At 28.3% G+C, this 113,958-nt stretch overlaps 5 protein-coding genes, 1 long non-coding RNA gene and 1 pseudogene across 21 annotated transcripts; 1 reads left to right on the top strand and 6 right to left on the bottom strand.

Moving 5' to 3' along the window:
• Nucleotides 1–4,500: 4,500 nt before the first annotated feature.
• On the bottom strand, nt 4,501–21,691 carry LOC145185105 (uncharacterized). 5 transcript variants are annotated; one of them, XR_016449946.1, is made up of 17 exons: nt 20,946–21,691; nt 20,169–20,260; nt 19,909–20,022; nt 19,731–19,827; nt 19,310–19,352; nt 13,037–13,110; nt 10,517–10,774; nt 10,173–10,328; nt 9,947–10,083; nt 8,013–9,491; nt 7,136–7,727; nt 6,986–7,059; nt 6,293–6,410; nt 5,229–5,262; nt 5,091–5,150; nt 4,916–5,005; nt 4,501–4,810 (listed from the first exon to the last, which is right to left on the bottom strand). XR_016449946.1 is itself a non-coding variant. In XM_090079267.1 (17 exons), exons 1-17 carry the CDS (start codon nt 21,351–21,353, stop codon nt 4,736–4,738), a joined length of 3,915 nt encoding a protein of 1,304 aa, XP_089935393.1. In that variant the 5' UTR covers nt 21,354–21,691; the 3' UTR covers nt 4,501–4,735. The 5 variants fall into 5 exon arrangements, 4 of the variants coding, with proteins under 4 accessions (XP_089935393.1, XP_089935394.1, XP_089935395.1 ...); XM_090079267.1 differs by having other exon boundaries at nt 6,972–7,059; XM_090079268.1 differs by having other exon boundaries at nt 6,972–7,059; nt 7,136–7,724.
• Nucleotides 21,692–21,830: 139 nt separating this feature from the next.
• LOC145197183 (general transcription factor 3C polypeptide 2-like) lies at nt 21,831–47,735 on the bottom strand. 3 transcript variants are annotated; one of them, XM_090079272.1, is made up of 27 exons: nt 46,561–47,735; nt 46,116–46,343; nt 45,459–46,034; nt 44,780–44,809; nt 44,420–44,689; nt 43,983–44,171; nt 43,769–43,836; nt 41,930–41,978; nt 41,341–41,467; nt 39,991–40,060; nt 39,489–39,569; nt 39,245–39,378; nt 38,979–39,044; nt 38,847–38,896; nt 38,667–38,746; nt 37,173–37,263; nt 36,029–36,096; nt 35,887–35,924; nt 35,559–35,699; nt 33,219–33,287; nt 32,994–33,083; nt 28,210–28,281; nt 27,915–28,093; nt 23,762–23,884; nt 23,488–23,679; nt 22,652–22,765; nt 21,831–22,481 (listed from the first exon to the last, which is right to left on the bottom strand). In XM_090079272.1, the coding sequence occupies exons 1-27, from the start codon at nt 47,044–47,046 to the stop codon at nt 22,386–22,388; spliced, it is 3,777 nt and encodes a 1,258-aa protein (XP_089935398.1). In that variant the 5' UTR covers nt 47,047–47,735; the 3' UTR covers nt 21,831–22,385. The 3 variants fall into 3 exon arrangements, 2 of the variants coding, with proteins under 2 accessions (XP_089935398.1, XP_089935399.1); XM_090079273.1 differs by lacking the exons at nt 46,116–46,343; nt 46,561–47,735 and having other exon boundaries at nt 43,765–43,836; XR_016449947.1 differs by lacking the exons at nt 21,831–22,481; nt 22,652–22,765; nt 23,488–23,679; ... (7 more) ...; nt 36,029–36,096; nt 37,173–37,263 and having other exon boundaries at nt 38,669–38,746; nt 41,337–41,467.
• Nucleotides 47,736–48,299: 564 nt separating this feature from the next.
• On the bottom strand, nt 48,300–62,615 carry LOC145197162 (uncharacterized). Of its 8 annotated transcripts, XM_090079265.1 has the most exons (15): nt 61,551–62,615; nt 58,801–58,907; nt 58,365–58,583; nt 57,622–57,852; nt 57,208–57,285; nt 56,704–56,934; nt 55,485–55,943; nt 55,086–55,319; nt 54,747–54,944; nt 54,378–54,629; nt 53,454–53,513; nt 50,678–53,338; nt 49,891–50,112; nt 48,826–49,062; nt 48,300–48,699 (listed from the first exon to the last, which is right to left on the bottom strand). In XM_090079265.1, the coding sequence occupies exons 2-15, from the start codon at nt 58,816–58,818 to the stop codon at nt 48,481–48,483; spliced, it is 5,319 nt and encodes a 1,772-aa protein (XP_089935391.1). In that variant the 5' UTR covers nt 58,819–58,907; nt 61,551–62,615; the 3' UTR covers nt 48,300–48,480. The 8 variants fall into 8 exon arrangements, 4 of the variants coding, with proteins under 4 accessions (XP_089935391.1, XP_079929917.2, XP_079929918.2 ...); XM_080073791.2 differs by lacking the exon at nt 61,551–62,615 and having other exon boundaries at nt 58,801–58,950; XM_080073792.2 differs by lacking the exon at nt 61,551–62,615 and having other exon boundaries at nt 48,300–48,681; nt 58,801–58,950.
• On the bottom strand, nt 59,616–62,685 carry LOC149891658 (uncharacterized). The gene has a single exon (XM_090079274.1). The coding sequence runs from the start codon at nt 62,666–62,668 to the stop codon at nt 61,973–61,975; it is 696 nt and encodes a 231-aa protein (XP_089935400.1). The 5' UTR covers nt 62,669–62,685; the 3' UTR covers nt 59,616–61,972.
• Nucleotides 62,686–63,068: 383 nt separating this feature from the next.
• On the top strand, nt 63,069–68,069 carry LOC149891656 (uncharacterized). The gene is made up of 2 exons (XR_016450087.1): nt 63,069–63,207; nt 65,004–68,069. It is a non-coding gene; the product is annotated as an uncharacterized LOC149891656 (long non-coding RNA).
• On the bottom strand, nt 63,540–67,992 carry LOC149891657 (uncharacterized; annotated as a pseudogene). Its single transcript, XR_016450086.1, has 10 exons — nt 67,068–67,992; nt 66,647–66,939; nt 66,339–66,551; nt 66,000–66,239; nt 65,755–65,831; nt 65,451–65,647; nt 64,930–65,260; nt 64,611–64,769; nt 64,168–64,360; nt 63,540–63,914 (listed from the first exon to the last, which is right to left on the bottom strand). The product of XR_016450086.1 is annotated as an uncharacterized LOC149891657 (transcript).
• A 2,514-nt stretch (nt 68,070–70,583) lies between the features above and the next one.
• LOC145183167 (cytoplasmic dynein 2 heavy chain 1-like) lies at nt 70,584–104,636 on the bottom strand. Of its 2 annotated transcripts, XM_090080494.1 has the most exons (74): nt 104,010–104,636; nt 103,049–103,440; nt 102,477–102,725; nt 102,117–102,190; nt 101,820–101,976; nt 101,567–101,742; nt 101,167–101,362; nt 100,771–101,028; nt 100,566–100,664; nt 100,290–100,429; nt 99,689–100,039; nt 98,792–99,035; nt 98,540–98,689; nt 98,098–98,300; nt 97,800–97,955; nt 97,319–97,430; nt 96,998–97,168; nt 96,649–96,807; nt 96,304–96,527; nt 96,022–96,154; nt 95,698–95,928; nt 95,009–95,122; nt 94,634–94,931; nt 94,047–94,285; nt 93,590–93,772; nt 93,185–93,408; nt 92,907–93,028; nt 91,806–92,014; nt 91,517–91,693; nt 91,014–91,309; nt 90,471–90,753; nt 90,269–90,367; nt 89,795–89,955; nt 89,396–89,642; nt 88,799–88,950; nt 85,183–85,327; nt 84,620–85,022; nt 84,033–84,265; nt 83,505–83,871; nt 83,111–83,331; nt 82,849–82,986; nt 82,475–82,749; nt 82,197–82,320; nt 81,918–82,039; nt 81,715–81,801; nt 81,435–81,561; nt 80,895–81,146; nt 80,485–80,583; nt 80,243–80,366; nt 79,921–79,978; nt 79,732–79,837; nt 79,373–79,492; nt 79,138–79,272; nt 78,842–78,985; nt 78,508–78,597; nt 78,291–78,356; nt 78,135–78,185; nt 77,964–78,041; nt 77,295–77,426; nt 76,286–76,358; nt 75,934–76,043; nt 75,747–75,797; nt 74,043–74,168; nt 73,569–73,835; nt 73,385–73,466; nt 73,166–73,299; nt 72,936–72,998; nt 72,691–72,795; nt 72,328–72,444; nt 72,032–72,185; nt 71,628–71,889; nt 71,443–71,527; nt 71,199–71,315; nt 70,584–71,024 (listed from the first exon to the last, which is right to left on the bottom strand). In XM_090080494.1, the coding sequence occupies exons 1-74, from the start codon at nt 104,590–104,592 to the stop codon at nt 70,866–70,868; spliced, it is 12,864 nt and encodes a 4,287-aa protein (XP_089936620.1). In that variant the 5' UTR covers nt 104,593–104,636; the 3' UTR covers nt 70,584–70,865. The 2 variants fall into 2 exon arrangements, with proteins under 2 accessions (XP_089936620.1, XP_089936621.1); XM_090080495.1 differs by lacking the exons at nt 70,584–71,024; nt 71,199–71,315; nt 71,443–71,527; ... (34 more) ...; nt 84,620–85,022; nt 85,183–85,327 and adding an exon at nt 88,462–88,593.
• Between the last annotated feature and the right edge of the window lie 9,322 nt (nt 104,637–113,958).

The following is a 113,958-nucleotide window of genomic DNA, read 5'->3' as shown; positions in this document are numbered from 1 at the left end:
TAAGCCAAAATCTAAATGACAAAATGTTTACCAAAGTTTTCATTTATTCAAAAGTACATTTAAAAAATAAATGAACCACCAATAAAACAATCGCATGTTTTGTTTATATCTACTAGGCTTAACCAAAAGTATTCTTTTCTAAGTGATATTTATAAACGAAAAGCTCGACATTAATACTTTGCTTACCTTAAGATTCGATCTCCATTTTTTTCAAATTCAGCTTCTAGACTTGGACGGCAGGCATGGCGAGTTCTAAGCTCTTTTAAAGAAAGACTTGAGAGACGTTTTTATATTTACCACAAATTTATTTTTTAGCTCTAGGTGTCTTCGTAAAAACGCCTTGATTAAATCAACACCTGCAAAGACAGACTGTTTACATTTTTTTACTTTACTACCAAACCAAAGGAGATAATTTTTCATGATATGACGTAAGACTTCTTCACTAAATCATCAATAGCAAATCTAAACTAACTCAGTTGAATTGTGCACTTGACAAAGACAACCGTCTAGTTGAGAAAGAAAACCCATCTTTTTCTTTTTAGTTCATAAAAATTATTTTTTCAACCAACACAATATTTTACAGCAGCATGCTTTAGTGTCTACTTGTTAGATTTTACATTTTTAATACATTTGGATAGGCCATCCTCTGTACAATTATATTTTCTGGTCCCAACCTTTTTGTGGTGATCTGGCATCCGGAGAAGAAAATTTCTTTTTAATGTGATTCTTTTTAATGTGATCTTAAATTACCTAAGAAATTAAAACCTTTAAAAAAAAAAAAAAAGATATTGCCGCTTATATTGAAAATGAATTTAAAATTTAAAAAGTAATGCTGTCTAATGACAAATAACGTTTCGGGTTACTTTATGAGTTGTGCGAAATTAACCTACTTCATACCAAAAAAAGTACTTTACTTGCAAAATTGTTAATCTTTAAATTTCTATACCTATAAATGTGTTTAAAACTCAGCATACTTCTAACCAATACCATGATACTTTAACTCATTCATTCACAACTTTGAATTCAATTGTCTTCTGCTGCACAGATAAACATTGCGAAGGATAATTTTTGTTTTTCTACATGTTTAAAAAAAACGACTCGTGCTGTCAGAAATCGAGTCACAATGACTGTTTTAACGGGACTTTGGTATTGACACAAGAGTCAACCATCTTAAGGGAATTGTAGTTGTAGTTCACATTTTAAACTGGGACAGAAACATTTTTGACAGTTTGTAGTGCAAATTTACCCTCGGTTGTGCATAGCAACATTTTTTTACAATAATTTATTGGAAGATATGAAAAAAGGAACTTTGCATTTCGTCATTTATTTTGCCTAAAATTTCGATCAAACATTTTTTGTTGGATTCTTTAATTGGTAATTTAAATTTATAAAAGTTCAGGAAAAACTGAAATAGCTCTTGAAAGCATTTATTCCTCATGTTTTTGCGTCGCAACTGTAAAGTTAGAGAAGATACTAAAAAATTAGAAAAAATTTGCATTGAGATAAATTTTTCGTAAAAATTTAGTTTTTTGCATCTGATGCAGAAATTCAAACGTAAGAAAAGCAAATTTTATAGGGCTCCCAATCAGAAAGTTCTTTGAAAAATATGAAAGTTCCTTTAATGAACTAGTTAATTAAAATATGGGTTCCGAAACAGTTAATATTTTTTTGTCTTTCTATTAGACTACTATGGTTATTTTAAAATATTACTATTAACAATAATGGCTCATCTGTAAATTTTTATTTAAAACCGAATTCAATAATAAAAACAAATTCAATAATAAAAAACAAATTCTATAATAAAAACAAATCCAAACTTTAGAACTTACAGTAAAAATAAAATTGTTTACTGTAAGTTTCAATTTTTATTACGTATAAAATAGTACCAAATGAGAGTAAAATATAAACGCTAAAGACACCGGTATTAAAAATAAAAAAGTGTTTTCATCTATGATTTAAAAAAAGAAAGTGCTTTTTTTTTAACTATGTTTTGAACAAAATAGCATGATTACAATTGATACTATAAATTTCGAAAGAAATTTGAAGTTGTGAGTGTTCTCATGATAGGGGTAAAACTTCGAACCTTGTTTACAATCAAAAACATGTCTTCACTAACACATAAAGGACAGTGGGGGACTGAGAAATCTGGGGTCCCTAGGCTAATGATATATTTTGGGCCCCTTGTACAAAAATTACCAATCTGACAGAAAAAGTAGTAATATGTTGATGAGGCTTCACGCAGACAGGAGTCAAGGAGATCAAATAAATTGTATTGGAAGGAGAACTTATCTCGAACACCAGAATACGCAATAAGACGCTTCTGCATAGCAGCCAAGATGCTGTCTATGATTTGTGGGAAAACACTTATTATAAAATTTTCCCTTGGTAACAAGCTAACTTCCTCTTTGTTGCCTTCATAAAAAGTGGTTTGAGTGCTTCTAACACGCTTATGTGCACTTAGATCGTTGTATGCATTCTTGCCAGTAAGCTCCTGACCTTTACGTTCAAACAACTCAAACTCTTTTCTTAAACTGCTCATGTAGTCAGTTAGTGATTGCATCAAACTGACAGCTGTGTTAAGGTCCAAATCTGTAGCTTGTAGACGTATCCTTGAAGCGATTCATAATGGTCGACCAGAGTTCAGCCAAAATTTTAAAATCAAGCTGATTCATTTTTTATTTCATGGTAAACCAATTACAAAGCCTTTGCTGCCTCTGCTCTAGCTGACCATCTGGTTTCACTAAGACTCTTCAAAACTGGTGTTGAGTCCAGGTTATTCTAATGCACAGACCAGCGATGCGTTGAAGCACTCATAAACGAGTAAAGTTTCTCAATAATATCAAAGAACGATAATGCTTGTGATTTGCAGTTTGCTGCTTCATTTCCTGCTATGTTCGATAAGTGTGCAAAACACGGGATGTATTCAGCGGGATGTATTATTGCTTGCTTAATTTGGTTAACATAAATGTCCATTAGTTGCTGGGCCAAAAACTTGATTACTTCAACGACACGTTCGATCTGAAGTATTGGCACTCCGCATTAAATTGTTTGAGAATGTTTTCATCAATACGAGCTGCAGCTACTTAAAGGTTTCTGGTGCTCTGAACGGGAGCTATGTGGGCTAAAGACTTTTCATGCGCACAGATAACGGCTAAGCCATTCTTCCAGTCATTGAACTCATCACCACAAAAAGCATTTTTCTTTATTTACTTAGGAACAAGATAATGTTTCCATGATTATCGCATATGATCAAAGCCTGAATCTGACTGACAGATTATAGATGATAGACGCACGGATTTGTCATAGAGCCAAAGAGCCCGTGCACGGGCCCCCTAAAATAACGGGCCCTTAGGATGCAGCCTAGTTAGCCTAATGGACAGTCCGCCACTGATAAAGGATATAGAGGGTTTATAAATTAATTTATACAGGAGCTTTGAGCGTTGACATAATATAATATGGCCTACAGAAAGGGGCGTGCTTCCTCTCAAACGAATGAATCTTTTTTATTTTTTATAAAAAATAATACTTTACAGTAAATCGTTTTTATCGAATAGCTGATTAAATCACTTTAAAAAACGGAACACAATATTAAATAGTAGTAGTTTGAATCCTCTTCTGCTGAATAATGAAATTTTTGAATTTTAACTTATTTTTGATATTCTTTTTCATTTAACAAACTTAAAGATTAAAACACACATAAATTTTGGTAAAAAAAAACAACAACCTTTGAAAAGAAATTAGGAAAATATTGTTTTAATATGTGAACTTTATTCTTCAATTAAGCCATTAATGGTTTTTTTCAACATATTATAATGTTCGTGATTTGGGGGGACTTCGCATAGTAGGAGTGGGTGGGGATGAGGGGATAGTTTACAGAACGTTATATGGTATTTTCATAATAACTTCTTTGAAGTTTTTTTTTTTACAAATTGGTTTATCAGCCAATTCTATAACAAAAAAAGTGTAAACATGTTAATTGCAATAGTTAGTTAGCAATAGTTGACAAATGATTTCAAAAGTCTAAAAAAAGGATATGTATGACTTTTTTCTATGTTGGCTATTACCATGATATTGATCACTCACTGCTTAATTATTCAATTAAAAGAAAAAAATGTGTTGTCACCCCAAATCACGATACTTGATATTACAGAGATGAGAAGTATGTCACTTTAAACCCCTCTATTTTATTTATTACCTCTTATTTAAAAATGCGTAAAGGATACTTCTTTACTCCAAACAGTTAAAAGCTTGACAAACCGAAGTGTTACAATTGCTAATGAGTCACTACACTTTGTTACCATTAATGGAAACTATCCGTGATTTCCCAAAATATGTCATCTGCTAAGGATAAAACGCATTTTCGACAAAACCCTTCATCTCTTTTAATCTCTAATTTATAGATCAACCGACTTGAACTACTTAATTTATTTGAATATTGATACAAAATGTAAATTTTTTAATTGAAAAAAATTTCGATTACTTTGAAATATTAAAAATCAATTTGCAAACATGTCTCTTGATTGTAAAATTTGATGCTTAAATATTGATGCTACTTAAATATTGATGCTGCTTACAACGTAAGAATATATTGTATTTAATACATTTAACATATCCACTTTCAAACATTCAATCGCTTTTAGAAGGTTCTGTGTTCATTAGAGACAAAAATAGTTATTTTGAAGCTTTGCTCATACAATATATGCTCCACACAAGTTACTTCGTAAAATGTTGTAGTTCAAGATTTATTTGAATTTTTCTTCCTCCTTCTATTCCATTTATTTTCTTCGTCTTTCGAATAATAACATATGCACTAAAGTCATAAAAAAATAAAATAATAATAAAAAAAAACTCGCATATGAAAATCATCTAAAAAAGCATACAGTCTATAAATAATCAATATGAAATAATCATTCACCTGCTCATCAAGGAAGCTCAAAAGGTCTTTCTTGTTAATGTCTACTGAACGTTTTTTCAAAAGCATTGATAATTCTGTTATTTCTAAAGGCTTTAAAATAACATTAATATTTTGTTTTGTGTTCTATAAAATTTCCCCTTGAAATTTTGAATATGCAAAGTACACCTTTTCTTACCTCATACTTCAAGACCTTTTGATGAAGAGCACTATTGTCACGAATAAACGAAATCAGTTTCTAGAAAAAGAATAATAATCCTATAAATATAAACTATAAATTGCAAAATCTTTCCGATAGCGAAATTCAGTTTCTAACCTCTTTCGTTTCAGAACACCCTTTCTCCAAATTTCTACAAAGAACAAACAAACAAAACAATACTTGTGATGTAGATAAATAAAAATGAACTTAAAATGTTTGTTTTTAGATTTTTTTATTTCAGCTGTTTCTGAGCTTTTCATATAATCTGGAATGTTTTGGAATATTTTCTTACGCTTCGTATAACAGTTTGTTTGTTATCTGACGAATATTATCATCGATCAGCTCGTCTTACTGGACTTTTCTCGCTTATGATACAGTGTATTTCGGTGCTCTCTTGCATATTATTCGGTGATGTCTTGCTTCTGCAGTTGACAAGATGTAGTTGTGTGATGCTTATCAAACTTTTGACCAATTTTGGGTTGGCTGATTCTTTTACGATGATTTGTCAGACACTTCAGTTGATGATATTTTACAGACGCCCAAAAAGAGGGGCGGCGCATTCTCTTTCTATCTTGTATTGACACTCTCGCAACACGTTTTGGCATAAGTTATTATTTTAGATCGCGCAAACTTTTTTTTAAAAATGTTTGACAATTCACAGATTTCAGATTTTTTACAAAAACGTTATTGGTCGACTTAAATTCATGCATAACTTAAATTCCTACAAAATTTATGGATGAATCGTTATTAATTACGCGCTAAAACAAATCAAGCAAAAAATCCGCTAACATTATTTTGACCGGATTTTACGTTTTTTAATAACGCACTATGAAGCGAAAAGCTCAAAAAGTGGCCATAAGTAGAATTTTTTTAATACACCATTTTCATTAGTTTTTTTTTTACAACTTATTAGAAAAAATATCAAATGATAAGAAAAATATATATTTTGGTTCTCTCTTGTCTACTATCCTAGTCAGAGAATCGGAACAATAATTTAATAAAAGCGTTTATTACTTTACAAGATTTTGAGTTTTGGCCGCTTTTTGACCATTTCGCTTCACTGTGTAACGCAAGAAGATTCGTATTTATCAAGGATATAGTTAAAAATATGTAAACATACTAAAAAACTTATTTAAAACTGATTTTAGAAGCAAAGGTTATGAGATTAAAAAAGCAATTACCTTTTTTTCACGGTCTTTGTTCTAACAGGAGATTCCTTAAGAGTTTCACTTTGAACTTTCTTCTTCTTTGAGACTCCTTTACTAGTTGTTTTCTGTGGCTCTTCTTCCCATTTTTTAACTAAAGAGATTAATTTTAGAAATTTTCGGAGAGTAAAAAACCAGTGCGGATGTTCTGTTTACAACTTTTAAAACAACGATTTGTTGTAAACAAATCGTTGTTTTAAAAAAACGGTCCAAGTTATAGAAAACATAGAAAACAGTAAGAAACTAATTAATAAAAAATTCTGCAAATGTCTAAAAATTAAAGTTTAAAAATAGCTGATGAGAGTAAAAAAAAAAAATCAAAGAAGCATCGAAAAAAAAAAAAAAAAAAAAAAAAAAAAAGAAATTCTGGTACAAATTTAATAGTTATTATTACAGATTTAAGTTTAGACAAAAAAGACGTGAAAATCATCTGTGAAATTTGAATAAATTTCACAATCACTTTTTGGTTTTACTTAAATAGAGAGTTGTGTTTCAACATTAGAAACATTTAACTCAATGTTTAATCCAATAAACAAGGATATTGTCAAAAAACTAACTTCAGTTCGGGCAAACTTAACGGAAAAAATTATGCACTCCGATCTGTTACATAAAATTTTTTTATTCATCTAAAAATGTAAAGTTTAAAATTGTATACATTTATGTTGATACTTGTATATTTCTTTTAACTTTGCCACCATTTTTTTCTTGGGCAACTCTCTCAACGCATAAGAACTAGTTCTCGCCTAAAAACATATAAAATATTAAACCTAAAAAAAAAAAGGAGTTCATACAGACCGAGAGTAAACAATCAAAACTTACTGCTAATTCAGGAGTAGGCAGGGATGAGTAATCAGGCATAGGAGTTATAACCTCTTTAGTTTCGGGATGAATACAACACCCTGGACCAAACTTATCATAACTTTCTGCATTGGGAGTTTTAAGAGTGCTATCATTAAAATAAAGATCAGAAAATTCCTTTGAAGGAGTACTCTTAAGGAAATTAGATTTGACTGAATTAACTGAGGAAAGTGTGTTTGTGGATACCGAATACTGATTATCTGCTGGTTTCATCCTTTGAGAGTTTGATACGATCTTTTGTGAAGGAGATTCAGCCTGACTACTCTTTTTAAACTCTGATACCGAAGGAAAATCCAGCGCATTGGTTGGAGCGATAACTTCTTTTGCCATTAAAGTTGCAGCTGAGTTTAAAAATATATTACTTTTGTCATTAAATAACAGTGAGTCATGAGACGAATGCTGCAATTTGCTATCATTTTTTTTATCAGCATTTTCCCCGCAAGAATATTTTTCTTCGAATACAATAGAGTTATAGCCACCATCATCTCCATCATAATAAGTACCACCATCATCTCCATCATAATAAAATGGATGATTATCTGCTAAATTACTACTAAAATCGTTTGTGCAGTAAAAAAAAAAAATTTCTTTAAACAACTTGCAAAAAAAACTTTAAGCAAAAAAGAATATTTTTTTTTAAACGAACATGCAAAAAAATATTTAAAATATCTATAGGTAGAGAATATTGTGAGAAATAAGAAGTACTTAGGTGCATACAGTTGAGGAAATATACAGAAGTATTAGCTACAAATTACCAGAACAAAACACAACAAGAACGAAACAAGACGAAAACGAAACAAAACTGGCATAAAGTGACTGAAAGTAAAAATGTAACTACCAATTAAAACTATTAGATATTTTTTCATTTCCCGTTGACATGCTCTGCAAGTTTTCCCTTGTAGTAAGACACTGCAATTCCGTAGTTACATCACAGGAGTTTCCTTTTTCTTCCATTCCTTCGATAGCCGACTTGGATGAAGTCAAAACAGCAGATGATCGAGGAGCAGTTTGTATTTTATTTGATACACAATCAACATGGGTTGAAAATGGTTCGCTAAAGTTAGGATCAGCAATTAACTTTCTGCGCTTTCGTGCAGGACTTGATATTGATTTTACTACAGAAGGCGAAGTTTCACTTAAAGCGTCGTGGTGCTTTGAAATTATTTTTGAATACTTTAACACAGATTCACTGTCTGAAGAAGACTCATTGAGAAGTTTAGAGTTGTGTTTTAAACTTGATTTTATTGGGATTGACGGTGTTGTTAAAGCTGAATCATCTGTTAAATTTTTTATGTCAAAATTAGAATCCACAAGATAACATTCATGAGGAGAAGTTCTATCGGAGCTTTTTTTAGAAGATTCAATGAGCTGATTTTTTGGTAATGGAGAGCTGCATTTCGCTTTGTTAGGATTTGGACTATCTACAATTATAATGGAGCAATCCTTTTCGACATCATTAATTTCTACATTTTTAACTTCATTAAAGGAACAGAAATTCGCATATGTTCCAGGAGTGACTACTCCCGAACTAGTTAGCTTTTTAACATTTATATTCAGGTTTACAGGGTTATACGGACTGCGGAGAGGATATCTTGGGCTTGACAAAAAAGATTGATTAGCATCATTTTTGACAGTATAGCAGTTTTTGTTATACAAATTGTTCGACTTGCTTCTAATCAAAACCTCACTAATACCTGAGCTGCTACCAAAAAGTAAAGGTGTTTCACATGATGGGATTTTAGGGGTACATGAAGTGAGGTTGCTTAGTAACACATCATCAGAAATAACTAAAGTTTGAGTTTGTTTTCTTTCTGATAAAGTCTTGTTTATCTGAGCGTCATAATCAATGTGCTGTGTTCTTAAATCACCGAGTGATAAATTCAAAACATCATTTTCAGTCTTACAAGTTGTGTCTTTGAGAGATTGAATTTGGGATTTATTGACTTCATGTAAATCCAATGAATTTAAATCCAATGAATTTAAAGCTGCTTTAGCAGAACAATGAGTAACATTTAATTTAGATTTTATTTTGTTTGGAAAGTTTTTACCTTCTTCATCTTCAGTCAGACTGATTGAATTATTGATAGCTTGTGTTCGAAACACTTCTTGAACTAATTCCAATTCATTTGCAGAAAAACACGAGTCTTCTGTCATTTCATCTTCATCCTGATTGACTGATTTAGTAATAAGAAACCTCTTACCACAACACTTGTCTTGATCCTCCCAAAATGAGCTCACAATTTTATCTACAACATCACTTTCTCCATTTTCAGTAAGAATAGCAGCGCAAGCGTCACGTAAAGAGTTCAATTTGAAACTTAACAAAATCAAACATTAAAAAAAAAACTGACTCAATATTTAACAACAAAAAACAACTATTAATATACATACATACATACATACATACATACATACATACATACATACATACATACATACATACATACATACATACATACATACACACACACTTACATATATATATATATTGTATATATATATTGTATATATATATATTGTATATATATATATATATATATATATATATATATATATATAATATATATATATATATATATATATATATATATATATATATATAATATATATATATATATATATATATATATATATATATATATATATATATATATATATATATATATATATATATGTATGTATATATATATATATATATATATATATATATATATATATATATATATATATATAAAAGTAAGTAAAAATAAATTAATGAAATCATAGCTGCACCGATAAGCAAGTTGTAAAACTTGATGTGCATCTTTATATGGCACATCTGTTAATCCAGTGTACATGAACTTAAGCATAAAGCCAACTGCAGAAGGAGAGTACTCATTGATGTATACTTCATGACACTCATTTAAAATCTAATAGAAGAATTTTGTGACTCTTTTTTATACTTTTAAAAACAATTGAACAAAATACCAAGAGATGCTATTTATAGACTAAGACTTACTTGCTTAAATTCTTCACTTCTTGCAGCCAAAATGCAGCGATGAGCTGGAATTTTTACATCCGAGTCACAATGAAATACAAAATCACTAAATAATGATTCCTCTAATAGCAAATTCATATCACTAGTTAATTTTTCTAGGTGGGAAGAGTTGGCTTCCTAAATTACAGTTTGTTAAATTTTTTTGATGGAGATAAATTAGGTCAAAGTAAATTTTACAATGAAATATTTTTAGACATTGAAATTTTATTCCGCTTAAAACAATCTTTTAACAATTGTTCAAATACAAATTTTCATCTACTTTTAGCAAGTTAAGCAATTGAACCAGATTACAACCTGCTTAATACCTGTTTAATAGACTCTTTTATGAAACCACTACATTGTATATCAGGTTCATCATTCAAATCCATCAGAATGTTGAGTTTTTCAGTTTGCGTGGCTGAAAAAGCTTCATTGCAATGCTCTCTGGATGAATTATTGTTTATTAGTTTTGTTCTTAAATCAGTAGAAGGGAGTATACTAGGGTGCAGTTGCGGAATAAAATATGATTCATTATTCTTTTTATCTTTTAAAGATGTCAATTTCCAGAGTTTGCATTTGTTATTCTAATAAAATAAAGAAATACCATGAAACATAAATATATTCACTGTTGTCAAAAATAGGAACAGTGCCTTTTGAGCCCAAAAGTGAAAGTAGAAATAGTTCCACCGTTTAGAAATGCCAATTTAAAAATCCAACTAAACGACATCTATAGAAATAAATTGACTTTGAAACTACTGTTTTCATGCCTTAAAATGAAAGTTAGAAAAATGTTTATTAAATCTGGTCTATTAAAAGTATCCACAAGAAAACTGGTATGTAACTAGCTCCTACTATTCTGTGTAAATAAATTTTCATGCAAATATCTTGGATGGTTGTTGATTTATGTGTTTAAAATGAGATATTTTTATCTTCATTTTTATCTCATTTTAAACACTTTTTGTCCAAAACATATTATGGTTTTCATACCATTGTGGTTATTAGTCCCAAAAAAATTTTTTTAATTCTTGGATCCCTTCGGAAAATTTTTAAATTACATCACTTTTCACTGAGACCAACGAGCTGAGATTGAAATAACAAAAATAGCCAAATATACAAGTGTGAGCTGAGGTTGGCATGACAAAAGATAACCAATGACAAAAGTGTCAAGAATTGTAGAGAATGTGTTGTAGAGAATCAGCTTGAGACTTACCCAAATGCTCAGCACCTAGTGCCTCACTGGGGTTAATCATATCAAGTCAATCATTTCTTGTGATTTGAAAATGGCAAACATACTACTAGGTCTCCAGGCAATTCAAAGACAAATATTTTTCATTGGTTTAACTGATTCAAAAAATCTTGAAAATTCTAGAGTCTTGAGAACATTAGGTTCAATCACAGCCTGCTCTCAATCTTTTCTTAATTTAGGAAATATTTTGGAAGTGTCATTCATATGCTGATCATTACTGGATCTTAATCCTGGACATCATTCTTCTAATAGATTTACATATTTTGTCTGATGTTTTGTTCCAGATGCTAAAAAGTAATTAGACAAATGGTGATCAATGCCCCACATCTTTAAATATTCAATAGAGTTTCAACCATGGCAGACAGTTCAAGGGGAATGAGCATAAAAAACTGATCAGGAGATTGTTCAAAACATCTTGCATTTCTAAAGTTTAGCCATTTTCCCATGCCATGATCTTTATCAGAAAACAATGGCCAAATGTTATTTAGGAAGGTCTGAAGGAAGGATGATAAGAAGGAAGAACTCTTTTCAAACCTCTTCCTTTGACCCACTAACTCAAATTTTGGTCTGATGTTTCTTGGGCTTTTTTTTTGAGGGATATCAATTTGGTTAATTTTTTGTATATTAGACCAATATTTTGTTCTAGCTATTTTTGATGTTTGCTTCAGTTAAGATTGGTTTGTTAGAAGCATCTCTTTGCATTGTTAAGAAATTTATGGTTACTAATTGGGCACTTTGCCCTACTTAGAAAACTACTATCTCTAGAGAGCTATAATTTTGCCCTACTTCAATTTTCATTTAGTAAACCATCAATTATTTTTTCATGAGACTTGAAACAATGAAAGTTTCTCTATAAGAAAAACTATTCTTAGTGTAGTGTAGCAACCATGGAAAAATATTTGCCATTATCTTCTAATCAAAAAATTTTAAATACTTTGTTATTCATATGAACCACTACAATTAAATTTTGGGCTTTATTACCACCAAAATTTGCCTGTTTTGCTCAATATAAAGCAGGATTGAATGAAAGCCTATCATTCACATATATCAATCTTTGTCATTTCAACCTCAGCTGGTTGGTTTGGATGAAAAGTAAAGTAAATAAAAACTATTCTAAAGTTTTAGAAAAATTATTTTGGGGCCATGATAGCAGTCATCCAGTTTGAAATGTTTTGAACAAAAAGTGCTAAAATGAGATAAAAAGGAACATCAAAATATCAAGAAATTAACAACATTGAAAGATATTTGTATGAAATCTTCTTATAAACATAGGTACTAGTTACATACCCACTACTTATCATGTGGATGCTTTCAGTAGATCATATTTAATAAGCTTTTTTTTAACTTGTATTTTAAGACATGAAAGTGGTACTTTCAAGACAATTTATTTCCACAGACGCCATAGTTGGTTTTCAAAACAGGCATTTCTGAACAGTGGAATGTGTCTACTTTTACCACATGTAGGTAGCACATTCAGGTCAGCTTAAAAGCTGATCTGAATTTGCTCAAAAGCTGTCTATTTTTGACTACAAGGCCACGATGGACTAATTGTCTTTTTAGCTGAGTAGAATGTCTGTCACTCTTCGTATAATATACTCACTTGCATGAATTTGTAATTGGCTGTTAAAAACAATGATTCTTTTGAAACATCGCTCTTCTCAGTTTCTCTGAAAGCTTAAGAACAATATTAAATATATTACAATAAAATATATTTTTTTCATTATCAAATAAAAGAACTCACTTTCTTCTTTTTGTGAAATCTGTGAATTCACAGAATTCTGTTTGTCATTTAGAGGAAGAAACTAATATATCCGATATAAATCGATACATTCCAAATATTTAAGCAAATCTAAAGTTTTGGTAGGCTTAGTGATATTATTTTGAGAAACATTGCAAAAGCTTTTAGCTATATCTTCAAATTCTACTGACCTGTGTATTTTTTTTTTAAAAAACCATTGCTACATCAAAGAATCAAAAAAGAAAAATTCTAATATTTTAACTTTTTATGGGTTGCTGCACAAGTAATGGCCTAATAGTTGTAAAATACACTAAAACACCAAATATATTTCATGGCAGGCAGGCATAAAATTTAATGAAAATTCTCAAAATCAAGTTTAACACCTTACTAAAAAAATATAGCATCTTGCACTACCATCAAGAGTTTGGATTAAATTTTTGCATAAAATGTTTTGTATTTTTGGATAAAATAAATTGATTTTCGAAGATCAGGAAAATTGCAGATAAAAACATAATGAATAGGTTAATATTCAAATTCTTTTTCTACTTATACAGAAATCAATGATATTTGTCAATTGAATAGTGGCTATTAAAATGCATTTTCATTAAAGAAAATCTTTGTTTCTTTGTCTCAAACATTCTTGATACACATTGTATCCAGAATTGTCTCTGTAACTCATTTGGGCCTTCTTCAAGTCATCTTGTAGAACATCCAAAAGAGTATCTTTGATTATTGGACAATAATTTCCTGTTGCAGAGCAAAGCCTTTCCCAATTAAACATAACCCTGATAGATTTGCATTCTTCTATAACCTTTCTTCAATATGACATGGATCTTTGTAAGATCACTTGTCCCACTTGATAAAAAAATCCCCAGACCATAACTGAGTCACCACTGCATTTCACTGTCAGAGCAATACAGGTTGATATCATATTCTCTTCAAATGTGTGTTGTACATATATTTTTTTATTTGAGCAGAAGAACTAAAGTTTAGATATCTGTTCAATGAACCATAGACCAATCAGATACACTCCAATCCTGATTCTGTTTAAATTTCTTTATACAATTTATTTTTTTTTAGTAATAGTTTTTTATAGCAATACATCCTATAGCAGCATCTAATAGACATTGTTTCATTGTCATTTCAAGAGATTTCAGCTTTTATCAGAGGAGCAGTCAATTGCCTATTCAGGACAATTACCAAGATTAGGAAGGCTTTTAGTAACATCTGCTTTGTTACTGAAGGCCTTACTGAACTGGTAGATTACTTAAGATATTTTGAGTTATATAATTATTATATAATACTTATTTAAGTTCAACAAAAACTTTTTAAAAAATTTCAGTAATTATTTAAAAAGTGTTTAAACAACAATAAAATAACAATTGCTTTTAATAAATTTCAATAAATCACAGAACATATGCAAATTTATACGAAAATTTGTGGTGGTTCTTTGGTCAGTAATGTAAGTAATTGTAAAAACTTGAGATAAAAGAAAAAACAACTTTTGGGACATTTGAACCCTATATCAAAACAAATTCTCCTAATCTAATCACAATTTTGAATAATAATTTAGGATAATCAAAAATCCTTAAAAAAAAAAATCTTATCAACATTCTCATCATGTTTTCAATCTGTAAGTAAAATTATCATTAGACATCTCATTATTTGACAATAGTGCAATTCACAATCTTTTTTGGATTAACATCAAGATATATTTGATTTTTCCATTTCAAATTAGAGAACTTATTCATAATGTGCAAGCATTATTTTGTATACTCATATACCATGTCTATCTTGTTCTACCCATATATCATGTCTAACTTATTCTACCCAGAGTGCCACAAGTTTTTTCTTTCACTTTTTTTTGTATTTAATTCCACTGGTATTTAAGATATTCAATATTTCTTTTACCTTTTGGTTTTACGGTAATATATCTTATGGTAAATTTTTTGGTCAATTTTACCTAATGGTAAATTTCTGAGAATTTACATTAGAGAAGTCTCCACTAAAATTGATGTTATCATCTTCCTATGCTAGAAGTGCAGAATATGCATGAGCTTGCACAATTATTATCACAAAGCCTTCAAACTTTATTGGGAATAGCTTTAACTTACAACTTAAAAAGTTTCATGAGATTGTTAACACAAAATTTTTTAAATTTAGATTATAAACTTTATGGCTATCTAATAACTTTTGTTAATTCAACATTTTTAAATTCATGAAACTTCAAATTCAGTAGCTATTAGTCCGGTAGAATTTAGTCTTAACCTAGAAAAAATTAGTATAAAAACATGTTATATATCGTTGGAAAGCTTATTTTTTCCTCTTTTAAATGAGTAATTGGTAATTTTTTTTATTTTGGGGAAAAAAAGTTGTGACGTCATAAAGATTAGCAGAAAAGCACCAAAATTGACGTTTTTTTACTAAAAGAATTTATAATTTAAGCAAGTAAATGTAACATATTTTTATATTTATTACTCCTAAGTATTAGTAGTTGGTTTAATGAACTGAAAGCGAAATAATAATAACTAAAAGTACGGTATAAAGGCAGAGGGGGATGCTACTTTAGCCAATTTTTTGAAAATTTGACTTAAAGATGTGTTTACAAAACAAATATATTCAAAATATATAAAATACTGTTAAACGTAATTATTCTGTAATGTTACCAAGAGCATGTTAAAAAATATTTACAAAGAAGTTTATCTTTATGCATTAAGTTTATCTTACTTATTCTGATTAAATTAAAAATTATGTAAAAACATCTGAGAAGTGACGGTCATGGGCTGGTTCATTTTCTTCGTCAACTTTTTCAATATTTGTACAGTTAATCCCGTGACAGGTAGCACACGATGAAGTGCAGTGAAGTCCCATCTTTCTGCAGGAACATCGACTCGAACAGGAGTTTTTACACCCACATCGAACAACCTTTAGGATATCTTCTGGACCTGCATTTTCATCTGTCGCTATTGATGAGTACATAAAGCCATTTAATTTCCATCCCCAATTAAGTGGGTCAAGATCAATTTCACTTAGACATCTCCAAATACGCACTTGATGATATACTCTCAATCCATGGTAGTAAGCAGCTCTAGGAGATGGTGGAAGAACAGAAGGGTCTATGTGAGCTCGATCTGAGTTTATCATTTCCTCGTACTTTTGCTTTCGTATTTGTTGTAGATTTGATGTTGAGGAATGTAGCAGCTGAAAGAAACGAATTGATGCATTTCCAATCTCATCAGGCGATTTATCATCATGGTAAAAAATATTTGCTGCATTGCACAAGTCTTTGGCTTCAAGCTTTCTAAAAATTGAAGTCTTTCCAAAATTGTGAATTGCTGATGTTATATCACAACCTGTAAATGCGTGCGCAAAAAGAATATTGTTTATGACATGTTCTGCTGTACTGCCAATAATCTGATCAATGTCATAACATTCACGCTGGCAATCAACTCTTTTTGTCATACTTGTTAAATATATTTTGTGTAAAGATAAATTTTTGATGATTTTGTTCTTACTTCTATGAAATTATTTCTCTCAGGATGGCGACTGTCAAGTGTGCACACATTTCCACAATAAAAACATTGCTCTTTAAAATTAAAAAAAATCTGTTCTGATCGAGTTGAACGTTTTCTTTCAATAGGAGTTTCCATCGATGCTTGTGATCGTTTAATTGATTTTGATTGGTTTCTTAATTTAGTTCGACACGATGAGTGAATAAAAACCTTTTCTCCTGTCTCTTGTTTTTTATTCAGTTCATTTACCAATACATTTAAACCCAATTTTAAAGCACATTCAATTAATTTTCCAAGAGCTCCTTGGTTATCAACATTCCTTCCAAATCTTGCCCCCACTTGGCTCAACCAATCTCCTTCTAATTTCATTTTACCACACAATGCACATACAGAGAATTCATTTTTTAAGTCCATAAATTTTCAGTTTCAGAACTAGTTTTATTATCACTTACAAGATCAGATAATTTATATTAAAATCTGAAAATAGCAAATCATTACATAATTATAAACACTAAGATAAATAATTTATTAAAAAGTTTTTGATAAATATTGCCAAAAAAATTCGATTACATTTCGAATACAAAAAGAATATTACATTCTAATAACTTTAAAATTCGAAATGTAGAACAAGGAATTTTTATTCCCTCTACCCATTTTTACTTACAGAAACAAAGTTTAACAAAAATATTTGACAAAAACAAACAAAAAATCAAAAATATTCCTCTTGCAAAATTCAAAAAAGGTCCTTTGGGGGGCTGTGGCCCCCGCGGCTCCGAAAGCCATGTTTCTAGTAACAAAAAAAATATATATATACTCAACACTTTTATATTATTTAAATATAAGTGTTATTATAGTTACAACGCAACTTATTGTACAGCATAATTAAAATTTATCAGCAACGTTTAAAATTTCGTATTTTACTCCTAATCTTTGTGATGTCATAACTTTTTTTCCCCAAAATAAAAAAAAATACCAATTACCCATTTTAAAGAGGAAATAATAAGCTTTCCAACGATATATAACATGTCTTTATAATAATTTTTTCTAGGTTGACCCCTTTTTTTGTGAAATTCTACCGGACTATATGCCCAAAGCCAAACCACAAGTAATTCAACAAGCTAACCACATATAGTTCAAGAGGCCAAACCATACACAGTTCAAGAAGCCAAAACGCACATATATCAAGAAGCCAAACCACACATAGCTCAAGAAACCAAACCACACATATATCAAGAAGCCAAACCACACATAGCTCAAGAAACCAAACCACACATAGTTCAAGAAGGTTTCTATACAATTTTCTTGAGAAAATGTCTTTAACTGTTAATAAAATCTTTAAATTTTATTTAGAAAGGTCTGAAGGAAGGATGCTAGGAAGGAAGAACTTTTCTCGAACCCCTTCTTTTCATCCATTACCTTAACCATTTTTTTCAGAAGTATTAAAAAAGGATTATTGAATCAACACAACTTATACTAATCAACATTATGTAAGTTAAAACCACCATCTTAATTGCATTTAGCAATTAAATTATCATTTAGAGAACTAACATTCACTGGAAAACAATATACCGTATTGCCAGAATCTTTTGTCTTCTTTGAGAATTATATTTTAATACTAGTCCAGCCAAACTTGTTTCGGAAATAATGTTCTGGCTCCATCCTACCAGAAACATTTCTTATTTGAATATTCTTTTTGAGATATTTACAGAACCTAAGAAAAGCTATATTTGAATACCTGATTTAATGCAGGTACTCTTTCTCACTTGTAGATTAAACATTTACTTGATGTAATTTAAATATCATACCTAATTCCATATATAAAATAATTGTTAAAAGTAAAATAACATACTTTAAAAAAACAAATCAAATCTTTTCTTCAAATTAAATCTTTTTCATATTTTTCACTATTTTCCCAATATGGCCATAGAAAAATGATAAGATTAAGGTTGAAAAAAATTTTATGGATACTCCTGAGGGGAAAATGATCAGAATAAACTCTTACAGTTCAAATTTTATGGATAGTCCTGTTGGCCAAATGAACAGATTAAACTCATACAATCTAAATTTATTTGATACTCCTGAGAGGAAAATGAACAGAAAGAACTTTCAATTAAGCCATAAACTGAATGTTGATATCATAAACAATTGTATGTTGGGATCCCTATGTATCTAAACTTCAAACTTAACTATTTCAAAATCAGCTAAATAGATTTACTTTCTTCTGCCTCTAAGTTAAGATAGCTCTTTAGGCATCCTTTATATGATTCAGTGCTTTTAAATTTTAAATCTGTGATTATGATCTGGCTATTTCTAATCATTTTAAAAAACCCTCATAAAAATATCTGTAGATAAAATGATGTATAATATATGTAACAACTAATATTGTGAAGTATTTAAGTCAATTGATATAAACACTGATACACAGATAAAAAGCTTAAACACAGAATATCAAAGAGAACACTGAAAAAAGAACTTTTTATTCTCTATATTTTTTATAAGCTAAGGTCTTTGTGAAAGGTCCCACAAAACTTAGCTCTTAAAAAAACATAGACAAAAAGAAGTCAGTATGAAGTTAGTTTTAAAAAATAATTATTTAAAAAGATGCAATCATTTAAAAAGTTACCTATCTTGTTACTCTCTTCTAAACAATCATGTTTTTGACAGACCTGTATTAAGAGATTTTTAATAGAAGTTAATGGCCAGCAGAATAGGTAACTACACCATCAAGAAGCACCTCACCTTAGAGTTTTACTATTTTTAGAACTTATGGATGCTTAGGTTAGTAAGATTAGCATTTTGATTGGGGATTTTATAGTGTTTAATCAAAATGCTTTTCTAAAGTGAACAAAGGAAGTATGACTTTTACTTTCATTCATGTCAAATACTAAAGATTTTCTATTTTTCTCAGGAAAAACTCACAAAACACTGTAAGACTTTGTTTAAAAAATGGTTAGCTTTACCTAAAATATTGTATTACTTTGCCTAATACATTAAGACTTGTCAAAAGCACAAACTAATCTTGTTTAAATTAGCATTTAAATTACCTCTGCATTTTTTGCCAAAGCAAGAGCTCTTTCCATAAAAGCTTCTCTAATCTCTGCAGAACTTTTTACAAGCATTGTTTGAGGTCTCTTACCTTCTCTGGTACAGAAATAAAATCATCTATTTTTTTAACTTTATCCAGAATTACTCAAATTTTATGAACAATAAAAAAAAATTTACTTTTTTTTCTTCTTTGTAAAAACCTTTCGATTTGTCACAAGTTCACTAGATTCATCTTTATTTTTCACTGGCTCACTAGATTTACATTTATTTATAACTGATTCACTAGTCAATCTAGAATAAAACTTTTAAAAGTAAAAAGTAGACATTTAAGAAGCCACTTTAAATAACAGAATAAAATGAAATTCATTTGATAAACTGTAAATGATAATTTTAAAAAGTGGCAGATTAAATGATTAAAATAATCAAAGTATACTCACAATGATTCATTAGACTTTTGAAGAATCATTAACACTTGACTTATCGGAATGTTACGCTTTACTGAACATTGTTTTACATGAGATGAAAAGTTCTATTTATAAACAAGCTAATTATGGATTAAAAAAGTACCTAACTGAATTTTAAAAGGTAACAAGAGCCAAAATCAAGAAAAATACTGAGAACAATAATTTAAAAAAATCAAGAAAAATACTGAGAATAATGATAAAAAAAAGTGCACAAACTTTAACAAAATTCTCTTCTTTATTTTGACTAACAAGTTTTAAAAAATAAAAGATTTTTGAACTTTTTTTTTTGATTGTTTACTGATTATTTTTAATGTAATTTTAAGTTAAAAATTATTGCTACAAAAAACAGAATAACTGTAAATAATGGCAATTATAGTTGTTAATTTAATGTCATGGTGATGATTTTCTATTATCTTAGTAAAAAAAGAATATAAAAAAGAGAGGAGCAGCTAAGAATGTGTTTAAATTAGGTTTAAGGAAAACTTCTTCTATGATGCTTCTCAAATATCTACAAAAGTCAAAGAACCCTTGGTAATGAAACTAATGCACTCAACTCCTACTTAGAGCAACCCTAACTTTCCCTTTTTTTAATTATTTGATAATTTATTATAATTAAATCTAATACCAATTTAGAATTAAGTTAACTGGGTAGAGGATTCAAATACCAAACCTGCTTTAAAACAACAAGGTTGTTTAGACCAAAAGAAACCTTAAAATAGAACTAAAGATCAAATTATTAAATAACTATACCATGTCTTTAAGAGTTTTGCTGCATAAGGGACATTCTTTGTTTTTTAAAGGCTGAGAGTTTTCTTTTTTCATTTGCTTGACTTTTTTTTTAATTTTATCATTTTGATCTGCACAAGAACTAATATGTATTAGTTTGCGCATTGGATTTAACTTAGATAAGTTTTTTAAACATAAGCTACAGATACTTATATCACTTTGAGATTCTTGCTGCCAAGATTCTTGTAAACTTTGAGCTATCAATTTATCATTTAATTCAGCTGTTGCATCTGCTAAAGTTTTATCTAAACAGTTATTAGTATGAATTTCTCTTGAAGATGCAGACTGATCTTCTTTAAATAGAACTGAACAAACAGGACATCTATTTCCAGATAGTTGAAATGATTGAGATGTCAAGGCTTCTTGAGACATTGTAACATGTAAATTGGACAACTTACAGGTTTAGAACAAAGATAAAATAACAAATAGTAATAAGATTTAAAATTTGAAATCATGAGCCAGTTTGATTGTAAAAGTTCTTTCCACTTTGATTCTAATCTGTAAAATAAATCTCTCAAGTAGTAGCAATCCACACAAATTCTTCATAACTTGAATAGTTGTTAAAATAAAACTTTAACAGTGAATTTAAATAAAAAGTAAGGATTTCAAGATATAATTTTTTTCTCCCTAAAATAATAGGACAATATGGTTCTCAGATCAATTAAGCATGATTAAATATTACTAGATTTAACATTACCATGTTAGCTACACCAAGCAAAAAAGTTTTTAGGACAAGAGTAAGGGAACAATTTAAGAAAAACTGTTTCAATTCTTAAAGCATTAAAAAAATTATGAAAAACAAACATAAAAAAAAGAATCACTGCAATTGTCTACAAAAACAGACTAAAATAAGATTATCTTTTTTATCTTGAATTAAATCCCTAAAGAGGAAATAAATTGTCTAAATGATATAATACTTTCAAATATGCTCTGTTCTGAACAAATTTAAACATAATTTTACATTACATCGTCTTTTGTGAATATTTTGTCACTATTAAAAGAATGCAACAAAGATTGACCATGCCTGAATTGTATAATGTACTTGGTCAGAAGTACCACAACAACTGTCTAGAGTTTGATGTCAATGAGATAACATAAAGCAAACAAAACCTTCAAGAAATATCGGCACAAAGGAGCAGAAATTAAACTCTCAGTTTCTTAAAAAGCAGATAAACTATGAATAAGACTCACTGGATAGAGGATGAAGAAATTATGAACCCAGATGTTTTAAAACAAAAAAATTTTCAACTTTCTTTAGATTCAGACTTGTGGCAATCAAAATTGCAAGAAATGTATTAGAATTGATTTCTGAATAAAGCAGCTTTAATATTTATAACAAAATATATTTGTGTAAAAAATAATATAAATATGTTTCATAAATATCTGTTTAACATTAATTTGATATCACGTCCATGCTTTGAAGTTGTGAAGACGAACAACACCCAAACGAGTGCCTGATGCAAGCCATGTGTGGTATCCATCATTTTGATTCCATGTTACCTAAAACAAACAAAAGTTTTATATAACATTTTAAATTATAAATTTTTTTTTTTAGTTTTCAACATTAGTTTTAAAAAATACTACTTACATTCTATATCAACAGAATAGGGTACAATATTAGAATGAAAAGCATAAAGTGGAAATAATAATAAATAATTAAGCTATTTTACTCTATGAACAGCACGTGTTTCTGTTTTCTCTAAAACTGCTGTAGACATTGTTTCATTTCTAGCTGTTCTTAACACATCAGGATCATTACGCAGTCTGGTTTTACTGAATTCAAACTGAAAATTGAACAATTTATATACCACTCATACATTGTTATTTATAATTTCTTTTAAATATATATTATGTTACTTATAATTTTATTTAACTAAAATGTGCTAAATTCTGACTAAAGTACTACTTTGTTATTTATAGTTTCTATTAACACATTTTATGTGGGGCTAGTTGAATGTAATTTATGTTAAGGCTGTGGAGTCAGAAATTTGTAGTCAAAGTCTGATGTTTTTTTAGGGGGCTTCTGATGTCAGAGTCAGTAAGAATGTACCAACTCCAACATGTATGCTCATGCTTAGTGTACATTATATACTATTTTACATACTATTGAATAAAGTCTGGCATATATTTCAATAACCAATTATGAAATAAGCTTTCTATTCAAAACTTAAAAAAGTAAAATGTATTTTGCATATCTAAATTTTTTGCTGTTACAATATCACCTTTATTTATACTCCATTTTCATAAATGTACTTTGAACTGCTGAAAATAACAATACATCATTTTGGAAATATTATTTAATAATGTATAACATAAATTCATACGTAAGTTGGAGTCAGATATATAGAAAAGGGCAGAGTAAAATTTGGAACTTTTGCTAGTTGACCCTTCCATGACACTTAATTTACACATACCCTATCACTATAAGTTTTTCAAAGCAGAGATTACAGTCACTCCTGTTTCCCACATACAATGCATTAAATATAAAAATTAAATATCAGCTAACCTTATTGGAGTCAATGAACTTGAATCGTGAAATTTGAAACTCTTTTTCAATTTTTGGCCCCAACTTTTTGTATTGATCAGCAACATTTAAAGATTCAATATATTCATCTGTTACTTCTGAGGCCTCATCATCATCATTAGTTTGATCAATACTCAGCTCATCGCTACATTCAGCCACAATATGGTAGACAGGCTAAGTAAATATTTTCATATGAAAGAAAACATAGAATAAAAGTTTTAACAAATCAGCATTGTTATTTAATCAAATAACAAACCTCAATTTTAACATTTGAGTTGATAATTTTAGTAGAAGGCTTGTCTTGATCTTTAGAAACTATGACTTCTCCAGCTACATCACAAGTAGCTATCAAGTCAAGGTGATTGTTGTAAGAACAGCACTAAAAAAATGAAAGATGTTTGAACTATGGTGCTAATTTTTGTTTTTATTTTATCAGTAAATGTGATTGGAACCAATAATGCAATCATACTGATGTTGCTAAAATGGCTACTATTTACTATATTGCTGTTTTCCACTGCAATATAGTAAATAGTTTTCTATGCAATAGTTTTTATAATTAAGTTTACTAAGCAACTTCAGTGATAACTGATTGATAGGTAACTTGGGAAAGTATAAAAAGAAGAAAAAAGAAAGATTTAAAATGTAAGCTATGGGAAGGAAATGATGCATAATATGCAAAAACATTAAATGGAAATGGATTTGAAGAAAATTAATTTCAAAGATAAATGGTAAAGCAACAGTAACAATTATGAATTAGGCTTGTGGCAAATAATAACAATAACAAAGAGTATAAATTGATAATTACACTAGTGGCAACTTATATTAGTGACAAAATCAGTAACAAAATATACAGCTATTCACGAAAGTTTAAACGATTGCAGAATTTTTATCAAGTATGTTTGGTTTTTGTTTAATAAAGAAAAACTGTAAAATGATATCGACTTAATTTTTTTTATTTATTAAAGAAAAAGTAATTAGCTTTAAAATGAATATGAACATGTTATAAAAATTTTAATATTTAGTTAGAAAAAAGCTATTACAAAAAATCTTATAGGAAAAATAAGAAGCACAAAAGTTTAAACGAATTGCAACATTCGAACAAAAAATGAAAAAAAAAGCGAAATTAATATTTGAAGTGTCCTCCTTTGTTTTTATAGCAAAGATAAACTCGTTTATGCATTGATTCAACTAATTTCATGCACATCACGCAAGGTACCTTCAGCCAATACTCATTCAAAAGTTGCTTTAAATGCTGAGTTGATTGATTTTCATGGTATGTCAGTTGATTGTCGATCCAAGACCAAATACTTTTGATTGGGTTGAGATCTGGTGATCTAGGGCACCAGGGCATCACATTGAACTTTTTTTTCAAAAAATATTCTTTGAGTGTGCTGTATGAGCTGAAGCCCGTCTTGTTGAAAGATGAATTGCTTGCTTCTGCCATACAAGTGTCTGATTGATGGAACTAAACACGTTTCCAATGTGTTCTTGTAAGTGTATTGATTAATTCGGCCTTCATACAGCTCACAGAAGCCTATACCTTTGTGAGAAAAACATCCCCAGATGCCAACCAAACCTCCACCGCCTTGTCGACGATGTTGCAAAAACCTGTCTAAATATTTCTCAGTTGCAAATCTTTTGACATAGATTCTTCCCTTGCGGTTTACAACTTGAAAGTTAGCTTCATCACTCCAAATAACTTTTGCCCACTGTTCTACAGACCAGTCCAGCCTTTCTTTGGACCACACTCGTCGTTTACGTTTATCCATGATTGAAAGAATAGGTTTTTTAGCAGCTATGTACATTCCAATACCTTTGTCCGACAATGTTCGTCTCACGAGCTCTCCGCTAACTTTTGGATTATTTTTTGACTCATTGAAGATTTGTGCTAGCTTTTTGTAGCTGAGTCTGGGGTTTTCTCTGCTCATTCTGAATATACCATTTTTGTCACAGTTGCTGAGTTTGGATGGTCTCCCAGTACACGGCATGTCGGAGACGTCCTTGGTAAGTTCCCAGGTTTTGATGGTTTTTCTAACGCAATATTCAGAAATGTTAAGTATTTTACCTATTTGAATGTTTGTGTGATTTTTTGTCCGCGCCATACCAATAACTTGCCATTTGATGTCACTAGAAACTGATTTTCCACCCATTTGCACGCAATTGAAATTAATTTGAAATTCACAATATTTTAAGTTGATTTTTAATGAATTAAAAGCTGCCTGATGTTGTTTTGATGAATTTTTTGATTGAAAAACTACTCAATTATTTGCTAATTAATTGATAAATTTGTTGCGAAAAAAAATTTCGCAGCGGATTTATCAATTAACTAGCAAATAATTGATCCTAAATAAAATCGTTTAAACTTTTGTGAAACCTCTTAATTTGTATCACCTACCTTTTAATGAAATTTCTGAGTAAATGGTAGTGAGTCAAAACCTACTTTTTTTAATTCTATTAACAAATAACCTATTTACCAAATTGGAAAAATAATTATTTTGATATCTAATTCCGTTAGATTTTTATTCAAGAAAAACCGAAGATTAGATTTGAAAATTCTGCAACCGTTTAAACTTTTGTGAATAGCTGTAGATGGTGAAAGTAGCATACTGTAATTTTTGTAATGCATAATTATTTTCTCTACATAACTTGAAACATTCTGTTTTATTCTAGCCATTAACTCAGTGTTATTCATTTAAGACATGTTCTTTGTAACAAAAAAAGTTGCATAAAAGCCATAACTTGACACCTCATCTCATTTTAGTAAAAATCACATAAGGCTGGAACAAGTAGATTAAGCTTTATAAATATTACTTAATAGTTAACTACCTGGTAACATATATCATCTACCTAACATAGGAAGAAAATCAAACTTAAGCAATATTTTATGTAAAGATTAGAATTTTTTATAGTTTATTACATAGAACCATAATATTTATCAAATCAATTTTCAACCACTTCAAAAAAATCATAATTAGTTTTAGAAAATATATGTTCAAATAGATACATTGTATCTATAACTTAAGCATGCTATTTTACATTACTTTCTTATTGATCACCTCACTAAGTTTGATAAACAAAGTAGCTAAGTTACAAAGCTAATTAACCTGAATGGTACCTTAGCAACATTCAGAATTCAAATGAACTTAATTTAAAATGGAGCATTTGAACTTCACACAGATATTTAAAGTGATTTTTATGACAGAAATTTTTTTTTTTTAAACAAAATGTAAAAATACTAAATCAAGCCTATTTCTTTTAGATTCCCACATAAAAATTAAAAGAAATAGTCTAAAAGATTAAAACATGCTGAGCTATAATAATTTTTAATGTGTTAAATGAATGTTAATTTCAGATTACTTGGCTATCCAGCTTACTATGCTAATAGGTTTCATTAGCAAGATGTTCTCCTCAAGCTAAATTACTTTTCCAAAACCTATTTACTTTTATTTCATTTGTGGTTCTTTAAAAATAAAATAATAAGACTATCAAGTTCAGATTACAATGGGGAACACAATTTTCTTTGAGTTAGATCTGACACTAGCTTTTGACTATCTTTTCAAATCCAAAAATAATCCCAGTTTTATTTGTACTTACTTTATAGAATGTTTTTAAAGTTTACATACAAAAATAAAAAAATTGCTCCATATATATGATATCGTTTTTGATTGCTCATAAAAATTATATTGTTGCTCATACAAAGGTTACTGTAAGTCAAACTTAGTTAAAGTGAAGATTTATGCTTATAGCTTTTTCTAGAGTATTCAATCAGGTTACAATCATATTTATGTCTCATCTCCTCTGATACTATTTCTCCATGACCTTTAAATCTTAGTGGAATCATTCACTTTGCTCAACACTGATATCACTAAGACTTTCCAAACATTAGCAAGATCGCTATGAAGAGAACACAAAAGTCAACACTAGCCTTTAAAATTTATGATTAATTATAAGTAGATAAGAAGGTAGAATAAAAGAAATCAGCTGACCATTCCTATTACTTACAGACAAACAATACAATTTGATTAATCAAAGGGTAAGCTATATAAAAAAAAGTTGATGTGATGGAAAAAACTAAATAAGGTTGATTTCAAAAAACCTGTTTTTTTTTTTTTTAAATTAATCTAATTTATCCTAAATAAAGTGAAAAGTCCCACTCAATAGAAAATAAGTTGTTAAAAATTAATCTCCAGTGCCATAAACTACCGTCTAACTACATACACTTAAATATGCTTGCATAAAAAAAATTAACTATATTTAGAAAAAATTTGACTTCTGATTTTTTTTTTTAAATCTTGACTTCCCTGTAGAATGCTAATGTGAGCCAGTATTAGAGGTCCTCATTCATACTCGAAAACATTCAATTATTATAAAACAAAAAAAAATTTGCTTAAATACAAACATAAACCTACTAAAACAGCAGCATTATGGCGAGTAGTCAAATGGATGGAATCTGCCTCAGCTTTTTGTGGATTAAAGAGATAATCAAGCACTAAGTATCGAGCAGATCCTGGTAGAACATTGAAACATGTATCTGATGACACAAACAGTCCAATTCTATTTTTTGGCCATTCAATGTGAAAAACTGACTCTAAAATGAAAAATAAATTTTACTAAAGTTTTTTCTAAAAAGCAGTTTTTTGTAAAATAAGTTTAAACTCATGATTTGATTAAAATTCTTAAAAAATTACGAAGAAAACAATTAACCTCTTTTTGAACAATAAACTGGTAAATGGGGGTTGTTTACATCAAATACCTTCAAACACTTATCACCAGAACCTACACAAAAAAATAAATAAAACAAAAAACATTTTAAATTTTAATCACAAAAATAAAAATTACCTTTTGTCCTTAACAGCTATTCATCATTTCTTTAATTTGTTATTTGCTTTAAATTTTATTTAATAGCAAGATTCATTAATCTCCTAACAGTTTTGCTAGACCTTTTCCCACATTTTAGTTTTGCAAACTGAAGTTCAAAATTGCTCTCGCTTGTAGATTTTGTTTCAACAATCTTTTAAAACAACATATTAAAGAAATGATGAATTAACTGTTGAGGAGAAAAGGCGAATTATTATGAGTGGTAAGCAAAGTTCAAATACTTTAATGTGATGCTCACTGTTAGCTATAACTTAGGAAATATATTGAAAGGGAGTTGGCTTGAAACACTCACAAACCACCCTTAAAATACTGCACCTTTTACTTTATATTAGCATTATGTTAGTTTGTCATTATATGATGATCAATACTACAATATTTAGAAAATGAAGATGAACTTCAAAGTACTGTAAAATCACATGACTTTAAAATGACATTAAAAGTAGCATTGACAAGAAGACCTCAATATGTCTTTAAATATTGGTGTTAAGTTGTTGGCCAGGACCAAGATGTTTCTTCGTACTGAAAGTTTAAGGGTTCTAAGGCTGAAACATTCTGAAAACCTCCTTCATATGTTGAAGAAAAAAACACCATATTTGTTGTTCTCCTGCAAAAAATATTTCCCCATTGATCCAGCTAGCAATAGCTGAGCTGAGTGTTTCATCACCAAGAAGAATGCCTAGGAAGTTCTGATGACATCAGATCTGTGACATCAGATTTTGGACTCATTATCTCTTCAGTAGAAAAGATGCCACCAATTTTTCTTAAAAAACAGGCTTGAGGATGAACATAAAAAACCAAAATAAAATAACCTGGACCAAGTTTTAAAGACTCATACCCTTCCTTAAATTGTGCCACCTTCCTTGACCCACAAGAAGGTCTCCTTGTTAAAGATGGTGCTCCCTGATACACAGTAAAGACTATACAGACCTGGCTGTCTGAAACTATTAAAACACATCCGGCCACCTTCTTAGACTGATTTAAACCCCCTTAGTTTCTCAAGACCTGTGATTGTCAGCATCCTCAAGGCTTCCAAGAAGTGAGCTAAAATGCCAGTCATATGTCAAAGTTGTGTGCTCAAAGTTCCAGCCAGCAGGATGTCTCATAAAAGCAATATGGTTATTTTAACAACATTGTAACCCAAATTAACATACAGATAAATTATTTTTGTCTCATAAAATCCATACAGAATTGTCCATATCATTGTAGATTAACCACATTGCTAAACTTAAATAACAATGTGGTTATACAAATTTTATCTTACAAACAGTAAAGATTTTTGGCAAAATTAGAAAATGTGGCAATCATCCTGGAATTTCCTAGTTAAATTAAAACATCAAACAACATCAGATGCTACTGGGAATTCAGTTTATCACTCATCTGTTGCAGCATAAAATTTTTATTTCATTATGACGCATGTAGTTTTGCTTGAATTTGATGAACTGGTGGCAACCATCAATGACAGATGACTTCGTTGGCAGAGACTTTTCCAAGATAAATACAACCCATTGGAAAACCTATGTGATTTTGAATTGAGTTATACCAGTTTCTTAGACAAACGATAGAAATTTTGATCCAAGAATACTAAGTTTTTCTCAAAAGATCTACTTCCAGAAATCATACTTCGTTACTTCAAATTGTGATTTTAATTGGATTGAAGTACTTGTGGAAATGAGTGGAGAAGTTTAGCCAAATTTATTTGGTGTTAACAAAGCTTCTGTTGGTTGTTGTGTAAAAGAGTTTGTGGAGACTATTTGTGATAGTAAGAATAGATGGATTACATTTCTAACTAAAGAAGCAGCGTTAGACAAATTAGTTGGCAAATTATTCAAAATTACACAATTTCCATCTTATTGCAGCCATTGATGTTTCATTGATTTGAATAAGGAAACCATGTTTGAACGAGCATGTTTACATGAGCCAGAAAGGCTTCAATTCCATTAAACTTGTTCATTGCATGTAGCGCTAAGTTAATTATTTTATATGCTAACACTAAATTTCCAGGAGCAGCAAACAACAGTTTTGTGTACATTCAGTCAGAATTATGATGCAATCAAACCTAATTGCATTCACAAAGGATTGATAGTGGGTGATTCAGGATTTAAGTTAGAAAAACATATAACTAAACACTATTTAGACTCAACAAGTGAACACCAACATTGGTTTAACAGGGCACAAAGGTTAACCAGATGAAATGTTTAGCATTGCCCAAATGTTTGGTATCTAAATAGTAACTTTTAAAATGTGCATTGATAGTTGTTTTGTGGACAGTTTTGGACATTCACTTTTAAACTCAATAAGTTTTTTACAATAGAACAAAATAAATTTTGGAATTCTCTTTTGAAGGTAAATTAAGAAAACATTAATAAACTTTAGGCATATCACATTTTATTACAAAAATTTATTACACAAAAATTTTTCATCATCATATGAAGAGTTGTATCGTGAATGTTTAAAGATGTAGACCCAATTTTTGTTCAGAAAATTATACATGGGAATATCAACCCATAGTACACTTGTTCAAATTAAGACTTTTATAATAGTCTGCTTTAGCAGAGTACCATCTCATTTTTATTTGCCACATAGCAATTTGAGCATTCCCAGCCACTTTTCTTCTAATCTGAAACAGTTTTACGAGATTTGTTGTCCTGACTACCCTTATTTTCTTTAGTGCAAGAAAGGAAGCAAAGCTTTGATTATGACTTGTACTACACTGACTTGCCCAAACACTTCCTTCCATTGCACTGAGGCATAGTTACAAGTTTACTTTTATTCAAAAACTGGGGTATGTCTCTCATTATTGTGGACTCTGTGACATCACTTGTTTCATCACCAGCTTCTTTTTCAATCTGGTCTACATCATTATTGTCCTGTACCAGAATGAAAACAAAATAGCAATTTTTAAGAAATTTAAAGTGTTAGTGATTATATGGACACTACTGGAGACAATACTTTTAATGTTTCCATTTTAACTTTCTGAGACTTTCAGATAGTATAAGGTTTAAGCTTAACATTTAAAAAAAAAACAAAAAAACAAACAAAAAAAAAAAAAAAAATTGTTTCTGATGATTCACATACACCTCTTCACTGCAAAGAAGAGCACTTATTTGAACTACCTCCACCAGTTTGTGTAGTAGGCCTCCTTTTCATGGTCTCCTTCTGCTTCACTTTTGATTGAAGCTCAGTAAATTTGTCTCTGTATTACTGACATTCTTTGGTGACGCCTATTGCATTGAATTAGGAAAATTTATTGCCTTTTTTTTTCCACACTTGTTTTTTATTATCATCCAATCTATTGTTTGACACTTTCTGCATTAGAGTATTTTTATGCTTTGAAACTCCAACAAGAATCTCCAGCATCCCCTATGCCCATTTTAGTTTTTGTTGACGTTTTCTCAGCACCTGCTTGGTAGTTGGCACATCACCATCCATCATAACATTGACTTAAAGGCTAAAGTACTTACAACTGAAAAAATGATGAAAGTATGTAGATAAGTTTTGCATTTTTTATACCTGTAAGCAGGCTTTGGCTCAAATCCAATATAAACACATTTTATTTTTATGACACACTGTGTGAATTGACAGAGAAATGTCTATGTAGTTATTATTCCAAAAATATTGTATTGATGTGATTACATTTTTAATTATGGTAAACTTAGTTTTACGATGTTGTTGGAATTAATATGGTTAAATATTTTTCCAGAGACAAAATTTTAGGCATATATTTAAAAATATACATATTGGTAATATTTTTAATATACTGTTAAAATAATCATGGTGCTTTTATCAAGACCCTTCAGGAAAAAAGTTGTGATAACAGCTTGCTGGTGAATTGATTAAATATTGTAAAATCCTTTTCCGTTTAGTTTTATTCTGAAAAAAATTTCATTTGGTGGAGAATTTTGACAAAAAAAATTCCAAAATTTTTTTGACACAATCTTTATGAGAACTGTAAAGAAGTCTAATAGTATGTCAATATATCTCTTTTCTTAGATTTTTATATAGCTTGTTAAAGTGATGTCTAAATCTTAAAACCATTTTATTTACAAATATTCATTATTGATTAAGTATTGGTAAATAATAATCAACAGATAAAAATCATATAAGGTTGTATAAAAACATCATATAATATTTCTGTGAATAAGTCTCTTCTGTGTAAAGACACTTAAGCTTAATTTTCAATTTAATGGTTATAAGTAATTAATACATCATACATAATACCTATATATAAAGCCATATTTTTTAAATTTAAATTAAGTTAAAGACTCCATAATTGGATTATGTAACCTATAGTGTACTTTTTATTTTTTATTCCTGATTAAAAAAAGTTTAAGTTAAAGTCTTTATAGTGTTTTTTTTTTTTTTTTTTTTGGTTGATAAAAAACAAATGTTCCACTTAATTTAATAATTTTCTAAATTTCTTTTAATACCTTTAGTTTGGTGTGGTGAAGATTGTTAAATTTTGATGGATACATGATGTTCAAGTTTTAATAATAACTGTAATAATAATAACAAAAATAATAAAAATACAAATAAGAATAACAAAAATAGTATTAAAAAAAATAATAATAACATCAATAACAATATAAAAAAACACTAAACAAATCTGACACCTGTTGCAATGATGTTCTTATTATAAGGGCACCAAGCCACTGATCTCAGAGAATAAGAATGAGCATCAATGTACTGGATAGGCAAAAGTGCTAAACCAGAAACACACTATTTATTTTAGAAATAAAAATATTTAAAAGCTTAAAACTAAAATTAAATGTTATTTATTTAAAGAAGTTTATGATTAAAAAAGAAAAGTATTATGAGATACATCTGATAACATCTACCTGGTTTTCCTTGATCATTCACTTTAAGAAATATTGATGAAGTGTTTAGATCCCATATTCTTAAACCACCTTAAAAAAATTATGTGATTAATGTCTTTATTGATGTCTGAATGAGTAAATCTTTTTTAAAAACAAAGAAATAGGAATAACATGATCTTTACAGTATAATCACATAAATGCTTTTTTTTTGTAGCCTTAGAAATTCAATCTTTGGAAACTGGACATGGATGGTCATACTGCCTTAATCAAGATATTAGTAAGTTTATAACAGTAAAAAAAGAAGAGCCTATCTTCCAAAAACTGAACCTGAAATGAATGGTGGCAAAACCACCACAAGAGTAACTGCTACATATAGCAGTTACCAATCAATTTGATATTTGTAACAGGTATATGCAGCTGAAAACTTATATATTTACCAACTTGTGACATTCATTATGCAGAATCAAAAACTACTAATACAGAGTTTCTGTTATCTTATATATAAAGATGCAATTATGTGTGCATGTGCGCTATAAAAATCAATTTTGATTTGATCCTCACCAAATTTTTCACACTGGTCTAATTTCTCCCAGGGAAGATTTTAGGCCACATTTGAACCACCCTGGACTCTATTTTCAATATGCTTATGAACTAAGTTCCAGCCCCCTCTGAGCCTCCTTGCCCCCAGCAAGGAAGTGATTATAGAGCTAATAATTTTAATAGTTTTTACCATTGAAAACCAAAAAATTGTAAATGTGTTAGCAGTTTTTTACTATAATTTTTGAGGGATATTTCTGGAAAAGTATACAGTATAAATGAATAAGAAAATTTGTAAAGCAGGTTTTTGTTTGGGGAGATTATTGTGATTTATTGATGTGTTTGTTGCAAAAAAGCTAGATTAAAAGTGTTGTTTAGTTCCCAAAAACATGATCACTTAGCTACAAATGCATTTTTGATTAATATATAAAGTCTTATATCTAATAGCTGGAAAACGTGGTGCATTGCACCGAGAATTCCAGTTAGTTAATGTACCAGGAATTCCAGCTAGTTAATTATATATTTCTGCTAGTAACTAATGTTTTATCTTGTATAATAAAAAAAACATCAATAATAATCACTGTGTACAAAATTGGCAACCAGGTTTAATGTCAGTAAAGATTGTTGCCAATACAGTTTGAATCAGAAAAACAGCCTGGTTTTATATCACGTCTCTTGATCAAATTCTTTATTACTAGCTGTCTATTGTTTGATATGGTTCATTAAAAACATTATATGTATATATATGTATATATATAATATAGAACATTAAAGTTTTACGCAGTAATGATCTTCAAACCATCTTAACATCTGAAGATCGCTATTGCATGAAACTTTAAGTAATGTTAAATAAACCTAACTAATTGTTTAGTTTGTATAACTTAGAGTAGATCATAATTATAGTATACAACAAAAAGCTGTACATGACATGAATATGAAACTTACTGAAAAATATTCCAAAAATTTGTTTAAGCTCTTGAGCATTTTTTTAATTCGACAAATGAGTATACTCTGACTCAAGAGTATGAACAAATTAAGAGTCCTTTTTTATTTTAAAGTCTTTCATAGACCTGAGTTGAGCACTCAGAGAAGTATTACTTTATCAAGTTTGTCAAAATTTCTCAACTTTTCATATTACAAACATGCTTTTTTTCTTGTGTTGCCTAACAGACCTAACAAACCAAATAAACCTTAAATCAAATGCTGCAAAAAAAAAAAAAAATTCTAATACAAGCATCATTAATTTAATTCTGGAATATCTTTAACAATTCCAAGATATAATAACAATTCTAACCACCACTATTCATGTAATTTTAAGACTTTCAAATTCGGAGCATTAAAGATGAATTCCTTGTCAGCATTTTTCATTTGATCTTCAAAAGTGACATTTAAATACATAATTTTATGTTTTCTCTTTCCACAAATTTCTGAATGTATTACATGACTTTATGAAGTTAAGGTTTCTTCTACAATGGAATCAAACTACAGTTGAATTGGAAATTTTAATAGAATACTCAGGATACATGTACTTTTTTAAGGCATTCTATAAAGTTTTTAATCACCATTTACAACATGCTAAATTGTAATTTTGATTTTAAAAGAAATCTTTAATGATCAATATATACAAATAATAAACTAAAAATAAAAGTTTGAGTCAAGTGACACAAATTAAACCAGAGTCAGGTCTCTCTGGTTCACAGTGTAATAGCAATCATAAATATAGTAGAAAAGTAATAACAATACAATTATTATGAGTAATGAAATTAAATGCTTTTTCTTATTGATAATTCTAATACAAAAAGAGTGAAACATTTAAGCACAGACCATCACCATAACCAGCGGCTATTTTAGAGTGTCCGCATGATGGCATCCAAGTAACACACAATGCCATTCCAGTATTTATCTGCTCAATTGCATCTAACTTTTGAGGCAGCAAAGTGATAACAGGGTCCAGGTTAGCAAAAACTGAAAAAAAAAAAAACAGTGAAAAAAATGTAAGTAGTAAACAAGTTTAACCCAAAATATACTACTTCAGAGAAATAAAAACTTTCTGGCATCATCAAAAATAAAATCTCATGAAGGTTTATTACAATCTTTTTATGTATTCATAGGAATCTCAAAAAACATTAATATTTTTAAAAAGATATCTTACTTGGTTCATTATATGAGAGATTTGAAGGATCAGGGATACTAAAATGCAATTATGAGCAAATCAGAAGAGGTATTTATTATATAGCACTTTAAAACTTAGTTATTATCTTAACTTTATATAAATATGGTGTCATCTTTAGTACCTTAAGATACGAACTTTTCCATCTCCACAAGCAATAGCTAATAGCCCGATTCGTTTTACTCCAGCATCCTAATGTAAGAAAATTAGAAAAACCTTTAGCAACTTTGAAAACCGTTTCAACTATTTTGGCAGCAAACAAGTATTATCAAAAAAAAACTAAAAAATGTTCACTTGGTTGTAAAACTATTAATGAAATAAAAAGATAATGAACTATTGTCTAAAAAACTATAAAACTAAAAAAAACTACAAAATATTCACTTAGTTGTAAAACTATTCATGAAATAAAAAGATAATAAACCATAGTTCGATAATGAACTATAGTCTGACAAACTGACAAATGTAGCATAAGATAAAATTACAATAAAATATGACATTATTCATAGAAGGATTTATGTCTACAATATTTTTGGTTCCTTTAGACTTAACCCCAGTCTTTTTAAATATATTTTTATTGCCTTTTTTGAAACTGGCTATTATATTCAGATCATTTTTTTAGATTGGCCCCTCTAGAGTGGGTCCAAATTAAAAAATGATTTGAATAAAACAAAATAAATTAAAAAATGAATGTACTAATTTAAGACTAAATCTATATACTTCTACTACCTTTTAGAGCTTACACCTTCTATCACCTTTTAGAGCTATACTTCTATCACCTTTTAGAGCTTACAAATTTATCCAAAAACACTTTTAATGAGGATAACTAACAACAAACCTTTGAATAATCCATAGCATAATATCACAGAAATAAATGTCTATAGCACAATATTTTATTGTTTTGTCTGCGATATAATTTTATGATCATTCTAGTTTATTGTTGTAAAGTCCAGCTGATTAATTGTGCGAACCTATATTTGCTCATGGAACCTATATTTTCTAATGGATGTTATGTAAATTTATATTACAGATAAAACTACAGTCAGAACGCCAAGAATATTCATTAGTAAAGTTTTTAGTATTTTTTCTTTTTTTTGGTAATCTTTTTAATGACTAGTTTGAAGGATATAACAACTTATATATATAAAAACAAAAAAAAAAAAAAAAAAAAAAAAATAAAATTCTACAAAGTAATTTAAAATACCACAAAATTTAAATAATTTCAAGTATGTTAACAGCATTAGTTGAAAGATAGTAATGCTATACTTTACCCTAGTGTAACAGCCAGAAGGGCACCATTCAAAACTGTAAATTGGACCATAACTGTGGCAAATGCATATGCTTAAACGTGGCAATGATGAACTGAATGCAAAAAATGAAATCAAAGATTTTCTTAAAAAATAATTACTACTAACATCAACATGCAACAACTAAAAATCCTGGTAAACTTTGTAGTTTCAATATGTCTAACAATGTTTTATAATTTTATAATCCTAACTATTAAGGTTGCAAATTTGACCCTCTACCCTATATCATAGTCTTTATTTTTTCAGAACTTAATTAAATTTGTCTAAAAGTTTGAATAATCAAGAAGCACTACAAAAATGAGTGTACGCTTTTTTAGATTTACATAAAAAAAACAGGACAGAACTTTTATTGTGAATCACTTTTGCATGGAAAATGTCCCAAAAGTGACCATATACGATATACTGCAACAAAAGGAGAACAGTAAAGGACCAGAACAAAAGGTGGGAAGTGGTCGGACTGCAAGAAAAATGCTTAAGAAACAGATAAAATCTGTAGAAAAATCAATTGATAAGAAGGATGGAGTTTCACAGCATAGCTTAGCCAAGAGATTCAATGTTTCCCAGCAGTATATATCCAAACTTATCAATGAAAAGACAAACATTCATTATCATAAAAAAACTAAAGTGTTAAAAAGAACATTGGCTCAGAAAGTGGCTGTGTATCCTAAGTGTCAAAAATTGGTTGTACTTTTTCAGAAAAAAATTGTGATCATTGACGAGTCATATTTTCTGTAAAGCAACACCAATCTTTCTGGCAACGCTGGATATTATACTTCTGATCCTGACGCAACACCTAATGAGGTCAAGCTCAAAAGAAAAAACAAATATGAGCCAAAGTTATTAGATTGGATACCCTCGTCTGAGAAAGGACTCTCAAAGTATTACATTGCTGCTTTGGGCCAAGCAGTTGACAAGGATGTGTATATTTCTAAATGTCTGGTTAAACTAAAGGTCATTAACAAGGTTAAAAAAAATGATATTGTGTTCTGGCCTGATCTAACTTCTGCATACTATTCAAACAAAGTGCAAAATCAAAATATTAAATGAAAATATTGCCAAGAGACAAAAACCCTGCTATTGTACCCAAATTGCTTCCAAATGAAGATTTTTTGACTGAAACTAAAAGATTAGTGTATGCAGATAATTGACAAGCTCAAAATTTCCACCAACTAAGAAATTGAATCAAGTATAGTATGAAAAAATCGACCAAAATCGTGTACATAGGCTTGGGACAAGTTCTTTTACAAGAGTTGACCATGTTTGCCAAAATGGACTGATAAGTAATTTTTATTTTATTTTGTAAAATACAAGTTTATTGTTATCATACTTTTTAAATTAATAAAATTCATAACTCCATTAAAGAGAAATTCATTTTCAAAGTTTGTCTGTATTTTTAGTTGTCACATGTAATTAACTACTTATAGACAACTTTTACAACAAATTTTATAACAATCTTACTCTTTTTTTTTTTTAAGTTTTCCTAAGTTCCATATCTGAATACATCCTGGTACAGCAACCATATTTACAATACCATAATGCTATGAGTTAACACAAAGGTATTTTTAGTAATTAAAAAAAAAGAAAGGAAAAAAAAAGAAGAAAAAAAATTTAATAAAATATTTTTAAAGCAAAAAGTACCTCTGCAAATGTTTTATGGGTTGAAACTGCTAGAATTTGATCTTCACCATCTTGTATACAAAATTACATTTTTTAGACACAAATTTTCTATTTAATATTTCAAAATATGATTTAAAAAAAACAAACAACAACCTATAGTAGGACACCATGAAAGTCCCCAGACTGGTCCTCCAACATTAAATCCAAGAGTCTCAGAGCCTTAAAAACACATTGAGTTGTTAAAAGATAAGATTGAAATATTGTGGAACATTTTTAACAGTTCTAAACTAACTTTTTAAACTTGAATGAATAAAAAAAACTAAATTTAAATTATTTCATTTTTTTTAAAAACATTTGATATTTTGAGATAAAGTAAGTATAAAATAAAATTACTTTCTTTGATACATAAAAATTTTAACCTTTTAGTTCAGGGAAGGGCTTAAATAATTCAGCAGAATGGCTCTCTTTTTTTCGACTGCTGTTAATCCCTGTAAAATACTCCACTTCAATATTACGAATACACGAAAACGATGGTATATGAAGACTGTACTCACTAAAATTTCCAATCAAAACGATAAAAAATAACAAAAACTACATACACTTTTGAATCATTTAAAACATTTTTGTTATTAATAAAATTACTTGAAAAGAAAATTTTCATACCTAGAGCTTATAACTTTCAAACACTCTACTGTTGGCAGCCATTCTGGAAACAAAACACCAGTAGAAATGTTCTCCTTCAACCTGGTAGTTGTATTTAGAAAAACTATTCAAAACTTACAAATTATAATTATGTTCAATTTTTAATTGTAAGTATGTTAAAAAGATTAATACTGCTGTAGTGAATTGCAGCATTCTGTAGCATCAAAACATTCAGTTTTAATGCGTGCATTAATTTCTGTGCTTAAATACTTTGTTACCGCATCAGTTGTCAAGCACTTAATGAATTTCTTTAAGCTTAATGATATTTTTCCAGATTACATGTTGATTTACTTGAAGATGTACTCATTATAAAATCAAGTTTTAATTCAAAACACAGGTATTAACAAATACACTAAAGCTTTAATGCCACAAGGCAACTATTTTCACAGTACAACTATTTTCACCTATTACAAGAATCTTTTCAGAAAGATAGTAAATATAGCTAGTATAATAGAATTCTCACCATATTTTATAAAATTGAATATCCTTGAAGATCAAAGTTGAAGTTCTCTTCATCACTCGATTTTTAACATCTAAATAAATTTTTATGATAAATAGTCATAATAGTCAGTTCTGTTTTATTTTTATGAATTTCCTTTTTGAGTTTTGTTAATTTGCTTTAACATTCTGTTACTCCATCTTTTTCTTAATTGCTTGCAACTGTGAAAGAAATCCAGCATAAAATACTCTTTCTAGCAATTTATACTTTGGTATGAAAGTTTTTCTAGATATTTTATCTAAATTGATGAAAAATACTTTGATGAAACAACTGCCATTAAAAGTACTTGAATAATATTTAATACCTTTTAAAATTGTAGTTAGTAGCTTATTTTTGCCAATCATTAAAATGAAAGTGGGTTCATGAAGATTTAATTATTTTTACAAATTGTTGATAAATTATTATTTTAATTTTAAACTTAACAATTATTTAAAAGGTTTGGTCAGGATAAACCTGCTGTTATATTGACATCATTGAGAAATCTCTACAGGTCATTTTAGTGGCAAATCCATGCAGATTATTTAGAAAAACTAATTAAAAGATTGATTACAACAAAATCTAGATTCTTTAAAATGAATTGTATTGAAATAAATAATTTCTGTGGTGTGCTAATGTTTACCAAGTAATTAAAAGTAAAATATATTTTTGTGATTTCTCAATTTTTTCAATCTTTGAGTTGAAGTATAAATTTTATCAAATAATTAAGTAACTTTTTGAATAACTAATTATTAGTAACAATTATTATATTTTAAGAATAAATAATTTTAGATTATTATAATTTTGAGTTAAAAAATTTTAAAAATTACTTTAATATGTTTCCATCATTTGTAGTGATTTGTTATCATTTATTATGTAGCTCTATGTTTCTAAAGTAGTATTCTATGGACTTTAATGTGAAAAACTCTTGAGGTTTCTTTTAGGAAAATTAAAAAAATACAATTTACCAAGTATTTTAAAGCCTCATCATCAAGGTCTTCTATAAAATTTCATATAAGTATTGTACTTGCATTTATAAGTCTTTTCTCATACAATGCAAAATTTTCTAGACATCTCTATTACATTTTTTCCATGGCATCACAAATATACATTTTTAATCAAATCCATTAAAACAGGACTGATGACATTTATTATCTTAAAAAGATATGCAAGCTATTACTATTAAGATATACTAGCTTTTTACAAAAAGTAAGCACTAATTTTCAAGAGCTACTGAGGCATTTCAATTTGATCTTAACAACTGAAGTCGTGTATGATTTAACATATAACAAACACATCAAACTAAAATCTGTTCAAAAATATTTGACTAATACCTACTTTCATTACACCCTTCAAGCTCATTGTTAAAAGAATCCTCATCATTAGATGACACTGATGCTGCAGAGGAAGCAACAAAGTCATCATCTTCTCTTGCACCACGATCTTCTAAATTATTTTTTTCTTCCTAAGCATATTGAAAGCAAAAAGAAAAACAACAATATACACAGCATCATCCCTTTCATGACACTGTTTTCTTTGCTGAGATGTGATAAAGCATTTGATACTTTAAGAAAGGATGTATATTATATTTGATTTCAAAATGTGATTAAGGAAACTATGTAACCTTTGCTAGGTATTAAAAAAAGAACCCACTTAAAGTTTTCTAACAAAAGTTTATGTAATTTAAAAGTCAGTTGTTTTTTTTTTTTTCATCTATTTTTCTGAAATAATATTGATAAAAAATATTTAAAAACAACAAATAATCCACTAGAAAACCAGTTTTCAAATTTTGTAAACTGTTCTAAGCTTCATTTATTTTACAGCTCTGAGCTTTATTTAATGTGCAATAAAATAAAAAGTAAAAAAAGAAATTGTTTTAATAAAAATAGTATTCATTAATATTATTCATAAAGTAAATAAAATGTACCTTAATGTCCGATATTTCAGCAACTAGCTCATTAAGTTTATTGATAGCACTATAAAAAATAATTCATTACTACATACATTTTATATGCTATTTTATTCATTAAATATAATTTACATACTATTTTTATGTCACAAATTAAAAATAAGATATTTAGGTTTTTTTTACAAAATACTAGTCAGTAACATTACAGTCAAAGAATATCAGGTTTTAGAGCACTTAATGGTACACCTAATGATACACTTAATGATACACTAAATTACTTGTTCTTCACAAAACAACGCATAATTGGAGAGGACTTAGCAAACAAGACAAAATTCAAAGTTGAATTTTAACCAATTGATATATTTAAATGTTGACATAATGGTGGTTAAATTTTTTCAAACTTTTGCTTATTTGTATACTTTTCATTTTAAAAAGTAAAGTATACAAAAAAGTAAAGCATACAAAAAATGTAAAGCATACAAAAAAAGTAAAGCATACAAAAAATGCAGCTATATCTTTAATTTATTATCTGTCATTGTAAGTTTTTTTGATACTTTAGAAGTTAAAAGTTTTAGTTTTAAATTAAATGAAAAAATTTTTTTCAAATTTAATATACTTATTAAATTTCAATTTCAAAATTTAATTTTCAATATTTGTAAGCTCTATAGTGTATTTTCATATCTTAAAATCAAGATTGTGGAAATAATATCTTGAGCACATTTAAGCACAAACAAATTAGGTACAAATTATCTTTGTTACAAAATTAAGCTAATGAAAGTAATGATAACACTGGTCGGTGAAAAAATCCTCCCCTTTACTTCCGTAGGTAATTTTTGTTATTTTAAGGATGCTGAATCCAAATTGCTCCATTATTTAATACTTTTTCAGAAAATGTCTTCAAAGTTTTGAAAAATATCTTTTTTGACCATGTTTGTGGCACTTTGACATCAAAACCATGACCTGTCTAGTTGAACCTATAAGCTATCCTTGTCATTTGGACTTTTCTGAATCAAAACATGGTATTCAATTTTTGCTATTACACACTGTCTTCTCAGGAAAAGGCTTTTATCAACTTTATCAAAATATATTTTATATCAAAACATGATACTTTTATATCCCCTCAGCCACACTTTATAATTTTTAAAATTCAACAAAAATGGTATATGTTAGAAAAATTTTTGATACCATATGTATTAAGAAAGTCCAAATAACAAGAATAGTCTATAGATTTAACCAAAAGAGCCATAGTTTTGATGTAACAATTCCACAAACATGGCTGAAAATGCATAAGTGACAGAGCATTTGGCTTTCAGATATGAATCCAGCATCCTCAAATTAACAAAAACCATCTATCAAAGTGTAATGGAGGAAAAAAAGTTCAATTTTGTCAATATCATAAAATAAGTATTAGCAAATCAATAGTATTTTACTGTTCATACAGTCTTATGAAGATTTCATCATTTATTTATCAAGATCAGAAAGATCAGAATTTTTCTTTTGCTTTTTGCACTTTGTATGACATATACAAGAAATAAATGAAAAAACGAAATCATACTAAAATGAATTCTTTATTCAGCAAAAAATAGTAAAAAGTTGATAAAATTAGATTTTTTGTTCAGTAATAAGAAAATCCTGTAAGTAACAACAAAATGATTAGATCTAAAACTAAAAATTCCATTAAGCTTTTTAAGAGCATCAATAAAAACCTTAAGATAAAAAAACATTTTCCTTAAAAAAGTGCATGAAGATATTCTCAGATAAATATTTTATAGGGAACCCAAGCATCTTAATTTAAACATGAATTGCATATAAAATGAAATATGAATTTTTTAAAAAAAGTAGAAAATAAATACCTACATTGCAGCAGACTTTCTTTTCTTTCGTTTGCCATCTAAACTTACAAGTGGTTCTTCTGAAATGATCTCCTATTGAGATATTTCAAATATATTTGATAAATTATATGTAATCAAGCAAATCAAAATAATGGCTCAAACAAAAAAATGAATTTAAAATCAAAAAAAGATTTCTGTAAAATTTTTAAGTATAGAGAAAGAAAGAAAAGAATATTAACTTTGGTGCAAACGTGGCTTCTTTTTGAAGCAAAGTGCTGACACTCAAATTGACATTTTTCACATTGCCATAGAAATTTACATTCTTCAGAATGTATCAGAGCTTCTTTAGAAGTTGTGATTTTTGCTGAACATTTGTAGTTAAAACACTGGCCGATTCCCCGTGATGCATGATACAATAATTTAAAGAGCTGCAAAAAGTGATTGAATAAAAAAAAAAAATCATTTAATTTTATAAAAATGGTGATAAATATTGTTTTAAAAAGTTCACTAACTATAGCAGTTAACACTGTTAAATTCAAAAGATAATGTAACTCAAATCACCAAATAACTAAAGACAAATACGATTCAAGCCATGATCTACTTCAAAAAAACAATAATGTCTATAGTTTTAATTAGCATGATAAAAATTATTATTATTACAATTAATGACACTTACAATTAAATGGGTGGATTTATAATGATAACAGTATTCTTGTAGTACGAACATTTCATTATACTTCTTACAAGATGATATTAAACAGGGAAACTTCATGCTTTCAAGCTGGGAAATTATTTTGTTTGCATCCTTTACACTAGGAGTTTTTGAACATTTTTTTCTAAGATGTTTGAATAATTGCCATGGTAAAAAAAAACTGTCATTGCAACCAATGATAGGACATGTAAAGTTAAATTCAAGAAAATGCTTTGACCAATTGTCCAAATCAAGCTAAAATGATAAGAGGTTTATTTCTTGAATACTGCTGTTACTTGAATACTGATCAAAAAGAAAAAATTTGAATCAATTTGGCTAACTCACAGTATATGTCTCGGGTTGTGCTATTTGTTCCTTTAAAAATAATGAAAAGAATGATATTAGTATTACTATTCAAATAAAAACTATTTTTAAGTCTTAACATTTATAATAAGCATCGGCTTTTGGTTTTTTTGTTTAAAATAATTTTTATATATGGACAAGCAAAGCTGTAAAATTCCAGAAAAAAATTTTGATACTTCAAATACCTAATATTACTTCATCTTAAACTTTTAAGACATTGTACAGAATTGCTATTCGATTCAAAGAATTATTTTCATAAGAAGGCCTAATAAATTTATGCATGAAAGTAAATTTATCTCTGTTTTAAACATATAGAAAGTTCTATTTGAATAAACTTTAAAAAAATTTGAATTATATTACAAGGCTGATAAAGAAGTGAGTTATCATTTGTTAAAAACAAAACAAAACTTAACACCCATGCTTAACCTAACACCCATGTTTATAAAATGGCTAATTTTTCATATTAAATTAAAAACTTAAATTGAAGTATTCTTGTTTAAAAACAATGTTTAAAACAGGTGATTAAATAAATCTGTGAGTATTTTATTAAAAATGGTCTATAATATATGATATATTATTTAATGTCTATTATTTACATCATATTGTACATTTTTGTTGTTTTAAACTAAAATGTTTGTAACTTCTAATAAAAAAAAAAAACCTGTGTTTTACAAGGTGATGCAGAAATCTTTGATTTTTCTTTTTTCTTTTTAAAATGTTTATACTTCTGACCATTATCTATTTCTTTGACAATATCAAGAGCACCTTTGTTTTGTCCTACATCATTTATCTCACTTATGTGTGTTGTGTTAGTATCAACTATTTCAGTGAACATTAACTCTTTTGTGTGTCCATTGGTACATTCAGAGTGCTCTTTATTTACAGAAACATCACTGACACATGATCTGTTTAAATTCTTTGAACCTTTTTTGTTTAACTTTGCTTTTAATGCTTTAATTTTTGCAGCCAAGTATTTGTTCTTACAAGGATCATGTTCGGTTTTATTTGATTTCTTTTGCATTTCATCAGAATCATCCTCTGATGTTGTGCAGCATCGATGTTTCCGAACTTTAGACTCTGATTTGAATTCAACAGAACAATGTTTACACTGCCATAAATAATCACAGGAACGAAAATGTTCAACAATGTCATCAACTTGATCCATGTATTTAGCACATTTGTAGTTTTGGCATATGGCCCAATTACCTTGGTCGATTTGACCGAAATACCAGTTAAGCTGGAAAAGATTTTCATGACAAATTATTGTATATCACACAGAAAATGTTACATAACAAACAAAAAAGAAAAATGACTTTACCAGAAGATGCTTCTTAGAAAAATGTGACAGAAGATCTTTCAAAATGAACTTTTGCTGGCACTCAGGGCATTTAATAGGAGTTATCTTTATACTTGCTAATGAAATTTTATCTATACAGTTTTCCATATGAGTAATCAAGCGAGATAACCGAAAGAAGGTCTCCCTACAACCTTGTTTTGGACAGCTGAAGTTATACTCAGATAAGGACTTTTCCAAAACAGCAATAGGCTGATATAAGAGAATAAAAATTTTAAAACTAATAACACTAAAATTCATTTTCAATAATTTTAAACTTGATTCACCTTATTTTTAGTCAAAGATAATAATTTTGTTAATACTTTATCCATAATTAGAAAATATGCACAACATTTTGTATAAAAATTTAGTAAACTGTAATAATTTAGTAACCAATAATATTTCCAATAAAACTTTATTAAAAAGGTACCTCACTGTCTTCTACTGAAGTTTCAGGTAGAACATTTATCTGTAATTGTAGATTATCAGGACATTTTATCAGTTCAATTGGAATCTTCTCTGACTCACGCACTACCACTGAGAAAAAATTTAATACACAAACATCATTGGCTTGATCATGCTTATCCAATTTTTTTCCATCTTCTATGAAATCTGAAACTTCAACTGGGATCAATACATTGTCACGAATCATTTCTAGTGTTATTTTATTTTTCACCTTCTCAGTAGTAAATGTTACATTGAGAGGTAAGAAATCAGGTCGTGGTATACTTATTGTCATGCTAATAGCTTCTGGACTGTTTTTAAATGGAGAATACCTAGTTATCCGCAACTTTTTATTAGAAATATCTTTTGGTGTCGAAGAGCACAAAAAGCGCTTATTCTTTCTGACAGGTTTAGATGAAGTCTTTTCATTATTTTCTTTCAAACTTGAAATATTACAATTAAAGTCAGACATACTATCTTTTAGGATTTAAGCACTGGAATCTGATACTTCTGATATTCAGATTTCTACTACTTCTTGGTTGGGTTTGTTTCACTTTTTGCTTGAGGTATTGCATTAGGAAAATATTGTGTATTATATATAAAATATTTCTATAGAATTCTTACTGTTTGATTTTACAACAGCTAAAATAAAATCAATTATTATATAGAATATAAAATCAATTATAGTAAAAGTTATCTTAACTATTGACAATTAATAAAAAAAAGTGTGTGTGTGTGAGAGAGAGAGAGAGAGTAGGGGAAATATCTTTTCTTAGCTCTGAGACATGCAAAATACCACACCATAAAGTATAGGATGATAAGAAAATTTAAGATATGACAAACAAGAATTTTTTTTTCAGACCAATATTGACTCATAAGGTGTAATATTGCCTACTATTGATCTAGCTGTCATTGATGTTGTATCTATTATTGATTGCGCCTGTTTCAAACTTACATATCAAATTTTTAAACCTATAACTATGTTGTATAACTGTCATATAATTGGTATTTAATTATGTTGTATAATTATGCTGCATATTTATGTTGTATAATTATGCTGCATATTTATGTTGTATAATTTGGTAGTGTAACTTTGTTGTATGATGTTGTATTAAAGTCTATTTTATAGAAAGAATACTTTTACTATTGTATGTATAATATATAATATACATATACATATACATTAAAAAAATGTATGTTTACTTTAAACCTTACATGTATGTAACACAAATGAAAACTTTAGTCCACCTTTTTCTTCATCACAAAGGGTTATCACTTAAAATTTATACTTTAATAAGAAAGATTTCAATGCAGAAAAAAGTAAAAGCTTTCTGAAAAATCTCTTGAAAACAATTCTGTTTTCTTTATTTAATCTAAAAAAAAAACATGTGGAAATATAAGGAGAAAAATCAAAAAATTTTATTCTTATTTTCACTCAATGAGTGTCATGATATATTTAAAAAAATACCTATTTGAAAATGATTCAATGAAAGAAATTTAAAGTTCACAGTTACAACTCTATAAAGTATATTAAAAAGTATATACTGAGAACTACCTTTAAAAATTTAAAAATTTAAAGCAAAAGTATATTATAGAATCTTTCTTAGAATTTCAAAATGAATTTTTAAATGATATAAAAATTTGTCACAAATTCACATAAAACTCTTTATCAAAGAAAGAAAGCTACTGCTGAATATAAAGATAACACAAGTTTAATTGTCCTGATTAAGATTTTCTAAGTATCTGTTAATTTTAGAGAAAAAGCGTTTATCTTTACCATAAAAGTTTAAAATATGAAAACTTATGTTTCATATTTTTTCATAAAATAAATTTTAAATGTCCTGAGACATGGCATCATAATATTAGCTTGAGTAGGCAGCATCAGTCAGACAAGTGGTAACTAGAATTAAGCTTCTATTAATGTAGGTATACGACAAGTTTTTTTATGGTCTTGGGCATTTTTCTTTTTGCTATAGACAGTATTACATTTCTTACATTTCCATAAAAATTTGCACTTTCTGTAATGCTCCACACAACTGCAAATAGTACTCAAAAAAGCTCTGCAAGTATAGTTTTGACATCTTGCTTTTTTAACATTACCGAATGACTTTAAATAAAAGAGGAGCTAAAAAGATATCTTCAAAATATAACAAAAGTTAATACACAAAAAGTACATTAGACAATAGTTTACATTAAACAAAATAAAATAAATAAATAAAAAAATAATTTTATTTTAGTAATCAACTCCTACCAGTCCATGCATAGTGGAATAATGAGTACCATATTGATGCAACTTAAATGAGTTATTACATTCAGCGCATGATATAATTTTAGATTTTAGTGTTTTCCAATCTTTATTACTATCATGAAGACATACCATCATATGCTTTACAAGTAACTTTGGTGAGAGAAAACTTTGGTTGCAATCATTAAAATAACAAACCATTTTATATTTCTGAATATCTTCGCACCAAAAATCAAAGCGACTCTAACAAAGAGAGATTTTAGATTATTTTAGGTAACATAAACAATTTCAACTCTAAAATGATTACCAATTACTTAAAAATACAAAATTTAAATTCTTTCAATTCCTATTTACAGCAGCCTCATTTATTTAAATTTAACGCAGACTTAAAAGAACATTCTACTCTTTATTAAAAAGAATTGTATTTGTATTATCGTATTTCAACTTTATCCACAATGAAAATTAGAAAAGACCTTTCAAATAAGTATTTTAGTAGACACCTTTCAACTTTGTGGATGATAAACTTTATAAAAGTCTGATAAAAGAATAGGTTTGTAAATTTTAAAGAGTGTGTCACTGAACTTGACTTTTCAAAAAAATATCTATTTTGTTACATTTGGCATGTTTAAGATGTCTTAGAAGTTACCAATTTTTTTCATTGCATAATAATAACATAAGAAAGTGTGTTATTGCCATGTAATGTAGTTTCCATCACACCTTATGACATCTTTACAATAGCCATACAAGCATTTTAGTTCCAATTGGCCTCCTTAACTTCTCTGCACATGTAAAATTATAAAAATTCATAAAATCAATCAACAATGCCATATTGATCAGTCAATTTCCTTTTAGCCATAATCAAACCAATTTGACAGGTGAGTGCTTAAAGATTTGAAGAAGTCTCTCCGACAACATGATTTTACATGTGCAGAAGAAATTAAAGAGGCCATGCTGCAGTGGTTTAGGTCACTACCAGCTGATTGTTTTGAAATGGGAAATTATTTAAAAAATACTTTTCTAAAATCCTAATTTGACTCCCCTACCTAAGAAGCACTTCTCCAACTTTCATACCTTTGGTGTTTTAACAGCTGCCATAAAAAGATCTTGAAGTGCACATTGAATGTCATTAGTTTCTTGAACTTCTTGTAGATCAACATCTTGACCTACATTAAAATCTGGTAGGGAATCAAAGTTGTTACTTGGCAATCCTTCAAGGTTAAGTAGTTGTAAAGAAATATTTTGTAGCAAAGGAGCTGATGAATCTTTGTGCAGAAGATGTGTTTCACTATTTTCCTTTGAGAAATGTTAAATGAACATCATTTTGTGACAAATAGCAGATATTTAGAATAGAAAAAGATAAGCATTTTTATCAGCATCATTTTATACACTTTTTGTTTTGTAAGTGCTAGTTAAAATTGTAAGTAGCCATTGCTTATAATTTTAAGCTTTATTGTAAGGAAGAAAAATGAGAAACACAATAATATAAAAAGTTTTGCATATATATATAAATCCAAAAAGTTGTATCAATTAAACAAACTTCTGCCAATTTATTAAAAGATAAGTTGATATAGCAACAAAGAAGTAAGAAATACTTAATCAAGATCAAAATCAAGTTTAAGAAGAGACAATTTGATTAAGAAGAGCAAGTAAAAGCTTTGCCCTATTTTATGAAAAGAAAAGAGAAGACAATTGGTTTATGAAGAGCAAGCAGAAGTTCTGCTGATATTTGTTAAGACTTAGAAAAGAAGAAATCATAATTTACTTGTAGCTGAAGATTATAAATTTAAATACCTATTTACAATATCTGGGATTAAGTAGAACACCTTCACCAATAAAACTACTTTCTTTAACATCTTACCTCCTTATGAATATGAATTGCTTGAGTAGAAAACTTTTCCCTATTAATTTTATTTGATTCTTGAGCAATTGCTACAGTTGATCTAAAACCATTTGCCGAAGATTTCTCTTGTTTAGATTCAATTTTAAAATCTATAAAATTCACATTCTCTTTTACATTTTTATCATTTTTGTTGTCATTGTAAAATTCTAATTTTCCATTAGAAGAGAGGAACTGTGACACTGACTCCAACTTTTTAGAAAAATGATCTTGATGAGTCAAAATTGAAGATTCTAACTGATCATCAGTTAATATTTTACTATGAGCAATTTGTGTTGGGTTAGTACAAGATAAACTTAATGCATCAGTGTTGCTAGGAACTAAATTTTCGTCAATATCAGGAAAGCTACAATCTTTTACTTTATTTAAAATCTCAACATTTGAGCTCAAGTCTTGAGATTGAGAGTTTTTTATTGCCCCCCTGTTGTTTTTTTTGTGCTTTGACCTTTTAAGATATTTTTTGTGCTTCAGGGGTGACAAATGAATATTTGACCCTTTGCTATCAACAGTTTTGTTTAAAACTTGTCCCTCATTTTCTTTTTTACCTACAATTTCACAGCTATCGCTAAGCTTGTTCACTCTTTTATCATTATTTAAATCAATATTCTTGTGATCTTTGTTTGCATCTGGAATAAAACCAACAAAATGTGTACTAGATGCAACAGATTTTTCTAATAAGGATTCTGATTGAGATCTTAGGTTGGATGAACATAGAAATTTATCTTTAGATACTACTTTAACATCTTCACACTCCAATTCTATTGGATTTTCTCTGCATAAACTTTTAGTTTCTTTGACTTCTAACTTATTTGCTGTTATTTCGCCAGCCCACCTTATTGGATTAAGATTTTTTAGATTACTCAGAGAGGATCGTAGATCAGTCATATTATCTTTAAGAGATGGATGCGTTTCTGATATTTGATCATTACACACAACATCTTTTTGAAAATCATCAAATTGATTGTGGTTAATATGCTTTTCTTCTTCTTGCTCTCCAGTATCCTGATAGCTATTGTTTAAACAATAACTACTGGTGAGCTGACAGGAGTTTGACATTTCAAAGGAACCTCTCTTTACTTTGTTACAAATAGAATTATTAATACCATTACACAAATCATTCTGAAAAAATGTTGGCTTCTTATTGCTTGAACTACATTTTATTTCTTCAGACTTTTCATTGTGAATTAGATTGTTATTGCACTCTAGATTTGAGACTTGTTTTAATATTGCATGACCTGGAGTTTCAGTATGTTTTGAACACTCATCAGTGTCATAAAACGTATTTTCAACAGATGGGATGAGCTTTACATTATCAGGCTTTTCTAACAATATAATCCCTGGGGGTATTTCTTCATCTTTTGGAACGTCTAACTGCATAAAATTATTATTTTGAGTTTGTTTTGAAAGAAAAGTATCAATCACATCAGGTCCTAAACTTTTGCTTAAACAATTAGAACTATTGCACTTTTCTAGAAAAGACTGTTCTTTAATCACTAAAGTTGGAGAATACGCTAAATCTTTTTCAATTTCTTCACAGTTTTTTGAACAAGTTTCTAGTAACATGTCAAACTTTGAATGGATCTTTTTTGAATCAACAGCGGAACTCAATGTGAGTTTTTTGTTTATATCCAAAAGTTTTGTTTCATTTTCAATTTTTATCTTTTTTACTTTGTCTGTAACAGTCCAAGAACCAGTATAAGAGGAACCAGTATAAGAAGAACCAGTATAAGAAGAATTACAAAAGCAACCTTGTGAAACCTTTCTTTTTTTCCTTTTTTTGATTTTTATTAAATTGCACAAAAGTTTTAAAATTGATTCATCATCTTTGCATTCTTTCAATTTGTTCACGATGCTTAATTTGGGTTTAGATGAATCAATTAAAGGAGTTGATTGAGAGCAGGGTGCTGAAATAGTAGAAGTTTCATATTGGGGCAGAGGATCAACTGTTAATGAACATACTTGGTTTGCATTGGCAGCAGCATTATCAGCTTTATCAAAACTTTCACATTTTTTACTTTTGCCATTTACTTTATGGGAAAGCAATTCAGTATCTTCTACTAAATCATTTTTGCCATTACTTAAAAAGTTGCAAGGCTGAGTCAAATGACTTTGAGAGGAATTGGTTACTAATTTGATTGAATCAGAAGATGCATTTTCAACTGTATTAGAAGTTCTTGTATAACTACCAGTAACTTCATTTTCTGATCGAGTTGAAGTTTTTTCTTGACTTGAAAAAAATTCATTTACCAAATGTATTGAATCAGTGGATGTATTTAGAAAAATATCAGAGATTTCTATACAACTTGTAACATCATTTGATGATTGCAATGAATTAGATGATACAACTGTAATAGTATTATTTGCTTCCACTTGACCTACAGGAACATAAGGAGATTCTATTGATTTGGAGGATGAATCTTTAATTACAATAGAAGTTTTCAAACTATTTACATTTTCTTCCTCATTATCCAAAACAATATGTGGTTTTTCCACAACACATTTAAAAGTTTCAGTATGTAAAGAAGAGCTTTTTGGACTGAATTGTGAGGATTGCCTTGATTTTTCTTCTTCTTTATTGATTATCAAATATGGAATTTCATTAGGAATATCCCCATTTTTTTTCTAGAAAAAAATAACAAAATATGTTTGTAAAAAGAGTTTAATAAATAAACTTGCATCTTTTTTACTGAAATCTTTTACTGAAAAACAAAAACATTTTTCTGCAAAACAGCCTTACCCACAAATCATATTCCAAAAAATCTTCAATTTCAATAACTTTAGTAATGCATGAAGCTATCTATTAAAATTAAATTTAAAGATTTTTTTTTATTTTTTTTTACAAATGATATTTTACTTGATCATAAAAGAAATCTAAAACTTTTAAAGTAAAATAGATAATATAATTATGTTATTATTTGTATTAGTTATTTCTTTTATAAATTTATGTTAAGGACTATTAAATGAAAGGACATGCAAAGTTGATTTTCTAAAATTACTTTTGAAGACCATAAATTATTTTCTTAAATGAAGGTTGTTTAGATAGCATTCTTTTATAACAAAAGATTTCCCTGAGATTTACACGCATACAATAGTGTACTTTGTGTTCATCACTAACTTTTTCAACTTTTTAAAATAAGATTAGTATTTCATTAACCAAAAATTGAATTCACACAATGTCCTGGTCTACTTCCCCAATTCAAGCTGTTTAGACTCTTCAAGCTATATAGATTTTTAACTAATTGATGCTGACAAGCAAAAGAAATTTTTTAAATCTTTTTTCATTTAGGACCATTAAACCTTGTGTAACAAATCCATTCTGCAACTGACTTTTGTCTTTGAGTTATTTTCTAATTGTAACTATGATCAACTTTGTGACCACAACCTATTTTTTTCTTCTTTTGAAAACTGTGATTTTTTACTAGGTAATTTAGGTTCTTTTATAACCTATTTTTAAATTCTTTTTTCATTTCCTTCTTAGGACAACAAATCAAAATACTTAAATTTAAAAAATGCACAAATCTAAAAAAAATGCACAAATCTTTGGGGCATTTTGACCCTGGAGGGAGGGATTAGTACTGTCAAAAATATAAAATCAAAAAAATTGAAAATTTTTTTCTGCCAAATAAAAAGATCTCTTTTTGAAATGAAAAACAGCACTTACTTTGTTTACAGTAGTAGTTTCATAACAGTGAGGTAAATGCAAGCAATAACTATCCATAAAAATATCTTTTTTACAAAAACAACAAGGAAGTTTCTTATGAGTGATTACTATCAGAGATTGGTCACCTTTAGTGCACAACATTAAATGCTCAATGAGCTTACGAGGTAAGGACATCTTTTCTGCACAGTTGTTGTTAGGACAGCAAAAATCCCCCTTTTTTATTTGTTCATACCATTGTATTTCTGATTTGTTCTAATCAAGAAATTATTTGCTAAATGTATATTTTATTCTGCAGACTTTGTGCAAAAATATATTAATGCATAACAGCAGCTCAAAATGAAAAGCTTTTTTGTCTAAAAAGTCATTTACCGAAACATTGCATATATGAGATGAGGCCATATGTGTTGTTTGAAATTCTTTATTGCATCTAGCACAAAAAAGCATTGGCTTGCATTGAGTTGCAACATGTTTTAAGTAGAGATCTCCATCTGAAAAAGTTTCTTTGCATTTATTGTTAGTGCAATGTATGAATATTCCTTGTTTCAACAAACAGAGCTGCATAAACACCTAACAAAAATTTTTACAAAAGAATTTTTAAAATAACTTTAACATTAGAAAATAACTCTCCCATAAAGCAGCATATTCTATAGAAATTTATTGCAACAAAATTTATACACTGCATTAAAAAAAACAACAACAATAACTTACAACATCATGGCTTGTTTGTGTATGCTCAACCAAATTATTTAAAAGAAAACTTTTTTTACATATTAGACAGGGGATAGGAACCTTTAGCACTGAAGGTAAATTTGTAATGCAGCATGTTCTTAAGTGATTGACAAACTCATCAACAACCCAATATGTGTTTAAGCAATGTTGAACAGGACAAATCATCAAGCCACTTTTAATTTTGTCATGCCATCTTGCTACATTATATTTTGTCTATAATGCATTTATAAAAAAATATTTAGTATAGAAATTTAAAAGCAAGCTAATAGCTAGATTTTAAATTTAACCAAGCTAACTTTTTTATTTTTAGCAATAACAAAATATACAAGTTCTATTTATAGATTTTTATGTAGCAGAAAATTTAAAATATATATTTACCTCAATATGATTCAATTGCTTGGTTTTTAACAAACTTTTTTCAGTCAAATTTTTTACTCCAATTGTAGGCTTTTTTAATTTTGGTCTTTTGTTTGACATTGATGTGTCACAAGTCACTGAACTTGTGTCTTCAGCAGATTCACTAGAAGTTGAATAACCAGTTTTCAATTCTTGACTACCATTATTTAGTTCAGCTTTTGAATTCAACTTTCCCTCTAACAGCTTATCTTGTGAATTGCTTTTAACAGAGTTAAGATTAACACATGTTTCAAGATGCTTGTTAAAATAGCTGATTGAATGAAGTTGAGCTGGACAGTTTTTACACTTGTAAAATGGCTTGCATGTCAGAGCATGCTTTAAATAGTCACAACCAGTAGTTGGTGAGAACATGTACTGACACAAATAATTTGGACATTTGGAAGTTTTACCATTCTTCAGCTCGTTAGTAAAGTTTGCTACCTAAAAATTTTTAAAAGTAAAATTAACATTTTTAAAATATTTGCGTTTGTTGAATAATAGGTTTAATGGATAGCAATGTGTAGCAAGCCCTGAAATAATTATTCCTTACTCAAAAAATACTATGCTTTATAGAAGTGAGGAAATTTTTGATTATATACTTTTTAGGTCTGGCTAATTAGACAAACTTGTAAAAACGATCATTGAAAAAACTTCTTAAGCAGGTAATTAGAAGTTTTTATTGTAGACTTTTCAAATATTTGCTCTTATTTCAGCTCTCCTTTTTTTAAATAAAAAACAAGAAGAAAAATATTTGTTTTTTTTTTTATTGTTCAAATTATCTTATTAAAATACTATTTTTATAATAGTTTTGCAATACTTTTAAATATTGATTTTGGGACAATAAAAGCTACTTTTATACATTTATAATTACCAGTATTTTTAGGTAGGCAGGGCATATTACTTTGAAATATTGTCAATTATTTCAAAGCTTGATATTACATTGCATAGAAATATAAAGAAATGTTTATATTTATTGTAAATGCATTTACAATAGTAATAACAGTGTAAAAACAGTAAAAGTATTAATAAATGGTAAAAAGATATTATTGTGAAGTAAAAATAAATTCAGTCTTATTATTTAGAAGTCTCTAGATTGTAAGTTTTAGGAGGTAACATGCATAAAAATGTGTATAGTAAAATGATAAAAATAATCTTGAACAAAACATTTATGAATTACTATTTAAGCATTTAATATACTCACGCTTCTGTGATAGTTTTGGATATGTCTAGCAAACAATTCCCATCTAGATTGCTTTTGACAATAAGGACATATCAAATCACAAATTTTTGCGAAAAATTCTTTTTCGTATTCTGATTCCTTCCAAAGATGACGCACAAAGTGTGACATAACAAAGAAAGCTTTTAAACACGAGGGAACTGGACAGCAAAATATCCCTTCAGAAATAGCTTTATGCCATGAACTAATAGCATTCTGAAAATAAACACAATAGAGAATGATGAAAAACTCACAAATCATAAGACATGCTACAACTAACATTTGTAAAGTCATACTTTTTGCAAAAATATTTTTCTTTTGCTTAGTGTTTACTTTTTTCATAAACTTATCATTGAAAAATTGTGTAAATAATCGGAAATGTTTTGTTAAAACAATATACATTTCTTGCCATTGATCATTTATTAAAAAAGATCTTAAAAAAGAATTTTTTGTGGAACTTAACCCATTAGTTTTAAAACAAAAAATTACTTGCTGTTCTTCTGCTGAGAGTTTCGGACGCTGTGTAATATTATTCAATGTGTCAGTTTCCACTTTACTGACAATTTTCTAAAGAACATTTTATTTTATTACAAGTTTTTGATGAAAAAAAAAATTTTTTTCATTAACATTGTTTTTTTATCAAAAACTTGTTGATGAGATTAGAACAAACAATTTGTAAAACAAAAATGTCAACTAAAAGATTTATAACATTATTACTATGATTAAATGAAATTTATTAGTTAAACATTGAAAACATTAAAAATTGAAGTTAAATAGCAAGTGTCAAGCTTAAACCAAAAAATTATATTTTGTTTATTAAAACTAAAAACCTAATTTATGATACATATGTAACAACAAGATTCCTCTGTCATTCTAAACTATTTAAAAAATAAATCTCAGTACCCTATCTTCTTTTGCTATAGCACCTCGACATATCTTTTGATGACCAGTAAGGATATTTCTTGTGCGATACTCGCCTTTGCATCTATGACATAAATATAATGGAGTGCAACTTATCGAGTGCTTTAAGTATAATTTGCATTCTTCAAAAGTACCAGAGAAAGTCTTTGAACACAAATAATTTGCACATGGTGTTGAAATTCCTCTGTTTAACCTACTCAAAACACTCACAACCTAAAATGAGTCATTAAACATCTTAAGTTTATACTTGATGCTTTACAATTATTTTATAGTACTAATTTTGTAATTATACAACTTGTATGTTACATAAATGTAATTTAAATATTTTATACAATATATTTTCATGTATAAATAGCAAAAAACAATATAAACAATTCACTTTTAAGTTGTTTAAATGATCTTGCGTAACGCTAAATAAATTTAAATAAACAATAGTGACCATTGTTTACATATAGTTTTTTTACATACAAATAATGAATAGCTATTCTAAAAAATTGAAAAATTGATCATAACTAAAAGCTTGCAAAAAATTATTTTCAATAAAATAAATGTTGTTAGAATAACAATATTAGTATCTACGTTATACTAATATATATATATATATATATATATATATATATATATATATATATATATATATATATATATATATATATATATATATATATATATATATATATATGACAGCTAAAATTTAAAAAGATGTAAAAAACTTATAGCTATACCCCTTTGTGAGTATTCCTCCAATGTAGCCTAAGGTCATTGTACTGTAAGACCTTTGGACAATGAGTACATGGAATTGGTTCTTCAAATTTACCAAATTTACAATCTTCTTTTAAATGATAAGCAAGTTCAAATGAGGTAAAAAATGTCCATGAACAACCATTATATGGGCAGTATAAATCTCCTTTACGAATATCAGCAATCCAATGGTTTTGTTGTTCCTATTTTTATAAGCATTGTATAAAAAATGAGAAAATAAGAAACTGATGGAATATTTATACATGAAAAAATTTCTAAGCTTAAAAACAAGTTTTAAAAGAAATGCAAGTGAAATAGATTAGTATTTATTACACTCACCAGTCAAAAGTGCATACTTCTTTAGTGGCAAGTAGTTAAAAGATCAGACTATGATTTGAAACAATAAATAAATGTACTTACTTCTGATATGGAGGCCATACTTGGCAAACCTTTGTGTATATTTATGACTAAAACATTAGTGAATAAACATGGTGTAAGTGATGATTGATGATGCAAATTTTAATCATCTGATAAATTCCAGTTTAAAGATAATGTAAAAAATTATGCATTGATATATATATATATATATATATATATATATATATATATATATATATATATATATATATATATATATATATATATATATATATATATATATATATATATATATATATATATATATATATACTCAAGGGAAATGTATGAAAAGTAAATATCAGTACTTTTTACACCTTTTATTAATGTTTTATTATAATTATATAACATTAACAGTTTTGTTATTTTTAACATTGGATAAAGAGCATTAATAAAATCAGTTACAAGAAAATCATCCAACACAACTTTGAAAATAACTCTTTAAAAATAAATTTGAAAGAAAGCTGTGCTTGTATATCCACAGAAAATTAGTAAAACACAACTTGATATAACTCAATGAAGAACAAGTTATAAATACACAACTTGAACTCAACAAAGTTTTGATTAGATCTGTTACAGGTTTGTACTGCTACTTTCAGTGGTTGCATAAATAATGCCAGCCTTAACTATAGTTCAGGTAATTAGTAAGCAAAGGAATACAATTTACTACTCAAAGCTTTTATAAATAGTGCACCTCATTGCTAAACATCATTAGTGTGAGAGTACTTGTTCAAGGGAATAGGGTTGGTAGCAGTTAGTATTAACATTTGTATAGAATAAGGAGAATCAGTTACTAATTGCAAACTCAATATTATTAGTTTTTGTGTCTTTAATGCAAGAGCAATCATGTTGCTTCCTCTCATTTATTCCTTTTTTTTTAGAGTTAAAAATAGTTGAACTTGCAGCCATGTCTTTAAGAATATTTAATGAAGTTACTGCTCATAAATGTAAGCTTCAATTGATGCAAATAGTTGACAGCCATTTTATGATTATTTAGATTCTCATAACGGTACAGAGAAAAAAAAAGGAAAACTGTGAGATGAGTTGAACAAAATGTGAGAGAAGTTTTGAGAATTAAAATGTTTCCAAGTTTGTGAAGCTTCAACCAGGAGAAACTTTTTTTTGAGTAAAATTTTAAATGTATGCACTTTAGACATTGCAACATTTTTACTATAGGAATATCATCAATAAAGTTTGAATAATCCAACATCACAGAAAAAAATTCTTCTTGTAAATATCTGGTAATTATCATCTTGTAGATATCTGGTAATTATCATTACAGATTCAGTTGCTAATATCAAATTTATAAAATGAGATTGCAATCTTCCAAAGACATACCTCAAAACACACCTCCTTTGTAACCAATGTTTTGATTGTCTAAATATGTAAGGCTGATATCTAATGTCTTAAAAAGTGCTAACCAGTAAGGTAATACTGAATCATCAGTTGCACAAGCTTATCTAAAATTCACAAAAAACTTTTTCTAGTAGAGCAGTAAGAGCAATATCAGAGATTTCTCTATCTATTTCAAAAGGAAGAGCTTCTACAATCAACTGAATATTTAATATCAACTTCTTTTTGTAAAAAGCAAAATATCAAAAGCAATTTTTTCTTTTTATAAAAACAAATTCAAAGGTATGAATAGTAAAGAATAATCAAATAAAACCTATTAGTAAACTGAAGCTCTTTAAATTAGCTTAAAAAATCTAGTTCTAGTTTAATAAATTTTAAATTTATAGAAACTTAAACAATATTTAAGTTTCTATAAATTTGAAATTTATTAAAACTGATTACATGTATTTACCCTTATTATGTCAGAAGTCATTTGAAAGAAGTCTTTGTTAATTACTTAAATTTTAATCAAGCTTGGCTTTTTTATTTGGCATATGCTGTTAAGTATAGACAGAAATGGTGTTCAACTTTTTATTAGAAAACCCAATTCAAGATTTTTATAGATCAAGCTTATGAGGAAGATTTTTTTAAAAATTGTCTAAGGCACTGTTCTGAAGTAACTATTGTCTAATTGAATTTGAATATTTATCACTTAAATAGAGAGCTTTTCAGATAACTCTTTACTAAAAGTCCATCTAATTGTTTACTTTTTGTGGCTAGCAATTGACAGGCAAGGTTTTGTTTATTAGGTTTAATTTAAATGAGTTTTAAAGTGTTAACAATCATATTATAGAACATTTATTAACACCAACTGCTATAACTGGTATTTAAAGCTTGCAGCTTATTGATGTTTGTTACAAGGTATTCAGCAAATAATTAAATGATCTCAGCAATTTTAAAGATAATAAAAATGCAATTAGCTAGTAAAAAAGATATGAGTAAAGTAGTAGTGCCTTTTATCATCTTTATTAAATAATACTAAAAAAGAATACAAATATTTATAAAACAGTTTTAAAAGCATGCATTACAAAATAAATCCATTCAACAAAATTATCAATATATCATACAAAACAATTATAATGCTTTGGAGAGTATAATTTAAGGCAACAATAGATACTTAACATATACTACTCAGATTATCATTATAAAACATGTGAATGACAATGTCTTAATTACTCATAATTTTTATGAATATTAGATAAATTTAAAAATGGCTGACTACTAAGATAACTAATATCTTTGTAACCTAAAGATAAACAAAACAAACTAAAAATTAAACAAAAACACAAATTCAGCAAATAGTTTCTCAAACATACATTTAGGTTCTTAAAATACAATCAAATATTTAAAGTTTGTTATACCTGCCAGTCATTAACTTTAGTGTTGATATAGTGATAACTCTGAATCTGATAATATACAACTCTTAGTTCATGAAAAACTTTTATACCATTGCCTCATTCAATTATTAACATGAAATAATATTTCCCATAGCAGTAATCAGGGACAACTAATATTAGAAAAGGAATTTCAAAATTGCAACCAATGCACTAAGGGTTGCTGGAGATATCTAAAGATCTCAATTGTAGCAATCACAGCAGCAGTTCATAATTGCTGTCAAGATTACATCAAGAATTTCTGTGTTCAATTGTGGATTTTATAATTAGTTTACAATGCAATTGTTGTTTATAATTTATCACTATTCAAGTATAAAACAATAATATAATAAAAATGTGCAATTGCAATTACATAATACATTCATGTTTATAAAACATTTATATAGATTTCAAACAAACCCTTCTTCTTCAAGTGTAAAACCAGTTTCTGTACATCTATGACGTTGCCCAGATCCACCACAAACTCTGCTCCAACTCTCAGTAATCAGTGCTAGAATTTCTGTTTTTTCTGAATTCCACTCTAGCTGAAAACTAAACCCACCATACATACCAGGTATGGCAAAATAAATTTCATCATCAAACTCTTCTGATAACAAGACTGATATATTGGGTAGAACAAGATGGTTTTTCTCCACTAGATCACCGGCACGCTTAATTATGATTGCATGAAAGTTCTTTTGTATATTTAGTAACTTTTCAGAACTAAATGTACAAATGTAATGAGGTGTAAGTAGTTTCTTGTACTCAGAAGATGCATCAAGACTTATATAATCAATAGGGAGTTTATTATCTTCATCACATAAGTAAATTGATACGCTTAAACTTTTTATGACTTTTTCAATTACATTTAGTGGTGCATTATAGTAAACTGCATGATGAGCAAGTGTCCAAATCTTTCGAGGAAATAAATTGCATTCATCAGCACCATTAGATAAAAACCAAAAGTTAGAACAAACTAATTCATGCTTCTCAACACAATCAAGCCATATGGTTTCAGTTGTATTTTTATCAACCTTAGCAGCTAGGTTTACTAGAGAGTGAAACAACTCATCTTTTAAATCAATATAACCTGAAAATTGGTTCATTTCTTTTTTCTAATATATATATATATATATATATATATATATATATATATATATATATATATATATATATATATATATATATATATATATATATATATATATATATTCCCCTATAACGTCTCTAACTTCCCGTTAAGGTTTTAAAATTTAGTTTAGTTTATTATACATTTAATAAGAGTTGGAGAAAAGGACGAAATTCATATATGTTTACAGGGCCATTTTATTTCATCTCAGCACAAAATGCATTAAGCATGGACGACATTGTAAATAGCTATGTGTGTGGTCACACCTGCTTTAATAAATACTTTAGTAAAGGAACGAATGCGCTCAGCAATAGATCGAAATTAGGCTTCAAGAACGGTGATTTAGTAATGGACATTTATCATGCGCATGCGTTATATTTTGCTCAAATGTTGGTAAACAACAATGTTCGCAAGTAAACAAAGAACAACTTATAAAATTGCCTAAACTTCAAATTAGATTTATTTGTAGATATTTCTAAAAAGTCCATAAGAAATGATATCAAAACAATACTTTAGGTATGGTATGTGTCATTAAAGCTGTCATTTAAATAATTGTACAAAGAGAATAGAAGTGGGACTAAAGTGAAACTTAGCTGTTTTTTAGGCGGAGTTTAACCTGTGCTTACATTATAGTCTATATTCTGAAGTTTTAAATTTTTTAGTGACTATCTTGATTTTTTTTGAAAATGTAAAAGTTTGTGAATCATTTAAAGCAAAAATCGAAAACCGGTTACTTTTTTTTGTGATAGTATAATGCTTTTAAAGATTGGTAAGTTTTCTTTTTATTTGAAAGGTTAAAAATACTGACAAAAACATTATGCAGGCTTTAATGCTGCCATTTATTTTCTTTAAATCATTTTGAAGTATTTTATTGGATTATTTTTAGTATCTACAATTTTTCTTTTTTGAGTATCTACAATTTTTCTTTTTTCTTGGCTGAGCTTTTTTTTGGTATTTTTTTACAGTTGGGTTGTTTTTTATGAAATGCTCATTCATTATGCTTTTTAATCTACGTAGTCCTTTCATATGGCAGTAGGTACTCTTCATGCGGTTGATTTCAGCATGAATACTTTCTCCACCTTGCTCTCCATAAGTACCTAGTCCTACTCCCCATTTTCTAATGAAAGGTAATGCATGGTATTCCAGCATATGAAGCTTGGGTGTGATTGAAGCGTTTGGCCAGTTTTCACGGAAGTACTTCATGAAATCTTTGATTCGATTTTCTGTAACCAATAATATATATATATATATATATATATATATATATATATATATATATATATATATATATATATATATACATATATATATATATATATATATATATATATATATATATATATATATATATATATATATATATATATATATATATATATATAACACAATGATTTCAAAAAACAAAGATAAAGATCAAATAACAAAAACGATTTTCTCTATTAATTGTGTTTTGCCAAATTATAACATATGACATACCAAGGTCCTGTTTGTTATCTTCATTGAACTGATTGCAGGAGTTAATAAGCTTGTGACATATTCCAAATTTAGAGAAGAGTACCTCAAAGTTTTTACAAATTTCAACAGTTTCTCTGTGTATATCAGTGTCATTAAACCCAAGTTCAACTACAAGGTTTGGTATGGAGTTGCAAAGTTCAAGGATACTTTTCTCCTAATTTAATATATAAAATAATTGTGAAATATGTATTATATGTAGTAACTGTTGTTAATTATGTATCTAGTTATGTCTAATAATGTTAGTATTAGCCATCTATTCCACTTACACACATACACACACACACACACACACATATATATACATATATTTATATTGTATTGTAAATTTAAATTTATGTAAACTTTGTTTTTAGTAAAGAGTAGATTTTATAAATTTAGGAAATATATATTAGATATTATTTTACCTTTAACATTTTGTGAACATGATTACCAACAAAACTTTTCCCGTGATATGCTTGTCTTTGTACTCCTAATGAGTTAAGTACGTTATCAAGTTTGTTTACAAGTGGCCCAAATGATTTCTTTATATGATTTGCTTCAAGGAGTATTTTCAGTTCTGAGATCTATGATTAAATATGTTTTTAAGATAAATTCAAAAAAATCTAATCAATAAAATGAAACTTAAATATTCCAATGTATAAAATTCTCAGCTGAGTCATTCCGGGTTTAATTACCAATCTAAATTAAATATTTTTAGTAGATAATAAAATTTAAAGTAGTTACCTGTTCTTTCTTTTTCTTACCAAAGTGCATCAGGTGAGGTTCAAATACTAATTTAATTTTTTCTTCGTTTTCAGGGTTAAAAAGTATTTGCATTTCAAGTGCTTCTGTTATAACACGAGTTTTATCTTCAAGTTCTTGAATACTTATTTGAAGTTGATTTATTTGGTGCTGGTGCTCTATATATGCATTAAATTCCTCACAGTCAAGCTTTTCGGTTGGTTACTGCCATTCGACCTGCAGTTTTTATGTCAATTGTGTGACAAGAGTCTTCTAACATGTTGAAAAACTTTAAGTATATACCAAGTGAGATATGTAAAGCAGGAACTCCTATCTAATAGTACAAGAGAGTTTATATTATCATTTACAATTGCATACACCACCATTTATATTTAGCCCACCAATAACTGTATAAGTCGTAAACAATATTGTATTACATTGTTTACGATTATTCATGTGAATTTGCGAATAATGCCTAATAAATAAAATCAAAATAATGTGAATAACGAATAAAAGCAAAGCACCTGATCAAGTGGCACATTGAACAACCGTTGGTCAATAACATTGTCGCATAACTTGGCAAACTTGGGATCTGCACCATGGTTGTTAAATTTTGCTAGAGATAAGTCCAGTGTCTTAAGTGATCGCATTTCAATGTTATCATTAATTGGATTTGACATTCCTTGACTTGTGATGTTGCAAAACAGGCATGAGTGTCTACCTAAAGTAATTGAACAAGTTTGTGTTAAGAAAACAAAATAAATCATGCTGCATTTATCTAGCCCAGATGAGTTTTTTTAAAGAAATCTGTATTAAGTATGTACTCACCAGTTGCACCAGTTATTCCATAAATTGCACACAAGAATTCATAATCACCGAATACAAATACGCGAATCTGTTTTTCTCTAAAATTGAACAGAATTAAATTATTATACATTTCTTTAAAAAGAAACTGTAATCTATCATAATCCTGACAATTGTGGTAAGAAATGAATAGTTGATGATTTTGTTTATGTCAAATATTGGTTGGATGTTTTTGAATAATTGAATTATCTTTTGTAATATGTTCTTACTTCCAAATCATTTTTTGCAACAAATCAATTTCTGATGTAAATCTTGCCAATGAAATTTTCAAATTTGTGCTATAATCCTTTGCCTCAAATATATTAAATATTGTTGTATTAGTTTTGGCATTAGGCTTTTCCACATTCGCTACTTGATAAAACATTTTGCATGAATCACCTCCATAGTCACCTCCTATTTTTATATGGATTTCATTGTCTTTAATCTTGTTGTATAATAAGAGGTTGTTGCTAAAATTAAAACAAGAAAAATTAGTTTTTATTTTTATAGTATTGCATTTAATTTATTGTAGTATGTTAAAGTATTTTTTAAAAAAGATTTGTTTGTACCTATCTAGTCTATCTAGTACATTTATTATATGTCCTTGTAGATTTTTGATATATGCACATGGCAATTCCTTGATTTCATAAGAACCTTTTGAATCTTTTTTTTCAACCATAAATGGAGCGTTTTTAACAATAAGATCATCACATGACCATTTCTTAGCCACATTTCTTTGTTTTGCATTAGAAGCACATATTACATTGTTGTTTTTCAACCACCTAAAATAATGTGTTTTTTTTTATTATCAATAACTATTAAAAGTATTGAATTTGTCTTTTCAAGATTTCTATATAATAATTGCAATCTTGTGTACCTAGATAATATTTTCATGTTGACATAAGTACTGTTCATGTTTGCTTTTAAACTGATCATTTCTTCAGCAGATATTCTGGCTTTGGAAATATTTGATTTGCTCAGAATATATTCTTTTTCATTTTCATTAAAAGATTTCAAAAGAGTAGCAGTTTGCTTGATTGTAGAACTGATGCTTTCTCCACATGTTTTGCTCATATTATGTTTTAGCTGTAATTGTCTTCTGCGAATTGTGCGTAAACATACATCTGAACTTTCTTTGTAGGCTATTGGTGTTGATGTAAAGCATAAGGGCTAAAATTTTGTGTAATTTAGTTAAAATGTTCAAAAAATCATACTATAGTTTCCTATTATAAAATTAAAAGCATTTTTGTTTTGTTATAGTAATTTTACAGTCTCTGTTTTTGTAAAGATAGTCTTACCCTTGGTCCATCTGTCGGAAATTCAATTACATTGGATGTTGTTTGAGACATTTTTTGTTTTATTACATGCAGAGCAGCATCTTCAATAATTCTTGGTATAATACTTGTTGAATCCAATGCAAATATATCTGAAAAGTTTATTTGTGAAGTTGATGACGATGATATTGATAATGTTGTTGAATTTGATATCGGAGTTGTCTGACAAGTTTTTTGATGACTCTTTCGTTCTGACAGTTGTGTGACTTTAAACAACCTACCACAACCTTGCTTGCATACTTCTTGCAAATTTTCTATCATTTCAATTACATTGGTTGATGAAATTAACCCATCACTTGGAATATTTAGGGCATTTTGTTTTTGATATTAGTTTGCCAATGATAAGTGGTAATAGACATGTTGAGCAGAATGAATGAAGACAGTTTTTTATAATAATCGGTTTATGCATAATGTCATTGCAAATAGTACACACACAAAGATGCACATGAGGGTTTAAGATGCAGTTAATATCTTGCAGTTTAAGATTAAATTTTGCTTGAGGTAAAAGCTTAGATTGTATGTTATTTATTTTATGTCTAGTCCAAATATTTTCACTATAACTAATACTTAAAGGTCTTCCACTTATCTTTTTCTTTTTTTTTCTTCCTTTATTGGCTTTAAAGCAAACACATTCAGTTGCATGGCAATTTTCAGGCCAAGATCTTAATTTTAGTTCAGTGTTTGAACCTTTTTCAATATTTCTTAATATTGAAAAGCATCTATAACACATTTTTTGAGGATGCATATTTGGGTGGTCCTTATCGATTCGGATAAAAAAACAAAACTCTATTCTAAAAATATGTTTTGTTAAAAGAACACTATCATTATCTAGACTTTCTCCACATATTCTGCATAATTTTTTTAGTTTGGTTTCATGAGACTCAGTCATTTTTACGTGTTTTTTTATTGCTAAAATAGAAGATTTGATGTACAAAATTTTTAAACTTAAAAAAGTAACCGGACTCTGATTTCTTTTTTATTATAAAGTTAAAACCATCTTTTTTTTAAATATATATAGCTTTAAAGCATAAAAATTCTAATAAACGCTTAATTATTATGTTTTAGTAGTAAAGATGACCATAAAATAATTCCCGACTTTACTGCGTATTTTATCACATAAAAATTAATAAATTTGAGTATTTCAAATAAAATATGTTTTCCTTGGCCACACATTTTATCAGTTTATAAATTTATATTTGGTATATACATCTTCAAAGCAATGGTATGACCTTTTTTATTAGGTTACGGTAAAAGACCATTGCAAAAAAAAAATCAAAATTTCGATGTTGTTGTTGTTTTTAAAGTAGCGCATGCGCATCATAAATGTCCGCAAATCTTTAAAATTAAACCACCGTGCAAGAAAGTCAAGATTATTTTCCTATTCTAAAATATTATTTTAGAACAGTGGCGGCTACAGAAATTTTCTGCAGGTGCTAAGGGGGGCTGTGCGCTTTACTGTAGATACCATCAAGGATATTTTCCTAGAGTAAATACTAAAATTGTTGAAGATAAAAATCTAAAAATTTCCTGGGAGTGCTAGGGAGGTAATTTTCCAGGGGGGAGCTATAGTACTCCCTAGCGTCCCCCTGGCGCCGCCACTGTTTTATAATAGGAAAATCTTAAAAGAGTGCTCTATTCTTTTCCCTCACTTTTCATGCTTGTAAAAGAAAAAACAACAACAACAAAAAACAAAACAAATAAGGACAACTGCTTGGTTTTACTTTTAAAAATTGCATAACATCGATGTTTTAGTGTAAAAAGACTCAGCTACTTTTCTTAAGGCTATCATCTTTTTTAAGAAAATATCACATAAAGGAATAAATCTTTACAGTTATACGCTCTTTTTTGTACAGTATATGTGAATATTGCTATTGTTTCCAAAAGTTATTAATAGTTTTAAGCCATTTTTCAGCTTTAAGGAAGTGTTAAAATGCGCACCTTCAATGACGTTCATGGGGTAAATTATTTGCCAAACTGTAAAGGTGTTCTAAAATAACGATATGCAAATGCTAAGGAACAGACATTCCATGCTAAAAAAACTTTAATTATTGAAAAATAAATTTTGACTTTAAATAAAGATAAAGCGAATTTATCGATTATTCTATTTCACAAGGGGCATTCTAGCTCATATCTTCTTTTTATGAGCTGCATATGTTCACCTTCCAGTTCCATCACAGGAATATATAAATAAAATAATCATCTAAGCAATTTTAAAATAAGCAATTAATCAAAAAGAACTGAAAAAGACTCGACTTTATAAAAATTGCCTAGATACCAAATAGGTAACTTGCTGAACTCTAATTAACTTTAAATTAGACTAGTTATGCAATAACTGAGAACCAAATAATTCCCTCTCTCCCACACACACACACACACACACACACACACACACCTTTTTTTTTACACTCACGTAAAAAAGGTGTTGAGATGAAATAAGAAAAGGTGTTTACATATAAAGGTGCTAATGGATCAAATATTAACTTGCTAAAATTATTGACACACAAAAAAAACTGTTACTGGTGAATGGTATTATGTTTTTTAAGATTGTGCAATGTTTGTTTATGTTTGTTATGTTTATGTTAACTTAAGACTCAAAAAGGTGTTGCTGCATATGAATACATGTTGGGATATACATGTCCTGGGCCTTAGCACCTCCTTTCTTTGTGCACGCCTATACTAACAAATAATTTATATAAAGAGCTTTATTCTAATGATCTAAATTAATAAATTAATTTTGCGAAAGTATCATATTGTTTTTCGTATATAAGAGTGGATCTAATTTTGCGGTAAATATTCAACACATTTGGAAATTTGCTGTCCTCTATACAAAAGTAATTTAGTTGTTAATTTATCTTCAAGAAATTGTTAAGCAAATTAAAATCAAAATTCCTGATACTTAAACAAAATTTGCATTTTTGATAAAGATTCGCTTTAGTTTCCTAAACTACTTTGTTGTACCGAATTTACATTATAAAAATAATATTAAAAAGATAATCAATTAATGAATTATATTATTGAGTAGACCATTTTTTTTCTGATAATCTGCCTGCATTAATTAAGGCAGAGTAGCTACTAAACCTGAAAAACCTGGATAAGTCGAGGAATTACACATACCTGACAAGGTGTGTAAATTTTTAGATTTTATCATTTCCTGAACTTACTTCCCAACTGGTTGCAGGACGAAAATAATTTTCAATTATTGAACCTCTAATTTTCTTTATATAAATCCAAAATACATTACATCCCAGTGGAAGATATTACTCTTCAAAATATGATTTTTATTTGTGTTTAGCTTCAAACTTGTTCTGTTTAAAAATAAATTATCAAACTTGAATTTTTATGACAATAATATTTTACTTTCCTCTACCAAAATTAATTTTAGTTTAATGAAATTCTTTAATTCACCTAAAATTTATGTAATTTTATTATATGTCCGCCCGCCATTTTAAATTTATTGTTAAAAGCAGCACTCCTATCACATCACAGAAATATTCTTTAACTTTATTAGGCGCTTTTACATACATGTATAACTTCTCTTTATTTACAATATAATTAATATGTGCACAATTAAAGATGCTTCAAAAAAAAACTTGTTTATTCTTAACATGAAATTCTCCTCATTGCAAATAACAAACGAATATCGAGAGAAAAATATTCCATTAAAAGCAGCTGAAGCAAAACAAAAAAGAGATTTTAAAAAACTGTTTTAACACATATCCATACTTATTACATAGAAAAGTATCAGTGCGCTTTAAAATGAATTTAATCGTTTTTTAAAAACAATGCAGCGCCACATTGAATCCACTTCTGTTGGTGTCCTCCACACGGAACGCTCAATTCGGCGACAATCTTTTCTCGCGTCATGGTGTAGTAAATTGGCAGCGATATGCATTCATCTGGAGTGTAAGGCTCCGGTTGATCCTTTAAATAAAAAATAGAAGAAACAAAAGTTATATTTATAAACTTTTTGTGATTTCTAAGAATACAATAATAGCTTTAATGAAAATCAATAATGATAATAAATTACTATTATAGTTAAAATCTAGAAAGTAGTAAAGAATAGCTATGAAAGGGAACTTAAAATGAAAAAAATACCTTAGGAATCCAAGCAACAGAGCACGGTGGTACAGAGGAAATACTACCAGAGGTTCGTCCATTTTCCGAAAGAGTAGTACCGTCAAACGTGCAACCCTCAAGTTGTAAGTTTCCAATCTTAAAAGAAAATTTGTAGTAAAAAATGCGCCAAAATAAATTGACAAAAATACTCTTAAATGTTAAATTATTTTCCACTGCAATTAGTCTCGCACAAATGTCTATGACTAACAATATTAAAACTCACTTTTACAGCAAGCTTTACCGCAGATAATCCAGTAGTCTTCCACGAAGAAACCAACTTCATTTGGTCCATAGGTACTTTAGTTGCTCTACAAAGAAGTAAACCTTTTTAAACCTCTAGCCGTATTAAAAATGAAAAAGAAAACACCTCTCCTAATTATGCACATTCTAAACTAGTTAAATTATTACCTAGCTGTCTGTTGTCTTAACGCATTTAAAAAAGTGTCCGGGTGAAAAAGTTCAGAGAGATCGAGTGCATCTGTCAGTAATGATCTGGATTTACTTTTTTCTAGCCAAGTAGTTAGAGCGTTTGCTTTTTGCATGACAGCTTTTAGCCACAGAATTGGTTCCTCAGGACCAGCTTCCCATTCTTTGCTCCATGCAGATGGAGTTTCGTGATGCATTAAAGAAGCAGCCATCAACTGAACATTGGGAGTCAATAACTGTGTACCTAAGATGTGATTAAAGTTCTAGTAGAATAATCTGTGGATTAAGAAAACAATTTTTAATCAACTTTAATTACTTTAAATCCAAACCAACATCAAATGAACAATAAAAAGAAGTAATAAAAACTCAAAAAAAAAACACCTTACCTTTGATAACTTTGGCAAGAGAGGCGAGAGTTGAATGGACATATTGTACAAGCATGACAGCGTTGTAGTATTCCAGTTTAATAAAAGTTTCTACTGCAGGTGTATCTGGATCATCAGAGGGAACGTTAATTTTCATTTGCAAAAGACTCGAGCCCTAAAAGAAAAAGTAGAAGAATAACGTTAAACTATTGAGAAAGAAGAGTTTGAGAAAGTGATTTTGTTGCTTTTGCAATCATCATTAAATACAAATTCAAAATACTTTAAAAATGAATTTATGATTACAGAAAGAAAGTCACCTGATTTAATTTTTTCCACAAATTTAGTACTGGAGCTAACTCCGTGGCCCATTTATCTTTATCGAATTTATGTATTGAAATATCAGCCCGCATAAGGACTTTTAACTGAACTATAACCTACACAAAAAAATTTTTTTAAAATTTATATCAAAACTAGATCTTTCTAAACTATAATCTAGTTTTTTTTGTGTGTGCCTTTATAATCAGTTCACAACTATTTTACATCTTGATATACTTGTATATCTCCATATATTATTAATTTTTTAAAAATTTCACACTGCTTTGATATGCCATACTCTCATTATCATTATTTTTAATAATTATTTAACAAACTATTCTTCCATATGGCATTAGTACAATCACCTGTGAGCTGATGACTTTTTGTGTAGATTGCTCTATATTCAATGGCAAACCAAAATGTGATGGGGAATCTTCATCTGGTAAGTTTGTAACAATGTCGGTGAACTCCTTTGAAAAAGGAAAATATTGAATGAAGAAATAGTGAAAATAATCAATCTATTTCAAATATAATAATAGCAAATGTAATAATAAAAACAACAGTTTTTATACTTTCTTTAAATTTCATATTTATCTCAAAAAAAGCTTACTCTATAGTTGGATGTTGCTGGTAAAGCAACACCAATAGGAAACAACGATTTACTTGAAGAATTCTAGAGAAATATAAGTTAATATTAAATACAAACATTTTACCGTAACATTATTAGAGAAATATAAGCTAATATTAAAAACAAAGAACATCATTAAGTGTAGGAAAGAAACATTACAGTTATGGTGCGAAATTTATTATTATTACTGTTAAAGAATGCAAACATTTTACCGTAAGATTATCAGAGAAATACATATGGAGATAGGAGGAGAGCACACGAACATCAAAGTTATTATCCACTCGACCACCATATATGGCGTTTTCAAATAAACCATGCAAAAACTCCCATGGCACTGATTTGTTGCCTAAAAACATTTGGAAATGAACAACAATAACAATATAGAAATGAGAGTAAGAATATTTTTCTATGAAAATCTAATGCATTTTTACCAGCTTTTTTGAAAACTCTATCTACTATATCTGCACCAGCTCGAAGGTCAGCCATTGAAAACTCATACAATTTGGTCCATCCCTGATATGGTACAAGAAATATTAGAAAAAAATAGTTTCACATTTCACCATTAAATAAATTTTAATAACATTAAAATTTAAATAAACTAGATGATCTTTATACCTGGGGTATGTAATTTCTTCTTTCTTCAACTAATGCATGGAACCATGCAAGAGCAAACAGGGTCTGAGCACGCCTGTTGCTATTCGACTGTTGGAAAAAGTTAGGATTCCAACTCTCAAATGTCCGTTGCATATTCTTTTTAATACCAGGTGGTGCTTCAAATGTTACTTTTAAACTTGATTGTAGAAGTATTGTAGGGAACTTGGCATGGGGTTCTGCAGTCATCCATAGACGAAATCCATCACTTGGCTCAATGCTGTTTATCAACTAAAATTATATGAAAAAATATAGTACAAATAGTTATAACAGCTATAATAGTTGTAATAGTAATAGTAACAACAAAAACAACAAAAGTAGCAACAACAATAACAATAGTGATAACAACAATAAAAAAAATTTTAATAACCAAAGCAATATAAAATATTTTCTCAAAATTATGTAATTCTTTATTTATTAACATAATTAATGTAACACATTTTCAAGTTTAGGAAGCCAGGAAGTAACTAGATGCAAATTTTTTAAACATAACCAATCCCCAGATCTGGCACAGTCTTGTAAAAGTTTAATTGCAATTTCTGCTTGCCCTTGACCCATGGCCACCTATGATTGAAAAAAATAATAACATAATGTAGCACTTCATTGAAATAGTAAAGTGAATTTCTAAAAATGTTGTAGATCAAATACCTAAAATGTTTGTATTTTACGGTTTCAAATACCAATTAATTTTTTTTTAATGTAATTTAGATTTTCATGAATTGCACAATTTTCTATACCTAAAGTTTGCTTTTGACACTATAAATGCTGTCATTTGAAAAAGAAAAAAAAAGAAATTTTATGAGATTCTTAAGAACCATCAACTATATACATTCAAGTATATATGGATGCAAATATGCATGTAACAATTTTAAAATTTTGATAAACTAACAAAATTAAAGCATTAGTTTAAGCAGTAGGTTTACTAATATAATATACAATCTTAAAAGAAGTCATAGCTTTTATTTAATTCAGCTAATTATGCTGCAGATTGCCATTAAAAAAAATCTTTCTTAAGAAAATGAAATATAAGGAGAGTTAGAGAATAAATCAAAACTCAATAATAGTTATTTAGAAAACAAGTACATAGTTTTGCAATGATTTTTTCTGTTAATAAAGAAAAGTCAGAATAAATGACAAAAGGAAATAAATACCCTAGAATTTCAGTTAATTATTAGTCCAAATTGAAGTAATACAACAGAATATTTTTTATACAAAACTTGTTAAGATTGTAAAAACAAGTCTAAATAAAAGCTAGTTTAAGAACCAAAAGAAAGCAATCTTTCACCATGCCTTTTGGGTTGAATTTTAGTCCAAAATACTAGCAAATGTATACTAGTATTCTGAAATTCTAAACATACTTAAACAATTTTTTGTAAGTCCTCTATTAATGAACAAGTTTATTGATAGAAGACTTACTAAAAAATTATTTTGACCATTCATTGATATAAATTTAATCTAGAAGACTTGAATGGTAAACACTCTGATACTACTTAGAAGTGTGATACCATTTTAAAAGAGAGCCACACTTTCAAAATGGTATTACACTTCCAAATAGTATTAGAGTGTTTTTAGTCCACAAAATTTTAAAAATAATTTCTAACAAGATATTTCTAGTAAGACGTCGTAAACTACTCGCACATAATTGTATACTGGATGATGTACATAACAATCCAAATTGAAACATGTCCATATTCAAATTTCTCTCATTACTATTTTCCAATGATAAAAATACTTTTTCAAGGTAAAAAAAAAAATTCAATTTTTATGATTTAAAAATCAAAGGGTTTACCGTATTTTTAAATACCTTATTTTCATCCTAAAATTTAAATGGATTGTAATTACCCTAATCAACAATAACCTTTTTAGAGATAACAACATTACATCTTTCATTTAACATTCAAACTGTTGAAATATTATAAGCCAGTATTTTATATGGATTTATAGTTGTGAGAAAACCTTACTCAAGAAAGAAGTAAATGAAAAAAAAGTATAGTACATTTTTTCATCAGTTGCTGTTTTGAATAATTTTAGTGGAACCAGCAAGAGGAAACTTTTAACTTTATTATTGCAGGAAAACAAATTATTGGCTTATTGAGGAAAAAAAAAACTCTGCTTACAAAATAAAAGTATAAAAATTATTACCTGATGATATCTATCTTTGCCCACAGTTTGAAAAGCTAGTTCTTCTAACTCCTAAAATTATAATAAAGATACTTATATTTCCATATAAAAGTTTTAAAGAAAATTCTAAGAGTAAACAGAGCCAAATTATTGGCTGTATTAGACTGCAGGATAAAAGACAAACTTTGGTTTAAAAATAAAATCTTACTTGGGAAGGATCAGATCCTGGAGAAATAATAATAAGGATTGGTTCTTTAGGATAGGTTTCTTTCACCAAATGCTTCAAATTTAATGAAGAAGCAGGCAGTGCCTTAAAACCTAATTGTTGTAAATAATATTGCTATATATACGTGTATGCATCTACACATACATACATACATACATACATACATACATACATACATACATACATACATACATACATACATACATACATACATACATACATACATACATACATACATACATACATACATACATACATACATACATAAATATTTATGACAACTATAAACTTGCAAAATCTACTTTAAGAAAGAAACTTTAAAAAGTATTTTTACCTAATGACCGTGCAGCAAAGACACTTATAGCACTTTGCAATCGATCTGGTCGGAAAGCTTGGACAACAAGTAACTGTAATGAAAAGAAAAGTACTGATTATTAAACAGACTTATGTTTAAAGCCATTAAGATACAGCAGGTTAAGATAGCTAAGTTACTATTGTAACATGTTATATATACTTGGCTTTAATTCCAACTTTCAATGTCACTCAACACATTCATTTAAACATCAGCTCTTTTTTTTATGGCCTCTGCTTTATTTTACCAAACCTTGTTTACTGTTATGCACTCATTAACAAAAGTATTGTGAACTTTCATTTGGTATTATTAGGCCTACATTTTGTTATTAATAGACATAAAAAATATTTTATATTGAAAAATGGTATCTAGGGAATTGGAGAATAATTATAAGCTATGAGTTCATTTGACTGAAACTGCTTTATCTTTTCAAGTAAATAATTACTGATAATAAATGCACACAAAACATATTCAATATAAGATGAATGTGATGTGAAAAGGACAATTTATATAAAAATAAACACAGGGAGATAGTCTTTAAGTTACTATGGTGGTTACAATTAGATACTTGAAAAAATTGTTTTAGCAAGAAACACTCTCTCCATTCAGCTCAAGTGATTTGTAAATAAATTTCATGCAATCATTCCTGAGTGACATAGAAAAACTTATCTTTGGATACAAAGAAAAAATGTTACTTTGAAATGTAAACACAAAAACTTATGCTTGCATATTTTTGTGTTTACAATGTAACATCTAAATATATATTATTAACCAAAAAATAATGATAGTAAGGTTTATCTTGATTTATATATATATATATATATATATATATATATATATATATATATATATATATATATATATATATATATATATATATATAATTAAACTATGTTTTTACTTCTTTATATATATAGAGAGAGAAGTAAAAACATAGTTTGATTGTTGTTTTTTTAAGGAGCAGCATATTTGAAAGCAAGTAAAAACCAACCTGTTGAAAAGCTGAGACTTTCTTCGCCAGCAAAGTTGGGAACTCTAACTCACATTGTGAACTCTTACCAAAACCAGCCCAAGTTTGTTGATTAGTAAGGTCAAGGGTAGAAAAAAGTGTACTGAATGTTGCCTGTAAAACATTAAAAAAAGATAACGCAAGAATATCAACAAAAATTCAATCAAATGTTCAAAATCAAAGCAAGTTCTAATTTATTTCACAATACAAGATAGATTTTATTGAACTTGATTAATATTTCTACAATAAAAGACTGATAGCAACATTTCTTTCTTAAAACTACTTTTTTATATCCTAACATGGGCTCCTATATCCCCATGAGGCTATTCTGGCTATGACCTTTGGTGGTTTCCTATACAAATAAAATTAAGTGCAGTATGATGCTTTACAAAATTTAGAGTAAAATAAAGCACATCAAATATTGAAATGATACAAAAACAGTATTCAAATTTATGAATGGAAATTCCATTAATTGACATGTTGTCCCCCATTTTAGGAAAGGGACGTTAGTATTTTATCAAGATTGATGATATAAGCGCAAAGTATATAATTTAGTTTACCTTCATGTGGTAACCCCTGTTAGTATTACGAGGCTAAAGACATTGTTAATAAACTGAAAGATGTTGAATAAAGTGTATATAACAAAGTCACCTTCAGCAATGAAATGGCTGAGAAGCGCTCTTCATCTACCCATGATGGGATTTCACTTCTTAGATTAGTTAATAATTCCTGCATATTTCAAAAATAAAGAAATAAAATATTATCCTTTTTTTTTCTCCAGATAGTAAGTGGGAAAAAAAAATATAATGATGTTAAACAAACCTTTTGACTTAAAACTGTATTCACTATAATTCCACAAAAATATTCCCATTCCTTTAAAACAAATTAAATTATTTCAGAACTAATGTTAGAAAAGCTTAAAATAATCGAGAAGAACCAAAAGATTTTTAAAAAAATGTAATAAATCTTAAAACTGACTTGTTTTTCAAAAAGATTAGGATAAACTCCATGTACCAAATGTAAAGCAAACAAGAGTCTATCAGCCTAAATACAAATAAAGAATTATAAGTTAAAATAAAATATAAAGTTATCTGAACCTAAAAATGAAGTACAACTTAAATCTTAAAAAATTAAATTTACCTTCAACCTTTGAAATGAAAAAGTTAAAAAAAAGTTAACAAAAAGAAAAACCTACTTTAAAAAGAGACCTGCAAACATACTCATAAACTAGTGTTTGAGCAGAGTCTTTTAGTATACTAATTCTATTGTCACCAGCTGCTTTTTCCTATGGTGGTAAAGAGAAAATATTGCTATGTGAATTATTAAATACCTTGAGCTGGATATGATAGTCAAAGCAACAAAAAACAATAATTTCCCAAAAAACTATTAGTGGAAACCAATGTTACTGGTTTTATTTTACATTTTACAACATTTTACAAAACTGTTTTATAACCAAAATAACAAATAAAAATTTCTTAACTTATTTTTAGAAAATAAAAGTTAAAAAATGATGCAAATGAACAACTAACTTTTATAGACTCTAATGCTCTTTTAAAAAGTTTTAAAAAGCAAGCAAGACTAAATCTGTACATGTTGTTGATTTTAGAAAGATCAGATATAGCAAAGTACATGGCACTCCCATGCTCAGCTAGTGGCAAGTAAACATCTCTCTCCTAATTAAATAAGACACAGAAAAAGTGATTTTTAGAAAACTATAGAAAGCCAAGTTTTCCAGTAAAAATTACATATATCCCAATAAAATCAAACAAATATAGGATCCCCAAAACTTGGAGACTATTAAAATAAAAACTGAAAAAGTTTTTACCTTATCAAGTGAAGCTTGAATTTGATGGGCATCTTTTAATGACTCACTTATTGTAGTACTACTCAATTTTGTTTTGTTGAGTGAACTTAAAAGTTCTTTGTTTTCAAGGATATTACCTTCTGCATTTGCTAAAGACTATTTGAATTTGAATTTAGACTTTTAACAAGTTATAACAATTATAGAAGATTATCATATACTTATTTATAAATTTATCTTAATTATTTTTGTTTTCTACCTCTAATAACAAGTCTTCAAGCTCAGCTAACTGAATTTTTAGTTGTTCTTCTTTATGCAACAACTCAGTTTTTTTCACTTCCAATTCAGGTTTCTCCATTTGTAAAGCCAACGCCAACAACTTTTTGTATAAAAGAAAAAAGAAACACATTTTACACTTTATTCTGCATATAACATTGATCATAGCATACTATATGAAAAAATGGTATAACTCAGACATGCCCATTTAACAATTTGTTAACCTTTCTATCTTTCCTGATGTAAACTTAACATTAGAACTGTTAAAAAGTTCTTTTTAAACAAAAAGAACTTGCTAAGATAACAAAGAATGCTACTAACATAGTTAAAGTAAAAAAATACCTGTCCTGTGAGACCTGCACTAGTAGTTGTAAAATTAACTTCATTAACTACAGATGCAACATCAGGAGTTAACTCAGGATGAGGATTGCGAGTTGTCAGAAAAACCCTGTAAAAGAATAATTAAATTAATTGATAACTAGTAATTTTATCAACATAAAACATAGTCAAAAAATGTATTCCATGTGTCACCTGAAAGCTTCATTATAATCTACAGCCTTTTCTCCAACTTGCACAACATAACGAGGACCTGAGGGAAAAAAAAACTTTATGGTCAAATAGTTCTGTAATTCATCTAATAATTGAAAAAAATAGCACTTGCTTATAAAAAATACAGTAGATTTATAATAAGCATGCCAAAAAATATACAAGCAAAAAGCATGCACAAAACATGTTTTCAAAACATAAACACTAGACACACTTTCATGTGTACAGTAATGTATAGGCTGAAACGATGTACAAAGAGAATACTTATTTTATGTATTACCATTTTTCTCTACAACAAAAAGTTAACCTTGACTAACAAAATCTTTTCTAAGAATTGGATAGAGAATAGGTTCTACACCATCTACTTCTTGTATTATTAGTGTTTTTCCAAACCGCACAGCAAGTTCCAAAGAAGTGACAAAGTTTCCATCCTAAAGTGAGTTATTTTTTTAACAATATAAACAACACTAATAAACATAATAAAAAAGCTTTAGTCCAAAAAGAGTAATACAATTTTTAAAATTATGAAGGATATATATTTTAAAGGACCTGTTGGTTTATAACTTCTAATCTTTGATCTTTAAGATGATGTTTAAGCCATTGGGTTGCTTGTTGAGAAGGATCAACCAAGAATGGACAAGCAGTATCCTTATAATAGCAGCAATAATAACAAAAATAAAGTCTAATAATAACTGTAACAGAAAAGAACTGCATAAATAATTTAAAAATTATTTGCTATTTTACATTTAATTTTTTTAGCATTTTTACTTAACAACTAAGTATGTTAAGAAAGCTGCTGCTTTCTTAATATGCTTTTGTGAAGTTCTCTTTTATTTTGAAAATTTTATTCATTTTACTTGAAAGATTTAATGAGAAGAAAAAAACAGATGGATTGTTTTTACAAAACTTTGAAACAAAAAAAAAGTTATTAAACTTTAAAAAAATTTAAAACAAAATACCTTCAGTATAATAAGTGCATTCTCTATGGACAATAAATCAGATGGTAACCCTTCCCCTTTCCACACAAGCTGCTCACTTTCTGAACTTAAAAACTTTTTCAAATCAAAGTTTTGTAAACCAATCATCTGACACCATTTCCCTAAGTATTTTCTTCGAATATCTTCTGGTTGATGACCAAGGTAAGTGATAAAAGCTGCAGCAAGTTGTGCATAAGCAGGAAGTTTTTCAGCTTCAGATGTTAGCTCAGCAACCTGTAATAAAGTTCAACTTTTACTGCACTTATCAACAAGGACTGATTACACATTTTACTGCTTTTGTACCTATTACCAAATGGTGGTTGTTAGAATTGTAAAGAAAAGACATTGGCAATTTTATAGCTTTCTTGTGTTATTTTTCTTATAAAATAATGTTTTCTTTAAATAAAATCCTGATGTGATGGGAAAAAGCTGATATCATATTTCTTCATGCCTGCATTATTAACCATTTGTTTGAGTGATTTAAAGTTATTTTATAAAATTGCTTCTAAACTCTGTTATTACCTGCAATGTCCACCGTTGAAATTCTCCACGAAGTTTGTCAACTAATGTCTCAGCAGCAGCAATAGTTTCTTCAGCTTTATCCAGCTCAACTTTCAATTTGGCAGCTTCTTGGGTACGTTTTTCAAACCTATATTGCAAAATAGCTTTCTTTATCATTTAAAATTAAAGATTATTTATATCTATTTTATGAGACAGATGTGACCTTATTTTATAAAAGAAAAATTTACTTTAAGATCTCCTTAAACTATTTCAAAAACATAAATTTCCTTATGCTATTTACTTTGTTTTCATATCAGCAACCTTCTTATCAACTGAACTTAATGCCTCTCCAAGTTTATCCAATCTGCCTTGAGATTTATCTATGCCTCTAACAAGTAAAAGAAAACAAAATGTTAAAGGAAAAAAAAAATGAAAAAAATACAACACTTAATACACATTTAAAACTCAATTTAAATCTGATAAAATTTTGCATCAACTTAATACTTTTGCAATTCTGATTGCTCTTTCTCAAGTGGTCCAATTTTTTCAAGCACTTTAGAATACTTAACATTAGCTGTTACCCAGGCTGCTAATGGAGCTGCAGCAACACTAGCTCTTTTTGCTACCTAAAAACATGTTAAGAAAAATTGAGAAGTACCAGGAAAATTAATACTTCAGCCCTCTTTAGAACTTAGAAATATTTTCAATTTAATTCATTAAGTAAGATAAAATCTTTGTACAATTTGGAAATATTTGAATAAACAATAAAAGAAATAAAGAAACCTTGGTGTCAAATGAAGATTTCTTTGATTCTAGTAATTCTTCAACACTGCTGCGAATTTCTGGTGAAATACTATGTGCATCAAATGAAATGATGTCTTCTTTTGCACCACGCTTGGCAAGAAATCTTTAGAAATTCAAAACATTACAAAAAAATAAAATACTAACATTTAAAATAATTTTAAAAAGATTATCTAACAAACTTCCAATATGAATTTCAAAGAAAGTATAAAATTGATATTTAATAAAATGTAATTTCTCATTATCTTGAGGGTACTCACCCTCTCATACTGTTCCAAGAAGTATCCAAAATTCCCATCAGTCTAAGCACACCTTCAAGAATATCTCGAATTGCATCAGGTGGCATTCGCAATGCACGAATTTCACTTAGAGACTCTGGTTTAATATTTCCCACTGCCTGCTTTGCCTCTTCAAGGATAGGTCCAATTTCACTTAATTCTGCTTCAATTGCTTCTTTACGCTTTGCAAGTTTTTCAACTTCAATATTCTGTTTTTCTTTTAGACGTTCCATTTCTGTCTTTTGACTACCGGCATTCTAAGTAAAATTCTTTTGAATCATATAACAAAACAGATAAATATTGCTTAGGCTATTATTTTTGGACTTGAAATAGAAAAAATTATAATAAGGCCATACCTCCATGCTCTGTGTAATTGACTTGAGTGCTGCATCTGCTTCTGATTGTTTTTCAGAGAGTAGTTTTCCTTGAACTGCAGCACTTTTTTTCAAGTCATCAACAAGATTTGTTGCCTCATTTAATTTAGAAACCCCACCCTAAATTAGGATAAAATAGAAACTTATGTATAAAAAAAAATTAACAAAAAAAAAGTTATAAAAAAGTAATTAAACATCATAAGTTAAATATTTGATTGTAAATTATAAAAAAAAATGCTCTTACTTGCAAATGCTTCCTCCTTTTTTCAATACCATCTTTCTTTGCAGTATAAACACTAACATAATTGTTTAAGAACTTCAAATACTGGCGAGGTGTTGCACCAATTTTCAAGCATGTTTGGTGCAGCAAATAGAAATGCTCACATAGCTTATCATTCATTGGAAATAGAGGTAACTTCTGTGAATCATTTGGATCAGTTTTAGCTTCTGATAAAAGTTTGGGAACTAAGAAGACATAATTAGCAGGTGGTGATTATGCTAAATACTTAGACAAGTAAATTAAATGTAATTGAACAATTCTATTAAATATATAACGTTTTATTTTATTTTACTCTATAAAGAGATTTTATCTATTTACTTTATAAAAAAAAGTACTTTGCATACAAATACTCTCTTACTTTGCTGCATGCTAGACTTTGTCCAACTATCCAGCCATTGAAATGAGCAACATTTATATAGTGCAGGATTTGCCTCACAGTTTATTACAAAGTTAGATGATGAACAATCCATGATTAATACCACATGTAGATTACATAAAACTCGTTGAGCAAAATATCCATAAATTGGTCCTCTATAACCTTCTTGTGAAGCTTGCTCACGCAATGAAATAAGTAAAGGATCTAGTTCTTCAGGTGTATACAAACCAGGAACATCTCCTGAACATAATAAACTATTGATAAGTTCTAAGAAGTTAGATTCAACTAGCTGATGATCTTCTATCAATAATACAACTTGTTCACCAGATATGCCAGCACTTTGCATAACCTAGAAAAAAAATAATGGCAAATTAAAATCAAAGAACATCAAATGTATAATTGAGAAATATTACATATTTCTTTTTTGTTATTTAAATACACGTAAAAAAATATCCATACCTAATCTAATAAAAACTATTATTACTAAAGCTAAAAAATAAATTTTAATACCGTTTTTAAATCATTTTTGAAATTTTTTGTAGAATAACCACGCCCCACTTTTGGTGTAAAAACATTTACTTGATGCATATGAGCAACAAGCATTAGTGCAGTCCTACGACCGATGCCACTACGACCTGCAAGAACCAAAGAACCACTAGGCTGCGTTAGTACTCTATCAATCCTTGCAACATTATCAAGGACTTCATCAAATAAAAGGTAATCCAATTCCTTTGTATCTCGACCTTAAATTATAAATCATTTAACTTAAAAATACAGAACAAGTACATAAAGTTTACAAGGTTTTTCTTATGTTTTCCATGCCCATTGAAATAAACACATGCTAATTTTAAAAATCAAAATATCTTTGATTTAGTAGACATTGAAAAATAAAACAAGGCAGGTTTTTATTTAACATTTAATTGATTTTGATAAAATTTAGCAGAATTTTAAATTAGCAATCAATTTAACTTGAATATTTAACAGGCTAGCAAAATCACCAAAATTTACAAAATTTACTTCCTGTTAAAACTACTACTGTTGAGGCAAATAACAGTAAAGCAAAACTTTACTACAATTTTATATAACAAGTGACTAACCAAAAGCTATTAATCCTTTTTTCACTATTTGCTTGAAGTCTTCTTTTGAAAGCCTTCCTAGTGGTCTGCCAAATGATCCTCTAACATTTCCAGTATGTGATAAACCTCCAGTGGTTCCCCATGTTACAAAATACGTATCTTTTAGATCATCAAGTTTTACAGACCAGTCATTACGAATAACAGACAGCAGAATATTCTCAAATTTATCAAGACTTTCACGCCCTACCAAACGATCGCTAAACAATCTTTTTGCTTGGTAAGCCCAAATTTTAATTAGTGTAGCTGAACTTTTATCAGAAGCATCACCAACATCATATCTCAAAATCCCAAGAATCCATTCAGATAAGTCTTTTGGTGTAAATATGTAATGAGGATAATGATCAACTGTAAACTTGCTTCTCACCTGTGGAATATGTAAGAAATTAAAAAACATTTTTGGCATCATATATCATTTTATTCTTGATAAATGATAAAAACCCACATTAAAAGTATTTGTAAAATGTTAACTAAAATGCTTTCTAGCAAAAAAGGAATACAATTGATGGAAGAAAACATATACTTACTTGTTCATATACTTGAACAGTTGATTTAGCTAATTGCTTTACATTCTTTTCTGCGCTCCATACTGGATGATTTATGAATGATGATTGATTTAATACTTTCAAATACTCAGCATATATTGTCTCTAACTGAGACTTAGTGGGATATCTACAAAAAAAATAATAATACAAATTTGATAAATAGAGAGATTCCTGGGTATTGCATATATGTTTGTTGGACAAATCTTGGGTAACTCATTTTAGATGTAAATATTTTTTGAGCATTGCAAGAATTCTGAGAGTTTTTGAGATGATTCAAGAAATATACATCATGCTCCAAAGTTGACTCTTTCAAGATGGTTTGAGTATTATTGCTTTTAGTGAGAAAATACTGGGACTTACCATTTTTATTTCTGTAATGTACAACACAACATTTTTAGGCATTAGGTTTTAACTCCTTTACATTAGCAAATAAATTACTTGGTGAGAAAATCTCTGCTAGATCATTGATATGGATAACAAACAGCAAGAGCCAAGTACATATCCTTAAAATATTAGGCAAATTTAAGCATGCACCATCAATTTGAACTCTTTGTTTTCTCTGATCCAGGTAGGCTTTAATTCAATTGAGAAGTATACCTTTAATGCAGAAGGATTCAAGTTTGTATAGAAGTTTTCTGTGTTGTATAGAATCAAAAACTTCGGCAAAGTCTAAGTATACATAACATCAATCGGGTATCTAATGAGAGTGATTTTGAGATAATATTGAATGTTTCTAAGAGACTTGTTGTGCAAGATTTTTAATTAAGGAAGCCATCCGGATTTTTTGAAATTAGATTATATTTATAAAGATGTAGAAGAATTTTATTTTTGATGAACATTTCTACAACTTTTTAGACAACAAAAGTAAGTGAGCTAGGCCTATAGTTTTCTAGCTTAAGATGATCAAACTTTTTGTATACAGGGCTGATATTTACCATATAGAAGGAGTCTTAAAATATTGAACAACTAATAAAAAAAAAAAATTGATTAGCTAAGGTTTTGCTACAAATGCATCAAAAATTATAAACACTGAAGAAGGCAAGCTTTTTTTCATTTGTTGTTTTGTTAGAGAAAAGATGATCCCAAGCTATTGATACTAAGAACTTAGATGTGGATGAATAATCTCTTTTATAGTTCTCTCCTTTATAGTTCTTAATAATCTTCTTTATAGTTTTAATAATCTCCTTTATAGTTCTCTACATCTGCATTCCTTGTGTAATATTCACAAAGAACTTAAACCCAACCAATTCTAATATGCTTGTTTCTGTTTCCCTAAGGATTAGTTAAATTGAAATTGTGTTTACTGAGTTTGGGTTATAGCTAAATAATGTCTAAAGTATTCCACAGTTTATCATTGTCATTTTGAAATTTCATAAAGTATTGTGCAGTACAAAGAGGGAATTTTGAAAAATATTGTGAAGTTCATTACCAGAGTTATTAGATATCGAATATGACTTAAGAGCAACACTACTCCAAGTGATATTTGGAAATTCCCTACAACTATATAATAGTCAAAGAGTTTTTTTGTTAAATTTTGTACCTTGGTGAATACCTTTGCTACAAATAAGACTGGTATCATTAGGTGGTCTATATGTACATCCCATGAATATTTTTTACCACTATATTCAATAAGTATCCATAATTGCTCTAGCTGATTTGTATAGAATTCAAACATTTTCATTGACTTATTTACTATAACACATACATTTATTTGACACATAAATACTCCATCTGCTTTCTGGCCATCTATGTTGGGTAGAACCCCTAATATTTGAAATAAAATTGTTGTTGAACTATGTTTCAGTAATGGACAGAAGTTCACATTTGTTAGTGCATTATTGCTTTTAGATCATTATTGCTTATAGATCATTATTGCTTTTAGATCATTTAGTTTATTATTTAGGGAAGTGATACTGTTAAAGTAGCATTTTAATGAACAATTACTGGCATTATTATGATTTTAATCTGAACCAATTGTAGTGTTTTGTCAACATTATAAGTGTTATGATTATTGTTAATCAGATTTTTATTAGTCATTTTTATCCATTCTAATTTTGATAATTTGCTCATATCTGATAATAAAAGGGCTGATTATCAGAGTTAAAACAACAATGAGCTATAACTTTATTATTATCTAGCTTTAATGCAGCAGAAATTTTTTTTAATGTGTTTTTCTTGCCATGTGTTATTTTACTTATATCTGATTCTTTAGGCTCATTAACATCAAAAACTAATAAATTTTTTTCTCTCTTTACAGGGTGGTTTAGGAGAAGAGAGGACTTTGAAACTTGCTATCCTAAGAGCTTGGCCAAAACTGACTACTCAAGCAACCGTTTTTTCTGTATGAAGGACCTTTTGAAATGTTGAAGTGGCAAGAGTATACCTAACATCATATATCCAGACATATCTTTATCTATCAGGCTGGTACCAAACTGCCTTAAGTACCCTGTTTCCAACCCTTCTGGAGAGGAACCAACTATCTTCCAAAGACAATTTAAATCTTCTAAGCCCAATGCTGAAATTCTAACACCTAGACTCAAATAGTAGAACATATTGAATGGAAGTGTGCAAGTCGTAGATCAGAAAATGTCATCAAAATTTTTTAAACCTGTTCAATTAGCAAGGTGGTTGTCTTTCTGTAGAAATATAACCAGTCCTAAAATCATTCTGTTTCATAACAAGAAAAAAGGGGTTGATATTGCACATTAAGCTGGGACTTATGAGACATTTTATCACAGCTCTAGACAAGGAATCAGCAGCTTATCTCTAAGACTTCTTTCCAGAGTTTTTGGAGGCAAAGGTAAAGGCTAGTATCTTCATCAAACCACAAAAAGACATAGCGCTAAAAGTTGCCAAAAAATTGAAGAAAGTAGAATAAATGGCTAGGAACAGTTTGATTGCAGTGGTTGGTGGATATCTAAGCAGTTGTAAGGCTAAAAACTATGAGAAGTTGGTTCAGATTATCATAAAGAATTACATTTAAATGGGACTGTCCATATCCTTGATGCTGAACTTGAAAATTTCAAGGGTTACTCAGAGGTGCAAAGCAAATAATTTCAACAGGATATACTGAAGTTTAAGTATCAGTACTAAGGGCAATATAATAAAAACATGATGGGGGACTATTTTTGGGGTTTATTTGAGAAAGCAATTTGCAGTATGGTTAAAAGTCTAGAAAATTTGCTCATTCCTTTAGAGATTTTGACTTTCTTTGTATTATTGTGATACCAACATTCTATTTCTGACTGTATGAATGAAAAATAAAACTTGCTTGTTTTGTTTCTATAAGTAAGAAACTTTTGTAGGTATGTTCATGAAACCAAAATTTTTTTGTGAACAATGTTATTTTTCCATGATTTTTAGACATAAGCACTTGAAATAAGACATAAGAACCTAAAGAAAAATACTTTTAATAATTTATGATACAAGTTTTCTATGATAGAAAACTTTTATTCTTAAAACATTTAATAAATCAAAAAAAAGCGTTGACAAAAGCTGTTTATCCATATTCAATGGAATGGAATAAAATAAACAGATAAAAAGTGTAAAACAGCATGAATAAAATTTGATTATATTCAAAATAAAAAGTAGCTAGTACCCGATTGAGCAGATGCGCACTATTGATGTAAACCGGGAGCTTAATTGGTGTCGACCTAAGGAACTTGTTGCATTCATTGATCCAACAATTTGTACACCATCTAGACCAACCCATTCAAGATTCAAGTCATAAAAACCATTATATGTGATGACCTTTATTCAAAGAACAAACATTAAAGATGGAAAAGAGCCTAAGCCAATAAAACAAACAAGAACCCACACTTTTCAAGAATTGAACTAGACTAGAACTGTAAGTAAAAAAAGAGCTAAACTCTACTAATAATTTGGTTTTTGAGAACCCAAACTAAACTAGCACTATAAAACTTGGATTTTTTTCACATGTTAAAATTAGTTCTTTTAAATTACAGCTTGGAATGGTATAATAGTACATTCTTTTATTTTAGATGACATACTTAATGTCCTGTTTATTAATGGAATAAAAAATGACTGATAAAAGTAATACTCAGAATGCTAGAGGGGGAAAAGAAGGGGAATCAGAGGGGTTTTAGTTATTGCTGATAAATCGCTTAAATCCATTAAACAAATATTACATTAAATAAGGCATGACTAAGTATAAGAACTTAAAGTAATTACTTACTTGCTGCAAAAAAGCCAAAAGCTGGCTGGTACCCCATTTATCAGGCTTTGGTAGATTAATATCTTTGAAATATAAGATTAGCTTTTCACAATCTTTTGGTTTGTACACTCGGCCTGCATTTGTGCTAATAGTCATACATGTTTGTGAAAGCTTTTGAAGCACATGGATTGGAGAGGTTTGTGCATTGCAGTGAATCATTGCAACTTGAGATGAACGCAGTTGTTCAAAAGTGTAATTTAATAAAAGCCTGAGTTAAAAATTTATAAATGCTATTATTACAATAATGAAGATAGTCTAAACATTAACAATGTATTTGTTTATTTAGTAAAAATAAAGAAAAAAAAACATTTGCCAGCACCAAATAAAACACAAATGTAAAAATGTCTTTATTCAACATACTCTTTCCCACAACCTTCAGGTCCAACAAGTATAAAAGGTTGTCTTGTTTCATCTGACTTTAACCACAATGAAAAGAAATCTAAGTACCGCTTTACATCTGGAGTGAGAATAACAGGTAGTTTTGATCGGGAAAACTCTTCAGGTTTCAAATTATCTGGAACCTAAGTATATAAAAAAAAAATTGTTAATATTTGATACTGTGTTTGGCATATTTTAAAAAACACATTTGTATTTTGGTTTGGAAGTTTTTAAGTAAAAGTATATAAAATTTGAAGCAAAACAAAAATCCAAATAATAAGACTTTAGAATTTGAAAATTTAAACAACTTTGGTAAGTAATTTAAGTTAGAGTTGTAGAAGGGCAGAACATACTAACAAGTTTAGTTGATAAACAAGCATACAGATCCATAAGGAGCTAAAAATTTAAATAGTAATAGAAATCTTCTCTGTTTTAATGCATTAAATGAATACTGACTTGTAACTCATAGTTAGCAAGCTTTCCACGCTTCTTATCATAATATGTATCTAAAGGATTAGCAGGGTCAGGCAGTGATTCATTAACCCACTTAAATACCTAAAAACAAAAAAAGTTTGAAAAAAAAAACAACAGCAACTAGCACTCAAAGACTTAGATTGACACTGCTTTAATTTGCCAAATTAAGTGCACTAAATAGTACCTCTTTTGCTAAACTAGCTTTAGAATCTTCATTCAAATTAGCTCCCATTCCCCTTACTAAAGCACATGCAAATTCTCCTTTTGAAGAGACACCTTTTAAATGTGATAGACCACTTAAGACACTTCCAACTAAAGTTGTTTCCACAATAAAGTCATTGCATTTTAAAATGAAGTCAAGAGCACGGGAGAAATAGTCATCAATCCACCCAGAAAGCAGCTTGTTATCTGAAGCTTCTTTTGAAACCCATGATTTAATAATTGCTTGAGTATCTGTATCTTCATTGCTGAAAAAGTTTAAACAAATTTAGCAACTGTCATACTGCTCTTCTGTATTCAAAAAAAAAATTAAAAGATTTCAAACATTTTTTTAAAATATAATTTAGTTTCAGTTTTATGCCATAATATAACAGTAATAATATCAAACCATTATATAAATAGGTTATTCAAATTGCAAATGCAAAATACAATTAAAAAATAACTCCTCATTACAGATGTAGTTCTTATGCAATATATTTATAGCTGCAAATTCATAATTTAAATTTACCTTAAAAAAATCATTCCCATTCGTGATACAGTTGCCGGAGATGCAGAGCTTAAATCATGTGTTTCAAACAAAAAATTTACATTAGGGCCAAACTGTATTCTTTCTCCTGATGGCATTGTTAGTAATCTATTGTCATCTAAAACTGAGTTCAGTGATTCTATCCATTCAGGATCAATATCCCCATCACATATAATCCATGAATGCACCTCCAATGGCTCTTTTACAACTTCACGAGCAGCCTTTGTCAATACACCATCTGACCATTCACGAGTGTCTATATCAATTTGACCAAGGAGCTAAAATATTTGAAGACTATTTTTTAAGAAATATTTTAAAAAATCCTTAAAAAAGTTCATTATTCAGAGAATTAGTAAACATAATACAAATTATTTTCTTGGAGCATCATTAATTTATGTAACTAAAAGTTTTTATATAGAAACAACTATTTTATTGTGACTGAAATATTGTCCCATGTAACCTCAATTTTTAAATTATTACTGTACCTGAGTTCTTGGCATAGCTTTTGGATTCATGGTATATTGTTTCACAGTTTGTCCAACTTTTCCTAAAGCTAAACGTAACATAGACCATAGACATGTTTTCCCAGATCCACTAGGACCAACAACTACCACACCCATCCTTTGGCGCAATTGCTCATACAGCTCCAATGCTTTTTTTATCTAGATCAGTATTTATAACTTAAACTAAAAACTGTTACAAAAAAAAAAAAAGGTAAATTTTTATAGTAAAACTAAACTTGAAATCTAATATCAATCTCACGGTATTTCTCACCTGAACAGTACTTTCAATAAGACCCATTTCTTTCATGGTTACTTTAAGAGCTTCTTTTAGAGTTTTGTATTCAACATCCTGAAAGTCAATACCAGGAAACACGTCTTTAATTAGTGCATCAAATCTTTTTGAGTCAGAGAAAGTTAATTTTGATAATGTGTTTAACCGCAAGGCTTGAACAACCAACTTAGTCTCAGTATTTTTGTCTACTATAAATATTTAAACATTTCATTAAAAATTTATTCTAAAAAAAAACTAAAGAAAAAGTTAAATCACATTATTAGTTATACCTAATATTATTGTATAAAACTTTGTTACCAGATCATTCTCATATTATAGAAACTTTTTATAATATAAATTGAATTTATACTATACTTATGAGATTTAATGGAAATATTAATAATAATAATAAAAATAATAATAATAACAATAATAGTAATAATAATAATAATAATAATAATAATAGCAATAATAGTAATAATAATAATAATAATAATAATAATAATAATAATAATAACAATAATAATAATAATAATAATAATAACAATAATAATAATAATAATAATAATAATAATAATAATAATAATAATAATAATAATAATAATAATAATAATGATAATAATAATAACAAAAATAATAATGATAATAATAATAATAATAAAAATAATAATAATAACAATAATAATAATAATAATAATAATAATAATAATAATAATAATAATAATAATAATAATAATAATAATAATAATAATAATGATAATAATAGTAATAATAATAATAATAATAATAATAAAAATAATAATAATAGTAATAATAATAATAATAAAAATGATAATAATAATAATAATAATAATAATAATAATAATAATAATAATAATAATAATAATAATAATAATAATAATAATAATAATAATAATAATAATAATAATAATAATAATAATAATAATAAAATATAAAAATTTAAGTCCTGGAAAAATCTGTCTAAAATTGTGTGGTTTCAAATATTTTTGAATAACTTTAAAGCTAGATAACTTAAATCAAATTTGAATGTTTCATGATTTGAGTTTAAAATTAACAACTAAATTATTAAATAACATATACCTTTTTTGTTACCTTCAGTTTTTGTTTGTTTTTCTTTTTGAAGTAAATCTCCACAACCCTTTAGGACAGTCTTTAAAGGTCGGAGTCCCCAATCATAATGTTGCTGCTTTGAGAGAAGTTCACTGTGAAGTCAACAAAAAAAAACAACAGGTTTAATGTCTCACAATAATATTTTTGCATCATTTGATTGAAATTACAAGTTGTGAAGCAATATTCTCTCTATATATTGTAATTATAAAGAGTTTTTACAGATTTCAAATTATAAAATTATAACTCACGCTGATAATGTAAATATAGCAACTAGCTTTCTTCCTAAATTTTTTCCATCTTTAAAACCTTCAGAGAACAATATAACTTCAGAAATTAGTTCATTATTGGGTTTTGACATGACAACTGGACGAAATAACTGCTTCAAATTATCAGGTAACTTTTGACGTCCACCATATCCTTTGCCTGCTGGATTTAGTGTAATGAAAATTCCTGAATTCAAATCTAAAGTCACCTGCAGAAAAAATTAAAGTATCTACAGAGCAATATAAATCCAGAGACTACTTCACACAAAATTTAAAAGATTATCATTAGACAAAATGTTTTTACAGATGGTTTTATCAAACTTTTTACTTTCCAATATCTGGTAACCATCTATAAAAGAGATTTTTTAAAGTTATAACTTATTGGCATACATTTCTTCCCATTAATTCCATGCTGGCTTCTCTATTTTTTATTGCTGCTTGAATACTTTGTATTTGAGTAGAAACTGCTGAGAGTACAGCTTCCTCTAATCGATTAAATTCATCAAAACATCCCCATGCACCACATTTTACTAGCCCAATAAATATTCTTCCCATGGACTTTACATCAATACCCTAAAAACAAAAAAATAAATTTCAATAACCTATCATTCAGAATAGCACTACCAGTATGTAATCCCACTAAAAAAAAACACATTATACAATTTAATAAATAGCAAACTACCATTTCAAAAAAAAAAACAAATCAAATTTGAGAGGCAATCAATACTTAGATAAACAAGGAGCTTTTACTTTACAAAGGGTACGAAAAGAACTTTGGTTGTAGATGTAGCATTTGAATCAATTAGATTAATTTCAAAATTATTGATAAATTAAATGAAACCTTTACCTCATCACAGTTGAATACAAGAACCTGTCTACCAAACAAACCTCCAAGTGCTTTAACGCTTTCTGTTTTTCCAGTACCAGCAGGTCCATAAGGATTACCTCCCAGGCCCATTTTCATACCTTGTGTGAGAGTAAGGTAGCATTTATCAGTAAGTGGTGTATGAACAAGTTTTTGTGCATTTCCTTGGTATTCATATGTATATGCAAAATCAGCATCAACCATGCTCATGTAACATTCACCTAAAGATATTAATTTGTTAATATCAAAAAAACCAATGCATACATTACATACATACATACATACATTCATACATACATACATACATACATACATACATACATACATACATACATACATACATACATACATACATACATACATACATACATACATACATACATACATACATACATACATACACATGCATGTATGTATATGTATAGACATACAAACATGTATGTATATATATAGACATACACTCTGTGTGTGTCTATATATATATATATATATATATATATATATATACATATATGTAGATTTTAAATAATTGCACTTTACAAATTATTGAAACATCTAAAAGTCCATGCCTTGTTTGTTAAAATAAAATCTTAGTTGTTTTTGCCATGCCCAATCTTCCACACTCTTAGCATTGTCTTTCTGCAATTGTTCAACTACATCGATGAAATGAATGGTATCAAGTATAAGAGCTTTAAGTTTCAACTCTAGTACAGTAGCATCAACATCAGAACTTTCATGGTTGATTTCTGTTGCTGTATAACTCTCCAATTGAGCTTCTAATTCCGTTTTCAAAGTATGCAAACGGCCATTTCGTAAAGCTTCTTCACATTTTTCAGTAAACAGCACAGCTTCAGCAATGCAGAGTACCTGTAAACAACTAAAAGCTACATTAAATTGACCAGCAACACTTTTTAAAATCTTAAACAATAATTCTATAAAGCAACCTGTGAAGGATATTTTGATGGATCAACATTACCAGCTTTACTATTTCTGTAGCACTCTACAGCCATTATCTTTAGAGTTTCTTTCATTTGCAACGCAAGTGCAGAAAGCCATACCTAACAAAAATTGTTATATGTAAAATAAGGTTAACAGTAAAGTAATAGCTTATTTTCATAAATATAATAAAAAATAAATACATCAACCAATAAATAACATAAAGAAATCTATTAACTCAAAACAGCAATCCTAGGATCCTGAAATCCTTAGATTGAATTAATATAATTCCAAGAACAAATAATTTTTTGTTGATCCTGATTGACAATGATTTTGTGAATATTCAATATCATTTTTAACAACATTTGCATTGTTACTATTTTTGTTTTTTGATAATTCAATTTCTATGAAAAAATATTTTAAATTGAGACAAATAATTAACTCAGCACTAATTTTACCACAATTCTTATCTTTCAAACAACTTATATTGAATAGATTTGCTCATACAATACTTTTATGATGTAAGACTTTAAATACTTAAGTACTGGGACAAAACCCACAACCTAGGTTTTTGAAAAATTAATCCAGATATCCTAGAATTAAAAATTATCAAAAATAGTATTGATAGTAGAATTGACATTAATTTTAAGAAAAAAAATTAGTTTACAAAAACTATTAGAGGAATGAAAAATCATACTTCCACTTCTTCAGTAATGACAACAGGGGAATTAAGTTTCACTACTTCTCCATCTAAAGACCTCATTGCTAATATGTGTCGTGATCCATCATTAAAATCAACTTTGTGAATTCCAGCAAAAAGCTTTTTTAGATGTGTTTGAATAACATTGGGATTTGTAGACTGCCCAAGTATTTCTAATAAATCATCATCTCCGATGAAATAAAAACGAGGGAACAATGAGCGTTTTTCCTAAATTTCAAAACAAGCTATCTTGATTTAAGATAATCTTACATTTTTATGTTGATATTTTGTATAAAAAAGATCTTATTTTTAGGAAAATACCTCTAAAAACTCATTAAGAGATTTTTGGCAGCGCTGTAATTGGTCCAACATAGTAACAAGCATGTTACGAATCCCAGGTTTTGATACAAGAGATACTAATCTTGTATCATTTTCCATTCCAAACATAATTGATCTAAAAAGATCAAAACACTTCAATGAAATACTGAAAGTTAAAAACAGAACTTGCATAAAAAAATTAAGATAAAAAAACAATTTTTTTTTCTGCTATGAACAAATATCACACATTAAGGAGTTAAGTTATAGAAAACAATGATAAATTACCTAAAATCATCATCAACTCTTTTAAACCGCTCTTGCTCTCGTGGAAGAGCTCCTCTGCCAAATATTGGTTCCAAATACACCCATTTTCTTTGAATTTCATTTAAATTATGTAAATATTCATCCAAGTCAATTAACCGAGTTTCCCATAGAGTTGCTTTATCAGCAAATCCTTGGTAGTAGGGTGAATCCTTCAGCGATTGAAGGAGACACTGATTATCTCCTACCTAATAGATTTATAAAGGATATTCAAATATTTAGAAATGGATGTTAAAAAAAAGAATTTATGGAGCAAATGTATGTTATTGTAAATGTAATTTATGGAGCAAAAGTATGAAATAGTTTTACCTGATTAAAAAGCTCTTTCCAGTCTTTAACAAGCTGAATATCTTTATTATTTGTATCTGTGTATGATGTGAAGGAAAAAACAGCTCCAGCACCCCAAAAGTCAATTTCACGAAGAGCTTCTCGAATAGACACTTCTCCTTGAGCACGATTATTTAACTCCTAATGAAATTAGATAAGAAAAGTAGATGTAATGTGATAGTAACTTATATCTTGCAACTATTTTTGAAACATATTTATTGCAATTTTTTTTAGTTTGAACATTCTGAAACTTCACAGTTCTGAAAACAAAAAAAAATTTAGACATTTTTTGTTAGACTTTATTGCAATAAAAATTCAAAACAAAATTTACCTTAAGCTGATCATGATTGGCCACAATATTTTCTGCAACACTTAAAATATCCCCAAATGTTAATTTCTCTAATGTTATTCCTTTTGGCATTTTTACCATTCGAAAGAGCTCTAACCAATGGTCTGAGGATAATGTATCGCCACGCACATATTTAAGAACAGGAAACAGATTCTAAACATGAATTTGATAACAATAAAAAGTAAAATTGGTTCTAAAAAACAGATTTTTTCCTTAAAAAGAAATTCGTAAAAATCCCTCAAGAATTTAAGAAAACTTTATTTTAAACTTTATGATAAAGAAATTTGAATAAACTTCTCTTACTTTATAAATGTCAACATCTTTTTGAATTTTCAGCATAATAATATTAGGTTCAATTTTTTTTAACTTGTCTTTCCAAACCCCAAGCAGATCATCAAATTGACCTGTATGACTCCTGTTTAAATTAAAACAATTAAGTCAAACTTTTTCCTTCATATTAAAAAACCTTAGAGTATTTTGAAAGTGAAATTGTAATGAAACTGTAGTTGATTGGTTGTTTTTGTATATGCATGCTTATTGTTGCATGATTTAAGTGTGTGTATTGGATTGACATTTGTTGTACTAATTGTCATTATTTGTATTTATATTATCAACTTAGTAAATTTTACATCATAAGTATTACTAGCTAGTTTTTTATTGTAAACCTTTTATTTCTCTCACTGTTTCAATTAGTTTCCCTTTAGTACAATATTTTTTTTAACTATAAAATTTAGATTCTTGCAAGAACAGTTATAAATAAACGATACTTAGTCATTTTTTTTACCTGAAAGAGATCCAATCTTGCTCACTCATTGCATTTAAATCACTATTGAACTCTTCATATAACTTCCACATTTCCTCAAATAATAATATATCATTTTCTAGTTCTTCAACAAGTGGTATATTTGGGGGATTGATTTCAAAATTCAATGAATCTGCACTATAAAAGACCAATAATTAATGTTACACTTTGTTTTGGTAGACACAAACATTATTTATAAATCTAAAACATTTTAAAAAATTTGCATTCTGCAAAAAAAAAGCACTAAAATGATATCACAAAATAAAAACAAAAATTTTACATTAGTTTTTTCTTGCGCTCTTTTAAATCTTCAAACTCTGCTCGTTTGTCTTTAACAATCTTTACTGCTTCAGTGCATGTCTTTTTATCTGCATCTGCGTTGATGTTGGCAGGTTTTAATTGATGCCATCTTGAAGAGAATCGCTGCAACTCTTGTTCAAAAGCCTCAACTCGATTGGTTAAGTCTTTCATCATTGTATTCATCTGTGTAAAATCAAATTCACTCACCATAACTCAATAATAAAAATAAAGATTATATTTGTAATAATATATTAATTTAGAATGAAATTCTAAATTGATATATCATTCTAAACCACATTTTTTAGTTTCATCTTTTTATATTTCATTATTTAAATAAATTTGACTTTCAGAATGATTCAAAAAAACAAAATACAAACTTAAAAAATCCGTAATATATTTCCTTGAATGCACCTTAGTATTACCTGTCCTTTGATCATGACAGAATGTGAAACTAATTGCTGATCAAGGTATTCCCACTTTTGTTTAAGTTCTGATACTTTTTCAACTCCTCCTCCAGCTGTTAGTGCCAAAAGCTTATTTTTTAATTCAAGTTCTGCATTGAAATCTACAAACTATGTCCATAAATGTAATGTAACTAAAACTTTTTAATCACCAAAAAAAACCTTATTTTTCAATCTAAAGAACTAATGACTAAAACAGAACGTTAAACTTACTTTTGCTTTTTCCTCCATAACTTTGTTATACCTTGCTGTGGCTTCACCCATTTCATCAACTGATTGTGGAATTATACTTAATGATTGAATACTATTTGAAACAAAGTGATCTGACTCATTGTATCCATTGACAATTGAGCGCCGAAGAGATATTAACAAGGTATCAAACAGTTTTGAAATTAAATCGTCAATTGTTGATTTTATAGGGGAAGTTGACACAGTGATGCAATCAACTTTTACAGAACTAAAATTCAGTACATATTCATAAATATTTAATTCAAATAGTAATAATAACATTATTTCAAATAACTATAATAATAATAACAACCAAAATAATAACAACCAAAATAATAACAACATCAACAATAATAACAGTAATGATAATAAAAATAATAATGATGATGATGATGATGATGATGATGATGATGATGATGATGATGATGATGATGATGATGATGATGATGATGATGATGATGATGATGATGATAACAAAAATAATAATATTAATAATAACAATAATAACAATAAAAATAACAACAATAACAATAATAATAGTAAAAATAACAATAATAACAATAATAATAGTAAAAATAACAATAATAACAATAATAATAGTAAAAATAACAATAATAACAATAATAATAATAATAATAATAATAATAATAATAATAATAATAATAATAATAATAATAATAATAATAATAATAATAATAATAATAATAACAATAATAATAATAATAATAATAATAATAATAACAATAATAATAATAATAATAATAATAATAATAATAATAATAATAATAATAATAATAACAATAATCATAATAATCATAACAATATGTTAACATATAAATGTATATGTATAAACATTTTTGCATATTCCAAGAAAAAACAAACCTAGGAAGCTTCTCTGCTTCTTTTCCTTTCAGTTTGATTAACTTAATATTCCTTTCCCAGTCTGCAGCTGTTTGCAAGTACTTATCTGCTAACTCATCCATGTCTACATAGCCAAATACAACCCACTCAACAAACTGTTCTTGAACTTTTAAAAGATGGTTAAAGAGAACCTCTGCTTTTGAGTAAACAGTTTCAAATAAAGAACTGTTGTTTTCTATAACACTTTGAAACATTAACTGGTTATCAGCTAGACCTTTGAAATTTTTAGGAATAGAAATAAACTTTCGAATCTCACGATAATACTTCATGCGAATCTCTTCCATTGGAGGTTTGAATTGTAGTTGCTGCTGTCTGTAAAACCAAAGGGTTTATATAGACTTTAATAACAAAAAAAAAATTCATCTCAATATCACAATTGTAAGTTATCCTAGAATATTCCATAAAACCTCATATCACATAAATAACTTCCAATTTTTATATAAGATTGTTTTTTAATTAAAATATCTTTTAATTTTCAAAGCAAAAATATAAAAATTTATAAGTACATTATTAGTTGTTGATGGAACTATTAAAAAAAAAAATAACCATTCAAAAAACAAACCTAAAAACAAGTTCCACTTTTATTTCTTGAAGATTTTCATGCAACGCTTCTAAACCAAGTTGATACTGATGTTCAAGTGCTTTATATAATTGGTGATCAAGATACAATGTCCACGGTTTCATGTTACTTACTTTAAAACCCTTAAAAATTTGTTAATATATGATCTAATTAAGTAATTTGATAGCTAAAAAATCTTTAAATTCAGTTTAATTTCAATCTAAAAATAAAACAAAAAATTTTAACTTTTTTCAAAAACACATTAAATTTCTAAACTACCTGTTCTGTGAGATTTGTGATTAGCTGCCTCATTTCCATTAAAGTATCCTTCCACTTCAAAGGATGGCGCAAAAGATCAGTATTCATAAGCTGAGAAACCTATCATAAAATTTTTATTTATTAAACTTTAGATAGTTAAGTAACTATTTGAATGAAATGGAATGGTTTAATAATTTTTTTTTTTTAAAAAAAAAAAAATATTTACTTTATCAATCATGATGTTGTGACTCTTCCTTAATTTCCTATTATCTGTTGTCAACTTTTCTGCCACAATTTGAAGTTTTTTAATATAGCTCTCAACTTCCTGTGGACTATCCCATGTCACATGTATTTTACCTTCTTTCTCTTTAGAACCTGATTTAGGATTTTTTATCAATTGCTCAAAGGCAAAGGCTGTGTCAAGCATCATAGATTGCTGGCATGCAACCATTTGCTGATCAATGGTGTTGTAAAAGTGAGCAACCTTTAAAACCATTTTTAAGACATAAAGCAAGATATTTAAAAATCATTTTAGAAAAATGATTGAGGTCAAAATACTAGTAAAAAAGATTTGATAAGAATAGTGCATTGGTAGTCACGATGGAAGTGATGACAAAAATACCTGTTTTAATATGATGGCCTGTCTGTAAAACTTGGAGCCAACTAAAGCAACATTTTGAATTTTTGGAGAAACATTGTAACCCATTCCTTGAAGTTGACGAACTTCACGAATCAATGTTACAAGTCGAGCATCATAATGAACTTCCAATTTTCCATCAGCATGACCCAATTCCATAAGTTTACCATTTGTCTTTAGGCTAAATCAATTAATAAAAACTTGTTAGCATGAGCATGTGGTGAGTAAAACAGAAGAAGCATAGCTTAAACTAGTACCATATTAAAAAGTTTTAAATTACAACTTATTTTAAAATAACTCATTTAAAATGAAAATAGTTAAATCTTTTTAAATAAGTAATTTTAAACCTAAAAATCAAATCCATAATATATTAAATGAATTAAACCTCAGAGAACTTTCTGTATTTTCAATATTATCAATAGTTTCCCTGGACCAATTATCGTAGTTCTCCTTCATATACTGTCCTACCTCATCAATAAAAGGCTGACATACTGCCTTAAAACGGTCAAATGAACTAATATCACTCAGTAGATATTCAGATGACTTTAGAAGCTCCTCTAACTAAAATAAAATGTAAACTAATTAGAAAAAAATGAAAGGAAAGATTTTGAAGATATTTTAAAGAACTTTTAAAGAACCTTTGCTTTAAGTTGCTTTCCCCAAACAATGGAATTAATGATTTCAGGCATGTTATTCCCTTTAGGAGGTCCTTCTCCATTCTTAAAAGTGGATCGAGCCTGGAAATCACTTTTTAAGCCTTTAATATGTTCGTGGAGTTGACCTAATAATGTTTCCCTAATAAAGAATAGCACATGTTAAGCTTTTTTAGGAACATGAAAATCATTTTGCATTATTATTTAGAGAAAACACAATACATTTATCAAGTCAAAAATATTTTTTAAATTTATCTAAAAATACAAGAAAAGGCTTATCACCTTTCAGCAGTTAATAACTTTTTAATACTTGGACGGTTGACAAGTTCTTTGTATCGTTGAAACTCTCTCAAAAGCTGAAAAAAAAAAATATTTAGTTGTTTAAAAGGAAAATAAACACTTTAAATAAGTTAAGTAAATTAGAAAAGAAAACAAATAAAATTTTTGACAATACACATAAACATTTTTTTTTAATTGAATGAATCAACTCTTTACTCATATAAAAAAAGTTTAACTTAAAATTGTGATATAAATGTTGGAATGTTCTATTACATAAAAATATAACAAATAACATTTAAAAAAGAGTTTAAAAAAGTCTATAAAAACTAAAATTTAAAATTTTTTTAAATATCAGAAAGTTACCTGAAATGATTTAGCTTTGGTATTGGCAAATTTTTCTCTTAGTTTAATAGCAACTCGCTCCTCAATTGGTTCAATACTTTTTCCATATTGGGCAACAGCAGTTTTCCAAAGAGGTACAGTGAATGGGTTATATTGCACTGGGTTTAGACCTATAAAGGGTTTAAAAGCCTGTTCGCTATTCAAAAACTGTCTTTCACTGGCTGATAACAGTTTGTTGTGCTGCTCGTGAATAATGCGTATGCGAAGAATCTTAGAAAAAGGTATAGAAAATATTGGTTTAGACCAAAATAGCAATAATCATTACAATATAAAATCTGTAAGAATATTTTCAAAATTGTAAAACTTTAAACAGAAATTATATGATAATAATGACGCAGTGTGTAAAATGTATGTAAAAAAATCAAACAAACTTTATTGCACAACTACATAACTTAAGTAATCTTCAAATAGCACTTTTCACTTAACAGATAGATTTAAAGGAAGTATTATGTATAAGAAAAATCAACAATAAAAAAAAAATATTAAGAAGTGAACAACTGAATGTATACCGTTATGGATGCAAAAAAATATACCTCTTGCAATCTTTCACAGAGTTTCATCAAATTTAAAGGAACATATTTATCACCTTTCCATGGATGAGCCGGTAGTGTTTTCCAAAATTTGTCAGTAAGAGTATCACAAACCTCTAACCACTTTTCACAAATATTAATACCATACTGCAAAACTTCTTTTATGGCATTAGATTTTTCATTCCATATGTCCATGTTAGTTAATTTTTTTTGAATGTAGCGACCAATACTACTTCCCATAATATCAAATAAATGATGCATTCGAACTTGAGGATATTCATTGAAATCATCTTGCTTCCAAAGCTCATCCAGGATATCCATAGACACATCAACTATTTCTAAAACCTCTGCAATTTCATAAACATCCAAGTCCGAAAAATCAGTCATAAAATTTGCTGAAATAATAAAGATTAAAAAATTATGTTTATTAATTTTGGAAGCAATCAAGATCAGACTGATAACTTTACTTTTCAGAATAAAAATTTTTAAATATTAAAAGAAGTGTAAACTAGTATCAATTTAAGTTTAGCTTAAAGATCACTTATTGTAAATAACTTCATATTAAATACAAAACATAAAAATGAACTGCTACCTAGTTTAGTTATGTAAAGAAGAGGGTGTTATGTAAATATGATGAAATTCTGGTACTTTAGTACTTGTGTAAATTCTATTGTAAAAATAATTTTTTTTTAAAGTGGGTTTCTATGAAAGTTGGGTTCAGTTGTTGAGTTTCATTTTAGATTTTCAAAAAAAATTTCAGCTCATAATTTCTTCAAAAATTACTAAACCCTAGCACTTGATACTTACAAAATAAATATCTATTATCTTTATTTTTCACATGATACAAAGAATAGGCAAAAAAAGTAAAGAACTTTTAATTAAAAAAAATTTTAATATAGATAATTACTTAGATGATTAAAATACTATACATGATTTTAAAGGGCCTAAAGTTAAACAAACTTACATCTTTCAAAGATACTTTTAAATAACTTTGCACGTTGGTCACCATTATTGGCTAACTCTTTCCAGTATTGAAACTCATCAGATGGTGTCAATATACCAGAAAGACTGTTGATTTTATCACTGGAATCTAAATTCCCACTTTGTCGCAAAAAGGATGCTAGTCCAGCTTCTAACTCACTTAAAAGCTTTTGGATTTTAGGATCAATACTTTGGTTTGCAATATCGCTATTCAGTATAAGTGGAGAATATATCTTCTTTATTGAGTGATAAAGTACACTAATAGGAGATTTGAACATTGAGGATACTAAAATATTTGTATGGATTGTTTCAGGTGTGATAACTTCAGGCTTGAGTTTGAAAAATACAATACACTGCTCATTGGGATAGTTTAAATGAAGTTCATTATAAACTTCAATTTTTTGGTCATGATAAATATTTACTAATATTAACCTATTTCCATCATCCAAAAAGTTATTGACTTCTTTTCTGTTCTGCAAGTCATTTAGATTAGTGTTGCTTAATGAGATGCCAAAGTAATTAGCAACAGTTGTTAATATAAAGTCTTTTCTTATATCAGCAGTCATTTTTTTTAAACTAAAAATAAACTTAGCTATAATTTAGGAAATGCTAAAGCTCTATTGCACACACACACACACACACACACACACACACACACACACACACACACACACACACACACACACACACACACACACACACACACACACACACACACACAACTTTTTAAACGTTAAATGAATTAAAAAAAGTATTAAACCAAACCTTATGATACCACTCTTAGCTCATAAGGCTCAATATTAGCTCATAAGGTTTAGTTCGATAGCGCTAAACAAATCAACTAACAACTACCGAAGCTTTAGTACACCAAAATATCTTATTGGGGTAGCTATGTTTAAAAAGTAAAACTTTAAGATGTTTATATAGACAAATTCTTGAATAAAATGCTGAGATCACAAACATTTCCTCTAGCCTGTACTAAGATTTGGTTAAAAACGATTTTGTATGAATATTTTTTCTGTTTTTAAGTGCATGCACTGGATCTGATTTATGTTTAACAAACTTTGTTTATAAATTTTGTTTAGCTTGTAAGGACTGAGTTAGCCAAAACACAAAATTTTTTTTTAATTATGTGTCATTTGTAATTTATATTTTTGGTTGGATGTTCCAGCCTATTAATGCTGTTGCTAGCCTAAATAGAACAAGATGGTGTTTAAAAACAAGCGTGGCAGGTTGTAGGGGAACCTGTTGTACCTCTGACCACTTTTTGTTTCCGGGCGTTTTTTTGCTCGACGGTTGAATCAATTTATACCATTCAAAGTTAATGTTATTCTCTTATATTTTGCGCAAAAATTATACTTTTGACTTTTTTCTCATTCAACCAATAAGTATCATTTTTGAGCGTTTTTAAAAAAGTACTCAAATAGTCAATGGTACAACATGTACGTTGTACCTTTGACCGAGGTGTGTTGTTCCTTTGACCGTAATGTTATTAATAAGTTCTTATGAATTATTTGGACTTTTAATAAGTAATCATGACATATTACAGCTTTGCTATATGTTATAAAGAAATTTCTAGCCAACCACATGTCAATAAATGCTTATATAAAACCATTTTGTAAGAAATTAAAGACACAGCCGCAGCAAGTTATAACCAAAAAACATTTTTTGATGGTCTAAAGTAAAATTTTGTTTCTTGTCACTTTTATATTACAATTTCAAGTAAAACGTTTTGTTGTAATTCAATTTATTAATTTTGCTTTGAAAAATAACTACTAACTGCAGCATTACATAAGTCTCCCTTAGTTTGGATTTTTTGATACATTTTGTTTTGTATCTAGTCTTGTACAAAGGGTCATTCATTGTCCTTGTACTTAGGGCCGTGTTTTAAAGTAACACCTACGGTCATAATCCTTATGATTTTGCTTTTTTGTTTTTTTGTAGTAAATAAAAGAAAATGACATCAATTATCAGTACTATTTCGATTTAGTCACATTTTTTTCAGTTGGATGCTATTTACATGGGACGGTTCGGGTTAAGATTGGAAACTTCAAATGTGATTGAATTGTACAAAATGTTTTTAATTAAGTTGTTACTCTCTTTTAGATAATTTAAGAGCAAAAATATATTTCTATAACTTGCTATACTTGCAATTAGAAATGAACTCATTGTACCTAAGTTTACCGATTTTAAAACCCTTTTACTTGGCGGAGTTTTATATTTTAAGTAATTATGTCGATATCAATAGGAAGTAATTTGTATGATATGATCATACAAAAAATCTGGCCCTAAGTAGATTAATATCCCCTAAATAGGTTTTTAACTTAGAAACCTCTTAAAACCCAACCAAAACTATTTTTAGTTGTCAGATTCATTTAGATTTGACCATAATGCTTTTTAGAGGAAATCTTTTAATGCAGACAATGAAAAATATGAAAATAAAATATATTATATTAAAAAACATTACTGTACAGTAAAAGATGTCAGATCAACATCAAACATAAGATACTGGCGTCTAGATGATCCATGACCAACACTTGGTGATGGAACTTTCATTATAATATCTTCAAGTTCTACATCATAAACATTGTCATCTTCTCGTATAAATTTATTGTCTCCTGATTTCTTAAGATACTTAACTTTGTAAACTAAACCAACAACTTCAATAACTTCTGCCACATAATGTCTAGAGTATTTCTTTTCACTTAACTTGACAAGTAAGAAACTTCCTGAAACAATTTCACTATTTTCTGATTCATTGTCAAGTATATTTATTCCAAAATCAATTTCATCAAAACTTTCATTAGTTAAACTTGTGTCAGAATGTTGATTAAAAATAATCTGTTTTGCCATGGATTTTATTTGTCTTGAAAAAGGTTTTTGACATTGTTCATTATTAGATTTTGAATGTAAAATAACTTTCATTTCAGGTGTATCAGTTAAAATGCGTGATTTTCCCTTACGTCTTTTTGAAATAGCTGCCTTTCTTAATTTGGCTTTTGGGTGAGGTCGTATTATTTCAGGTGAAACAATTTCCAATGTTGATGGTAAATTGCCAGGAGTGGTTTCAACCTCATTGCTATCATTAGAAATGCAAGTTTCAGTATCCACTATTGGCCTATCAGTAACAGTTGCAGCTAAGAAGTCAATATCAGTAAAAATATTTTCATTAAAGGGAAAAAACCCAGTACATTTAAAACTGTTAACAATATTAATCGGTACAAAAGCATGAGGATAAGCTTGACCAACAAGGTAAGATATATCATAAATTGTAACTGGTTTACCAGCATTTCCTGGTGATATCATCCAATTATTCATGGCATTATTATAAAATATTTTAAATGGACCAAAAACACCACGATCAAGGGGTTGCATTTTGTGGGTTGTGTGAGGATGAAATGTCATTAAAATTATGCCCGATCTTTTAGCTAATTCAATAATAGAAATGTTAACATGACTTTCATGGTTATCCATTAACAAAAGAACTGGTTTTTCTACCGAAGGTCGTACATTACTAATAAAATGCTCAAGAAACTGCAGAAAAATGACTTCATTTGACCATCCAGACTTATTAGCTGCTCCTACACTTCCAGGAGGAGCACCATTCAACATGTAGTCCTTAAATTTTGCACGCGGAAATACAAGTAATGGTGGAATGCTACTTCCAGTAGCATTAATGGCTGCAATCATTGTTACATTATTGCCTCGTTCTGCACTAGTCATACTTCCTATTTGCTTTTTGCCCTTTGGGGCTAGGATTTTTGGTGGTACATGAACTGTGGTAATTCCTGTTTCATCGCAATTCCAAATGTTTGATGGCTCAAAATGATAACGTTCTAAAACATTTCTATAATTTTTAAACACAATTCTTACAGTTTCTTTATTGAATGCAGAAGATCTACCAAGACTTGTTGGCTGCGGTTTACGTAGGGATAACTTATCATTATATCTTTTCCGAAAATCTCGTAGCCATTGTTCACCAGCACATTTATTCTTTATCCATGAAGTTTCAATTTTTTTATGGTTTGCTAAAGCATACTCATATGCAAAGAATCTGATTTGCTTTAATGTAAGCCCATAATGCATATTTGCAGCATCTGCCAAGTATTTTACCAAAATTAATTCTTCTTTTGTTGAGAATACTTTTTTTGGTTTCTTATGTGAATATGAATACTGGGTTCTTCCAGATTTTTTAAACTGCTTTAACTGATATATCAAAGTTGATTTTTTAATGTTGCAATGTCTTGCTGCTTTACTTAGACTCATTTTTTGTTGAAGAACAAAATTCACTGCATCAAACATATCCTTCTCGCAAATCTTCTTACGAAAAACACCAACCTTACTCCTTGGCATTTTAAGATTAAAACATATTAACAGAAATGATTATATATTTATTTGTTCTTACTTCCTTATTGCTGTACAGAAATCAAGTACAACTATATAATCAACTTAATTATCAAGCTGCTACAGCTGCCAACTAACTTAATTATTAAAACTGATTATCAAGCATTATAAGTACATAAAAATATACATTCCAATAATGGATTGTGTGTCAAGTGTAAAATTTACTCTTATTTATCAATAAATTAAATAAAACAATGCATAAGATATAGAAATATATAAAAATATAATTTGTTAATATTATTTTATCACTTATATTATATTTAAAACTTTCAAAATACCAGCAAGAAAGTAATAGTACGCTTTTCGCTGATTTTTACATGCAAGAGTACAGCTGTCTGATAAATTTGATGAAAAATTTCATAAAAGTGTCCTCTTTAAGTTCGCAAAAAATTAAAGCGCAGTACAAACCAGTCAAAGGTACAACGTCCTACGCTGGTCAAAGGTACATGAGATGGGTTTCTTCAACAATTATCATCTCAAACCCCATTTAGGGTTAGAAATAATTATTTAAACTTTTCCATAATAAAAAAAAGATGTTGGTTAATGTAAGTAATATCATAAATTAGCCAAACAACTATTTATGACAGTTTTGTTATTAAAATAAGATAAACATAAATATTTACTTTTTAAGAGCTAAAACTAATAATTTCTTGTGGATCAACACAATCTTCCCCAACCATGATATTTTAAGGTAAAAAGAGTCGTCATGGACTAATATTTCAAATGGCACTTCAATTTTTTGCAAAATGATAATAGTCGGCCAATATGACAGAGTGACTAAAGGTACAACGTGGTCAAAGGAACAACAGGTTCCCCTATATGATTTATTGAAGTAATTTTTGGGAAGCCAATAGAATACCAAACTTATAACAAAGTTCATAAAGCGACGAAAAAGAAGCATTTTTAATTTTAAACTTATAGAGGCAGTTCTGAAAGAAACAAGATTTAGATAAGTAATTTTTGACATTAAAAGCAATTGTGAGTAAAGAATAGAAAATTATCTGAGAGAAAATTTTCATATTTGAGCTAACCTCTTTGAATGGAATATTCTACATCAATAATGGAAAAATATCCATTACGATAATAAATCTTTTGTAATTTTTCAATAACTTTTGAATAATTTGATTGATTTTAATGCTTTCTTTTTTTTTTATCTAGGGGAGAGGCGGATTGCCCCGGACACTAAAGAAGAATAGAGACATTACCCATATACAAATGGAAAATAAAGTAAAAAAAAACATTTTAAAGAAAATAGAAACACTTATTTATTGAATTAAAAGAAGATAAATAGTGATAAGCGTTTAAGAAAAGCACAAGACTTAAAATAAATGATATAAGAAAATCGACGACTTTCAAAATTGGAGGGTAGCCCCAAGCACAATCTTAATACATAATCTCTTTTTTATTTTTTATTTTTTTGCTAACGGGCACATATTTCATTCATAATTTAAATTTTATAATTCCACACAGACATCCTAATGATTATGATCTCTGATACGAACAACTTTAACACAATTTTTTTGTGCTTAATCCCTCAGGATTATGGGATTATTTTCAGATTCAGGGTTGCGGGACTATAAATGTATAGTTTAAATGAAACATTAAGTTTAATCTTTCCCAAATGTAACGTAATCTGTGGCCAAAGTTGTAAGAATTATGTTTTTAACAGTTTTTGACCTTATTTATTTTCTTTCAAAAATCCCCACTCAGCTCTCTGCTATACAACGTTTGCATATTATTTGGGAATCCATCCACCTAATCATACCTCATTTACAAATAACCGTTTAAGTAAAAATATTTCAAGAATAACAAAAAAAAAAAAAATTTTAATAAGTATTGTGAATTAAATTCGAGCACAAATTAGTAAAAAGTTAAAGGTATAAATAAAAGTTAGATACAGTAATAAGTAAATAAAATATGATGATACGTAGTTCTTCTGATGCTACTAGACAATATTTCGCAGGTGCATTGGGACAGATATTTTGCATATACAAAAGCTTTATTAAATGAATGTTTTAGTAGTACTTAAGATTAAATAACTTCTTTAGTTTCAGTTATACGTTAAGTGTCCGGGGTTAAGTATACGTTAAGTGCCTCTCCATCGCTGCTTGTTTTGTAAATGAGTGCCAATTTCATAAAGTAGGGAGTTTTGTCATGTGATATTTTATCGCGGAAAAAAATATCGAACGTTTTTGAAGAACTTCGTCCAAAAAACGCAACAAATGATTTTATGTAGGTGTCGAAGAATGAAAACCCACCCATGAAAATAAATAGTATATATGTATATATAGATGTTATTTTTTTTAGAAAAGGTTGCACTACAATAATATTTTTGAGGACATCGTTTTGCTTTAGAATTGATAAAGTTATTTAACTTTAAATGTTTCAGTTTTGTTTATATACAAGTAAATTAAGCTAATTCTTTCGTCCCCACATAAAAATAGATTCTGCAACTATTTATTTATTATGTCAATCAGTTTTTTTGTTTGTTTTTGGCAGTCTAATAGGGTGGATTTTTTGTTTTCTAAGTGGAAATTTTATAAATTTCCCCCGTCTTTAGATATTTTATTGTTAACGCAACTTTTTACGCAAGAAAAAAAAAAGAGTTTTTTTTTTGGTGCCAAAAGTTTAACGAGAAACTTTAATGAAATTTTCATAAAATGTATATGAATTGAAAATATTAAAACACGAATATCTTTGGAACTAAATAAGCTACAGAAGTGGTTGAAACCATTTTGAAAAGAAAATATATTAAGGAATCCAATGCATTTATAATAAAAAAGATTTACATCGGCTATAAAAATTGCCTAAGCTCCCTACATAAAGTAAAAAATTAGCATTAGGTTTTACATCTAAAAAAAAAAATTCAAATGACCGATATTTGAAAAATTGTGAAAAATGGCATTTTAACAATTTCTCAACAGAGCTAAAAAACTGAATAGAGATTCAAAAATTTTACGGATTACTATTTTGTTAAAAAAATCAATGGCGTGGCAACAATTCGCATGCGGCACCTAAACGTCTTTGTTATCATTGTGAATAAATCGATCCACGATGCCAATTCAGTAAAGAGGAACAACGCAGTTTCGGCTAAAGCATCCCTATACCATAATAGCTGACATTTTGTATGAAATCTATTTGGCTTAAAGGAGGTCGAATATACTTTGGTCCATTGGTCCATTCAAACATTACAAATTTATTCTTATTACCACGGCACTTTACTCAACTACTGACGTGTCCAAACAACATGTTTTTAATTCGGTCCAAGCGATTTGACAATGATATTAACATTTCCTTTTGAAAGACGCCGTACAAAATATTTTGTTTTTTGATTTCAACAGTAAAAAGCGAATGCAACGCGAAAAGCAAATGTAAAACGCAACTCTCGCAGGAATTTGATTATTGTCCCTACCATTTTGCGTGGAAAACTTTTAATGACCTTAAATTAAACAAGTTGTTAAAATTGTTACCGACTATTTTTTTATCTAGGATAATGCGTTATTTAATAAGCTATTATTTAAAAAAGAGTCTTTAAACTCAATCCAGTAATTAAAAACCAATCTAAAAACTTCAGCGTCTCTATCAATATAAACAGTAGGGTATACAGGAGTTTTAGAAAACTCTGTCATTGATTCAACCATTTGTCAGGCATATGCTTCACTGTACTGATGTTACTGCATTGATGTTGCTATATGTTTTAATTTGCCTTCTTTTCCTATCTCGAAATTCGCCATCATCTATCTGTTGTATCTGAATGCCTTCAGCAGTTGTATGAATAATTATAAATTCTTCACCAACTTTCTTCGAACAGTTATTTATTATATTACACGTAATTATTTATATACATAGCGGCTGGAAGGAATTTCGGGCCTTGGGGAAGTTTTCTTAAGGGGCCATTATTATGATCAATTATACATCCAGAACTATTAGAAGCCTGCTCTGGTCATTGAAAATTAAAAATAAAAGTTAATTAAATCTTTTAAAAGTCAAAATTACTTAAATCTTTTAAAAACTATTTTAAAAAACTATTTGTATACACACGGGGTCCCGGGAATCTTCCCCGTCCACACCCAACCCCCCTCTCGGCGGCCATGTTTATATATTATTTAACAGTTGGGATAGCTGTCAAGAGAGGGGAGAGGTTAGTTAGGATTTTACTTTGGGGCTCACGCTGATTGAAGGCCCACCAGTTTGAGTGATGAAAAGTGTAAGTTGGCATGTACCTCACCCATATTTTCAACAGGTGTGAACTGGATTTATAATACGCTATTTACAATTGATACACTATATACAAAAAATCTACCCTTGATGAGCGGAAGCAACACCTGGAATGACAGAGATTACAGTCTTTCCCTTTCGACATTAGTACTACATTTGATTATATTATGTTGTTCATTTAATTATTTGACATTTTGCTCCCACAAATCAAATTTTATGTCCAAAAGATTGATTACCACAGGCTTAAGTTTTTCATTTGTTTACTTGATTATGTAAGGTTATGTCTTAAAGCAATCGCTTTTTCATCTGAGAAGAAATTTGCAAATTGGGTAACTTTATTTTTAAACAATACTTAACGAACATCAGCAACTTTCATTTGAAAATTGCATTTAAATGAAATATCTTATTTCATTTAAATGTGATACCAGGACTAAAGGTTCCTTAGGAATAAATCATATTAACTCCCTATTTATAACAATAAATACAATAGATAAGAATTCTGGGCAGAGTTTGAATTCATATTTTAAAAATGATTACAATTGGACAAAAAAAATACTCTTTCGAAAATTCGAAAAATAAAAAATATACCACAGATTTACCAAAATTACTAACTCGACTTAAAGTTGAAACTATTAAATTTCTACCTTAATATAAATTAACAACAACTGCATGAAGTTTACTGTTCAATTGAACTCAGTTAACACAAGCATAAAATCACAAAATCCATTCAATATATTTTTTGTTAGTTTACTCGAAATTATGTTCTTAAATGAATACAAGTTTTGTAATGCATTTCACACCCCTTTGTTTTAAAAAAACAAACAAAAAAAAATATCGATTGGAAAGTTAACTAATCATGTACCTAAAGAAAGTAATTTCATGTTTCTTTTTTATGCATAAAAATGGTTTCCGAAAACGGCGTTTGTATGCGAAGTAAACAAAAATGTAATGCTATTCTCTACCGAAAAAATGACCTTTAACAGGACTGGGAAAAAAAAAACGGAGAAAAATGTGGTTTGAAATAAGACGATATAAAATAGCAATTATTTAGTTTGTGTCAATATTGCCTGCAACTTTTTTGATATGGATTCCGATGTCTATTAATATTCACAATGCATATTCATTTGATACCTGATTTCATACAAAATATTTCGAAAAATCTTTTTATAAATAAAAACAAATATTTCGAGAAAATATATTTTTAAAAATGTCCGAATTGAACTTTTATTCAATTATTGCTTTTTTTTTAAATTAAGATTTCTTAAACCCTCTGTTGATTCTAATATCAAGATTTCTTAAGCCCTTTTTTT

The sequence above is a fragment of the Hydra viridissima genome, unplaced genomic scaffold (assembly GCF_058129835.1).
Source record: "Hydra viridissima isolate aposymbiotic clone 2 unplaced genomic scaffold, HvirCarnegie_v1 scaffold_2, whole genome shotgun sequence".
NCBI lineage: Eukaryota > Metazoa > Cnidaria > Hydrozoa > Anthoathecata > Hydridae > Hydra > Hydra viridissima.
The sequence above is the reverse complement of the archived record's forward strand: the minus strand, read 5'-3'. Positions and strand labels throughout refer to the sequence as shown.

Excerpts from the sequence above, each read along its gene's own strand:
- LOC145185105 (XM_090079267.1), bottom strand. The coding sequence starts at position 21,353 with ATGTCTCAAGAAGCCTTGACATCTCAATCATTTCAACTATCTGGAAAT. Across the intron at positions 7,060-7,135 it reads TGCCTACTCCTGAATTAGCA|GCGAGAACTAGTTCTTATGC; the intron begins GTAAGTTTTGAT and ends ATATGTTTTTAG. Across the intron at positions 5,006-5,090 it reads AAAAGGTCTTGAAGTATGAG|CCTTTAGAAATAACAGAATT; the intron begins GTAAGAAAAGGT and ends GTTATTTTAAAG.
- LOC145197183 (XM_090079272.1), bottom strand. The coding sequence starts at position 47,046 with ATGTCTGACTTTAATTGTAATATTTCAAGTTTGAAAGAAAATAATGAA. Across the intron at positions 35,925-36,028 it reads GGAAAAGTTCGTATCTTAAG|TATCCCTGATCCTTCAAATC; the intron begins GTACTAAAGATG and ends ATTGCATTTTAG. Across the intron at positions 22,766-23,487 it reads AGTTCATTGACTCCAATAAG|TTTGAATTCAGTAAAACCAG; the intron begins GTTAGCTGATAT and ends TTCAATTTTCAG.
- LOC145197162 (XM_090079265.1), bottom strand. Across the intron at positions 55,320-55,484 it reads AGCAATTGAATCATATTGAG|ACAAAATATAATGTAGCAAG; the intron begins GTAAATATATAT and ends AATGCATTATAG. Across the intron at positions 53,339-53,453 it reads TTTTGGAATATGATTTGTGG|AAAAAAAATGGGGATATTCC; the intron begins GTAAGGCTGTTT and ends ATTTTTTTCTAG.
- LOC149891658 (XM_090079274.1), bottom strand. The coding sequence starts at position 62,668 with ATGAACCAATTTTCAGGTTATATTGATTTAAAAGATGAGTTGTTTCAC.
- LOC145183167 (XM_090080494.1), bottom strand. The coding sequence starts at position 104,592 with ATGACTGCTGATATAAGAAAAGACTTTATATTAACAACTGTTGCTAAT. Across the intron at positions 80,584-80,894 it reads ATGCACTTATTATACTGAAG|GATACTGCTTGTCCATTCTT; the intron begins GTATTTTGTTTT and ends TGCTATTATAAG. Across the intron at positions 78,598-78,841 it reads GAGCATTAGAGTCTATAAAA|GAAAAAGCAGCTGGTGACAA; the intron begins GTTAGTTGTTCA and ends TTACCACCATAG.